The 139,092-nt window shown below is 57.7% G+C and overlaps 3 protein-coding genes and 2 long non-coding RNA genes across 8 annotated transcripts; 4 read left to right on the top strand and 1 right to left on the bottom strand.

Annotated features, from left to right (window-relative positions):
* The first annotated feature begins 7,583 nt into the window (after positions 1-7,583).
* On the top strand, positions 7,584-15,605 carry LOC125083489 (uncharacterized). Of its 2 annotated transcripts, none has more exons than XR_007122286.1 (3): positions 7,584-7,745; positions 14,567-14,741; positions 15,470-15,605. It is a non-coding gene; the product is annotated as an uncharacterized LOC125083489 (long non-coding RNA). The 2 variants fall into 2 exon arrangements; XR_007122285.1 differs by having other exon boundaries at positions 14,564-14,741.
* Positions 15,606-18,433: 2,828 nt separating this feature from the next.
* On the top strand, positions 18,434-23,262 carry CKS2 (CDC28 protein kinase regulatory subunit 2). The gene is made up of 3 exons (XM_047700155.1): positions 18,434-18,624; positions 21,202-21,329; positions 22,928-23,262. Exons 1-3 carry the CDS (start codon positions 18,566-18,568, stop codon positions 23,002-23,004), a joined length of 264 nt encoding a protein of 87 aa, XP_047556111.1. The 5' UTR covers positions 18,434-18,565; the 3' UTR covers positions 23,005-23,262.
* Positions 23,263-24,448: 1,186 nt separating this feature from the next.
* Positions 24,449-71,859, top strand: SECISBP2 (SECIS binding protein 2). The gene is given in 20 exon segments (XM_047700154.1): positions 24,449-24,579; positions 25,447-25,455; positions 25,457-25,593; positions 30,189-30,225; positions 30,228-30,445; positions 30,676-30,792; positions 32,150-32,273; positions 32,275-32,367; positions 34,993-35,074; positions 36,735-36,937; positions 39,384-39,509; positions 40,677-40,766; positions 41,992-42,121; positions 62,573-62,736; positions 63,279-63,417; positions 63,883-64,033; positions 64,496-64,716; positions 70,259-70,413; positions 70,609-70,780; positions 71,131-71,859. Coding segments are annotated over 20 exon segments (2,496 nt in total). The 5' UTR covers positions 24,449-24,543; the 3' UTR covers positions 71,223-71,859.
* A 605-nt stretch (positions 71,860-72,464) lies between these two features.
* Positions 72,465-112,871, bottom strand: SEMA4D (semaphorin 4D). Of its 3 annotated transcripts, XM_047700152.1 has the most exons (19): positions 112,579-112,871; positions 105,956-106,022; positions 100,984-101,326; positions 99,494-99,639; positions 97,977-98,039; positions 96,336-96,434; positions 93,823-93,916; positions 93,167-93,280; positions 92,410-92,561; positions 91,451-91,626; positions 91,215-91,371; positions 90,303-90,525; positions 89,471-89,586; positions 85,011-85,183; positions 84,864-84,907; positions 81,430-81,636; positions 75,817-76,026; positions 74,025-74,122; positions 72,465-73,544 (listed from the first exon to the last, which is right to left on the bottom strand). In XM_047700152.1, the coding sequence occupies exons 1-19, from the start codon at positions 112,863-112,865 to the stop codon at positions 73,518-73,520; spliced, it is 2,796 nt and encodes a 931-aa protein (XP_047556108.1). In that variant the 5' UTR covers positions 112,866-112,871; the 3' UTR covers positions 72,465-73,517. The 3 variants fall into 3 exon arrangements, with proteins under 3 accessions (XP_047556108.1, XP_047556109.1, XP_047556107.1); XM_047700153.1 differs by lacking the exon at positions 81,430-81,636; XM_047700151.1 differs by lacking the exons at positions 72,465-73,544; positions 74,025-74,122; positions 75,817-76,026; positions 81,430-81,636 and adding an exon at positions 81,835-84,076.
* On the top strand, positions 85,198-113,344 carry LOC125083490 (uncharacterized). Its single transcript, XR_007122287.1, has 4 exons — positions 85,198-89,133; positions 100,181-100,184; positions 108,142-108,152; positions 113,334-113,344. It is a non-coding gene; the product is annotated as an uncharacterized LOC125083490 (long non-coding RNA).
* Positions 113,345-139,092: the final 25,748 nt, after the last annotated feature.

Raw genomic sequence — 139,092 nt, 5'->3', positions numbered from 1 at the left:
CATTATGAGAAGCTAAAACAGCGTTGTATTTCCATAGAGTCTGCATTCAGCGCCGTGATCCGAGTTTTCAGTGTCCTTCATTCCTAGGAAGGACGCATCCTTTCCTGGGCAGGAGATGTAAACCTGGATTCAAGAAAGGCGTTCTCCTATTTTCTGCTTTCCTGCTGCCTGTTATTTATTTACTTATTTATTTCTATTTATTTGCTAGTTTAAGAGATGCTCATGAGAAAAGCCCACACTTCAGGACAACCCTTTCCCAGCTACGAGCCCTGCACCATGGAGGCTTTGTCCCGGGAGTGGCCAGTCTCCTCCCGGAGCCCCAACCTCCCTGTGCCCAGCACTGCCCCCGCTCCCTCTGCCCTCCTGACTTAGCCCTAGGAGAAATGGGGACAAGAACCAGTAACAAGCCACCTTGTGGCTGCCGCCGGAATTGCAGAGGAGACCATGGTCACGGGACAGGGAAGGCTTTAGAAGCACTGGCTGTGGGGACCGCTCGGGTCAAGGTCTCCCGCTTCTCCCGGGAGCGCCTCTTGAACACACAACAGTGGGAAATGGCTTCTTAGAAGAGTAGGCTCACCCTCTATGTGTACAGAAGGACAACCTGATTTCTTGATTTCTCTAAGAACGTGCGTTTTCTGTGGGTGAGTGAGGGCACGTGGGCAAGGTAGTGTGCCCCGGCGTTCCCTTGTGCACCTTCGCAGTCCAGGGGCCCAGCGAGAAGTGCAGACCAGGCATCACCGCCCCATCAGGTCACCCCGCTCCCTGTCACCCCCACCCAATGGTCTCCCACTGTATCTACAATAAAACCCAGCTCCTCTCTGAGCCCCACGCCCTTGGGGACCTAGATCCTACGGTTCCCATGCTCTGCTCTGCCCTCCTCTCCCCCACAGTCCCCTTTCTGCTGTCAGTGCTCAGAGCTATGGCCGCTGCCCAGTGGGGCCTCTCTTGGGGACCTGCTCTAAGCCAACGCCCACCCAGCCACCCACCCATCCATCAGGCACGTCACCAGCCTGGGGTTCCTGCCAACCACTTACCTCTGTCCGGAATCAGCCCCACTGTCTCCATGTTTGCCATCTGACAGCTCCGTGGGAACAAGGTCCACGTCCTCGTTCCTCTTGTTCTCAACGTTTCCCCCAGGGCAGGCCCCTGGCACGACTCATCGGGAAGGCTACAGACATCCACAGACGAGAGAGCTGGGCCCCTGTGAGCCTCCCACGGGGGTGTAGGGTGACCTCGCCGTCTGCCTCCCTGGGGCTGTCCCTGTCTGAAGCATCGAATGTCGCCATCCTGGAACACTGGTCCACTTGCTGATACAGTTATTTGGAGTGACTTAAAATAAGTGACGTCCCGATAATGTTTATGTACGTAACATCTCCTCTGAATAACAGACTTAAACTTGCAGATCACCCTGCTTGAAGAGAACAGGCGCTTGAATTAGCGGAATTAGCCACCTCAGCTTCTCCCTTTGTTTCTGTCTTCCCACTGAAAATACATCCGCAACATATTGTTAAAAACAGGATCACATTGCGTTTCACAGGTAGTGTTTTTAGTCTGAAATGTCACTGCCGAAATAAAGTGTTGCAAACACTGCGTGCGTGACTCACGCCAGCAAGGCCTGAGACTTCCCACTTGAAGTCATTTCGGTTCCTAAAATAAGTTCATTCGTGCGCTCCGCTTTCATTACATCTTCCTGGGAGAAGAACTCCAAATATTGAGGTTTTCGTGTTTTATTTTCAAAAGACACCTTCTCCGGCATTTCGATTCCTCCTTGACGTTGGAGGGGAGACTACTGTCTGGGGAAGTCACGGTGATGACAGTGCTGGGCCGGCTGCCGGCGTCACCGAAGCCGAGGAGGGATTGGGTGGCCTGTTTACATCGCTCAGCATGACTCCCTGAAGGCGCCACGCGCTTCCGAAGATCAATCTCACATCTCTATTTGGTGAATTTGGAGGCAGCCGCATGCACTCTGAAACCACCCACCGTGTGCCAAAGAGCCTGTGACTCCTCTCCCGTGGCTGAACACGTGTTAGAAGCCGGCAAAGGTGTCTGACCATTGTTCGACCGGTCCTGTGGGTGCCATGGCGGTGGGACAGGTGGGAGTGCCCCGGAACGGACGTGCCCCGGGCGTGAGCCTCAGATCATGGCGAATTTCCCCAGAAGATATCGGTCCCTGGCAAACAGCCATCCTTGCGGTCCCTGTGAGGAGGGCCCTCCCGACCTTCCTCTGGATGGAAAACTATCATGGGTCCTAAGGATGTGGGATTAAACACACGCAGAGTGCTTCCCCGGCCTCATCTCCTAAAAGGCAGAGAGTAGCCCATCTGCCTGGAAACGTCACGTCTCCGCAGGACCGGGGCTCCCAGCACACCCGCAGAGACCAGACCTCACAGTGGCCAGTCCTCGAGCCCGTTTTGCTCTGGCAGACAGAGGACGGGCTGCCTGGCAGGTGTGCGCTCTTTTTTGCACAAGGTGCCCCCCGGGCCGACCACAGGCACAAAGCACATGACTCTGAGGCCGTTGCCCACGCTTTCCACTTTGGCAACGTCCTGGATGTGTTTTTAGAAGCAGGGATTCACCGGACACTTGGCAAGAGGAAGCCAAGAAAGTGTAAGTGAGTCAGCGATAACTAATTTATACCCGTAACGGCAGTAAGGAATAAGGCCACATACAATGGAATGATCTAGAGTGGTAGATGTTAAAACTGCCCGCGTGCAAATAAATTTTACAATAGATGTCATTTAAAATACTTTATAATGATGACGGGTGGGAGTTAAGGGTTGAATTTTGTGGATGGTTTCTGCTTTGTCTTTTGTACCCCATTCTTCTGGAAGTTTCTGGAACTGCAAAATCCCAACGAACCAGCAGGCTGGTAGACACTCAGAGTAAGAGGCACCTGCGGGGCCCAGTCGGTGAAGCGCCTGCCTTTGGCTCAGGTCATGATCCCGGGGTCCTGGGACCGAGCCCCGCGCTGGGTTCCTTGCTCGGTGGGGAGTCTGCTTCTCTCTCTGCCCCTCACCCTGCTGTCACAATCTCTCTCTCTCTCTCAAAAAGCAAAACAAGATAGACACTCAGAATAAAGGTATCTGGACGGCGACAATAGATAGCACAGAATTCTTGCAGTCAACCCGGAAGCCTCTCAAACCGTCCACAGACCACGCCGACTCTGCCGCGTGGGTTTCCGTGCTCCCCCTGGTCGCAAGCATAGACGGTGCAGAGGTGACCTCTTCTGTTACAGAAAAATGACTCTGCCCACGGTCAGACAAAGCAAAACCAGGAGCGGCTCGGTGCCCGCCACGCACCAGGGCATGTATCGGCCCTGGGGACACGAACATGAGTGAGACCTTGATCTTGCTTTGCGACTTACATATACTGTACATAAGCGATTAACTTGAATGTTGTGAAAACAAAGTGTCAGGCACAGCAGTTGGGAACAGGTGTCAAAGTCCACCTAAGTCCAACAAAAATGGCACTTGCTGGAATGGGATTGGGTGACTCACAAAATTATTGGTCAACCTGGGCAACCAGGCCTCAAAAGGGACAAAAATTACAGCAACCCAAAGGTCTCTGTGACATGATTCCCACGCCACCACCAACGGTCATGGTCACTCCAACTGCCTTCCGTCCCTGGGGGTCTCTGTTCCAGATTCACATTCCTGCAAGAGGAGATGTTTTTGTTCTAACGTGGGGTATCAAGCCCTGTGGCTGGGGGACAAAGCCCCATGGGCTGTGGCCCAGGAACTGCGTGGACGGAGGGCTGAGGCATGAACGCCCTGCCTTCCAGCGCCCATCCGGAACTGTCTTTCCACACACACGTCCAAGGGGCCTCTGACTAGCATCTTGCAAATACCACAAACGCCCTCGCCTGCTCCCCATGGGACCCCACCCGAAGCGACGTCTGGCCACTGTGTCCACAGCAAGACACGGTGCCCCGTTGGGGCTGCACATGGGTGTGTGGCTGGCAAACCGGACACATGGCTGTGGCGGGATGAGCTGCATGGATAGACTCTGTGTTTGGGGACCCCAGAGAGCAGAGACAGATGTTCAGGGCCGGTCCTCCAGCCCGTGGAACTGGTGTGTCTCTGCTACAGCGGGAGACTCAAGGTGAGCCTTCTACTGAGCGCAAGTAGTCCGGGGGCCGGGTCTCTTCCAGCAAGGGACTCAGTCTCATGCGCCTGCAGAACTCTGGTCTGGGTCCCTCCAAGTCCCTGGCCGCTGGCAGGCCCCGTGCGAAGGAGGCAAACGAGCAGGACGGAGGCGTCCCACTGCTCCCCTGGCTTCTGCCTTGGCCCCTTCCGGTGCCTGTGACGGCCTCCTGCCCTTCACCCCGCGGCCACGGCTAATCGACGTGCTAATGGTCTCCATGATTGTCCCAGGAATATGGCATGAACAGAGCCACGGCAGCCCCCCTCCAGCTCTGGTTACCATAGAAACAGCTGCACGGGGTACAGGGTGCCTCGCAGCTGGGTGGGAAGCTAACCTCCACCTACCGTTGTGCTTTCTTCCTACCAGGAGCGCACACGGCTCTGGAGCTCGGGCCACGTGGTCTGCAGGCTAAGAGGATGTTAGGCCTTCTACTCAAACCTCTCCTCCTCCAAGTGTCCCTGTCTGCTGTCCCCCAGAGCCCCTAAAACAGAAGCAGCACCCAGCGGTCGCTCTTCCAGGGACAGCCACAGCCTTACACCAGGCTCCCTGCTGTCTTTCTGTCCGTCCCTGTCAGCCCATCCCAAGGCTGTCCTCACGTGGCTCTGCACAAGGACAGGCAGAGGGAAGGGGCCACGTGGCTGCCCCAGCATCCCGGGACTCACAGGTGCTTCCTGTTGTTCTTGGGGGTTGGCAGGCCCAGTTCCCCACTGACCACTGCCACGTGATGTGGCCGTGCCCCAGGCACAACACCACACCCTACCCAATACCATGTGCGTCGCACACTCATACCCATACCGCGCGCACACTGCACACACTGCACACACACATACACACACACACTTGAGGCAGGTTACGTGCTCTAAGTGATGTGGGAACAAAGGCAGAAGAGAAATTATTAAATGTCCTTACCACCTACAGCCCAAGACAGTCCTTGAAACAGGCGGAATGACCTTCCTCTAGGGACTCAACTGCCTCGATACTGACACGTTGCTGAAGGCAAAAGTCCATTTTAGCCTGACCTATAGGATCCTGTAAGTCTACTTTAACACAGAAAAATTCTTTTAGAAACTTCCTTTATCTCTAGTCCCCCCTCCAAGATATGTGTTGGCAATCACCCCTAAGCATATGGCCCAACGGTATACATCTGAAGGGTCTCATGACTAAGGTAATAAATGACCTTCTCCCAACAACAGCCAACCCCTCAAAGTCCTGGAAATCTCGCTTTCAAATTCTTTAGATACTTATGCTCTCCCTAACCCCCGTCCACCTTGAAAGTATATAATGGGCCACTCTTCGCGACCCCAGTGCAGCCCTTTCAGACCACCGGTCCCGTCCCCATGCTTTAATAAAACCACCTTTTTGCATCAAAGGCATCTCAAGAATTCTTTCTTGACCATCAGCTTCAAACCCTGACATCTTTCCTCTATCACTTAGCCAAGTATCAACATCCAGGCAGCTGGGCTCCCAGAGGAAGGTCAGTCTGTCTGTCTCAAGGACTTGTCAATGGGCTGTGAATTGTAAGGAAAGCTAATAGTTTTCCTTCTGCCCTTTGTTTCCCACATCATGGGTGATGTGCATTTTGATCACTTGGTTAAGGTGTGGTCCAGTTTTCCTTTTATCATTATGATTTTTCTCTTTTGTAATTAATTATTTGTGTGGGAAATTGTCACACATCCTACCAAACTATCATAACAGGGTGAAAACACTTCCCGCGTGTGCTTCGGTGCACGGACATTACCTCCCTAAATACTTAACAGGATCCGAGGTGGCAACGTCACGGCAATCTGCAGGTGAGTGACCGAGGTCTGCCGCTCACGGAGGCCCCAGAATGGTTAAGTGTTAGTTTGTGATCCAGACTTTCCTTCCTGTTTGGCAGATTCCCTCCCTTCCCTTGAGAAGCTCCAGGTACCCAAGCACTCCCTCCAAGGGCTTGTCTCTGGACAGGCCTCCCTCTCCTCCAGTGAAATTAATTTACTCCCTTCTCCCACGTAAAAATCTAAACCCACAGAGCAGTGCATTTTAGCTGTGAGCTCGTAGTAATGTGGTTTGCAGTAGGGTCTGTGAGCCAACCACCCAGAATTCTTTCTTGAGATGTTTTTCGGTGCAAAAACGGTGGTTTTATTAAAGCACGGGGGACAGGATCTGTTGGCAGAAAGAGCTGCCCTGGGGTCACGAGCAGTGACTGATTACTTAAGATTTTCTGGAGAAAATCCCATGGAGGGACCCATGGAGGCTGGGGGGTGATGTTAGGTCTCCAGGAAATTGAGTCTACAGATTTCTGGAGATTGCTTTTTTCTCGTAAATCCTTAAGACAGTTGCAAACTTATGGACCTGTGATCTTTATCAGTTGGCATTTTGTTTTTCCCCTTTCCTTTGTTTTAGGGCCACCTGGAGCGCCTGAGGAATGTCGCACTTATCCCACCTTGGGGGGATGGGGCGGTTTCTAGGGTGTCAGCTTCTGCTTTGTCCTCAGCTCACCTTCTGCTCCCTCATAAGGAGCAGAATGATTAAATGGAGTCCGTTCCTCAACCCTCCAGCATTTGCATTCTTCTAAAACTTGACTCTTCACCACGGACATCTCTGATCATTAGGACTCTGGGTGGAATGTTTCCCCTTTGGGGGAAGGTTTGTGTGGTGTGCAGCGGAGGCAGCCCGAGCCCCTGCTGGCAGACAGCCTGGCATCCACCCCCCTCCCAGAGGCACTGCCCGTGGACGGAAACCTGCCTGGCGGCTAGCGGGGGGGCTGCCCCCCATGGTCTAGTGAGCTTCAGGCCGAGAAGAGTAAGATGGCTTGTAAATCTCGCAGATCCCCTGTGTTCACTGGACATCCATAATAGTGGGAAAAAAATCCCCACATTTTCATTATAATGTTACTTAAATGGAGACAAAACCAGATTAAGGTTTATATCTCTTAAACAATTAAAAACAGAAGCATTGATTAGATTCAAAATACAGGAACTTCAGTTTAAACACAAACTAAGCTGACCTACATTTCATGTGATGGGTGATGTTGTTCTGCTGAAACCGATCTGACTGTCAACACAGAGCTCGTGAACGGGCCCAAGGATGGGCTTTCGGAGGCTGGCGTGACTCACTGGCACCACGGGGCTCTTTGATGCTTCAAATTGTGACATTGTGATTTACAATTTAAAAACATACGTATTTGGTCTTTTAACCTAGTCCTGGCACCGAGCTCCTAAAATTCTAGGGATTTCCAAAGTGAGGAGAGTGCCAAAGGTGTCTTTTGTTTTGTTAATGGGACTCTTGGAATGCCCAAAGGTCGCCCAAATGCGGGGGTGGGGGGGGGTCGTTGCCAGGAGGACCAACAGGTGTCACAGGGTGGGGACTTTGAGCCCCAGCCCCGGACTTCTAGGGAGGGGAGAGGGATTGGAGGTCAGTACTTAATCAGTGGAACCTGAGTAACGAAGCCTCCAGGAAACCCCTCAAGAACAGGGTTTGGAGAGCTTCCGGGTTGGTGAACTCGGCCGTGGAGGTCCCGGGAGAGGGAGGGAAGCCCCGCTCCCTTCCGCGTCGCTGGCCCCGTGCGTCTCTTCAGCGGGCTGCTCCTGAGTTGTGTCCTTCTTGGATAAACTGGTGACCTAGTAAGTGCCACGTTCCCCTGAGTTCGGTGAGCCGCGCCAGCAAGTGAAGGGACCCAAGGAGGGATGGTGGGAGCCTGGGATCCGTAGCCCCCCGGCCGGGAGCGCAGGGGACAAGGGCGTTGTGATCCCTCCGGAGCTGGAGGAGGCTGCTGTGACCCGCCTGTGAAACGTGGGGCACGCGGTGGTCTGGGGGATCCGACGCTGCGCCATCTCCTGGCGGGTGGCGTTGGAACCGAGCCGACTTGTCCCATGGCCGGCGGTCGTCCTCCGGCAACTGCACGCTGGAAAGACCCGAAACAAAGACACACCTCTTCCAGCTTTCCCTGACAGCCGCCAGCCTGCCCCTGGCACACCTGTTGTTTCGCTGGACACATTCTACCTCGGTGGGGTCCTGAGTGGCCACAACAGTTCACGCAGCCGCGCAGTCCTAGGGACGGTGCAGAGTCATTCTGTGGCTCCGCCGCAAATGTGCGCAGTCTGGGGGGGACCCGAGGACCCCTCAGAAGGGGAACCTGATTTGAGAAACACTTCTCTTGCACGGCTTCTTCTGTTCACACACGTAAGGAACTTTTATAAGAAGGATTCCACAGTCCTGTGGAATTACTTTATTATGTAATTAATAAAAATCCTTAGCAGAATTCTATTTCTCATCTACAAAAAGTTAACAGAGAATTAACAGAGAATGTTACAGTAAGAATAGTAATAACTTGGTCATGTAGCCAGACCTTCAGTTTACAGAGGCGGGGAATGTGTCTGGACCACACGGGAAGAGAACTGAATTAATCGCGGGTAGAAAACGGAATTAATCACGCTTCTCAGGTGATGGGGTAGTATCTCACTGGCCGTGTAATTCCTGGATTGTATCCCCCTCCATTCGCCCTCGTGTTCGCACGTCACTCTTTCGTATAGGTACCCACGATCGTGTGTTACAAATAGGACCCGGGGATATGAATACAAATCACATTTGTAAAATACATAATGTTTTCCATAATTTTCTGTATGGAAAAAAAAATTCTGGTTGCATTTACATAAACGATATTGAGTTTTGATTCTATCCTGTTCCTTTTTTTTTTTTAAACTACTTTTGCTTAATGTTGTCTAGATCTAATTGTGTTGGCCCGGAGAAGGACAGGTAGTAGATAGAGAGCTATAGAAACCTGAACCTTATGAATCTGGGAAAGCTGTGTTCTGGGGTGTAGAATGCATGGTGAGGTGCTGTGTCAGAGGGAACACACATCTGTAATTTCACTAAATACGGCCGGCCTGTTTCCAGGAGGGATGTATGAGCTTAATACTCCACTAGTAGACCGTGTTCCCATGCCCTCATGTCCTTATGACCACTTCCCTAATATTGGACTTGTTGACTTCTGCCAATATGATGGATATAATAAGGAAACAGCTATGGTGGTTTTAATTTGTATTTCTCTGATTACAAATGAGTTTGGTCATATCTTCATACACCATTAGCCTTCCAGATGTTTCCCTTTTGTGAAATGCCTATTTATACTTTGGCCAAATTTCTGTTGGATTTGTTTTTTTTTTTTTTTTTTTTTTCTTATGCTCCTATAGATGTTCTTAGTAAAATCTTGATATTCATTCCACATTGGAATTATTTTGCAAATATCTTGTGTCAAGCACCTGATAGAGTTGATTTTAAACATATCTTGTCTCCCATCAGATATTGTGGTCCAATCTAGGTGTCTCTGTTGAACGGAATTCATCACTCTTCGCGTAGTCAAATCCATCAATGGCTTGCCTATGGTTACATCATGTAGCATAAATATTCTGCCTCTTGTGGACCCAAGGTCATAAAGACCTCTTCCCACATTTTTTATCTTTAGTCTTGTAGTTTGATTATTTTTCCCCACATTTTCTCCCATACATTGGGATTGTTCTCTCAGCTGTGCACTTTCCCCATGGATATATGGTGCCATGATTATCAAAATATCCACTCCCACTGTACAGAGATTTTCTTTTCTGCCCCATTGTTTTATTTGTCCCAGGTCCCCTTATCATTTCCAAAACCAATTTAGCTATTTGTGCATCTTTATTCCTCTATATGAGTTTTAGAAAAAGTTTTTCAACTTCCTTAAAAAACCCTGCCACTTTTATCGGGATTGTGTTGAGTGTACACATTTACTTGGGGAGCCCTGACATTTCCCCATGTTACGTGGACAGCCCCTCAGTCATGGTACTTTCCATTGCTGTAGATCTTGCATTTGTATACACCTTCTCTTGCCCCCATAAAGGCCCCGTGCATTCGTTGTTAGGCTAAGGCTTAGCTACTTGGGTCAGGCTCGCAACTCTTCCCCATCACGGTACCCCTAGGAAATGACCCGCAGGTGGTGATGGTAGGTGTCTTTGTGCTCTTTCCACTCTTAAAGGGGACATATCTAAAGTTTCTCCATTAAATATGTGTTTCCTGTTTTGGTATGTAGCTTCTATCAGGTAAGAAAGTTGTCCTCTGTGCGGATAATGACTATTCTAAATCAGAGCTTGACTTTATCGGATTTTTTTTCTCATCTATTAACATGGCATTTCCTTTCCCTTTTGTCCATTGTGTGTGAATTACGTTGTTGGATTGGCTCACTGCCATTACACTCGTTGCTGTTTTGTTTTCGAGACAAATTCTCCTTGATGCCGTTTTTTAAAAACACGGGAGGTTCACTCAGCTAAATTCATGTCCGCATTTAAAATGGAATGACTTTTGCTTTCATTGTTCTCTTATCACCCTTCCCTGATTCTGGCATAAAGATTGCAAAATGAGACCGATTTCCTTCTCTTCTGGACCAACTTGCTTAAAGATCCATCTTGCTAGGTTGTCAGGTTAGTGTGTAGTTCGGGATTGAGTCGCGCTCATACTGAGCCCAACGTCCTCCCGGTGCGGCGGATGCTGGAGAACAACAGGCGCGTCCCGGAGCTCAGGGCGGCTGTGATGCTGTATGCAGCCTCCTCTTCCCTGGTCAGACTTCCTGATGTGACATGTAAATCTGAAACAAGACGGGAGCCTGTCAGTTGACTGTCTTTGCAAAGTAAACTACCCCCGCCCCCAGATTAGTGACCGGGGACAGTGATTTATTTTTTCTCACGATTCTGAGGGCTCATTGGCAGTTCCCTTCCTCGTTTTTGTTGGTCTCACTCAGATGCTGCATTCGGCACCTCAGGTACATGTTTGGTGGCTGGTGCCAATGGCTGGCTGGTTGGCTGGACAGATGGGTGGGTGGCTGGCTGGCTGGCTGGCTGGAAGGATGGATTGCTGGGTGGATGGCTGGATAGATAGACGGATGCCCGGATTGGATGGCCGGCTGGCTGGCTGGATTGGTGGCTGGATGTCTGGATAGCTGGATGGATGGATTGATGGCTGGATAGCTGGCTGGCTGGCTGGCTGGGCCCACCTAGTTCTCTCCCTGGCCTGTGGACCCAAAGATCCAGGGCAGCATTCTAAGAGGGAAAAAGCAAAAACTGCAATGACTCTTAAGAACTAGCCTGAGAAGACTCATAATGTCCCTTTCACCACATTTTGCTTGTGAAAGCAAGTCACCAGGCCAGACCAAGGGTGGAGAAGAGGACTCCATCTGTTGACGTGAGTGTAGAGCCACACTGTGAATCAAGGGCATGTGTCCTGTGATGGGAGGTATTTCTGTTTGTAACTTAAGCTTTATGGTGTGGTGTGCAAGCATCTAATTTTGCTACTGCAGATGGTAGCAAGAGCAAAGCGATCGTAGCAGACTGTTCTGGTGATGGGTTCTTAATCTTCTTCAACAGCCTAAATTTACCAACAGCTGCAAGGATTCAGTACCTTGGTGTGTACTCACTTCCCTCTGGTCCTTCTATTCCAGTCGTGCTGGCCGTTGAACGGTTATGTCTTGTACCTCCTCCATCGATGTACTAAGTTACTTGCTTTGCTTTACAAACTACATTGTGAATTTCCTCCTGCATCGATTTCTTGTCCTCCCATCAACACTTCGTGCAGCAACGCGTGTGCTCCCTGAACCCGGCGGCTCTTCTGGGACAGCCGCTGTCCACCTCCTGTTGCTCTGGAAGTGCCATCTGATTTCTCCCTGGAAGCTCCCAGAACTTTGCTCTGTCTTGGTGTTCGTGAATCGCGCTGGAATCTCTCTGTGGTTGTATTTCCTGATATATATATCAGACGGTGCTGGTGGGGAGGGATTCACAGCCATTTTTTGTGCTTGTCTTTCTTCCTCTCCTCTGTGTATTTTTTCTCTCCCTTTGGGACCTCTCGTCAACGACAGTTGTCACTTGCCTTCCTAGCCTGTGTGTCTCTTTACTCATGTCTTCTTATCTCTCTGTCCCTTGCTGGCGTTTCCCGAACTACTGCTCGGGCCTAGCTCTGAGCTCGCCAGTCAGTCGTCGTGCGCCCACAATGCTTCCAGTTTATCACATTTTTTATTTGGCGCGTCCTGGCGACTGCAGCTCCTGATAGCTTTTCATCTCTTATGACATTTACGACTTATGTTCATAACTCAAACAAAATCAAACATAGGTGCAATTAAAATCTTTGACGAAGTACAGTGTCTATTTATGATGAACGTTTAGTGAGCTGGGAGGGAAAGGGCACGTTCTTGCACGGAGAAGGGCACCTGGGACAGCCACAGAGCCACGGCGAGCGCTACGCTGGCCGGGCTGCCACCTCCCAGGGGCAGCTTGCCCGTTTCCTGCCGCCTTATCTCAGCTTCTACAAGCCCCTGCCACAGTCTTCATTTGGACCGTTTCTTCACGAATCATGATCTCTGAGCAGATGACAGAAAAACTCTCGAAGGGCCTGAGAGACAAGGGAAAGCCGTTTAGGTTTTCCAAGTCAGCATGACTGTACATAAACTTTGTTTAAACCCAAAGCCCGATTTATGGCCCGTCAAGCATGCATCGTCCATCTGCTTTAGGAACGAGGAGCCTGAAGGAAAACATCTTGTCCTTAAGAAACCGATCCATGCTCCTGCTTTCCATGACGTTAAAACGCATGATTCCTGCCTACGTGTTCATCTACGGTCTTTTGAACTTTTACAAGAATGGACTTCTGACATATTGATTTATGGCTCCTGATGTAAAAAGGCGTAACTCCGTAAAAACCGTTCGTGCTCCAGAGCACTTTGGTCCCTGTGAGGATCGCATTTCCCAGACAGCTGTCCTAACCGGGGCTGAGAGAAAACAGTTTGCTTCTTGGAGTGCTTTCTGGCCGGTTCGCGATGACACAGTCCAGGGAAGTGTCTGTGCTGTTCCAGGCCCTTTTCTCATCAAAGGAACTTATTCCTCAAATGTGGTGTTTTATTGCAATTGGACTGACATTATGATCAGTTCGGAGACAATTTGTATCTTAACCGTGTCACGGCTTCCCGAGCACGAACACAGTATGTCTCTCCATTCGTGCAAGTCTATGCCTCTTTAAGGTTGACAGTTTTGCTTTTCAGGACTTCGTGTATTTTTTCTTGGGCTTATCCCCAGTATGTGACATGTGGTGCTGATGTAAGCATATTTCTTTTTGCATTCGTTTTCTAGTTATTTGTTCCCAGTATGTCATAATGCAATTGATTGGTACATTGATCTTATGTCCAGATGTGAAGATTGCAAAGGAGCTTTACTTCTTCCTTTCCAATTATTATGTCTTCAATTTCTTCTTTATTGTGTTGGCTCTGACTTCCAGCAGATTGTTCAATATAATTGGAGATAATAGGAAATTTTAAAGAGAATACTTCTGATGTTTCTGCATAAGAATTGTTAATTTTTTTTAGCTGTCTTGATGAGGTTAACAAAGCTTCCTCCTACTCCTATCACGAAGTGTGCTATCACCAGTGAGTGGCCGGTTCGCAGTGTTTTGTATTCTAAAAGAATGGTGAATTTATCAACGTTTTTTTCTGCTCTTCATCTTTTTTTCTCCTTTATGCTGTTCATGTGGTGTTACTTTAACAGATTTTCTCATATTACACCATCTTTGCATTTGTAGGATGGCATGCCATATTTAAAAAAAACACAATGGACGGGGCGCCTGGGTGGCTCAGTGGGTTAAGCCTCTGCCTTCGTCTCAGGTCATGGTCTCGGGGTCCTGGGATCGAGTCCTGCATCGGGCTCTCTGCTCAGCAGGGAGCCTGCTTCCCCTTCTCTCTGTCTGCCTGCCTCTCTGCCTACTTGTGATCTCTCTGTCAAATAAACAAAATCTTAAAGAAGAAAAACCACAATGAGATGCAGCTGGCCAGCATTTTACTTGGGTGCTTGTGTGCTATCTGTATGCATGAAAGGGTCATTCCTTTTCTTTCTCCTATTGTCCATGTTCGGTTTTTGAATCAACATTATTCTTGCCTAATAAACTCTTCTGCTTTTGGTAGAAGTCTTCCACAAGGCCTTTAGGTCTAGTGTTTTCTTTAGAAGACTTTTAATTACTGCTTCGATTTAATGGATATAGGAATCTTCAGTTTTCTACTGGCTTCTGGAGCCCCATACAAGAAGACAGTAAAGGGGAAGTAGAAGTTAAAACAGAGACTGAGCAGAAACATAGAAAAATGCCAGACTTAAAGCCAAACATCAATAATTATAGTCAGTGTAAAAGGCCTTAAATAACAATGAAAAGATGAAGATGGAAAATAGATAAAACTATTTTACCTAACTCTGTGGTGCCTGTAAGAAATTCACTTCAAATATAAAGATCAAGGTGGGTTAGAGGTAGGATGGAAAAAGCCGTGGGATACAAACTCTAATGAAAAGAAAGCCTCCGTGGCTACATTTCTATCAGACAGCGCAGACTTCGGAGCAAAGAGAATTCCCAAGACAAGGACAGACATTCCGTAACAAAATGTTCTGCTCCCAAGAAGACGGCCTTCTTACGTGTGCGAGGGTAACAGCAGTAGAACCGCAAGGAGAAGCTGTCTGAGGGCTGAGCCCGGCGGAGCTCCCACATGGAGAAGAACCAACAGGGACCGGGAGGGGTCAGTACAGATGGAAGGAGACCATCTCAGACATCCTTGCAACAGAACACTGATGGCCTCGGTACGATCCCCGGAAAGAGCATTCATGTTATTGGGGTCCCAGGAAGAGAGTAAAAGAAGCAAGCTGTAGATTATTTTATGACGTTAGGAGGCACATACGAATCCCTAGTCCTGACAGGGATGCGTCTGTATTGAACACACAAAGTCCAAGTGGATAATGCACCATAGCGGTTAATTCTGGTTTGGGATTGTTGAGAAACGGAACGGGCGAGCATCTTATTTCTTTTAACAAGGACTTTTTATTTCTGTAATTTCCAGACATAAATTGAACAAAATGTACTACGAAGGGTGCTAGGAGTTTGTGGGAATTAAATTTTTAAAAGAAGAATTATATACAGAAGTACAGGAAACTGGCCAGCACGGGCGCGCTCACTGAACATGGCATACACAATCTGATTCTTCCTCAGGCACAGTTAGTAGCACAACGTCAAGAGGAGAGTAACCCTGTGGAACTCTAACTCGAGCTCTGTTCTGTGTGCTCTTGGTTCCAAATGAGTTCATGACCTCGTGCTCCTATTAGTGGAGCAGAAACTTGTATTTTAAGGTACATGCTTATTCATACTTCTTACACATGGAATGGACTGTCAGAAATCTCTTCCACGGACACAGTGAACACATGATTTTTGTACAATAGGCACATTCAGAATTGTAACTTGTCTGGAGTAGGAACTGTTGGTCAAGGAGGGCTTTGTAGCTGAACTGCTTTCATCTACCCTGCCTTCTTCACAGGATTGACGTGGGAGCCCAGAAGCGACAATGAAGAAACGTTTATGCCAAACTTAAAGTGCCTCCTAGACAGGCAAGCTTATCACTGGAGTGGGACAATCAGTGCTGCCCCCAGGGGTAAGGCTCTCCTGGCACCCTGCCGGTCTCCGTGACTGAATATGGACCAAGAGGGGCTACTCTTACCAGTGGCCTCTTTGTCGTGGGCCACTTGGCAGGGCAGAGCGGTTCCCCTCATTCTATCAAGGGCCACGTCTTCCTAAAAGGGAGCCCCCCGGGGGGCACCTGGGTGGCTCAGTGGGTTAAGGCCTCTGCCTTCGGCTCAGGTCATGGTCCCAGTGTCCTGGGATCGAGCCCCACATCGGGCTCTCTGCTCTCCAGGGAGCCTGCTTCCACCTCTCTCTCTGTCTGCCTCTCTGCCTACTTGTGATCTCTGTCAAATAAAAAAAAAAAAAAAAAAAAAAAGGGAGCCCCCTCCCGGGAAGGTGATGCTTCCCAGTCACCCCTGTCAGCTCTCATCTGACCTTGCTGAGGACATCTGCAGTCTCCCATTCATCAGAATGCCAGAACTGATCAGAAAGGAGTCAGAATCCCTTCCCAGTCCAGCCTAATTCACCCTTAGTTTCCTACTGCTGTTTTTACAAATTACAACAAACTTAGTGCCTTAAGACAACACAGATTTATTATCTGACCGTTCCAGCGCTCAGAAGTCTGAAATACTAAGCTTTACTGGGGTAAAGTCACTGTGCAGTAGAGCTAGCTGTGTTTCTTCTGGGGGCTTTGGGGGAAAACCCACCCATTCCCTTCCCAGGATCAAGGGACCACCTGTGTTCACGGCACTCGGACCTCTGCTTCTGTTACAGCTGCTTCTCTGACCCTCTTGCCTCCCTCTCATAAGGACCCTCGTGATAACGCTGGACCCACCCTATAATCTAGGATCATCTCCCCACCTCAGATCCTTGGCTTTGTCACATCTGCAGAGTCCATTTTGCCAAGTAAGGTAACATATCCCCAGGTCCCAGGGATCAGGACCTGGACAACTCTGGGGGCTATTTCTCCGTCCATGACACCGATCCTCCCGGATTCCCTTCCCACAACTTCCTTTCCAACCCACTCTAAATCCCAGCATATGCCAGGTCCCTTGTGCCTTCACAAACCTACGACAGGTTCCTCTGTCGTAGGGTCTTCAACAGGACACAGCTGTGGGGAAGACACCTAACTCTGAAGCCACACTGCGCAGGCTCAAGTCCGAGTCCACCACTTACCTAACTGGATTGGACAGATTACAAGGAAAACAGTAAATTACACAAGGAAGCATTACCCAAATGTAGACTGCAGGGTGTTCCACCAGCAGCAAGCCTGGTTTCTCGGAGAAATCCCTATTTAAAGGGTAGTGTGTCAGGGGGAGGGGATTGTTTTAAAAGAATAAAAGAGACAATAACCAAATGCGAGGTGTAGGCCCAGGTTTGGATGTGGATTTGCCAACCATCAAAAGGCTTCTGTGAGACAGGGAAGTCTGAATGCAAACCGGCTCAGGATCATGAGGGATTATAAGTGTAATAATAGCATAGTGCTAAATATTTTTAAAGTTTCCTGGAGACCTACACCATAAATGCAGCGATATATGCAAAGGTACCCTTTCATAGCAAAATGACACTATATTTGGGATCTCCTTAAAGATGTGCTGGGGAAAAAGGAAGGGGGGGAGTAGAGGAAACAAGAAGGCCAAAACGTTAACTGCTGAAGCTCCGTGACTGGCACCTAGGAGGCGACATTACTCTACTTTTCCACTTGAAATTTTCCTCAATACGTCTTCGTAAAAATAAATCTCCTAGGAAGCTTTTCTCTCCCAGGCTCAGCTAGAAAGTCAGTGGTCCCCCTTTACACCCCCCACCCTCGCAACGGTTATCCCCTCTTTAGCCATCGCGGCATGTCATGCCGCCCAGTTACTCGGGCCACCAAGAAGGTGCGGGGCTGGGCAGGCGGCGGCGGCAGGTACGTTGGTGGGGGGGGGGGGTCAGGTGCGGGGCCCTGCAGGTGTAGGACCGGGTGGGTGGGCGGGGCGGCCAGCAAGCGGCGATGGCAGGTAGATGGGGGTCAGGCGCGGGGCCGGGCAGGTGGCGGCTGCGGGTAGGTGCGGGGTCTCTTCGGGGCCCGGCAGGTGCGGGGCCGTGCAGGCGGCGGCGGCTGGGACCAGACACTGCGGTGAGGGGGCTCCCGGCCCGCGCCCGCCGATGCACCTTGTCCAGCGGCGAACCCGGTTCCCGCACTTGGCACTCGCGGCCGCGGAGCGCGGGGACACACCGGCCCAGGCGCTTCTGACCGTCCACCGGAAGGCAGCCGGCTCCCGGGTCGGTGTGCTTCTTCCCTCCGGCCCCTCAGTCTGCTAGACGTGGGCTTCGACCGCGCCCCCCGGGGCCTTTCCACGCCCTCGTCACCCGCCGCGAGCGCCGTCGCCTCCCGAGACCTCGGGAACCCGGCCCGCGGCGGGTGGGAAGCCGGGCCCTCTCCCTCCCCCGACCCACGATGCCTCACGTCGGGTACTCGACTCCCGTTCCCCGCCGCCGAGATTGCGCCTGCCGCGGGGGCGGTCGCACAACATGCAGCCCCGCCCGCGCCCCGCCAAACCTCGCGATACTTCACCCCCCCCCCCCCCCCCCCCGCAGGTCCACCCCCCCAACTGCCGGGGTCGACCTGGAAAGTTCTAAGCCCCTGCGCACGCTCTCTGGGGCGCTTAACGTCCGGGCTCCGCCCTCTTCTGACCACGCCCCTTTCCATCCGGGAGCTTCCCTTCTCCTCGTCTTGCCAATCATCCACTTCTTCCCTCGGGCAACCCCGCAACAGCTCTCTGATTGGCTAATCTTGAGAGCCGGCGCCGAGGAGGGTCGGTGACGATAGGCTGTATGACGGTCCCGCCTACCGGCAGTTTGCGCGGGAGGCAATTGGCTGACGTCTCCGTCCAATCGGCGGTGGGCTGTCGGATTCAAACCGGGTTCGTTGGGCCTGTGGTCGGTTGGTCGCAGTCGAGTCGTTGCCTTGGCGTGAGGCGGACGTGTGGCCCGCTGCGCCCGCTCTTCGAGCCCCGACGCTCCCGCCCGCAGGATGGCCCACAAGCAGATCTACTACTCGGACAAGTACTTCGACGAGCACTACGAGTACCGGTGAGAGCGGCCGGCGGGGCGGGCTCCGCTGCGGAACGGGAACCGGGGTCGGGGTCGCCGCGCGTCGGCCGGGGTTCGGGTCAGGGCCCGAGGTCGGAGGTCGAGTCAGGGTGGCTGCCCGGGGCGGGAGCGCCGGGGCCTGCGGCCTTCCGTTCCCCGCCCTTTGTTCGCCGCGGCCGAGCGGGGCGGGGGCTGCGGGGTCGGCTCTACTTCCTCGTCCTCCGTGGTCCGGCGGGGACTCCGCCGGCCTCGGGGCGCGGCCGGGCGGCTCTAGGCCTCGGCGTCGCGGGCAGCTGCGTCGGGGGCCGGGCGGGGGGGGGCGACGCGAGGCGCGGCCGCCGGGGACCTGGCTTTTGTGTGGCTGCGCTGCGCGCCCGGGGCGAGGCGGGGGAGTAGCCGGCGTTGGTGCGCTGACCGCGCGCTCGGCCGTCGCAGCCCGGAGTCCCCGGACCCCCCAGGTGCCGAGGCTGCTCGTGGGGTGCGGTGGCGCCGCGGGCTCTGCCTCCCGTGTGCGCTTGCACGTTGGGCCTCGGGTCCTGCGTTAGGCGGGGGTCCTGTCGTCGGTGAGGTCTGAAGGCCGCGGGTCGAGTCGTTAGAGGACGGCGTGGACTGCGGTCCCCAGAAGCTGTAGGTGAGCTTTCTCCGGGCCCGCTCCTCCAGGCACCGTGCGCCCCGGGGCGGTGTCCTGCAGTCCCCGAGTAGCGCCAGTTTAATCGGCCTCCCCGGTCGCCCTCCCCAGCGGCTGGCTTCGAGTGGGCTCGTTCGTTTCGAGGAGCGCGCGCTGGGTGGGAGGTGGTTTCCTTCCCGCGCGGGAAGCGCAGTGCGCGGAGGTGCGGTCGTGTGAGCTCGAGGCTGCTAAAGCGTCCCCTTTGGAGTCCGACTGCGTGAAGGTGGGCTTGTTGGCACGGTTGGTGGCCGAGGAGGGGTTGTGACCCCGGAGGAACACGGGGCACGTTGATGTGGCTGTGGGTGATCCGAACGCAGGCGCCGGCCCGCGCTCGATTCTGAGGCCAGGGAGGAGTCGTGTGGACGCCGGAGCCGCGGTCCCGGGTGACGCACGGAGTACGTGCTAAGTGGCTGCCGACGCGGTCCGCAGTCCGTCACTGAGTTTGGGGGAGGCGCACGTTGCGTGGTGGGCGCCCCTGTCGCAGTGTTGTGGGAGGTCAGCTGCAGCTCCCTGCAGTTAGTGGCAACAGCGTGAGGTCCCGGGGTGGCCTCCGGGCAGACCTAGCACCGGGGCACAGTCGTTCTGGGGCGGACACAGGCTGACGCCTTTTGTGTGAATACCACCAGGTGGGTGAGTACCTCAGCAGCCGCAGGCCAGTTCACCTTGATGACTGTTCAGGGCTCATGATGGGTTATGGGTTCAGTTTGGGATTAGCAGTATTCGCGCCTCGGATGAAGCTCATGGGCTGCGATCCTGCCACTGTGCAAAGCTTGGGTTCAGTTTTCTTTTGCGCCAGAATGTGTACCTGACCAGAGTGCGCATTTCTCATCCCCGCAGCCAGCTGTCTGATAGATAGAGGATTTCTATCAGTCCGGAAATATGGTTCGCGCTTGTTGACGGCTGTATAATTTACTGCTACTGGAAATGGTAAAATGCCTCTGGGAATTGTGACTTGTAAAGAACTTCTTAGTGCAGTTAAGAGGGGTGCAGACTTGTCTTTTAGAATTTTACAAAGCTACAATTGTATATATTCTTGATGTTTTTGACATTGAAGACTATTACATATGTTCCTAAAAAGAAACTTAATAAAGTTTTGGATATAGGTCATTCGGCTAGAAGTCAGTAACTTATTGGAAAACTCAAAGTCTTTGTGCAAGGTTGCCAGGTACACATACATACGTGAGACTTGGGTTTGTTTTTTTGCTTTTTAATTTGAACAAAGCAACTTGTATAGTATACAAGGACTCATCTACTACAGATCTAGAATGTTGAGTAATGGGAAACCCAAATTAACAAATTGTTTTTCCTCTTATACAGAAGTCTCCGTGGGTCTGGGATGTCCGTTTTACAGTCAGGGTTCAGCCTCAGTTTAGGCTTCTGTGGTCTTAGATGGCTTCTCTGGCTCCCTGATCACATTAGCGGCTTCATAACCCATGAGGATAGACTTAGAAAAAGAGTTGGGCATGTTCTTTCCTTTTGAAGACAGTTTTATAAGTCGTGTATTTTTTGCTTATATCCTGTTTGCCAGGATTTAAGTCACCAGAGGTTAGCTGTAGGGGAGGCCGGGATGTTTTGGATAGCTGTGAGCCCCACTTGGATTTGGGGATTCTATTCCTGAAGAACATTGAAACAGCAAGCAGTCTCTTAGAGAAGAAAAGGCAAATCCTAAACAAAATACTTTCTGCTTTTGGACTGTATATTCTTCCTGTTTTGAACATTAGGCCATAAAAAATCAGAATTAGAGGTAGTAGACAGTCCTCAAGATTGATGCCAACAGTAATGTAACAAGGGTTGCTTTAAAGATTTTTATTTTGAACTCAAATGTCACGCGTCCTAAAAATGCATCTCTAAAGTGACCATATTTGTAGGAAAGGTGTATTTGCTAACACTTGGCAATATCTTTTTAACAGGCATGTCATGTTACCCAGAGAACTTTCCAAACAAGTCCCGAAAACCCATCTGATGTCGGAAGAGGAGTGGAGGAGACTTGGCGTCCAACAGAGTCTAGGCTGGGTTCACTACATGATTCATGAGCCAGGTAGGGGTTGCCATTTCAGAAAGCATCCGCCGAAACCAAAGAAGTAGTGGTTGTGGTTGTTGAAAATTAAGTAATACTGACGTTCAGTGGTATTCCCAAAGCAACCCTGGTAAGTTTGACACTTCTTGAATAGCTGATTCCTTTCCTCCCTAGGAAGAATTTACATTTTCTAGTAAATAATACCACACGAGTGAAAGGAATGCATTATTCTACCTGCAGAGAGATTAGGAGTTTTTTAAAAAAAAAAGTCAATTCTTTTACTTTGAAATGTGCCATTAATAAAGTATTTTACCGTAAGTATAAGTAATTCTGGTGACCCATCTCTTTAAAACTAAGGACTTACTTTAAGACACTTTTAAGTGTGGGGCGCCTGGGTGGCTCAGTGGGGTAAGCCTCTGCCTTCGGCTCAGGTCATGATCTCAGGGTTCTGGGATCGAGCCCCGCGTCGGGCTCTCTGCTCAGCGGGGAGCCTGCTTCCCTCTCTCTCTGCCTGACTCTCTGTCTACTTGTGATCTCTCTGTCAATAAATAAATGAAATCTTTAAAAAAAAAAAAAGACACTTTTAAGTGTCCCTAAGTTCTTTGCGTAGAAGTTAACGCAATTTGGAGTGATTTGTTTTTTCCTTTAGTATCCTATTAAAGGATGATTGGGATCTGCCACACCAAGGCGAGATAAGGTAACCTAGTGAGTGAACCTTGCTATGCGTTTGCAAGTGTTTTATTGTGTGGATTTTACCAGAGTTTCCCGGATATGAAATGTTAAACTAAAGCTCACAGGGTTCAATTCTGCTTTTGTGGTATCCTTAAATAAATCTAACTTAATTATAATGCTTTGAGCAAATTTTGAGGGCATGATATAGAAACCGAATTAGGTGGAACAGAGCTTGTTTTCTGCTCTTAAAGAAAAGCAGCAATAGCATCAGAAAGTGACTTAAAACTTTTTTGGGATTGGGGGCATCTATTTTTACCGGAGTTCAAAACTCTAGAACCCAGGGTTCCCACCCAATGAAACAGATCCCAGGAATGGGCCCTTGGGATCTGCACTTTTTACAGTTTGGTGGTTTTTGAATTTGGTGTTAGGTGTCTTTCCTTTTCACCGGAATTGAGATCCTAAAGGTAGAAACTGTTCTCCTCAAAGTGGCTTCTCCACTTGACATCTCTTTTTCCAGGGTAGGTAAAACACTGTGGGGAATGTTCTTCTCCATCAGGTGGTTTTCTAATGTTTATAGTTGACAGTGATTTTTTTTTTTTTTTTTAAGATTCTGTTTATTTATTTGACAGACAGAGATCACAAGTAGGCAGAGAGGCAGGCAGGGGGAGGGCGGAAACAGGCTCTCTGCTGACCAAAGACCCCCCCCCCCCCCCCCACAAATGCGGTGCTCGATCCCAGAACTCTGGGATCATGACCTGAGCTGAAGGCAGAGGCTTTAACCCACTGAGCCACTCAGGGGCCCCGACAGGGACTTTTGAAGCAAAGTTTATTTCAGATATTTCGATAAGTGACAGTTGTTCATAGATTTAGTTTGGTTTGAGAATTTCAAATTTTGGTTGAATGAATGAAAATTAACCATATTTTAAAATTATATTTTGTTTCCACAGAACCACATATTCTTCTCTTTAGACGACCTCTTCCAAAGAGCAACAAAAATGAAGTCTACCTGGGGATTGTCAATTAAGTCTTTTTCAAATTTAATGTATATGTGTATATAAGGGTAGTATTCAGTGAATACTTGAAAAATGTACAAATTGTTGATCCATACCTGTGCATGAGCTGTATTCTTCACAGCAACAGAGCTCAGTTAAATGCAACGGCAAGTAGGTTACTATAAGGTGTTTAAGATAAAATTTCTAGTTGGTTTTTCTCTTTAAGTGCCTGTTTGACTTTACCTGTTACTTTTGTTAAATAAAGTTTGTATGTTGCATTTATCATTGAAGTTATTGGGGTTTATTTTCTAAGGTTGACTTGTGTCTATCAAGGATAGATGATTTCAGCTCTACAGTTTTGGTCTGGAGGAAATAAATTTAAAGAAATGGGATTAAATGGGTTTAAGATAGCTGTGGTTTGGGGAAGGTGTGACTTAATTCGCTTACGAAGAACAGCTTATAGAGACAGAGTTCATAGCTCTGTTGCTAGGTTAGTGTCCGGAGAATTGTGCAGTTCTAAGGACTGCCGCATCTGGTGGCCTTGAGGGAAACCACTTATCCCTGCTTCTGTTTCACTGCATGTGCCAAGTAGTGGTAGTGTTTCCTATAAAATAGCAGAGCATTTTAAAATGTAAAACACCATTGCATACGGAGTTGGGGTCTGTTTGTAAATTGCCTTTTTAGCTGCTACAGAAATATTCCTCATCTAATCCGCCGTGCTGGGGAACACTTTGAAATGTAAGCCCCCCGAGCTCGGTGGTCCTCCGGATGCTCCTCTCCCGAGAAAGGGGCGTCTTGATACAGGAACAGGACCGGAAACGCTACAGGTGGTGCCGCGCAGCCGCCCAGACCTACTTGTGCCCCCAGGGACCCATCCTGTAGCCAGCCCGGGACTCAGGGATTGCCTAGTGAAGGGAGCATGACCCCGCGGCAGCCCCCCACAAGCGTGACTGCAGCACACCAGGCCTGTGCGGGCGCGTTCAGGCGTGTTTCCCGCGCCTGCGGGTTGCCCGGGAGACCACCTGGGCGGGGCGGGGCAACTGGGCGGTGCCGCGTTAGCCGCTTTGAGTAGTACCTGGTAGTGAATGAGCCCGGGCTTCCCTGCAGGGCGGCTCCAGGTCGCCAGCCCCTGTACCCTCACCTAGCTTCCGGCCCCACCCGCCCCCGCCGGGCTGTTCGCAGTACTTGAAAGGACTGAGCAGTCTGGGAATTCTCGTCCTTGCTCACTGCCCAGTGCTCCAGCCCTCGGCGCTTCACGGCGCCAAGTCCTCCTGGCCTCCTGGGCCTGCAGTCCACGTCCTCCGCTTCGGGTGCCCCCGGCCAGGCAGCGTCCCGGGGATGACCAATGTCTTTTCCTGAGGGCGGCCGCCGCCATGCGGGACCAGGGCCGTGCGCGCGCCCACTTCCGGTCGGAGGCAGGGGCCGGGGGGCGGGCCTGGGTGCGTTTCTGTGACGCACTTCCTGGCGTCCGCTCGGAAGGCGGAAAAGCGGGGAGTCCGAGCGCCGCGCGTCCGTCGGCAGACGGGGCGTCTGCTGGCCTCCGGGGCCGGGCCTCCTCCGAGCCGCGCGCCATGGCGTCGGAGGGGGCCTCGGAGCCCGTGGGCGAGGTGAGGACGGCGCCCCGGAGTGGGGGGCGGGCGCGGGCGGGGGACAGCGCGGGGCGTCGGGGCGGCCGCGGTTAGTCGGGGAGGACCGGGCGCCCGGGAGTGCGCGCCCGCGCAGGGTCGCCGCGCTCGCGCCGGGGAGCTCCCGCAAACGGTGGCTGGAAGCGCGGGCGTCCGCTCGGCCTGCTCGCCGCACCGCTATATGGAGCCCTGGCGGTCCGCCGCGACCGGCGCTCGGACGGATTGGAAGGCAACCGAAGTCAGTCTCGCGGGGGCGGCCGCGGACGCGGGAAGAGCCGCTGCTGCGGTCACATCCCAGGGCTTGGTGACAGCACAGTGTCCTTCTGGCAGGCTGGCTTTGGCTCTTCAACAGAACAACTCCTGGTGGTTCGCTGAGGCACAGGAAAGGGTTTATATAACTTTTCTTCGAGAAATTCGATGGAAATAAAGCTCCGCACTGCGTTTGAGTGATGGAGGCAGCCACGCAGCGGCCGGGCTTGCCCTCGGCGGTTCTCGGTTCTCCGTGACCGCGGCGGAGACGGTGACACACCCGCACGCGAGGTCGAGGTTTGTCCCAACTCCGTCAGCTGTCTTGGGTTTTATTTCCGCTTCCACTGCTGGCTCTCCCCCGCCCCCACCCCGTCTTTAGTATTTAGTGGACCGCTTCTTTTACTAGAAAAGCACTGGGGGAGAGGTTGTTAGCCGCCAGATTCTTGCTTTATGAGGCCCAGTATTTGAACATAGACACTCCTGGGACAGGCATTCTGGGGCTGCTAGAACCCAGCGACTTTCCGTGGGTTTTTGTTCACATTTGCTTTACATCCAAATGTATGGAGTCAATCCCCCCCCCGCCCCGTTTTTTTTCCTCAGGGCATCAAGTTTGTCAGCAGATGTGAAACCGTTTGTCCCCAAATTTGCTGGGCTCAGAGTGGCATGGTCAGAGTCTTCCGAAGCTCGTGTGTTCCCTGGCTGTGCGGCCGCCTACTACCCGTGTGTTCAGGAGCTCCCGGTGCCTGAGTACGTATCCTTCTCCATGTCTTGCCCTCCCCGGGGACTGAGAGGAGATTCCACTTTGAAGTCGCTGCACCTGACATGGCCAGTGTTCTCAGTACGAGGCTGCTCCTCAGCCAGGAAGGGCCTGAGGCAGTGGCACAACTTAACTGCGTCCTACCCCAAAAACAGAAACCTCAGCTCTCCATACTCACGGTTATTTTGGGCACAGGAAGTGTGGAGGTTGCCTTGCATTCCCTAGTGGGAAATGCAGTTTCAGGGTTCATTTGTGCATGGGGTCTGAACTATCACGTGTCCAAGGGGAGATGAGATGGCTGGGGGTTCAGAGAGGACGGGGCAAAGGCAAGCCCAGAGAATCAGCGTGCGCTGCGGTGTAGGTTGTAACACTGTGAAAGCGTGCGCTGCTGCGGGTGAGGTTGTAACACTGTGAAATTTTGCTTGGGGCTGGAGCACGGCTCGCAACCGGGGCTGCTCTTTTTGTGGGGGTGTTCTTTGGAATTGCTGACTTTTGCTTTCTATCACTTTTCTTTATAAATGTCCTGGGCAATGTCTAGAAGCTTGGGTTATAAAATTCTTCTACATCTGTATTGCAAGAAGGCTTATTGGTTTGGGCAATTTTCCCTTTATCTTCTCAAGTTGCAGTCTTTAGGTATTTATACAGTGGTTTCCATTAATAGCTGAATTTAGAAACCTGTGCCTTAAACCCTGCATGTAATTGTGTAGAGTACCTGACTTTTTAACGGTCTGCATCACCTTTGTGCTTATGGAAAGAGTCCTTGTCTGCATGTCCCTTTGCTGTGGGTCGTACTTGTTCTTTTTCCATGCCTGCATAGTGTCGGTGGACACTTCATACAACATTCTAGGCTTGTGTTCACAAGGACAAAAGCTTGGAATGAATAATAAACCATCGAGTTGTTTGGTATTTATAGGTTGTATTTTTTGACCAAGTTGAAATTCTGCCTCTCTGCTTTGCTAGGAACACTCAGGTTTTCCACTGTGATCTCATCCTTTGTTAGAGGAAGGTTGGCATGGGTCTCATTCGAGCTGTTCCCTACCTTGGGTGGTTCACAAAGTAAAGTATAAAATATATTTCATTCAGTGACAAGGATTCGAAGCCATTTGTTCCGGGTGGGATTCCAGTTAGCCTAAGTAAAGGTGGGAAACATTCCTACAGCTCAGGTAATGTTCTGGAAGTAGCATGAATTGAGAAGAATCAGAAGCTTAAGGTGTGCACTGTTGAATTTGAAAATTAGGTTTTGTTTTTAAAGATTTTATTTATTTTTTGACAGAGAGACAGAGCATGAGAGCGGAGAATGTGCAGAGAGAGAAGCAGACTCCCGGTCTGAGCAGGGAGCCCGATGCGGGACTCCGGGGTCATGACCCGAGCCGAAGGCAGTCACTTAACCAACTGGCCCACCAGGGCGCCCTAAAGAAGTAGGTTTTTAACTCCTTCTTTTTTTAGGGTTTAATTTTTTTCCTCTTAATTACATATAACCAAGGAAAAGATTGGCTGACAGTATTCCTGCCGGATGAGAAAACAATTAAGGACAAGAGAGGTGTGAAGCAGAGGGGCAGGGTTAGGAGGGAGAGGAGTCCTTTGAAGGGGACAGAATGGGGATACGTTACGCATTTGAGAACCTATGACCTCGTGCGTTCTGGTGGAGGCTGAGATGGTCTGCCCGAGCCGGGTTTCCTGTGAATGGGGCTCTCCCCTGCGGGGAAGAGCCGAGTGCGTTTTTTCCGTAGGGAGCAGAGTGCCCGTGCCCGTCCTCGAGGTGGGCGGCGGTGTCGTGTTCTTTTACACCTGAGAAGCTGGGGCCAGAGCCTGTGTTCAGTCTTCAGGTAGGCAGGGCCCGAAGCAGAATGATCATCTGTGCCTCTGGCCTGCACTCATCGAGCTCCCCAGATCTGCCGCTGCCGCGGGGACGAGTGTTTGCTGAGCACGTGAGCCTGTTGCGATCCGCGGCCGGCTCTGGGCACTGCTGTAGGGAGTCTCGGCTGTGAGAACTAGTCGTCCTGGACCGAGTGTGGCTGGAGGAGCTGCTGGCGCCTGAGCACTGCGCGACGGCGGGGGCGACGGAGGGGCGTGGAGCAGGGCGCTGTGGCTGCTCCAGCCCCGGTATGGCTGCGGGGAGCAGGCCGTGCTGGGCGGAGGTGGGGCATGGCTGGTCGTGTCGTCCGCGCTTCTGGGACGCTCACGTCCTGGATTCTTCCCGCTTGAAGCCTCGGGGCTGGGTTCCAGGCACTGAAGCTAGGGAAGAATACACGGAGCCCCGCGGCCTGGGGAAGGCCTCCGGGGGGGGGGGCCCGGGTGGTGTTTGGCGGGAGAGAGGCTGTGGCAGTTGCTGGCTGAGTACACGCAGGGTCGGGGGTGGGAAGAGGGGCCATTCGGGGGTCCAGCAGCACAGCCCTGGACTCCGGTGCCCGTTAGGGGACAGGGAACTGTTGGGTGGGAGCCACTTGGGGGCTGAGTGAGGCCTGGAGCTGGCCGAGGTGTGCCACTGCGAGTCCGTGATGTGAAGTCGGAGCAGACCGAGGAGGGGTCTGGGCTCCGTGTGACCTGGAGAGGAAGGGGATTGTGAGGAGGGCCCTCCAGCCGAGCCTGTGGAAGGGGGGACGGGCTTGCGAGTCCAGGGCTGGTGGGGATTTTCAGGGGTGTGACAGAAGGGCCGCCCCGCAGACGCCTTGGTGAGGAGGCGGCGGGGTCTTGCAGGGAGGATGTCCTAGAGACCGGGAGCAGTTGGGAGGGGTGGGGCGGGGGGGGGGTAGGTCAGCAGGTGTTGTGGGTGCGGGGAAGGCAGGACGGAGTGGCTGCAGGAGAAGCTGCTGTTGTAAAGGGAGGCGTGGGCGGGCAGGTGGGCGGGTGTGCGTTGGTGCTGGGGGGGCCGGCTGCGCAGTTTGTGGCAACTGGAATTTTAACACACAGGCTGCTGCGAGCCCCGTGGGTGCGGGGAGTTGGTGTGTGAGATTTTACTGGGTGTCGTGCTCTGCATATAACTGTTTTTGGGCCTCGTTTGGAAAGCAAAAAACCACACTTCCCAGAGGGAAGAGACGCCAGTGAGCACTTGTCCAAAGTCGAAGACTAGATTTTGAATCGAGCCAGGACACACGCCCAGGGCTCTGGGGACGCGGGACGTAGGGTCGCTGGAGGACGCAGCCTTCACAGACGCTGGACCCTGCCTCCCTTTCCTCCTTCAGCTAAACTTCATCGGTCTGTTCGTGTATCTGGTGTCTGGAGGTTGGGATAGCATCTTTTCTGCCGTGTTTTGCTCTCAGCCCTCTTTGCCACCCACCCTCATGAAGAAGAGATCCCCCCACCCCCAACCCCCCTCACACCCTCCCACCCACCCACCCCCCCTCACCCCCGCCTTAGATCTTCTGAGCTTCAGATAGTCAAATAGGGACTCGCATCTGGGGCAGGACGATGCTTTAAATCGTTTTCTTTCTGCAAGAGCAGCGCTAGGGCGGTGGTGTGCGGGGAAAGGTACGTGTATGGGGTTTTTCTTGGGTTTTCATTAGAAAGAGTTCATGGAGTGAACTCATGAACACTCATGGAGTTCATGAAACGGTCTTCCTGGGTGTGAACTTCCTGTAAGCGTCGCGGGTTCGAGGCGTGACAGCAGGCCCGTCCAGTTGGGAACTGCATGCACGTGGATGCAGGGAACCTTCTGGCAAGTGTGTCTCAGGGTAGGGTGGTGACTCCTTCCCTGCAGTGCAGTCCGGGCCCTTCCTCGCCCCAGAGCAGGACGGTGACTGTGCACTGGAGGGGGCTGCCCGTGCGTTGTGCCTGCCGGCGGCCCGGCTGGTGGAGAGGGTCGCCCTGGTGCCTCGTCAGCAGCTCTGGTTTCCCCTGCCTTTCTGTGGGCCAGCGCGCTTTGGGATTCTGTGATTTCTACAGGAAGATTTTCAGCTCTGGGAAGTCCAGAAACATTGGCTGGTGCTCATCTGTGGGACGGGGAACAGTGTGCTTTGTGTCTCCGCTCATCTGCTCCGTGTTTGGCCATTGTATGTGTCTCGTTGCTGGAGGATTGAAGCCTCTGGCTGGATACCAGATTTGCTCACAAAATCATGTTAAATTACGTTTTGGCCTCGCCTAGCAGTTTGAGCAAACGGGGGCACAGTGGTGTGCACAGACGGCACCCATCTGGCCGGCGCGCCGCAGCTCCAGGGCTAACGGGCGCAGTGTCCCCTTCGCAGCTCTGACCCTGCGAGGCCGGAAAGCCAGGATGGGTTGGTCGGGCTGGAGGTCGGATGGGGGCGGCGGGGGCTCTGTGAAAGCCCCTGTGCAGGGAGAGTGGTCTGGGTGGCCCTCTGGGCCCCCCGGTGGCTGCCGTGTGACAGTTGTGGCAGTGCGGAGCTGCGGAGGCGTCCCTGGGCTTCGCTGCTGCCTGTCGTGCCACTGTCGAGCCGAGGCTCGTCAGCACCAGCAGTGGAGCACGCGGCGCCGGTGAGGAGGCCAGAGCCTCTGTTCCACTCTTCGAGGCATCTCCGTGCCAGAGCGAGTGACCTCAGAAGCACTCGAGGGTTTAACTGTGCTTCTTACGGAAGAGCTCCTTGATTTGTGATTGAAATCCTCACCTCCAACCTACCTCCTTGTTTAGGCAGAAGCTCTATCCTGAAGATGTGGCCTTTGGGAGCTTCCACTTTTTCCTCCTCAGTATCTGTCTTCGGAGCTCGCTCTTCATCCGGGCAGCTACTCTCCCTACCCCACCGAGTGTTACAGAGCGTCTGCCCGGTGCCCGGCTTGCCCTATGCTTACGGCCACCCTGGCCGCCTACCGAGCTTTCCAGACCGATGAAGCCGCGAGCCGAGCAGAATGTGCCCTCCTCCCAACAAGACCCGGAGAGCCCCGTTCAAGGTCAGCTCACCGCCTGGTGGGGGTACCGTAGAGTTCAAGGTGGAAAGAGCTGGTTGGTTCTCACGTGGTATTTAAGTATTGGTTTTATCTTTTTGGTATATTAAGAACTGATCTTGTTTATCCAGTTTTGAAATGGTTGTTGTGGATACTTCGTAGGGATTTCCTGCTTTAAGCCTTTTCCTCGTGGTGCTGGGTGCTTACTTCATGGGGCTTTTTAATTCTCCCCACAGAAAAAAACGTATGACGAGCAAAAGTTTGACAGCAAGAAGGCGGACGGCTCTCTGTCATCTGATACAAAATCAGTTAGAGGTTCACATCCTGTGTCCATTCACGCGACCTGAAACCAGGTGAAAACGACATACTGTCTGATGTTCTGTTGTCCTTGCCCCAACCCGCTCCCAGAACTGTCACTGTTCTTTGTACACCTGTTTTCTGCAGAGGCCGTTGGACTCTGGTCGATCCTGGAGGCCTCTCCGCCCAGGGAAGGGCCTCTCGCGGGGGCGGGGGGGGCTCTGTGGTGTGCCCTAGTGTGGCAGGACCTGGCCCAAAGCCACATGGCAAGTAAGTGGCACCCACGGGCCTCAAGACATGTCCTTTAGTAAATTGCAGGCGCATCCCTTGGACTATATTTGACTATATTTGTTCCTGAAATAGCTTCTCTGGTATTCTGTTGGGATGCTTTTTTTTTTTTTTAAGATTTTATTTATTTATTTGACAGACAGGGATCACAAGCAGGCAGAGAGGCAGGCAGAGAGAGAGGGGGAAGCACGCTCCGCACGGAGCAGAGAGCCCAGTGCGGGGCTTGATCCCAGGACCCTGGGATCATGACCTGAGCCGAAGGCAGAGGCTTTAACCCACTGAGCCGCCCAGGCATCCCCATGGGGACCCTTTTTAACAGGTGAGAGAGTTTGTATTTTGAATCCCATCCTGAGCAGCAGCCAGCCTGGGGCAGTGTAGTTACTCAGGGACATGTCTGCTCCAGCCTTGGAAACTGCTGTTCCAGGCTGTGGCTGAAAGCTAGCGGCTGCAGGGTGGCAGGTATGGACTAGTGCCGTTTGCTGGCTTATTTGTGAGTAAATAAATCTTATTTATGCAGAGAGCTACAACTTCTGTAATAGTGTAGTTACTAGGAATGGCCATTTTATTTACGTGTATAACTTACATTACTTGGTATATAAGTTTTTCTCTTTGTGTTGACTTCACTCAGAAACCATTTGGCGCAGCGCAGTTTAAAAGGAAAGTTGTACAGTTAACCGTAGTGACTGGCTTCATGGCCTTACAGCCCACATCAGGATTCCAAGTTTACTTCTGCCAGCTTACTTCCAAAGTTCCTCTCACGTGCGGGAGAGGCATCACTGCGAAGAAATTTGTTTGGCGTCCGCTGTAAATCTGCGGAACTCTGCAGCGTGTGTGGAGGATAGTTAGATCAGGCTGCAGTAACTAGTTCGCGAGCTGTAGAATTACGCCTCAGAGCTGCAGTGCGCTTTGCTTTCTCCTGCCTGCGGCCCGACCCCGGCCGCCGGCGCTTCGGCCCTCGCTGCTTCCCGTCGCTCCGCAGGTGGCATCGCTGGCAGACGGCGGAGGGCCTCGGACTGGCCCGTGTCGGTGCGTCGGCAGCGAGAGGCATCCTGCCCTGTGGTGAGGTGTGCGTACGGGTCTTCACACCACACCTACATTGTCACCCTTTTGTTTCTGTTCATACAGACAGTTACCAGAAACGAACAGACAGGAATCCAGAATCGTTGAGAAAAGTGTGTCTGCCTCCAAACCCGGGTTTGAGTTTACCAGGTTGGACTTTCCTGAACTGCAGGGTGCAGAGACCAGTGAGATCGCAGAGGACACAGAAGCAGCCCAAGTGGGGCCCTCTGCGCCCCGCCTCAGCCGACCTTTCTCTTCTCCGAGAGGTGGTGAGGCCTGCCGAGGTGAGTGCGGGGCCCCCGCTCTGTTTCCCTCCTCCCCTTCTCTCCTTTTCCTTCCTCTCCCCACGCACCTTTGCAGGTGCCTCTCGTTACGCTCCATCTTGCCGTGGGGGCCTGGCCGCGCACACAGAGGACCGTCTGCCTGGACTCTTTCCAGCCCTGGTGTGGGCACCTAGTACAGCTGATTCTAAAAGAACGCCGAACGCAGCCTCCTGGTGCTTGCTCGCTGCGGGGGACGGGGGTCGGGCTCCGGCCCGTCCCGCTGCGTAGACCGCCCCCGGCGTCCCCTCACTCCCAGCAGTGCATTCCGACAGCACGTTTGCCGTAGAGACAGACGGATTCTTTCAGTCCGGCGGTGTATGTGAGACTGCGCAGGGTAGCCTCCGATTTTTCCGGGCTTTCTATCCGTACCACTCTCATTGACGCCATCACAACTCAGCAGAAGCATAGTCACTGTGTGTTTTGTTTGCCATTTAATGATTTTAAAATACGCCGTGCTCTGCATTTGTTCTTGGAGTTTCAGTCCATCCAGCTTCTAGGAAAAAAAGCGTCTTGAGGTTAGTAGTCCCTAGGGTGGCTTTCTCACCAGTTTCTGCCAAGAGAGGGTGGGAGGGCGAGGAGGAGGACACGCGGAAGGAGCCCCCCGGCCACCTACCTGTGGAATGGTGGGGACTCTGCTCCCTCAAAGGCGCTTGGGTGCCGGGCCACTGACACCCAGTGGTGGGCAGGGTGGCTTGCCATGTGCAGAAGGTACCGCGTCCCGCACGCATTGACCTTGACGCTGTGCGCCGCGGCGCGCGTCCCTGTGGCTTAGCCGTGACGAGGGAGGCAGGCCGGCCGGGCTAAAGGACTCTGGTTTGGCAGCTGTGTGACCCCTTTGGTCCCGCTGCGTGTGTGGAGTAGCTGAGGCTTGAGGGGCTGCCCGTCTGCATCCCTGGTGGTCAGTGCGTAACCTGAGCCTGTGAGCCTGTGGGGAAGTAGGACAGGCCGCCAGGGAGCTGTTTGTGTCGTGGTCACCGCCACACACGTGCCGGACACGAAGTGAGGCCATGGCACCGGGAGGAGGGGTCCGTCTGGACTCCTTGCCTGAGGATGCGTTCACACTCTTGAGTTACACAGGGACTTCTAACTTCTTGTAGAACAGACTTTCTCCCTATTTAGGGGTATCTTTGACCATGAGAAATTTTTAAAACAGTTGACCCTGAACAGCAGGGGTTCGAGCTGCATTAGACATGGGTGTTTTTGATAAACACAGGATAGTACTGTAAACGTTTTCTCTTCCTCGTGATTCTCTTAGTGATGTTCTCTTTCGCTTACTGCACTGTTAGCATACAGGATGTGTGCGCTGTGCGTGCTAACTCCTTATGTGGTCGGTCGGGGTTCTGGTCAGTAGTAGGCTGTTAGTCGTTTTGGGGGGTCAGAAGTTCCATGTGGAGTTTCGACTCTCCAGGGGTCAGCACCCCAACCCCCATGTTGCTCAAGGGTCACCTCTAACTCTCTGAAGTTGTTCAAGAGAAAACCATGTTAATCACCTAAATCTTTTTTTAATGGTGCAATGTGGGGCCTGAGGGGATCCCCTCAGTTTGAAGATAGGCACATGTAGGACTTTGTGTTTGAGTTTTTAAGACTTTTGGCATTTTTCCATGTCATTAAGTAGTTTTTGAAAACCTGTTGCACTGATCCTTGATGGGTGTGTGTAATTTCTGTAACGCTCTCGGACGGGTGAGCCATGGTGAGCAGGTAAGTTGTATTCAGAGAACGGACTGTTTCAGTAATTTTACTTCTTGTTACTGGGCTCCGATTTAATGAATCGGACAAGTGGGAAAAGTTTGGAAGGCTCTGAGCTTTAGAATTGAAGTCCGTTCAGATCTGAATGGATCACTTTCCTTTTGCCCTGAGTGCTGTGCTCACCCGAGCTCACCCTGACGTCTGTCTTCGTGTGCTCACCCGCCCGTGTGTCATTTGCTACCTCATGTTCTTGTACATTTGTTGTCTCTGTGGACCTTCTCAGGGATTTTTTGGGACTTCGGTGCATGGGCATGGTGCACGGTGGCCCCCCCCCCGCCAACCCCAGGCAGGGGCCCTGTGGCCTCACATGGCGGGGGCACACTTGTGCTGATGCAGAACTTGTCTCTTATGTAGTTTAGGAAGTTGTGTGGTGCGCGTGCTCTGATCCCCTCCGTGGGGCCTGTTCTCCCCCTGGCAGAGAAGTAGAGGGACACTGCGGGCTCAGCTGAACACTGTGGGTGGTTTCTCCTACAAGGAGTGAAATTTGATGTTACGTATGTTTTTACTTATTTGGGATCTTTTTTTTCTTTTTTTTTTTTAGAGCTTGAGAGCTGGGATGGGGCGTATGGGACAGGCAGAAGGAGAGGGAGAGAGAGAATCCTATGTAGGCCCCACACCCAATGCTGTGCCCGACGTGGGGCTCAGTCTGACAGCCCTGAGATCATGACTTGAGCTGAAATCAGGAGTTGGAGGCTCAACAGACTGTGTCACCCAGGCAACCTGGAATTTTTAATTAGCATTTATTTTGGAGATTTTACAAATGGCAGGGGAAGCTGTATTTAAAAATTAAGTGATTACTTTCAGTTTGAAATAGTAAGAAGATGCTGGTTTGCCTTTTAGGGTGAAGGGGCGGTGAGAAGCACGGGCGCAGCTGAGTCCGTGACCAGCCGCGCTGTGGCCGGGCCCTCTTCCTGCACCAGAGGTAAGATAAGCAGCACCCTGCTGTGCAGGCCCAGTGCCTTAGAAGGGGTTCTGTCCTGAAGCCTTCCTTAAGACAGCTGATGGGTGCGGACAAAGTGGTCTCACCGTGAGAGGCTGTGAGTGATACACGAGATCCCACATCGTTGGGCGAGGCGTGTAGAGTGGGAACGAAGAATTCCAAGTGAAACGTCTGGTTTCTTCAGTTAAGGGAGAAATTTTATGAACTCAGAAATGATTTTCCCGAAGTGTAGCCTGCACCAGTGGTTCCCATAGTTCTAGGTAGCAGGACCCCTCAGCACCCTTTAAAAAGCCCCCCAGAGCTTCTGTTTATTTGCACGATAGTGATTCGTAGTCACAGTATTCAAAGTTAAAACCGAGAAATTCTTTAAATTGCTTTATTATTCTCTTACAAGTAACAATGATAAACCATTACCTGTTAATGTAGCATTTTTTTTTTAAGATTTATTTATTTATTGGAGAGAGAGGGGGAGAGCGGCAGGGAGAGAGAATCTCAGGCAGACTCCCTGCCAAGCACAGAGCCCAGCACGGGGCTCGATCGAGGACCCCAAGACTGTGACCTGAGCGGAAGTCAAGAGTCAGATGCTCAACTGACTGAGCCGCCCCGGTGTCCCAACATAGCATATTGTTATGAAAAATAGCTTTTCCAAAGTTAGACTGTAGCGAAGAGAGCAGCGTTTGTCATGTGTGCAACTCTGCAGCCGGCCCAGGGCGGCCTTGGTGCGTGGTGGTTTCACTGTCCCGCGTCGCGCGGCGTCCTGGAAACCCCACTGGACACTCAGGAGCAGGAGCGCGGGGCGGCGCAGGGCCCATTCCTCCCGTCAGGGAAATGGTTTTGACCTCGGACCCCTGGAAGGCTCTTGAGGGCCTCAGAGTGTACTTAGAGATCTGGCGGGCTGCCCCAGAGTGACGTATCAGAGCGTGTTCAGTTATTCTGCCATTAACCTTTCTGAGCAGCTTGTCCTAACGAGACATTTTTACAGAATTATTCGTGATGTGTCCACAAGTGTGTGTTCTTTTTGGTTCTCAAGTGTGGTACATGTATGCTTTGGTAGAAACCTTCATAGAAAAGGGGACTTGAATGGTGTGTAGCTCTGGCACAAAAGCGTTCCGTCTCGTCCACAGCGGGGACACCACTGGCTGCCCAGGGTCGGCCCGGGTCCTATTCTGTCCGGGCCGCCTGGGGAGAAGCGTGGCTGTACTTGGGCCTGAGGTTAAAAAAGAAATTACCACTTGTTCTGGTAGCTGAGGACCATGATCTTTGACTTTCGGTGTTATTGGTACACAGCAAGATTAGTAGGGCCAAAACTTGATCTTTGCCCTATTAATTTTTGTGTGTTTGTCATGTGGACCCAATTGTGGATTGTTACTTTTTAACCAGAACTATGGTTTGTCTACCCATCAGCACCCCCAAATTAAAGAGCTGGTTGCTAGGAAAATCACACAGCCTACAAGTTAACTCAGCATGCGTGCTCCCAGAAGAAAGCTTAGCAAATGCTCTAGTTTCCAAGAGAATGTTTTGAGCACCAGTCTGAATTTAATCATGCTCTGAGTAATGACTTCACGTAATGTGTGTTTAGAATTTCTAAGCAGTTTTATTTTACCGTTGGGATGGCTCACGCACTTTGGTTATCTTCGAGCAGAGCTCTCTTGGACACCAATGGGTTATGTCGTTCGGCAGACGCTATCTACAGAACGGTCTGCAGCCCCTAAAAACGTTACTTCCATGATAAACCTAGAGACGGTCGCTTCGTCAGCAGACCCTCAGAGCGTCAGTCTGTCACGTCCTGAAGTTTTATCTTCGGATCCTTCCTGCAGAGAGAAACACGTCCACTCTGCTAAGAAGGTATGTGTCGTGTTGGCTTATGTTGGTCTTCTGTGCCCCCGGGTACAGATTTTTTTCTCAGATCCTAACAAGGTGTTGCATTCTGTGCTGTAGTCGCTAATGTGAGTCGGTTGTACTTGTGGCTTGAAAAAAGCCGCCCCTTAGTCAGGGACACAAGTGGTAGCTCTCCGAGTAAGGGGCGGCGTTGGTTTTCCACCCATGCTCTTAAAGCACCTGTGACCCCGTTCTGGAGTCTTCAAAGGAGGGACGCTGCAGAACTTCACACTGGCGTACGGAGTCCTGCTCTTCCGCCCCTAGTCTTGCATCTGTTGTATTTAAATTGCTTTTACCTACTAGGGTGGGGCCAGCAGGACAGCTGAACTCCACCTTTTGTGGTCGCGCGGTATAGGCTACTGATTTCTGGTTGATGGAGCTATAGCAAGACGGCATCGCAGAATCCTTTTTCCATTTCAGTTCAGATGTTAAGCTGCCATTTTCATCGGTCCCTGGATTTACTTCTCCACGGGCCTTTCTTTCTGGTCTAGATTTTGTTCTTGATTTTCATTGTGTGTTGGTACGTTACTTTAGGTGGGAATGTGGCCATGCTTGTTGATGTGCAGTGACGCCCTTTCTAAGAGAACAGTTTCTGTGCCCCAGAGTGTCACAGATCACCCCGTACAAACGGGAGCTGTGCTGATGGAGGGGAAGTGGCTGCTGACAGAACAAAGTCAGACCTGGGAGCCTGTCCGCACAGCTTATGAGCAACGTGAAGGACATAGGAGCCGCAGGCGAGACCCTCTCTGAGCACACGTGGAGCCACCAGCTGTGGGCATAGGTGGCACAGCAGGGCTCAGGCTGGGGCTGCCGCTTGGCTGCCGTCTCGCTGTCTGAACCAGGCTTCCTCATGCACGGTTCAGATTCTCAGAGTTAATATTAATGATTTTGTTTTATTTTCCCATAACCTTTTTTTTTTTTTTTAAAGATTACATTTAAGAGAGAGCGAGAGCACGAGCAGGGAGAACCAGGCTCCCTGCTGAGCAAGGAGTCTGACGCGGAGCTTGATCCCAGGGCCCTGGGATCATGACCTGAGCTGAAGACAGACTTTTAACCAACTGAGCCACGAAGGCGCCCCTAAAATTGGTTTTCTAATTATAAGTGTGAGGAATGTTTATTATAGGAAAGTTCTAAGATAAAAATTTAGATCGCCTGTAGTCTTATTACCCAGGGGCGTGGTCTCCTGCGTAATGGGGGTGGTAGGGTCAGGATGGTGTTTGCCTCTGAAACTCTGTGTTGTGAGCTCTTATTACTGGAATAGCAAACGTAAGCCACAAAGAGTGACTTAGGACCAAGGCCGTCTTCCCTTTGTTGCCCGTTCCTCGGAAGCCTGCGTTAACGACAGGATATATATTCTACCTCAGGCTTCTCAGAACATCAGCACAGAGAGCTTTGTTTTTTAAGTTTTTTTTTTTTTTTTTCTTTTAAACCAAAATGAGACCATATGAGACCATTCTACACTCTCATCTTTCAGAGTTTACCTTTTCACTTTACAAGATGTCAGGGGCAGGTCCTCTAGGTCAGGAGGTGAACGTTCTTAGGGACAGTCCCCCCCGGGAATAAAGCAGGGCCCCCGACGAGGAAAGGCCCTGCTCTCTGGTAGACCGGCGTGGCGCAGACTGGTCGCAATGAGTGCTCCGGAAGGCATGGCGGGGGACATGGAGACGGGCCGGCTCTTGAGCTGGAATGACAGCGCAGTCCTGGCTGGATCCCGGGGTGAGGCCGAGGTGTGTTTGAGCTGACTGAGAGAGAGGGTGGGAGCTGTGGGGTCACATTCAGCAGGTGGGGGAGGGGCGCAGACATTTGTCTGACTTGAAGGCTCCACGGGGGATGCAGATGTGTGATCGGGTTTAAGGACCACCAGGCTGTTAGGAATGGCCCCGCCCGGGCTTATTTTATTTACTTTATTTTTAAAGGCTTTGTTTATTAAAGAGCACTCACAAATGTGCATAAGCAGGGGGAGTGCAGAGGCAGAGGGAGAAGCAGACTCCCCGCTGAGCAGGGAGCCCAGTGTGAGACTTGATCCCAGGATGCTGGGATCATGACATGAGTCGAAGGCAGCCACGGAACCCGCTGAGCCACCCAGGCGCTCCCAACACACCTGGATTTATGCAAAGACTTTGGGTTGGTATTAGAGATGGTAAAATGATCTCTTCCGGCCCAGAAGTAGGTATATCAAGTCTGCCGGTTTCAAAGTAATTGGATAGGACAGCTTTTTCAGCAGATTTCCTTTCCTTGAGAAGTACTGTCCTGAGTGCTGGTCTTCGGAAAACAGAAGTGAGGAGCCCAGCTCTGGACAGAGCCTCCTTCTGGCTGAACAACATGGTATCTCCAGTTTGCTCCAGTTCGTGGAAGGAAACATTCTAGCGAGTGTCTTATAAACTCATGACTTTGCTGTGTTTTTTCTCTCTAGTCCAGAGCATCCCATGGCGGTGATCCTGACCAGAATGAAGCCTCAAGAAAGCACAAGAAAAAGAAAGAGAAGTCTAAATCAGAGTATGAAGTCCTGACGACGGTTCAGGAGCCGCCAAAGATTGAAGTACGTTTCTCTTTACTACGCTTTCACGGTCTAAGGAGCGGGCCCGCCCCAGCAGACGTACAGACCGCACGGGCTTCCGAAGGGGGACTCTCCAGCACTTCCTTCCGTACTCTTCGCCCCGTGCTAAAGGGAATAGGCGCCCCCCGTGTTCTCCCTTTGGGCGGCCCCGTGCAGTGGCAGGGTGCGTGCGGAGTCGAGAGCCGCGTGCCTGCGGGGAGAGCTGGTGCTGCGGGTGCCGTGGTGCTCACGCTGGCTCCTCGGTGTCTTGGTCACCTGTTTCTCCTTGCTTTGGCATGCTGGCGTTTGCAGGGTCTCCTTTTCTATCCAGAAATGTGACTGTAATGTGCTTCACTCAGGAGGAAAATTAGAATCCCATAACTCCATCATGGGCCCTGGCCGAGAGAATTCCACAGACCTGCAAAACCCCTCTGGGCACTGTTCTCCTGCGGTACCACAGGACAGCCCCTGTGCTGCGGGGAGTCGCCCTGGGTGCACACTCCGTGCCAGGCTCAGCCTGACTCCCGGTGCTCGGCGCTGCTGCCTGCCCTCCGGCTTAGGGCCAAACATGAGACTTTCCCACAAACCTGGGGGCTCCCAGAGCTCTTGGCACACTCCTTTGAGGACACTAGGGTCGTGTGTGTGAAGACCTGTGATCCTGGCAGAGTGTTAATGATTTGGGCCAACAAATAATTCATGGAGTTCTGCTCCCCTATCCCACGTCACTTCTCTGAGTCATGTAAATGCTAACAAAAGCATCTAAGGTGTTTTTAAATGACTTCACCATTGTCATTAGAGGCCTGTTGCCCTGTTTTCTATTTCATTTCTATTTTCTAGCCTGGGAGCAGCGCACGGGACTAGGGCAGCGCTCCCGAGACTAGACTGACGGGTACTCTAATGGAAACGCAGTTGAAGGCTGGGTGCTTGAACACTGTGCCCGGGGGCCCACGGCCCCCACAGCCTTGGGGCCCCCGCCCACTTGCTCTCTAGGGCAGTGGGATTGGAACTGTGGTCTTTAAATCAGTTTCTAAGAGTAAAACGGTTTGGGGAGGTTTGAGGTCCCCTCGTGAGCTCTGTGGGAGCTGGTGACAGCCCGGGTAGGGAACAGCTTGCACGTGGGCACACTCGGGTCTCGTGATCCGCAGAGAGCTCAAGGGCGTGTTTACTTAGGATGCCGAGGAGTTCCCCAATCTGGCTGTTGCGTGTGAGAGAAGAGAGAGAGGAGCGTCTCCGAGACGTCAGGCCGGACAGCGGGCACAGGTAAGTTTTAGATTGATGCGGTCATTGCTTTAGGCTTAACTCTTCCTGCTTAACTAAACTCTTCAGAAAAAAGTATCTTCCAGACTTCTTTATGTACGAGAAAGGTGGTTTTGTTTTGATTTCTTTCTTCATTGGAGAATCACACGCAGGGTGTCGATGCTCTAAGCGCACACGTTTTGTCACCGTCGTGAGAAGACTGCAGTACTGCCACTGCTGCATCAGGAGGCGGCACGGACTGCCTGGGGGTCTTTGACAGAGAGTGGGAAAAGTTGGCTGTTTATTTGGGAAACAGGAATTCCATTGTGAGGTGGCAGAGTCTGACAAAACAAAAAGGAGGACCCCCCCCTTGCAAATTCAACCCTGAGCGCTCAGTGCAAGGTGAAGAGAGGGCTCTCCTTGAGCCCCTGCCCTGCGGGGGATTCGCGGATGAACTTGTGATTCGACTTCCGGGTGGAGAACTCGCACACTTGGCCCCATTTCTTCACGAGTCTCCAGCACTTTCACTGTCATTTGGCCTTCTGGAGTGGGTGCGGGATTTTCACATTTGTGAGCAGTTAAGAATGAACATTGTGCAGATTCCCTGGGGTTCCCGCGGTCCAGTTCGGTCCTCTCCTGTCCCTGCTCGTGGAGTCTCTGTAGCCACCTGTGTGGCACGTTGCGCTCGCCTGGTGACGTGAGTCCACGGCTGGGCAGGAGAGGACGTGCCGAGGGCCGGTGTGCTGCGGCTGCCTGTGTCCTCAGACCCCAGATCACAGCCCTTTCAGAGTAGCATGTGTCTCAAGTAGAGCACGCTTCGTGCCTAAATTCCACGCCTGCCGCATGCATTTTGGACTTGTGTAAATTCTTGGTCCCAGCCCTCTGATGTCGTGGCATCCGGTTGGCTCCCCGAGGCGCCCGTGAGACAGTTACAGCAATCAGTTGGCCTCACACACAGACTCCCGTTGCCACAGACTCCGCACACATCCTGGTGTCCTACCTGGAGGCGTGCGCCCTTCACCGTGTGGGGGCAGACAGAGACCCGGGGCTGGGAGGGGAGGGGAAGAAACCACTGCAGTCACCTTGAAAGATGATGTGGGATTACCTGGATTTTTCTTTAATTTTTAGATTTCTAATGGTTGCTATAAATAGGTTTCATTTTATCTTTTATGACTTTCTGTCGTGAGGTGAAAAGCACGGTTTGTAAGGCGCGCCATCTAAGAGAACTTGCGGCCGTTTGGTTGTTTAGGGCGGCTGCAAAGGCCGTGGAAAGAAGAGCCGGCTGCCGGTGCGCTTGGACTTGGGGGGCGCGCTGGCGGCCCTGGAGCAGCAGCACTCTCAGAGCACGAAGCCGTCCCCCAGACCCGTGGTGTTCTCAGGTAGGTGCAGCTTTTGGTCTCCGAGGGATGGCCGGGCGTCTGCCAGGCAGGCCGCTCCGCGCCGGTCTCTGCAGTCGAAGCGTGTGGGTGGGCCTGAGCGGCACGGCACTGGGGTGGGGAGATACTAGCGGGACAGCGTGGGAGTCCAGAAATAAACCGACATAACCGTGGCCAGTGAGCTTTTGACCAAAATATGTTCGTTAAAAGAAGAAGGAACAGTTTTGAAAAATGGTGCTGGGACAGCTGGATTTCCACCTGCTGGAGAAAGCCGGGCTCCCGCCTCACCCCGCATGCGGCGGTTCCCTCAGAGCGATGACCCGAATCGAGCACGCGGCCCGCAGAGGCCTTAGAAGAACACGGAGGTGGGGCGCCCGGGCGGCTCAGTCGGTGAAGCGTCCGAGTCTTGGTTTTGGCTCAGGTTGTGATCTCAGCGCGGGCTCCATGCTGGGTGGGGAGTCTGCTCGGGAGTCTCTCTCTCAAAACAAAAAAAAGTAAATTTCACGGCCTGTGCTTAGGCAGTGGATTTTTAGCTAGGACACCAAAAGCACAGGCCACAAAAGCAAAAATAGATAAACAGGATTACGTCAAAAACAAGAATTTTTGCGTAGTAAGGGACATTATAAAAAAAACGAGAAGAATTTACTTACAGAAAGTGAGAAAATGTTTGCAAATCATATACCTGATAAGGATTTGCTGTCCAGAGACCTACGGAATCCTCCTACAGCTCGACATTAAACACCCACTAAAAACAGGCAGAGGACTTGACGGTGCTCCACAGGAAGACACTCGCGTGGCCGGTAACACATGAGAAGCTGCTGGACGCCCTCAGTCTAGACGAGTCGAGCCAGCGCTGCAGGGAGCTGGTTCTTCGTGCCTGCCGTGGTAGCTGTTGTCGGAAATTTGGAGAAACGGGGGAGGGCTAGACCGCTTTGGGAGGCCGTCCGGCAGCTCCTCAGGACGCTGGACCCGGCCCCTCGCGGGCCCCTGCTCACAGCAGCAGCATCCCGAAGAGCTGAAAAGGAAACAGCCCCTGGTGTTTTCGGCACAAACGGGTGACCAGGGTGTGGCCCGGCCTTCGTGCCGCCTGCCGCGACCTGCAGGACTGCGCTCTCGTTCTCCGAGATGAGCCCGCAGCGACAGGCCCGCGCTCCGGGAGAGATCCGGAGTAGACAGTCCGCGAGAGGCCTGGAGGGTTCCTGGGCTGGAGGCTGTGGGGAGCTACTGCTCCGTGGGGACAGACTTGCAGTGTGGGGCCCGGGAGCCGTTGGGGAATAGGAGGGCGTGGTGGTCGCTCGGCACTGAATGGAGTTGGCGCCCCTGGACCGCGTGCTCAGGGCCGGTTACAGTCCGGATTCTTTTTTTTTTTTTTTTTTTAAAGATTTTATTTATCTGACAGAGAGAGATCACAAGTGGGCAGACAGGCAAGCAGAGAGAGAGAGAGGAGGAAGCAGGCTCCCTGCAGAGCAGAGAGCCCGATGTGGGACTCGATCCCAGGCCCCTGAGATCATGACCTGAGCTGAAGGCAGAGGCTTAACCACTGAGCCACCCAGGCGCCCCTACAGTCCGGATTCTTGCCGGCTCCTTCCTGTGCCGGTTTGAGACAGGGCAAGGGGAGTGTTGTGCACTCACGTGCTCACGAGCCTAGAGTACGTACCACGTGGCCCCTCAGGGAAGAGCTGGCTGACCCTGACCTGTCCAGCCGCGAGTGTTTGATTTTTCCGCTGCATTTCAGAGTTGCAGACCTGGGTGGATACCACCGCTCGGTGCTCCGCGTGCGTCTCACCGACCCGAGCGCGCCGTTGACTAGCCTTCGTGGCTCTTCTCGTCTTTGGAGGGGGGCCGTGTATTGTGGGACGCACAGGTCACAGGCCTGTCCTCGCAGGGGAACCCAGGCTCTGTCCCCACCCTTGGATGCTTCCTTAGCCCCTCCCGGCAGGTCCCTGCTGTGCCCCCAGGCAGTCCCTGCGCATTCTCTGTCTCCAGTTCCTCTTTCCTGTTCTGGAGCTGCATAGAAACGGGCTCCTACTGCGCAGGCTTCCTGTGAGGCTTCCTTCACTGGTCGGGGTGTTTTCACACGTACTCCTGCTGTCTGTATGTGTCTGTAGTTTCTTTTGTTTTTTTGGTTTTGTTTATTTAATTTTAAAAATTTTTTATCTGTTAGAGTGAGCGCATGCTCAGGGGCAGGGGCAGAGGGGGAAGCAGGGTCCCCGCTGAGCTGGGAGCCCGCTCTGGGACTCGGTCCCAGGACCCCGGGATCGTGACCTGAGCTGCAGGCAGAGGCTTTGCTGACTGAGTCATCCAGGCACCCCTGTTTTTTGTTTTTCATTCAGGTGAAATTCAGGTCCCATCAGAGGACCTGTTCTGAGGCGGGCCAGTCAGCGGCCTCAGTCCGTCCGCAGTGTCGTGTGGGCTCGTTTTCCTGGTTCCGCGCTTTTTCGTCCTGCAAGGGGAGCCCGCCTGCTAAGCTCCCCGTTTCCCCAGCTCCTTGCGACCCCCGGTGTACATTTTCTCTGCTGATTTACCTCTTCTGACAGGTCGTGTAAACGGGACGGTGCAACTCGTGACCTTTTGTGTCTGTCTGTTTCCACTTGGCTGAGCGCCTCGGACATTCACCCGTGTTCGCGTGTCCGCGCTGGGCTCGTGCTCGTGGCTGACTCGCACTCCTTGGGCCGCGGTGCGTTTACCCAGTCGTCCTCCGCTGATGGACACGGAGGTTGTCTTCACCTCTGGCTGCTGTGACTGGTGCCTTTGTACCTTTCAGGTGACAGTATTTGAGTCCCCGTGTTTGATTCTCTGGGAGCGCAGCGCTGGGGCGTGCGGTCGGGATCTGTTTACAGACTCGTGGGGCCTGTCTCCGAGCCTGGTGCTGCGCTCACCAGTACCGCAGAGCCAGCCGGTCCCGCAGCCTCGCCACCATTTGGTCATGTTGATGTCAGTTGTAGCCTTTCTGGGGGATCGGGGTGGCGGTGGCGTATTTTTGAAGCTGAAACGTCGCAGTGCCATGGGTCATACCGTGCGGGCTGCCGGCTGGTACGCAGCGAGCATTTCTACGCGTTGAGTGGCTGCGGCAGAAGGAAGCTCGCGTGGCAGCCCCATGGTGGCGCGGACTGCTGGCCCTGTGCCCGGCCTTCCAGCTCCGCACACGGGGAACTGAGCCGAAGCACTGCGGGTGGGGCAGCCGTACGAGCGTGGCCCTTGCGCCGCGTCCCCGGGGACCCGTGGTGGGTCACGGGCAAGTGCGCGGAGCGTGCAGGCTCCGGGCCCATCTCAGACCTGGGTTCCTGGGGATGGGGTCAGCGTTGGGGAAGACGTGTTTTTAGCAAACACACCAGAGGGTGTTTTGTTTTGTCCTCGTTTCCATGACGGAAACTAACCGAAGGTGGAGGGAGTGCAGGGCAGCCCACCGCGTGGCCGCTCCGGAGGTCCGGCTGTTGTCAGCTCTGTGTCACTCCCGTCATGTCTGTGACCTGTTTATTTCTCAGGAGTGCTTTTCAGCGACTGGTAGATTCAATGTCTTTTCCTGCGCAGGCGCCTCGGTTGGCCCGTCTGACCAACAGTGGCTGCGTGTTGCCCGGACCCCGCGGCCATCCTCTGTCGCTCTTAGGGCGCATTTCTCACCGGCCGCCGCTGTCCGGTCTGTATCTGAGTTTCCCTGGTTGACTCCGTGACGTGGTCGCTTCATTCCTGGCAGGACCCGCCGCTGGGTACCCCGCGGGCCTGAGTGCCCACACGCGCCGGAGCTCGGGACCGTGGCCCTTCCGTGGCCTTCCCTGCACGTTGCTTTTCTCCGCTGCTCTGGGGAAGGCCCGTAGGGTGCCGATCGCGCACGGGGTCGCTTTCAGTCCAGTCCTGCTGCCCTGGCGGGCGTGGTGACTCCAGGGTTCCCTGTCGGCAGAGGCAGCTTTCCTCGGCAGATAGCGGGGCTTGCTCTGTGCGCTCTGATGAGGGCGGGGCAGGTGTGGCCACAAGGGACAGGAGTCGCGCAGGCCGGGTGCTCCAGGCGGGCACAGCCGGCGGGTAAGCGCCAGCGCAGCCGGCAGCCGAGCTCAGGGGTGGGGTGGGGGGACCGTGTAGGGCTGGTCCGCATGGTACTCGCACGAGCTCTGGGCTGGAGGCATCCGGCGCTGCCTGGCCCTCAGGCACAGGGGGTCTGGCTTGGGGGGTGAGGGCCTGGCTTGCGAGACTGGACCCTCAGGTGACTCTAAGAACTGGCCGGCCCAGGAGGGCCACTGTTCCCTTTGCTGAAAGCAGTGAAGAGGTCAAAGCAGCATGGTAAACGGAGAACGCACGAACCGCGTGCGGGGCCTCGCTCGTGGGTCGGAGCAGGAGTCCCTCAGCCTCCTGTTTCTCAGGGCAGGTCCCTGAGTAGCCTGCAGTGGCGTGGAGAAGTCTGGAAGAGGGTGTGCAGCCTCCGGGGTGCAGCGGGGTGCAGCCTCCGGGGAGCCCGCGGGGGGCTGTCGGAGCTGCGGACCGAGCCTTCCAGACCTTCAGCAGAAGGAGAAAGTCAGAAGGCAGAGTAAGGGTCCTATGAGGGGCCCGGGGTGGCTCTTTTGGGACTAGGTTCAAGCTGGACCTTTTAGGTGGGGTCGTGTGTGAAATAGCAGCTGAGCAGAGGTGGGAGCCGTCCGTCAGATCAGAGCTGTTTTAAAGAAGCATCTTCTGGTTTGGTTTACAGACCCCACTGAGGTAGAGGAGAAATAGAAACTTTATAAAATTGGCCAGTCAGGGGCGCCTGGGGGTGCTCAGTGGGTTAAAGCCTCTGCCTTCGGCTCAGGTCATGATCTCAGGGTCCTGGGATCAAGCCCCGCATCGGGCTCCCTGCTCAGCGGGGAGTCTGTTTCCTCCTCTCTCTCGCTCTCTCTCTCTCTCGGCCTGCCTCTCAGCCTGCCTGTGATCTCTGTCAAATAAATAAATAAAATATTAATAAAAAAACTAAAAAATTGTCCAGTCAGAAACTAAGAAGATAATTCTGTAATTACATGTGACTAAAAATACATAATACAGACGGTCATATCATTCTAAAATATTTTTAAGACGCAAATTTTATGTTTTCCAGTTCAGGTCACCTTTTTTTTTTTTAATTGTGTTACATTAGTCACCGTACAGTACATCATTAGTTTCTGATGTGTTCCGTGTTTCCTTGTTTGCATAGAACACCCAGTGCTCCATGAATCCTTGCCCTCCTTAATACCCACTCCCGGGCCAACCCATCCCCCCACCCCTGCCCCTCCAAAACCCTTAGGTTGTTTACTGGAGGCCATAGTCTCTCGTGGTTCTTCTTCCTCCCTCTCCAGTTTCCTCCCCTTCACTTTTCCCTTCTTTCTCCTAATGTCCTCTATGGTTTTCCCTGTGCTCCCCAAGTAAGTGAAGCCATATGATAACTGACTCTCTCTGCTTGACTTACTTCACTCAGCACAATCTCCTCAGTCCCGTCCATGTTGAGGCAGAAGTTGGGTGTTCATCCTTTCTGACGGCTGCATAATACTCCGTTGTATATATATGGACCACATTATCTTTATCCATTTGTCTGTTGAAGGGCATCTTGGCTCTTCCCACAGTTTGGCGACTGTGGCCATTGCTGCTATGAACATTGGGGTGCATGTGGCCCTTCTTTTCACTACATCTGTATCTTTGGGGTAAATACTCAGTAGTGCAATTGCAGGGTCATAGGGAAGCTCTATTTTTAATTTTTTTTTTTTTAAGATTTTATTTATTTATTTGACAGGCAGAGATCACAAGTAGGCAGAGAGGCAGGCAGAGAGAGTGGGGGAAACAGGCTCCCCGCTGAGCAGGGAGCCCGACGTGGGGCTCGATCCCAGGACCCTGGGACCACGACCTGAGCCGAAGGCAGAGGCTTTAACCCACTGAGCCACCCAGGCGCCCCCCTATTTTTAATTTCTTAAGGAATCTCCCCACTGTTTTCCAAAGTGGCTGCACCATCTTGCATTCCCACCAACAGTGTAAGAGGGTTCCCCTTTCTCCACATCCTCTCCAACACACGTTGTTTACTGTCTTGTTGATTTTGTTCAATCTAACTGGTGTAAGGTGGTATCTTAGTGTGGTTTTGATTTGAATCTGCCTGATGGCCAGTGATGATGAACATTTTTTCATGTGTCTGTTAGCTGTTTGTATGTTTTCTTTGAAGAAGTGTCTGTTCATGTCTTCTGCCCATTTTTTGACGTGATTATCTGTTTTGTGTGTGTTGAGATTGAGGAGTTCTTTATAGATCTTGGATATCAGCCCTTTGTACTGTCATTTGCAAATACCTTCTTCCATCTCAGGTCACATTTTTAAGTAGTTTCAGGTTGTTGCATTGTGAGGCTGGGATTTTGATAATATTGAAATGATGTTTTGGCCAGAGTCCCAGGAATGCCCAGATCCTGATGTGCCTGTCACCTTCCCTTTTGACATTACTAATGGAATCATCTTTCCCATGAAAAGTAAAAACCAGTTAAGAGGAATTCAGGGTTTCTCTTCAGTCTTAGCTGAGCCAGTGCTGAATAGCTCCCTACAGAGCTTGCTGGCTAGAACACAGCTCAGAGGGCTTTGGGCTTGAGTCTGTTCTCGACCCCAAATCAGGTCTGCCCACCTGGTTGCCATGGTGATGAGGAGAGTGGTGCTTTTACCAGCAGCACAGGGAGGACTAGCCCTGGTTACTTAGCAGATGGTGCCTTGAAATCTACAGTGTGTTTCTTTTAGACAGCAGATGGCCACATTGTTCTTCCTTACGCAGTCGGACAGTCTCTGCTCTTGAGTGGAATGGCTCCTTCATTCACATTTAATGTAATTGTTACTGTGGTTGTGGTTGGATTTACATCTGCTGTTTTGCTGGTTTTTTTATTCTTGGTTCCTCTTTAAACTATCTTCTTTTATGTTAAGTGAATAATTTTATTTTTACTTATTTATATTATTTATATATTTGTTTATTTTTAGCAGGGAGAGGCAGACAGGGAGAGGGACAGAATCCTAAGCAGGCTTCATGCCTGGGGCTGGATCCCACGATCCTGAGATCATGACCTGAGCTGAAATCAATAGTGTGACTCTTAACCGACTGGGCCACCCGGGTGCCCCAAGTAAATACTTTTAGAGTACCATTTTGAATCCTTCATTTATTTTTTCTTTACTTAAAAAAAATAATTTTCTTAAAAATAGGTAAGCAAGCGGTTGCTCATGAATAAGGAAAGTGATTGCTCTAGGAATTACAGTATATGTCTGAGTTTCTGCATTGGAGAAGCTTTATGCCAGTGTAACTCTTGTCTCCCTCTCTCTGGGCTGTTGTTGGTGTCTGTGTCATGCCTGCGTATGTCATCAACAAGATGGTATGGTGTTGTAAACATTGCCCGATGCTTTCATGTCTTTTGAAGAAACTAAGACAAGTACTGAGAGAAGAATTTTATGTTTTCCAGCTTTATTCACGATTGTTAGTGTTCAGGATCTGTCCCTCTGGGGTCAGATACCGCCCATTGGCACTTCTTCAGCATTTCCCCAGAAGGCCTTCCTCTTGTATCGTACAGGAGTTCTGCTGAGCATCAAGTTCTCTCATGCTTTGTCTCTATTTTGCATTTAGTTTTGGAAGGACAGTTTTGCTGGATATAGAACTGCTTCTTGGTAGTTTTTTCTCCCTCACTACAGGCATTCCTTGGGAGATACCACGGGTGTGCAATAAAGTGAATATTGCAGTAAAGCAAGTTAAATGAATTTTTCGTCTCCTAGGGCATATAAAAGTCATGTTGACACTGAACTGTAGTCCACTAAGTGCAACAGTGTTGTGTCTAAAAAACAATGTACATATCTTATTTTTAAAAAATTTCTAAAAAATGCTTACCATCATCTGAGCGTTCAGGAGCCATAATCTTTTTGCTGGTGGAGGGTCTTGTCTGCTGTTTATGGCTGCCGACCCATCGGGGTGGTGGCAGCGGTGGCCGTTTCCGAAAGTAAGACAACCCTGGAGTTTGCCTCATGGACCGACTCTTCTTCCAGGAGCAGTTTCTCTGTAGCCTGTGATGCTTTATGGTAGTGTTTTACCCACAGCAGAACTTCTTTCGCAACTGGAGTACAGGATGCCTGGGGGGCTCAGTTGGTGAAGCGTTGACTTTGGCTCGGGTCATGATCTCAGGGTTCTGGGATCGAGCCCTGAGTTGGGCTCCCTGCTTGCGTCTCTCCCTCTGTTCCCCACCCCACCAAGCTTGTACTCTCTCTCTCTCTCTCTCAAATAAATAAAACCTTAAAAAAACCCGAAAAACTGGGGTCCATCCTCTCCAACCCTGCTGCTGCGTTACAGCTACGTTCGTGTGATATTCCAAATCCTTTGTTGTCACTTCAGCAGTCTTCACGGCATCTTCACCGGGTGTAGATTCCATCTCAAGAAGCCACTTTCTTTGCTCCTCCGTAAGAAGCAAGTCCTCATCTGTTCAAGGTTGATCACGGGATTCTAGCAGTTCAGGCCACACTTCTGATCCTGCTTCTCCTGCTGTTTCCCCCACATCTGCAGTAACTTCCTCCACCGCAGTCTTGAACCCCTCAAAGCCACCCATGAGGGCTGGAATCAACTTCTTCCAAATTCCTGTTGATGTGGATAGTTTGAGCTCTTCCAGATAGTGAATCATTTCCAGGATGTTTTCAGTTCGCTGTTCCCTGACCCATTGGAGCAGTCACTGTCTGTGGTAGCCACAGCCTTATGAAATGTATTTCTTTAAAAATAAGACTCGAAAGTCACGATAACTCCTTGATCCATGGGCCGCAGAATAGATGTGTTACCAGCGTGAGAACAGTGTTAATCTTGTTAATCTTCCCAGAGCTCTTGAGTGGCGAGTTGCACAGTTAATGAGCGGTTCTCTTTTGAGCGGAATCTTTTTTCTGAGCCATAGGTCTCAACAGTGAGCATAAAGCCGTGAGCCATGTTGTAAACAGACGCACTGGCCCCAGGCTCTCTCCTTCCATGTAAAGATGACAGGCAAAGTAGATGTAGCATGATTTATTCCCCCTCAATTCCAGTGTGCTTCACGTAGAGCGGCCCGACACTTGTTTCATGTGTGCGGTGCAGAGATTCAGCAGTCCGGTGCGTTATCAGTGCGTCGCGATCGATGCGTGCGCTCGTAAACCCCATCGCCCATTTCACCCGTTCCCCTACCCAGCTCTCCTCTGGTAACCATCCGTTGGTTTCGTATAATTAAGAGTTTGTGTCTTGTCTTTTCCTTTGGCTCTTAAATTTCACATGAGATGAGTGAAATCATATGATTTGTCATTGTCCGCCTTATTTCGCTATTGTTACACTGTCTGGATCCATCCTCTTGTTGCAAATGGCAAGGTTTCCTTTATTTTCTTTTTATGGTTAAGTAATATTCCAGTGTATGTATGATATACCACGTCCTTGTTCATCTATCAGTGGACACTTGGGTTGTTTCTGTATTGGCTATTGTAAATAATGCTGCAGTAAACATTGTGGTGCATATATCTTTTTGAATTAAGTGTTTTTGTCTTCTTTGAGGAGCTACCCAATAGTAGAATTATTGGATCACAGGGTAGCTCTATTTTCAACCTTCTGAGAAGCCTCCATCCTGGTTCCCTGGGCACCAGCTCGCACTCCCACCACCAGTGCACGAGGGCTCCCTTTCTCCACAGCGTATTCAACACTCATTTCTGGTATTTTCGGTTCACGCCATTCTTACAGGTGTGAGGGGCTCTTTGTGGATTCGATCTGTACCCCCCGGTGAGGAGTGATGCTGAGCATCTCTTCCTGTGTCTGTTGGCCATCTGGGTGTCTTTTTTTAGAGAAATGTCTGTTCATGTCTTCTGCCCATTTTAAAATGGATTATTTGTCTTTTTAGGTGTAAGTGGTGTAAGTTCTTTTTATAGATTTTGGATGCCAACCCCTTATTTGATAATGTCATTTGCAAATATCTTCAGCCTGTTCAATAGATCTTCAGTTTTGTTGGTGGTTTACTTAATTGTGCAGAAGTTCTGTATTTTACTGTAGTCCCGGTAGCATGATTTTGCTTTTGTTTCCCTTGTCTCAGGAGACATCAAAAAAAGTGTTGCTGTGACTGATGGCAGAGAAATTACTGCCTGTGCTCTCTTCTAGGATTTTTATGGTTTCGGGGCTCAAATTTAGGTCTTTAAATCCATTTCGAATTTATTTTTGTGTGTGATGTAAGAAATTAGTTGTTTCATTCTTATGCGTGTAGCTGTCCAGTTTCCCCCCATTTGCTGAAGAGACCAGCTTTTCCCCATTTAATATTCTTGCCTCCTTTGTTGAAGATTAATTAGCCAGATAATTTTGGGTTTATTTTTGGGCTTTCTATTCTGTTCCATTGATCTGTTTATCTGGTTTTGTGTGTGTGTGTGTGTGTGTGTGCTAGTACTGTACTGGTTTTTAAATTTTTTTTAAAGCTTTATTTATTTATTTTAGAGAGAGGGAGAGGGAAAGAGAATCGGAAGCAGGCTGTGCACTCTTGTGACCCTCAGATCATGACCTGAGCTGGAACCATGGGTGGGACACCTGACTGGGCCACCCAGGCACCCCAGGACCATACTCTTGGTGACTGTGGCTTTGCAGTATAACTTGAAGTCTGGGGTGTGACACCTTCAGTTTGTTCTTTTTTAAGCCTGCTTTCACTATTTGGGGTCTTCTGTGATTCTATAAAAATTTAGAAGTGTTTGTTCTTTGTTCTTGTTCTGTGAGAAATGCTATTGGTATTTTGAGAGGGATTGCATTAAATCTGTAGATTGTTTTGGGTCGCATGGACATTTTAATGGTATTTGTCTCCCCCATCCATGAGCATGGAATATCTTTTTTTTTTTTTTTTTTTTAGGATTTCATTTACTCGACAGAGAGAAAGAGCGCACACACAAGCAGGCGGGGAGCGGCAGGCAGAGGGAGAGGGAGAAGCAGGTTCCCTGCTCATGGGGCTCCATCCCAGGACACTGGGGTCATGATGGGATCATGACCCAGGCCAGAAACAGAGGCTCAGCTGACGGAGCTCCCCAGGCGCCCCGACACGGAGTAGCTTTCCATTTGTGTTGTCCTCAGTTTCTTTCATCAGTATTGTATAGTTTTCACAGTACACACATCTTTTACCTTCTTGGTTCAGTTTATTCCTAGGTATTTTATTGGTTTTGGTGCACTTGTAAATGGGTCTGTTGTCTTAATTTTTCTGTATGGTATTTCATTATTGGTACTTAGAAATGCCGCGGATTTATAAATATTGATTTTGTATCCTGCGACTTTAGTTTTTGGTGGAGTCTAGGGTTTTCTCTGTGTAGTACTGTATCATCTGCTGGTAGTGAAGTTTGACTTCTTTACCAGCTTGGAAGTCTTCTGTTTCTTTTTGTTTTCTGACTGCTGTGGCTCGGACTTTGGCTACTGTGTTGAATAAAAGCGGTAACCTACTTGTCTTGTTCTTGATTTTAGGGGAAAACCCATAGTTTTTCACCGTTGAGTGTGAGGTTAGCTGCAGGTTTGTCATATATGGCTTTTATTACGTTGAGATACAGTCCCTCTCAGCTACTTTGTTGAGGGTTCTTATCAGGAATGGGTATTGTACTTTGTCAGGGGCTTTTCCTGCCTTTGTCGAAATGAGTGTATGATTTTTTTTTAAAAAAATTTTTTTTTTTTTTTTTTTTTTTATTCAACAGAGAGAGAGAGAGAGAGAGAGAGAGAGAGAGATCACAAGTAGGCAGAGAGGCAGGGAGAGGAGGAAGCAGGCTCACTGCTGAGCAGAGAGCCCGATGCGGGGCTCGATCCCAGGACCCTGAGATCATGACCTGAGCCGAAGGCAGAGGCTTAACCCACTGAGCCACCCAGGTGCCCCGAGTGTATGATTTTTATCCTTTCTCTTATTGGTGTGTGTGTCGTGTTGATTTGTGCATATTGAACCACCCCGTATCCCAGGAGAAATCCTACTTGATCGTGGTGAATGATTTTTTTTTAATGTGTTGCTCGATTCAGTTTGTCTTTTTTTGAGGAGTTTTGCATCTTTGTTCATCAGAGATACTGGCCTGTAGTTCTCTTTCATTGTCGTGTCTTTATCTGGTTTTGGTATCAGGGTAATGCTGGTCTCATGGAATGAATTTGGAAGCTTTCCTTCCTCTTTTATTTTTTGGAATAGCTTGAGAAGAGTAAGTATTAACTCTTCTTTAAATGTTTGGTAGAATTCACTTGTGAAGCCGTCTGGTCCTGGACTTTTGTTTGTTTGGAGTTTTTTGATGAGTGATTCAGTTTTGTTGTGGGTGATTGGTCTATTCAAATTTTCCATTTCTTTCTGATTCAGTTTAGGGAGCTTATATGTTTGTAGGAATTTACCCAGTTCTGCTCTATGTCAGTTTGTTAACATACAGTTTTTCGTAATGTTTTCTTACAGTCCTTGGTGCTTCTGTGGTTTTGATTCTCTTTCATTTCTCATTTTGTTGATTTCAGTCATCTTTTTCCCATGAGTCTGGCTAAGAATTTATCGGTTTTATTGATCTTTTCAAAGAACCAGCTCCTGGTTTCATTGATCTGTTCTGTTGTGGTTTTTTGTTTTTGTTAGTCTCCATATTATTTATTTCTGCTGTATATATGATTTCCTTCCTTCTACTGACATGGGGTTTTAGTTCCTTTAGATATAAAATTAGGTTATTTGAGATTTTTCTTGCTTCCTGAGGTAGGCTTCTGTTGCTACAAACATCCCTCTTAGAACCATTTTTGCTGCATCCCCCCAATTTTGGACCATTGTGTTTTCATTTGCATTTGTTTCTTTGTACTTTTTGATTTCTTAGTTGACCCATTCATTGTTAATAACATGTCATCAATCTCCATGTGTTTGTGTTCTTTCCAGATTTTCCCTTCTGGTTGATTGCTAGTTTCATAGCGTTGTGGTCAGAAAAGATGCACGGTATGGCTTTAAGCTTCTTGAATTTGCTGAGACTTGTGGGCTAGTATGTGATCTGTTCTGGAGAATGTTCCATGTGCACTTGAAAAGAATGTCCATTCTGCTGTTCTAGGAGCGTTCGGAATGTGTCGTTAGATGTATCCGGTCCTGTGTGTCATTCAAAGCCACTGGTTCCTTGTTGATTTTCTGTGTGGCTGACCTACCCGTTGATTTCCGTAGGGTTAAAGTTCCCTCCTGCGGGGTGTGTTACTGTTGATTACTTTGTTTGTTATTAAATGCGTTATGTATTGGAGTGCTCCTGCTTTGGGGGCACAAATATTTATAATTGTTATGTCTTATTGTTGGATTGTCCTCTTTAAAAATTTTTTTTCTTTAAAGATTTTATTTATATGTCACAGAGGTAGAGAGAGAGAGAGCACAAGTGTGGGGAGAGGCAGAGGGAGAAGCCGGCTTTCTGCTGAGCAGGGAGCCTGATGCGGGGCTCGATCCCAGGACCCTGGGATCATGACCTGAGCTGAAGGCAGAGGCTTAACCTGAGGTACCAGGAGCCTGGACTGCTGTCTTGGTGATGGTGTAGGGTCCTTCTGTGTTTCCTGTCTCTGTCTTGAAGTCTGGTGTGTCTCCTGCAGCATGGCTGCCCCAGCTTTCTTTTCACTTCCTTTTGCACAGAAATACTCTTCTGTCCCTGCACTCTCAGTCTGCGTGAGCCTTTAGGTCTGAAGTGAGTCTCCGGGAGGCCAGTGTGTGGACAGGTGTTGACTTCCGTATCCGCTCTGTCACCTGCGTCTTCTCTTGGGAGCCCTTAGTCCATTATGTTGTGGAGGGAGGACGTGCTTACTGGCATTTTGTTACTTGTTTTATGGTTGTTTCTGTAGTTCTTCTCTGTTCTTTCTCTTCTCCCGGTTTGCTGGCTGTCTTGAATGACCTACGTGGAATCCTTTCTCTTTATTTTGGAATATCTGTTAGGAGTTTGTGATTTGTGCGACGCTTGGTTGGCGTCTCACGTCTCACGCACCGAGCCGGCTGTGTGGGATGTTGACGGTCGCCTGCATTTCACCCGTTCTAAAAGCACCGCATTTTGCTGTTCCCCGCCGTATTCTAGGGACATGGTGTCCTACTTCACATCCTTCTGTTTTGTGAATCTCCGGACTGATTTTTAGAGATAGACTTAATTTTTCTGCTTTTGTGCCTCTAACCTTTCTCACTCCTGCTTATGGTCTTTTCCACTCACAGATACCCCTTCAGTGTTTCTGATAGGGCTGGTTTAGTGCTCATGAGTTCCTATAACTTTTGTTTGGGAAGCTGTTTCTCTGTCCTCCTACTCTGAATGACAGCCTGGCTGGATGGAGTTTTCTCTGGCACAGTTTTTTTCCTTTCAACACCTTGACCCCATCACGCTGCTGTGAAGCGTCTGCTGGAAGACCTGCTCGCAGCCTTAGGGGGATTCCCCTGGATGGCTGTCTCTCTTGGGGGGGCTTTTTTTGGGGAGAAAGAGGGCGGGGAGGGGGCAGAGGGAGGGAGAGGGGATCCTCGTAAGCAGGCTCCACGCCCTGCACAGGCCTGGTGTGGGGCTCCATCCCGCGACCCTGAGATCGCGGCCTGAGCCCTAGTCAAGAGTTGGATGCTTACCTGACTGAGCCACCCAGGCGCTCTTCTCTTACTGGTTTTACAATTCTCCCTTTATCAGTACTTTCTGCCACGTTAATTCTAAGTATTTTGGGGTGGGCCTCCTTCGGTTTATTTTGCGGGGGACGCTGTACCTCCGGCATCTGGATTTCTGTTTCCTTCCTCAGATTTGGGAAGCTTTCTTTCTCCAAACACATTTTCTGCCCCATTTTCTCTCTCTGCGCCTTCTGAGACCCTGTAATGCAGATGGTACTGCTCTCGGTGCTGACGCTGCGTTTCCGAGATGCGTTCTCGGCTTCTCTTACTCCTCTCTCTGCTGCTCAGCGAGCTTGTCTTCCGTCCCTGTCGTCCGGGCCGCTGGGCCGCGCTCGCGTCTCGTCTAGTTGACCGTCCAGCGCGCGTAGCGTATTTCTAGTTCCCGTCACTGAGTTCGTCGCCTCCGGTGGTTTTTGTGTTTTCTGTCTCTCGTCAGGGGTCTCGTCAGGGGTCTCGCTGACGCGACTGAGGCGTCCTCTGCTCCCCGTCGGGCGGGTTTCTTATGCCGATTCTGTTCAGCCACTTGTCTTGCTGGGGTTGTTCCCCGGGCTCCTACGTGGACGCGCTCTTCCGTACTCTCCTTTTGTCGAACTCTGTGCCTCTGCCTCCCTGTTTTGGGAGAGTCATCCGTGTCTCCCGCTCTTGAGAGCCGTGGCCCCGGGAAGAGGGGCTCCGGTCGTGGCCAGCGGTGCAGTGTCCCCTGCTCCCCAGGGCCTGGCGCTTCAGGGACCGTCTCCTGTGTGGTGCGTGTGCCCTGCTGCTGTGGCCCGGCCCCCTTCCTCCTCAGTCCTCTGCCCTGCAGAGGTGCGCTCTGCCTGGAGAGGGCAGGGTTTGGCCCGGGGGTTGGTAGCCCACCAGGCTGGGGCCGCCTTAGCCTAAGTTGAGTCGGACCAGCTGTTTGCCGGAGCTGCACTGTCACCGGACCCCACCGGAGAAGCTTTTGTGGTTGGGCGGGCCCTGCAGTCTGACCAGATATCTGACGCCAGCCCGCTGCTGGGGCCGCAGTCGGACTGGTGTGTGTGGTTATCTTCCCCTCTCCTGGGGGCAGGAGTCACCGTGGAGGGGTGCAGGCCTCTCTCTCGGGGCTGCTGGCACCGCTTGGGATGGGCTTGGGCCTAAGGCGTATTGGAGGGGTTAGATTCGCAGGAGAATGCAGGGACGGGGCTCCAGGAGCCAGCAAGGTGCGTGCCGGTCCACTGCCGTCAGGGACCCGCAGTGCACAGGGACAGCTCCTGGGGGATCCGGCCACGCCAGAGGGGACAGGGCGCAGGAGGGGTGCGGGAGGGAGGTGCCCACTGCGGGCTGGGCCCCCGTGGGAAGGGCGCTGTAACTGCCCCGGAAAACCCTGCAGAGGCTGGGATGGGGCTGGCGGGCACGTGCTCTTAGCACGGTGCTGCTCCTGCAGGTTTCTGCGTGTCTGGGCTGGGGGGGTGCGGGAGGGCAATGGCACCTGCCAGCTCTTTCGTTCTCGGAGGGGTCCCCCGAGGATCCCCGCCCTCCCGGCACAGGCTCGGGTTCGCAGACAGCCTGTATGCGCTGGGCCTCCTCCAGCCTGCGGCCACTTCGCCGTGGCTCAGTGAGCCTGCCGGGCCGTTTCCTGTCACCCTCCGGCTCCCCGGGGCGGAGCTGCTGGTTTGGAATTTTAGGTGCTCAGCCCCACTGGTTTTAAGAACCCGTAAAGTTCGGCCAGTCTGGTTTTCAAAGCCCAGGGTCACGGGGGCTCGTCTTCCCAGTGTGGACCCCGGTTGCCTGGTGTGGGGTCTGCTCTTGTCCCCTCTCTGCACCCGGTGCATTTCTCCCTCCTGCAGACGGCCTTTGGGTTCGTCAGGCTCCAGACCATGCCCGCCCTTTCTGTCCCACTTGGATGTGCCTGTTCTCTACCTTTAGCTGTGGAAAGTCTGTTCTGCCCGTCTTTGGGTCCTTTTCTGGGTTATTTACACTCATGTCAGTGTTCTGTTAGTGTAACCATGGGATGAGGTGAGCCTAGGAGCCTCCCACTTCGCTGTTGTCCCCAGAAGTAAGATTTAGCATCATTCTTTTTTTTTTTTTAAAGATTTTATTTATTTATTTGACAGACAGAGATAACAATTAGGCAGAGAGGCAGGCAGAGAGAGAGGGGGAAGCAGGGTCCCCGCGGAGCAGAGAGCCCGATGCGGGGCCCGATCCCAGGACCCTGGGACCACAATCCACGCCGAAGGCAGAGGCTTTAACCCACTGAGCCCCCCAGGCGCCCCAAGATATAGCATCATTCTTAAAGGCCGTAAGATTTTCAGAATGGTCCGGGAGCATTTAGCTGAAAGTCACCCGTCGCACTGGCATCGCACTGGCCCCGACCAGACGATCAGCCTGTCTGTGGAAGCTGCGAAGGCAGCACGGACTCCTCCTGTCTAGCCGGGGAAGTCCTCGGTGGCACCTTCTTCCCGTGGGAGGCTCTCGCATCCGCCCTGAAAATCTGCTGGTCAGTGCAGCCGCCTTCGGGAACGATCTCGATCTCCCGGATCTCCCGGTCACTTGCGGCAGCTCCCCCGGCCGCGCGTGCTGCTTCGCCTTGCGCTGTCGTGCCACGGACGCGGCCTCCTTCCTGGAACCTCAAGCCCGGATCTCTGCTCGCGTCGGGCCTCGCTGCTGCAGCTTCCTCCGCTCTCTCTGCTGCACAGAAGCCGGGGGGTCAGGGCCTTCCGCTTTGGCTGAGGAGAATGGCGTGGCAGGTTTGAGCTTCCGGCCGGATGACGGACGCCTTCTCCCTCTGCAGTGAGGCTCGCACCCCCTTCCTGCCCGCGCTGTCACGGCGCCCGCGTGGTTTCCTTCAGAAACCACCTGCGTAGCGGAACGTGGCCGAGTGTTTGACACAGGAAGCTTCGCTTTCGGCCGGTCCCGCTGTCCGCGCGCCTGCCTCGTGCTCGAGCACGGAGAGGCCGCTGGAGGGTCGTTACTTGGCCTGTCCGAGGGGAGCGGGAGACAGGACTACGGCGGCCGTCTCTGTAGGCACGGCTTGTGGTGCCCCAGACGATTACGGTAGTGGAACCGGGTCGCCGCAGGCAGTAAGAGTAACGAGGAAGGGGCTTAAGAGGTGATGGGAATTGTGACACAGAGACAGGAAGTGCGGCCTGGGTGGGAAGACGGCGCCAGTGGGTGGGCCGACACGGGATGGCCGCCAGCCTTCAGCGCGCGACACACCGTGTCTGTGGGGCGGGCTGAGGCGACGCGTGCCTGTGCTCCGGCCTCCGCTGGCTCCCGGGACACGGCGGAGCCGCTGGTCCCACGTGCGCTCTGCGTGGCCTTCAGTGCTTGCACCGGGCCCTGGATCTCTGTCTTGCGCCGTCTCTGGATCTCCACGCACCCCACCTTGGCTGTGCGCAGGCCCCAGAGTCGTGCTTTCGTCAGATTTGGGGAGTTTGGGCCTTTCTTTCTCTCCCTCCTTCCTTCCTTCCTCCCTTTCTTTTCCTTGCTTTGCTTTTCTTTCCTTTCTTTTCTTCTAAGATCTTATTTATCTGACAGAGCACAAGCAGGGGGAGTGGCAGGCGGAGACAGAGGGAGAAGCAGACTCCCCGCTGAACAGGGAGCCTGATGCGGGGTTCGATCCTGGGACCCTGGGATCGTGACCTGAGCCAAAGGCAGACGCCCAATGGCTGAGCCCCACAGGTGCCCCAGGGCCCTTTTTTTTTTTTTTTTTAAAGATTTTATTTACTATTTGACAGAGAAATCACAAGTAAGCAGAGTGGCAAACAGGGAGAGAGAAGCAGGCCCCCTGCTGAGCAGAGAGCCCGATGCGGGGCTCGATCCCGGGACCCTGGGATCGTGACCTGAGCTGAAGGCAGAGGCTTTAACCCACTGAGCCACCCAGGCGCACCCCGTACCCCCTTTTTAGATATGCCCCCGGGGCCTTTATTTCCTCTGAAGCCTTTTTGGTTCCCTGTGTCCGGGCGGCCCCCTTACCCGTGTGGTCTGCTTGCTGATGCCCCGCTGGTCTCCTGGGCTCAGTTCACTTTTCTTCGTCTCTTTTAAGTGTTTTCTTGGAACCGAGTAGTTTGTATTTATTTTCGGCTTCATCGGTTTCTGTCCCCAGCCGCACCTGCCCAGCCCCCCGGCTTGGGCTGTGTCCTCAGGCTGCCCCGGAGTTGAGGCGGCCGCTCCCCCAGCCCGCACCGCTGACGCAGTTTCTCTGAACTTCTGTTCCCTGAGTGTGGGTCACATTTCCTCGTTTCTTTGAAAGGCCCAGAATTTGTCGTTGAATACGCCATATTTCAGTTAATACGCCGTAGCAGCTCTGGTTTCGAGGTGTTGTCTTCTCCCCGAGAGTAGCGACGGTGATGGTTTCCCTTGGTGATGGCCTTGGCCTGGCTCGCAGGCCGTCCCACACCTGCTGGCGGCTTCGCGCCCGGGCTGCTTGCTCTGGCTCTCAGGGGCTCCCGAGCGCGGCCGGTGCAGCCTCTGCTGTCTGCGCACAGGTGTGTGCGGGCTCGGGGAGCCCCGGCCTGCGGGCCGTGCCGGGGCCTGCCCTGCTCTGCGTCCTGGGCCTCGTGGACGCCTGCACTTGCACCCGGACCCTGTTGCTGCAGGGATGTGGGGTGGAGGTCCCCTGGCCCTGGGCCCACAGAGGGCCCCGGCTAGGGCTGGCGGGACCGCCCGTTGCCGGATCCCCTCCCTGAAGGGCACGTGCGCCATCCCGCAGCCCTTCTGGCGGAAGGCGGGAGCTGCAGGTTGTGGCGGCGTCTCCACCGTGCTCCAAGCAGCAGCCGTGAGCAGGCAGAGGGCGGGCGCAGCTTGGAGAGGGCGGCCCGCTCAGATGGGCGCACTGGCTGCGCTCCGCAGTTCGTCGCAAGCCCGCGGTCACTTCCTGGAGCTGCTGTGATGGTCGAGTGTTTCGTCCCACAATGTAGCTGCTTTTCGGGACGGAGCGGGCCGGTCTCCCTGTGCGTGTGGAGAGTCGCCTGGCATGGGGCAGCTGGGAGGGGCCCAGGCAGCAGGAGTCCCAGGTGCCCAGCTGAGGTCTGGCCCTGGGACGTGGCATCGGGGACGGAGCGAGCAGCTGGGAGCAGGGTCTGCGTGGGCTGCTTTCTCAAGACGAGCTCATCCCACGTCCGTTCATACGTATCCCGTGGGTGCACAGGTCCCGCCATGCGGGCCACCGTGTGGGGCTGTGGCTGGAAGCGGCCCAGAGCGAGGCCGCGGGCCTGTCGCACCCTCAGGCAGGGACCCGTATGCCCAGCTGCGGAAACGCCCATAGCTCAGCGTCTACCAGAGCCCGTGAGCGCGGGTCAGCTAGTGCGAAAACACCGATGTCGTGGAAGCCGGATGGTGGGGACGTGGGGTTTGTCGTCGGACGTTCTCTTTTCTTGGGCGTGTGTTGGGAAATTGTCCTAACAAAAGGGCAGGGAGAGGAAGCAGGCTAGACAGACTGTCTCTCTGGGCGAGAAGCAGGCGGGAAGCAGCGCCAGATGGAAATGCTGGGCCGCGACTGTGCTCCCGTGATGGCGGGGGCTCGTCCCGGCGGCGTGGGACTGGATCTAGGCCAGTATCTTTCCGCCTGGAAGACGCAGAGAATCTTACAGGCTAGTGAGAGAGACCACGCGAGTTTGGAAACCAGTAGCCTCCTCCTGAGAGACGGTGTCGAAAATGGTGGGGAGGGACCGGACCCCGTCACTAGGGCTGTCGTAGGTGTGCGCTGCCTGGAAATACCTCACTTTCAGAGGGTGGGGGTCCCCCACCTCACGCTTTGCTGAGCCACATGGAGATTGGATCACAGGGAGGGGACACTGGTTGTCCCAGCTAAGTGATGGTGTCTTTGGATCTCTGCCGGAAGATCTGAACTTCAAGGGGTTGTCAGTGAGCCCACTGTGTAATGGTCAGTCCGACGGGGGTGAGGGAAGTCATGGGCTGGGCGGCGGGCGTCTGACGCCCGTGTCCCCTCGTGTCGCAGTCGGGGCAGTGCCGATCCTCTCCAGAGACACTGCGTCGGGGAAGAAGGGCCGCCTGAGCCAGGTGAAGACGCCACACAACCCCCTGGACTCCAGTGGCCCGCTGATGAAGAAGGGGAAGCGGAGGGAGGGCCCCAAGGCCAAGAAGCCAACCTCGTTGAAGAAGGTACGCGGGGGAGGCTGGTGCTCGAGACCCGACCCCGCCGGGTCTGTGTCACGTCTAACAGCTTGTAGCATTTTCAGATCTGATGTTCACTCTGCTGGCACGTGCGCTCTCGGCATGTGTGTGTGGCTCTCTGGCAACGACCCCCTCCCTGAGTGGGGCGGCAGAGGGCACGGAGCAGGGCACCTCCGCTCCTGGAGACGGGCTCCTTTTCTTGTAATGCTGGGCAGGTGTTGCGGACAGAGAACCAGGAACGGGGGCTACTGCCCGCACCCTCCCTGGAGTGATCTGGCTGGTGTGCAGATTCTGGGATATGGCTTCTGTTGGGGCTGTCGCGGCGGTGCTGTCTGGCCTGGTCCTGCGTGCCCGCCTCTGCACATCTGGGGGATGTGTGCCCAGCCCCTGGGAACAGAAGGCATGTCGCTGCCACGAGGGCGCAGGAAGGTACCATGCCCACCTGCCGAGGTGGGGCGGCTCGTTCAGCAGAAGGGCTCGTTCGTGAGGACACGTACTTAGGTGTTTTAATTGTTTGTTTCATCTTAAAGATTATTTTGAAAGAACGGCAGGAGAGAAAGCAGCAGCGCCTCCGGGAAAACACTGGCAGCCCCGCTCCCGCCGATGACGCCGCGCTGGATGGCGAGAGCGGTGGTGACGACGGGGCCGCGGAGCAGGCTGTCCCCTCAGGTACCCATGTCCCGGTGGGTCGTGCACTGCGCCCGCTCAGGGCGGCAGCTGTCGGGGTGCCGGCCGGCCAGACGGTGTTCCCTGGGCCGGCAGCGCTCCTGGCCCCTGCGCCTCTTGGGGGGCGGGCCGAGGGACGGGGCGAGGCCCCCAAGGGTGCGCTGTGCGGCATCGGATGCTCCCCGTGAGAATGAATAGCACGAACGGCGTAGCCACCTGCCCGGCAGCGTGAGGGTCATGGGGTCGCAGGGGGCACGTGTCAGTAAGCCGCTGACTGAGCTGTGCCTTCAGAACAGCCCGCAGAGCATCGGTGCGTGGCCAGAGCACTTGTCACCTTTGTCCTTCTGCGGGGAGGGGCCGTCCTGGAGATGCCGCCCTGTGAGGTGCGCTCGGGCCTTTCCCGCCCTTGGCCCGTGTGCCCAGCGTGGCCCGGGCTGTGTGCTGACTCGCTTCTCTGTGACGTTGCAGAGGGGTCCGACGTGTCATTGTCCTCTGCGCCCGCGCTGGAGGGCGCGTCGGAAGGGTTGCCAAGAGCTGAGCTCCAGAAGGAGGTGGGGGGCTGCCACCCGGTCCCCAGCGGCACAGGCGGCCCCAAGATCCACAGCAGGAGGTTCCGGGAGTGAGTGACCGCGGGCCCCAGGGTGGGCTGGGCTCACTCTGATGTGGAGTGTGGGGCTGTCGCACCCCGACGTCCTCAGGGCACCAGGCCAGACCCTGGCTCTCCTCCTTGTCAGAACCCACGGCAGGGCTGCCCGTTCTGCTTCTGTGAGGTCCTTGTCCTCACGTGCTGTCACAGCGGGCCAGGTGGAGAGGTGACGCCTCCCTTTTGCGGTCTGGTGTCTCCGGGGACGTCGGAGGGAGCGCCGCCTGCTCCCGTGCCGCTGCTCTCTGGGGCGCGCTCCGGCTGTGGCTCTCTGTGGCCGGTGCCGCCCCAGGGCCCGGGCCGGGCAGAAGGAGGCTTTGCCCCTCACGGTTGGGAGCCGGGAGGACGTGCGGTCCATCAGCCAGGGGCCCGGTTCGGTGCGGGCCGCTCCCCGCGGGGACCCCCGACAGGGCCGCCGCCAGCGGGCGCCTCCCTCAGTTACTGCAGCCAGATGCTGAGCAAGGAGGTGGACGCCTGCGTCTCGGAGCTGCTGAAGGAGCTGGTGCGCTTCCAGGACCGCACGTACCAGAGGGACCCGGTGAAGGCAAAGACCAAACGGCGGCTGGTGCTGGGGCTGCGGGAGGTGCTCAAGCACCTGAGGCTCAGGAAGCTCAAGTGCGTCATCATCTCCCCCAACTGCGAGAAGACCCAGTCGAAAGGTAACGCGCCGCGCGGGCTCCCGCTCCCATCACCGAGGCCCGTGTCTGCCGCTCCCCTGGCCGCCCGGCGGCCGCGCTCTGATGCAGCCGGGCCCGGGCCGTTCCGGCTGGCGGTCTGGCCGGTCCGTCAGACCTCCGGGGAGGTGGGGGGCCCCCGGGGCTCCTGCCGTGGGGCTCCTGCCATGGGGCTTCTGTGAACGGCTGCGCCCCAGTCCAGCCGGCGTGTCCTTGCTCGGTCCGGGAGCACGGGCGGCTCGTCCCGGGGCTCGGCTGTGTCACTAGCCCCGGGAAGGTTGGCTGTGTTTTGTGGGATGCAGCGGGCTGGGCCAGATGACAGACAGGAACGGGCTGTGTGTTGGGGGGACGGGTCGTGGGGAACCTGTGACCTGTGTCTTTGCCGGGGGCCGAGGGAGCCTTCAGAGCATGTGTGCCTGTCGCCCGTGTGGGTCGGGTCACCTCGCAGGGAACCAGTCTGGCTCCTACGCGGAGCTTCCCTGGCTGCCGTCGCCGTTCCGCAGCCGGAGACGGGAGGTTTCCTGCCTTGTGTGAGGTCCCTGGGGCCCGAGAGCAGCGGCTCGGGGCAGGCCCTGACCCCGGAATGGGACAGCAGGGGACTTTGGGCCCCTGTCCTCTGGCTATGTGGTCGCTGCGCCCCATCCTTGGATCCCTTCACAGCATTGGGTTTGAACACGAGTCTGCCCCTCCCTCCCGGCCCGCGGCCTGAGCCTCCCCCCAGATTGCTGGTGCCCGGGACGTTCGGCAGCTTTGCCTGGGCTCCTCGAGGCTCTCTGCACCCCCCGTGACTGTCCTAGGGGACGGCCTCCGGCTCCTGCTGGGCAGCGGGCTGGGCGGAAGCCGGCAGGAGTGCGAGCCCGGGCCGGTGTGAGCGTGCGTCTGGCAGATGAGGCTCGGAGCCCGGTGTCCCTGCGACACCCGCTCTCCGTCCTCCGTCCTCTTCTCTGGAAGTGGGCGGGCTCTGTGAGCAGCAGGGTGGGTGGCGCGTGGGCCCTGCTGTGGGACGTTCCGCGCGCCGGGCCTCTTGTGCGGCCGTCCTCTTGGCCGTCCCCTGGCTCTGTGTGCTGGTGGCATCCGCTGAACGGCCACAGGGTTTCCCGTTCCTCCTCTTCTGGGTTCCGGGAGTGGTTTCTGCTGTCCTGAGGTCTCTGTGTTTGTTGCCACCCTGCTGCTGCGGGGCCGATCAGTAAGTACCTGAGCAGTGCGCAGAGAGGATGTGGGGGGGTACACGCCCCCCGCCCCCACCCCGAGTGCCTCTCTTGCCGCTGCTGGGCTGTTTGGGTCTCAGGCCGCAGGCTGGCGTGGATGGCCGCCGGCCGTCATCGTCTGCTCATCCTTAGCCGGTGTGGCTGGTGCATTGAGGCCGGGAACCGCGTCGCAGGGCCGTGCTTACCCACCTAGCGCGTGCCAGCATCACCCCGACTCCCTGCCGGAGCGAGGCCACTGGACCCAGAGCTGCGGTTCTAGCACGTTCTTCAGTAACGCTGCTGCTGCGGGGCCGTGCTAGGCTGGCTGCTGGGCCGCTGCTGTGCTGGGGAGTCCCCAAGGGGACGTCTTGATGCCCCCGGGCAGACGCTCAGCCTCGTGCGGGGCCGCAGCCTCCACCCTGCCTCTGTCCTCAGATCCCTCCTAGAAGTCGGGGCCTGGCGTTGCCCGGGTGAGCGGGTGTGCCCGCCAGCCGCCCTCACACCCTCTGAACCTCCGCTCCGCGCGGAAGGTGCACGTGGCCACCGGGCCCCGGGGAACTGGAACGAGGCCGTAGAGGGCGGGCTGTGGGCTCCCCCGACTCGCCCTGCTGTCAGGTCGGCGGGCTCTGCCTCTGCTGGCGCTCCAGCTTCCTGCCCTTGACTTGTGCTTGTGACTTGTGTCTGTAACGAGCACAGCGAGAAACGGGTGTGTGTGTGCAGTGGGCGCTGCTAGGTGCTTTTCCCCCGACCCGGGGAGGGGTGAGCCTGGCCGGCAGGCGGCTCCATCGCTGGCACGTCCAGCTCCGCTGTTTGCCGTCCGTGCCCGCGCGCTTCTGCTTTGAGGCTGAGGGAACTCTTCGCTACGTCCCGTTCGCGTCTTTGCCGGGAGAAGCTAGCCGACGGTTTGCAGTATTTTACAGGGAGGACTCAGCGTCCCGGCCTTGAGCCGTGTGGGAGGACTGTGTCTGCGTAGGTGGCGTTTCCTCTGGGAATTCTGAACCTGAAGTTTACATGGTGTTTGTTTTGACCGTTTTGCTTGTTCTAGGTTGTGTTGTCCAAACCCTGAACTGGGCCCATGGAGGTGCTTGCGGCTCTCACTGAGACTGCGGGCTGGGCGCTGGGCTGGGCGCGGGCAGGGCAGAACCATCTAGACTTGCCGCGACGTCAGACAGACAGGTGCAGCCACCCAGTCTCTCCCGGGGGAGTCCCACGGAGGCGCACGTGGGGTGTCGTCTGCAGGGACCTGAACGGCAGAGGAGGCGCTCGGCGTGAACCTCCTCATTCCCGCCCTGTTGTCCCTCTTACCAGTTAGCGTGGAGCGCGCCCTCTGGAAACCCCAGCCCTGACACCAGCCAGAGGCCGCCTGGAAAGGAGGCCTTCGACGGGCCTGCAGCTGCTCAGACAGCATTTGTGATGGGCCCCGGGGATGGGGGACACAAGGCAGAGCGCAACTGCGTGGTTGGCACCCAGGGCCATGGGAGTGTCCGGCGGGCGGTGGGGACGGACCATAGCTCTAGCTGAGGATGGCGCACCTCTCCTCGGCCCGCTCCCCTCGTGCTCTCCCTGCTGGCAGGGGACACAGGCCTTTGGCCAGGAGCGGAAGCCTTTGTTGAGTGTCTCTGTCCGCAGAGCTTGCTTCCTCCTCTCTGTCCTCGGTTTTTAGGTGGGTCTGGGCCAGGGCCTGGACAGAGCAGAGGGACATGGGGCCTGAGTGTTAGTCTCTGAGCAAACTGGCTACCGTGACGCCCCAGTTCCCAGAGCAGCGAGATGTGCTTTCGTTTTCTCGTGAACGAAAATTGGATGTTCCTGTAAGTGGTGCCAGGTGACAGGGACCACGGCAGAAGTTTTTGTCTCTGGCAGAGGTCGTGGACCCCGTCTTTGAGTCCGTCCATCTGCCGATTTGCTGGGGCGGTGCCATGACACGAGCCAGGTGCTGAGTTCCCTTAAAGGAGTCAGCCCCCCAGATGCCTGCAGCTCCCCAGAGGCAAGTGGCATTGCCCCATTTGATGGGTCCTTGGTAATCGGTGTGACTGAGAGAGACGGAGACCTGGCGTCCCAGTGCTGTGGGCCCCGTGCATGTAGCCGTCGGTCTGGGGGCCCAGCTGGGAGCACCCACGGTGTGGACAGCCCCTGGGTCTTTCCAGGCATCCACAGCTGAGAACAAGGACTCACCGTGCTTGCTGTCCTTCCTACTTTGGGAGCGTCTCTGTGGGCCCCGCTGCGCTTGCGAGGCCTGGTGCGGCCGCGGGTCCTGTGGGTCACGCCGCTGCTGCTTGCCCGAGGCCGCCACTGTGCCCCCAGCGGCTCAGCTCCGTGGGGCGTGGGCGTTGGGCCCCCATTTGTCTCGGTGGGGGCGGTGAGTAGCTGCTTTCTTGTTGAAGAGCTTGGGGGTTTCAGTGAACTGATGGTTTATGTTCTTTTCCCATTTGTGTTTTGGGTTTGCCGATCTTTTCCAATAGTGACACGTGCCTTTTTATATAGTAAGTCAGCCCTCTGGGCGAGAGTGCTGAATGTTGTTTTGGTTTGTCTTTTGCCTGTTTTTTAAACGTTTTTTGGCCGGGCAGAGATTTTGGGTGTTATACTGAGGCTTTTTGTTTTGGTGTTTCCATTCATTTAGACTTTATGCCATCGTCCACCTTAATGCTCTAAGCCTATTATTAGGTTTTTAAATACTGGTTTTTCTGGTACTTCCACGTTTCTGTTTTTGTTTGTGTCAGTAGACTGTATTCTCAGCGGGATCTTTCCAGAGGCCGACCCAGTGGCCCCCTCCCCGCCGCCTCCCGTGCTCCGCTCCGCCGGGTCACTGCCGGGGCGCCCGCTCTGCACCCGCACTTGTGCTCTCGGACCCGGATGTGCGGGCCTCGTCATATTTCTTATTCTTCAAAGAAAATCCCCGTTGTAGGAAGAGTATTTCAGGGTTTTAGGTTGACCCAGAATTGGTCTGCTGTCCTTGGGATGAGTGTGGCCCAGGGCACAGGTGCCTCCTGTCGCTGTTCTGTTGTGTCTCCGAGCGCCTTGAAGCCGCTCTGTGCGTCTTTGGTGTTGGGCGAGTGGTCTGGTCCGTCTGCAGTGATCTCCACGCCTGTCCCTACACGTCCTCGCTGCTCCGCTTGCCTGTGTGACTTGTACACACACGCACACACACACACACCCATGTACCTCTCTTGTAGTAAGATTCGGGACTGCTGGGCCCCCCCATGTGGCGGGCACGTCACCCACACACACAGCCGCCCTTTGTCCTTCTCAGCGTGCCTCTCCTGCACCTCCCCTGCCCCCCATGCCCAGACCCTGCAGGGCGGGTAGTGGAGGGCGGGGAGTCTGCCGCTGGGCCCTGGCGTGTACTGTACTCGGTGACCTTTCCGTGCCCCAGGGTCCCATCCGTGTGGGCACAGCCTCGCCCTTGGTGGGTCCTGTGCACACCCAGGAGCTCCTGCTCCCAGGCAGTTAGCCAGGGGCCTGGTGCACAGTGCGGTTTGGATTACCCCCCGGGAGCCATCCTGTCCTTTGCAGCAAACGCCCGTGTAGCTGTTCGATGACCCAAGTACAGCTCTTCCTTTTCGGTTTTTGTGCTTGGCTTGTGGCTCACACCTTGGAATAGTGCTGATAACTCCCCAGAGGTGTTACATAAACGAAGGTGACCTTCGGAGCCGCCCAAAGGCAGGGGCTGGCTGCCAGGAGGGTCAGCCAAGTAACTGGGGGCCCGGCCAGAGCTTGGTCCCCTCCCCGGCCTGAGCCTCCAGGGAGGGGAGGGGCCGGAGGTGGAGTCCGCCAGCGGCCTGTGCTGCGGCTTGCCTGTTGTGGGGCGCCTGCTGGTGGGTGCGCGGGGGGGCCTTCCCCACCCCGCCCCGTGCCCCTCTGCTCTGGCTGGGGATGGCAGTTCCGGGTCATGGCCTTAAAGGACTAGGCAGACACGGGGCTGTGCTTCCCTGCGGTGCATCCTGGGAGCCTCTAGCAAATGGAAGAGCGTGTGGGAGGTGGCAGCGCACAGCCCTCTGGTTGGAGCTCAGGTGTCACTGAGACCTGGGGGCGTCTGACATGGAGATGGGGAGGCCTGGCCCCTGCCGGTGTCTGAGGTTTGCTGGGTGTTCTGTGTGCTTGTCCCCATGTTGGGATCGGGAGTGGGGACCCTGCTAGAAGGTGAAGACCTCCCTTCCCGTGTCCCACGTAAGGCCCGGTGTTTTCTTTGGCGGAGGACGTGTCTATGCGTCTCTTCCGAGAGCGCTGCGCCTGTGGGGGCGGCCCACGCGGGTGTCGCCCTGTGGAGGTGGAATCCCTTTGTGGCCAAGACCGTGCCAGGCTGCGTGTGACGCGTCCCCCGTCGCTGCCCTGTCCCTCACCAGGCGGGCTGGACGACACGCTGCACACCATCATCGACCACGCCTGCGAGCAGAGCGTCCCGTTCGTGTTCGCGCTCAACCGCAAAGCGCTGGGGCGCAGTCTGAACAAGGCCGTGCCCGTCAGCGCCGTGGGCATCTTCAGCTACGACGGGGCGCAGGTGAGCTCGGGGCCGGGCCGGGAGCCGTGGGCGCGTGCAGTGTCCCCCGCAGGGCCACTCGGGGGCAGCTCTGTGCTTGCCGCTGGCAGGCAGTACCCTTGCTGGGGTCCCCCTGCTTCACCCCTGCTCCCTGGCGGGCGGAGACCCGCGTCCTCTGGGGTCAGGGGTGTCATCCGTGCGCCCCTTCTGCTGCAGGACCAGTTCCACAGGATGGTGGAGCTGACGACGGCCGCCCGGCAGGCGTACAAGACCATGCTGGAGAGCGCGCGCCACGAGCTGGCTGGGGAGCCTGGCCCCCCGGTCCCCGGCGGCTCGGCGCAGGACAGCCCCGCGGCTCCCGTGGCCGGGAGAGAAGAGCCACACTACAGTGAGTGCTGGGCGGGGCGGGGGGCTGCGCGTCCTCCGGCTCCACGTCCCCCTGGACTGACAGGCGGCGGCAGAAGGCCGGTCGGTCCCAGCTGGGCTCACACCTCAGGTCACATGGCGCCTGCAGAGCGTGGCCTTGAGCCCCGTGGGGTCCCTGGCGGGAGGCTCTCAGACATGAACAGCAGGGGTGATGGGGGTGACGGGTGACGGGGGTGACGGGGTGGGGCAGAGGTCCTCCCCAGGCTTCTGTAGGGACCTGAGCTCCCCTGGGCAGCCGCTCCCCCCCGGGCAGCAGAGACGGCCCCAGCTGTCCCTGCGTGTCCCTCAGCTGTGCCCCTTTGTGGTTTGTAGTGGAAATCTGGAGGAGACACCTGGAGGCGTACAGTCGCTGCGCGCTGGAGCTGGAGGCTTCAACCTCGCAGATGCTGAACCTGAGTTTATAGCGCGTTGTTGTGTGTGTCGCGTGCGGTAAGGAAGGGGGGCCTGAGAGACTCGGGGGCCCGTCTCTTCTCAGGTCTCCGCAGGCCTGCTGTGCTGTGTGGCTTTTGCGTCGGGAGGTGAATCCAGGAGGCGTGTCCCGGCCCCTGGGCCCCCGGCGTGCTGGGGGAGCCTTGCCCGAGAGCCCCGAGAGGCAGCTTTGGGTCTGAGCTATGGAGTCTGGGAACGGCTGGAAGGCGTGGCGCCCCGAGTTCTCTGCTGTGAAGACGCCCCCCCCCCCCCACCCGCAGAAGAGCTGAGCCGTGTCCGTGGCGGGGCGCCGCTCTCGGGACCTGGCTTTTTGACTGGAAATGGGATATGTAGAGGGTCTGCTAAAATGAGCCTCGAGGAAAATCACTTCTCTAACCTGTGACCTTTTGACATGAATTGTTCCTTTTTGCTTTTGTTTTTCAAAGAACCGATGTATGTTGAAGTGTCGGGATTTGTTTCGCTGATCTACAGATGTTTTCTTTTTTTTCTAAACGAATGTATTCTGAATGTGGTTTCTGTCTTGGAGGCCAGTGGGATAGAAGTTTGCTTTCATATTTTGCTGTAGGTAAGAGGGTTTATTTATTTTGAATAAAGAGCGATGATTTGATCAGCCGCGGTCTTAGGCTTGTGGGTCCTGAGTCCGGGTGCGGCCCCTCAGGCACGGCGTTTAAGGGGACGAGGTTTGCTGCGGGGGCTGCTGCCTCAGCCCCATGCGACCCGGTGTCATGACGGGGTAGGGGCAGGACAGAGCAGAGCTTTGCCGCCCGGGGCGCATGGGGCGAGCTGCGGGGCTCGTTGGCCTTGAGCGCACTGTTAGGGGACCTCGGTGGCGTCAGGCGTGGTTTGTCAGAGGTGAGTGGCCTGCGGGAGCCGTGTGACACCGCAGCTTCTCCCCCAAGGGGCAGGGCTCTCTCGCCTTCCTGCGCCAGCAGGTGCCCCGTCCCCTGCGGGAGGTTTGAGAGAGATGACAGGAAAGTCCTCAAGCTCATCTACAAGGAGAGCGGGACGTTTTGAACTGGCAGCAGGGCCCAGGGGTGCACATGGAGCCCAGCGAGGCAGTGTGAGTGCCGTGTCCATGCCGCATCGTGCTTCGCGGGGGACTTACTGCTGGGGTTGGCCTGGCCACAGCGTCCCTCTGGTGGCAGAGGCTGCGGCTGCTGGGAACGCAGCGGTCTGTGCCCTTGGGGCCGCGCCCTCCAAGCACACGCTCTGCTCACTGCGTTTATTCCTGTTTATTTTCTCAACGGTGCAGACAACCCAGACTCCTAAGTCGGGTCCCACCAGACCCCCACCCCCCACCGCGCTAGGCTGGGGGCACGCGTCTCGTTGCGGTGTTGGCGTGAGGCACTCCCCCACGTCCAGACCCGGGGCAAGTCTCCCGGCCGCGGAGAGCTGCCCTCGGAAGGGCCCAGGCCTCTGAGCCCGTCCCGTGGGAGCCCAGATGCGCTCACACCTCGCTGAGTGGACGGCGCTCTGTCTGCGGGCCGGGAGCCGGGGCGGGCGGGCAGGCGGACCCCCCTGCAAGCCGGTGGAGACAGGCGCGCTCTCAGAGGTCCTCGGCCTCCGAATCGGGGGCGGGGGGTCCGGGGACAGGCTGTAATTGTCCGTGTGCGGGGGTTGCAGGGAGGTTCTGGGAGGGGTGGACTGGCTGCGGGTTACCGTCATTTCATTAGCAGAAGGTGACCAGGGTCTGGGCTGCGCAGCGTCAGGCCTTCGGGTCCCGCACAGGGTGTAGCCCCGTCAGCAGAGGCTCCCCCATGGCTCCAGCATGGGGCACGCCAGCTCGGGGCACGCACAGAACACACTCGGAGGAGCCGTGTGCCGAAGCCCGCGGAGCCCTCAGTGCCCAGAGCTCTTGGGGGGAGGGGGGGAGCTCCTGTCACTCGAGGTATCAGGCCAGTTGCTTCCATTGGTCTCACTGGGCCTGGCCCTGGCGTGTGGGAGCTCAGTGAAGGTGGGAGCAGCGGCAGGCTGGGGACGGGGCTGTCGTGTGGGCAGGGAGGAGCAGCCGGGGAGCACAGCAGCGGCGTTTCTGGAAGAGGAGCCATCATGCACGCCGCTGTCTGGCATCGAATCTGTAGCTTAACGGTCCTGGTGTCCCGTGTCCGCCAGACAGCCTCTCCTGTCCCCTGCGAGCAACTGAGTCTTTAAAGTTTTGGCTGCTATCTCTGCGGTTGAGGCGAACCCCGTCTCAGCAGGCCAGGTGACAGCTCACGTCCTAGGGCCTCTCCGGGAGTGGCGTGGCAAGGGGCAGCGGGCTCAGCTGCGGTCTATGAGTTGTCCTTGTCACAGCTTTCCTGAAAGAACAATGCAGGCCCCTTTGAATTCCTGGCAGAACAGAGGCCCTCCCCCCAAGACACAGGAGGTGGCCTTTGGGGACAGTGTTCTGTGCGAGCTGAGCTCAAAGGCATCGGTCAGAGAACCTGAGCCCGTGTCGGCAACGAGGAGAGGCTGTAGGTGGCCACTGCGGCCAGGACGGAGGAAGCCTGCTGTGGAGCTCCGGGGCGCCTGCCCGGCCGACTCCCGGGCCTGGGGGCCACCGGTCCTGCCACCCCTGGGTGCCTGGACCGGACTCCCTGCGGGCTCAGCGAGAGCCTGTGGCCCTGCCGCCACACGCGCCCCCCAACTGGAGTCTCCAGGAGAGGCCCTCCTTGCCCCACGGTGCTGACACTCCCTGGGGATCTGCCTGGAGTTCAGAGCCCGAAGGTTCCTGAAGGCAGAACGGCTCTGTGGGCCCGCCTTGCTGGCCCCTGCCCGCTGTCAGCGCGGCCACGTACCCACGCCTTCCTCCAGCTCCGCATCACACGGTCATGCTCCCCGGCCACAGCCCTCCAGGCCGCGAGCTCTCTGGTCCACTGCTCCTGGTGGGTCGCCTCTGCAAGACAAGGGGTGGGCGGTGCCGGGTGTCAGCCTCGCCAGCCTCGGTGGCTCCTGGGTCCGTACTGTCCGCTGAGGCCGACCCACAGCCAGGTTTCGTGCGAGGCGTTCATGCCTCCAAGCCTGCCTTCCTGGCTGTGGGGGCTTCCTCAGGCCAGCGGCCCCAGGAGCAGCTGGTCCCCACGGTCACACCGGCCCTGTCCTTGTCTCGCAGCCAAGAGAGGGGCTTGTGCCCCCCGTCCTGGGGCTGGTGCCACCTCCCCTGGGAGGCCTGTCCCGAGTGAGGCCGGGGAGTCCGCGGCGCAGCGGGCCGGCGTGTGGCGTGCTCAGCTGCTACCTGCTCTGCGTGGCTGCCGCGGCAGCTTGAGCCGAGGGCTCGGAAGCCAGTTCCGCGTGGCGCTGTCGGGGCGGCACGAGCCCAGGTGCCACAGTTACCAGACCGCGTCCCTGATCAGGCCCGCGACTCCTGTTGCTAATGTCAGAAATGGGTGCCAGGGATCTGCGCCCCGAGATGCAGAGCTCCTTCCACAAGCAGAACTGGTCAGGGCTGGGGCGAGCGCTGCAGAGGCATCTTCGGGGGTCCTTCACCCCAAGGGCGTCTGGAGGGACTTCTGGCTCCCACCCTGCAAGGAGCCCCGCGTTCTCCAGGCCCCGCACCTTCAGGAGACACCGCGGGCTCGGCAGACAGGCAGAGACCGGGCTGTCCCGACCGGCGTCCCTGCCCCCCGTCGTGTGTGTGCAGCGGGTACACCTGCCCACGTTCGCGTTAGGTCCTGCTGCTCCCACACCGGTGCACTGGTGACTGCGGGGCAGGGGTCGGGGGAGCAGGACCACCTCGGGGGCCCTCACGACTGTGCCGCCAGTGCCGTTCTCGCGGTTTCTGCAGGACCCTCGTGGCTTGTGAGTCAGGCTTACGTGAGGAGTCCGAGTGTCCGGACGGTGGCGGGGCGGGGGTACTTAACAGAAATGGGAGGACCAGGTTGCGGGCGAGGCAGGAATTTGCAGTTTTCTCTCCCCAAACTCTCACCAGAAGGATGGGGCCTTTCCAGCATCTAAGCATCGATGCAAACTGTTGAGGACGGACTGGAAACGGGGGGAGCACAAAATCTGGAAGCTGGAAGCGGAGGTGCCGGCGGGGCCAGAGCAGACCCTGGAGCGCGGAGCCCTAGGCCAGCAGCAGGGGAACAGGCACACCCTCCCCGAGATGCTCGGCGCCGGGACAGGCCTCCAAGGCTGTCTGGAAGCAACGTGTGGCTCCGGGGCCCCTCCTTGCTCCACACCATGCCAGGTGGTCCCACGTTTGGCAGGAGAGTTCCAGAAAGAGCACGGGACATAAAGTAGAGCAGAGTATCTCTCGGAGGAAAAGAAAGGGCAGGCTTCCGGTGCCATGGGCCTGGCCAGGCCTGGAGACACTGTGGCATGAGTGTGGATCATGTGGATGGGGTTCCGGGAAGGCCACATGCAGAGCCCGCAGAGACATGGGGCAAACCTCCACGGGGCACGCGAAACCTTTCGGGCCAGCACTGTGCACCCCGCCCGGTCCTCTCCGTGTGAAGCCAGAGCTGGGCCTTTGGGCTCTCAGAACGCGGCCTTCCCAGCACCGCCCAACGGAAACCCGGAGTGCAACCGGGCAGGCGTGTGCGCAGGGTGGGTGTGTGACTGGGGGTGTGGACGCAGAGGGACACCACTCACCGTGTCTCATGACGGTGACCCGCACACTGGAGGTCCTGTTGCCCGCGGAGGAGAGGATGGAGCAGCGGTACTCGGCGCTCTCGTCGACGGCGTCCCGCAGCCAGCTGAGCACGTGGGTCCTGCCGTCGAGCAGCGCGTGGCTCTGCGTGGGGACACACGTTTCCAGCTCCAGGCCGTTCTTCTCCCAGATGAAGTGAATGTCTGCAGGACCTGGGGACACAGAGACATCTCACCGGGCCCTGCCGCCACCCCCTGTGACCAAAGGCTCTGCCTCTGTGGGGCCACCCCTGCTCTCCCCAGCACTGAAGTGGGGGGGTCCAGCCAACCGGGGGGCAGGATGGGTGCCGGGGTGCCGACTGAAGGCCCCCCTCTGCCTCCTCTCCCCACACTTGCGCCAGGTGTGGGCGGCACCAGCAGCCGGGCTGGGTGTCAGCCCAGATCCGGTCCTGCCTGAGAATCCATTTCGTGAAGCAGGATTCTCCCCAGCCGCTCCCCCAAGCTGGGGACGACATAGGCCGGTGTCGTGGAGGACGCCGGGCAGAGGACGGACGCCGTCTGTGGCTGTAGTTCCCCGAGCCCAGCAGGAACCTGCAGCCCAGCGGCCGCACCCAGGACGCACAGCTGCGGCGCGGGAGCAGGTTGCATGGCGTGGGGCGGTGCTGGCCACGGCCGGCTTGAGGAGGAAGAGCTCCAGGACTGCCTTCCCGCGATTCCCGCGTGACTGGCCTGGCCCCTCCCCGCTCTGGTCGCTCGTCAGTGAGGCACCGCGTTCAACATGTTCGAGGAGCCTTCCTCCCGCGGGAAAGTCAGACGCCGACCACAGTCCCGGGAACGAGCCCCGAGGCCGGGATGAGAGCGCTGCCGGGCCGGGCCAGCAGAGCTGTGTCCGTAAGAGGTCGGGGACGAACGACCAGGGGTCACAGACCTGATGTGGCGGACACCTGTGTTGTCATCTGTGAGTCACGTTTGAGACCGTAACCCAGGAAACGCCGTCGTGTCACAGGAGGTGGTTACGCATCAGTGTGTGCACGCGGGCACAGACGTGTAGACGCCCGGAGAAAAGGCCTCCACTGGCCGTCGCGCTGCTGGCAGCTGCCTGTAGGTGGCGCACGGCGAGGCGCTGCGATCCGCCCTTTACGCTTTCCTGGAGTCCCAGACCCACAACAGCAAATACTGGTTTTGCCGTGAGAACGAGGCACTTTGAGGAAAGAAACACGCCGAGGCCGTCAAGGAAATTCTGGAAGGCTTCGCTCAGAAGTGGTTCGCACAGCAGCTGCCTGGCCACGTCGGCCGCGGGGACACAGTGGCTTCTCTTGTTTTCTGTGTGGGCTTCCCGGGACTTCAGTCCGTCGCTGTACCTTGTTTTCCCGCAGCGTTCTGTCCTCCGTCGAGGACCACATACGTGTAGCACCCATGGCACGCCCGTGCCGGCGCCCCTGCTGTGGCTGCTGGGCCGCCGCACGCCAGCCCGCCCGGCCGCGGATGCAGGTCTGGACAGGGATTCTCATGAGGCACCGTGATCGGGAAGTGAGGCGGTCCGTGGCCGTTCCCAAGAGCCCGGGCTCCCGCTCGCCCCCGACTGCCCCGTGCTGCCGTGCGCGGAGATTCTCCCAGGGCCGGAGCCACCAGGATGCGTCGCAGGAGCTTCCAGAAGGTTCTCACGGCCAACTCGGACAAAGAACTGGGGTGGCCTGAGCTGGCGCCGATTCCTCACCCTGAGCCGGGACCCGAAGGAGTGAAGCGTTCGGCTGACCACATTGCGGGGGCCCGGGCTGAGCACAGACTACGTGCCGCTCGGTCCTGAAAAGCTTCGGCGTCAAATTTTCAAGCGCGTGCTTAGCCCCAGGAAAGCTTTAAAAACGTTAAAGGGGAGCTTTTGTTTTACTTACTCTGTTTAAAACTCTGCAGCTCCTTCCGAATGCAGGGAAGAACAAGGAGGCAAAGTGACCGTTAAACCCATCAGCAAGGTCCGCACCCCACTATCAGGCCCAGACAGCAGGCCGTAACCCCCTCCTCCGGGGGCCTCATGCAACCCCGCAGGGTCACGCCCTCGTGCCCTGGGAATGCGGCATCTCTTCTGGGCCCTAGGACGGTTCCCCTGGCCTCAGGTTCCAGTACCTACCCTGGGGTCAACGAGGTGCAGGGGCCATTGGCTCCAGCCTGTCCCCCAGCCCCTCAGCCTGTATGACAAAACCAGAGCTCCTCAGAGCAGTGGCTTCTCACCAAGGGAGGACACCCGATTCTGGAAGCAGGGCCTGAGAGCCCTGAGTTGGAGGGGAGTGTGATGGGGTCCACTCCACAAGTTCTCGGGCCACATTTGTGACAGGTGTCCCCACTTGGCATCCCCATGCCTGTGGTCTACCCTGATCCTGGGGCCAGCCTGGCGCTGTGGCCTCCCACCGGCTCCTGGCTGCACCCGGGGGCGGTGCTCACACTGGGCCTCCGGGGTCCGGACGGTGTCCGGCATGGCCAAGTTCACAACTGTGCAGAAGTCGGGACCCTGCCGGAGTGGGCGGTCCTCACCGCCCCAGTTCCGTCAGCCTTCCTCCTTAAAGCGGCCAGTGCCCTGTGGTCGGCTGAACAGTGGCCCCAGAACGCGCAGGTCCTAATCCCTGGAGGCGCGTGTGGCTGAACGCGCTTTCCAGACCCCATCGTGGGGAGGGGAGGGGAGGGGCGGGGGTCGCTGGCTCGGGTGCACAGCCTCACGGGGTGCCAGGTGCTTGGGACCAATGACCGCGCACGAGGACGAGCCCAGCAGAAGGGAGAGCAGCTTTGGCAAAATCGCCCTGCGGAACCCGCTGAGGATCGAGACCCCACAAGGTGACCGGTCAGCCTTGCCCACCCATGGAGGGGGCTCTGCCCTCCTGGGAAGCGACCCGCTCGCGAGTCGGCTACCCCCACAGCCCAGCCTTGGCCTTTCTCGAGCCCCCGCCCTGAGTCACGCCAGCACCAACGGCCACCACGGGCACTCACGGTATTTCTGCCGCGCACCTTCTGCGGCCCCCAAGGCGCCCAGGGGCTGCAGGGACTCTGGTGTCCAACGTCACGGTCAAAACATACAAGGCCCTCAAAACCACGAACAGCCAAGCGTCACCTATAGTGCAGTGGTTCCGTTCTTAGCTTTAGAGGGGACGCGGCCTAAATGAGCGGGAAGCACAGTCCCGCCGGATGCGGCGGCCCCTGGGGCACGCAGCTTGGCTTTCCTTGGAAAGGAGAGCCCGGAGCTCCGGCCTGCGGGTGCAGAGGTGTGGTCTGCACGTGCAGGAACGCAGACACGTACGGGTCCCTCGCTACCGTCCCCGTCCATACGCGCCCTAACACAGCTACGGATGACCGCTTGTCCCGACTCTTGCCACGAGGGGCACGGGGTCGTCATTCTTGAAAAGTCTGAAACACGGCCACACGCCGACTTCCATCCCTCCGGCTCAGGACCCCCCCTTTCCTCGACTTGCCAGTGTCTTCCCGACCGCGGACGCACACGCACGGCTCACCGCAGGGCAGGCGGCAGCTTGGACGACCCTGGAAGCTGGACTTGCCCCCTGCACGCTCGGGCCTGGGAACAGAGGTGCGGCCGCTGAGCACAACCCACAGCGCGCCTCATGCCGGGAAGAAGAAACACCGGGGCGTGGCTTGCACACCCGGACACGCACACACCCGCGGGGCAGATCAGGAGACGGAGGGAAGAGGGCAAGCAGAGAAGCCCTGAAAATCACTGGGCAACGAGCCACGCCTGTCACAAGCTGGCCACCAGGCCTGGGTTGGGTCACGGCCCCAGGCTCTGTGAAGTGGTTTAATAGGGACAGCCCTGTGGTGGCCCCGGGCCTGTGGCCAGAGCGGCAGCTTGAAAAGGCCCTAAGCTGTGGTACCATCTGTGACTCCCAAGTCGCTGTCCTTTAGAACACCACATACTTGGACCACCACTTACACGGTGGGCCAGCCCTTGCTCGTGGCCGGGGCTTAGGGGAAGAGAAACCCAGATATCCACGTGTAGTCAGTGAGCCTGGCAGGCTGGCCTCAGGGCGAGGACTGCGGGGGGCCTCCGCCTGCTGGGCTGCTCTGGCAACAGTGGTCTCCTAGTGTGGACACGAGCGCCTCCACGTTGGCTGGGTCCTCCCCCGCGGGCCACCTCCTGGCTTTGCCTGATGAGGGTTCTGGAGGGTGGGGTGAGGGCACCGGAATGTGGCCTCTCCCCTCCAGCGCTCTCCAGCACCCACTTCTCAGTCACCGCTGCGCGGTGGGGCGGCCCTCCCTCGGGGCCACGGCACTCATGCCTGCCTCCGGGAGCCCCACTGTGGCGCGTGTGCACCATGTGCGGGGTGTGTACTGAGCCCGCTCTGGGCAAACGCGGGGCCCTCTCCCTTGGGCGGAACGGCACATGCGGGCTCCTTGGGAAAGACTGGTCCTTCCTGGGCCACCTCCCAGCCTCAGATGGGGCTGCACTGGAACAATGGGAGGTTCTAGGTGGGCCAATGTTCCTGGGAATTGAGGGGCATGGGAGGAGGAGGGCAGGGGCCATGGGCCCTCCGCTCAGTCCATCCTGAGCGCTGCCCCTCCACGCTGCCCACTTCTGCCCCAGGCCACAAGGCCACCAGCCACGGTCCCCATCCTTGGCCCCCAGCAGAGGTGCATCCTGCTGGCGCCGTGAGCGGGATCCCACCCCTTCTGCCCGGCTGCCCGCAGCTCCGCGACTAACGGCCCGTGCTGGGTCCCCGTTGAAGCCCAGAGTTCCTGCTCTGGCTGACGGTGGTCTCTGTCCCCCAGTCGCAGGGACAGCACCGCTGCACGTGCACACCTGCGGACGGGTGCCTGAGAAGCCACACATAAGAGCATTTGACTCCTGGACACATAGCCCTCCTGCCCCTGTGGGTTGTATGACCACACGCTCTCCCTGTGACAGGGAGGCCCCAAGGGAAATCGCCAGGCCCCGGAGCCACACGAGGCCCAGCACAAACCAAGGCCAGGCATGGAGCAGGCGACCCAGGACCACACAGACCCGATCCCAAAGGTTTCTCCACAGCGTGCCACATACACGCCACTTCCCCTGCAGCCACGCAGGCAGTCCGTGACCCCCACGGGGCACGCCACAGCTCAGAGCCTGCTCCACAGCCCGAGTGGCTTCTCGCAGTTTAAAATCTCCAACAGAAACCGCCTGTGCCTGTCCTCCTCCTGTGCTCTAGTCATCCCCGCTGGGCATGGAGGAAGGGGCCCTGGCCAGCGGCTTGGCCAGACCACGGCCGTGCAGCGGCCCCTCCCAACATCTCCCGGGCCACCAGGCTCTCAAGCTGTCCTGTGTCAACATCACCACCCAAGTCACAGCGCCCCTTCTGCAGGCTCTGGAGCTAATTTCTCAGGCCACAGAGCCCGAGCCCCGAACGGTCAGCACACACACAGTCCTACGACCGGCTGAGCAGCTAACCGAGGTCTTGGGGCCCGGCCCAGCCCGCCCGTGAGTGGCCTGGAGGCTCGGAGGCAGAGCTGAGCACTCACGACCGAATCCACAGCCGTGAAGCCCCCGGCAGGGAACACTGGTCCTCAAAAAGCCGCTAGCCCCCCGTCGCGGGAGGGCCTCCGGGCCGACGCCGCCCACCCCACCCAGCCCGGTGCCCTGCTTACCTGTGGCCTGGCAGAAGAGGTGGAAGGTCCCCGGGGCGCGCACGTGCTGGGCCTGGTCACGGAGGAGGGGCGGCAGCAAGGTGACGGGCGGGCCGCTGTCAGACCCCGAGGCCGAGGCCGGCCGGGGGCTTCGGGGAGAGGAAGCTGAGCCAGGGCCCCGACAGGACAGGGAGGAGGACCCCGGAGGAGGGAAGGGCATAGACGAGGCTGCGAGACAGAGGACAGAAGAGAAAGAGGCCGCTGAGGCGGGCGTCGTCAGGATCCCACCGCACACCAGAGGAAGGAAGCAAAGCACCAGAGAAGAAAGGGACCCGGGCGGTCCTGAGACCTGCCCCGGTCAGCGCCCCACAGGGGGGAGGGACGGGCAGGGGCCTCCCAGCAGCCGCGGCAAATCACAGGCCCACATCAAGGATAGAAGGTTCTTGTTTATTCGGTTATTTTTCAAATGTATACAATCCAAAGTAGAAAAATAAAAACAAAGTAAATCTTATAAAACACAAATGTTTACACCAAAACGGTTGAAGCTCATGCTGAAGAGGACGCTGTCCACGCAGGCACAGAAATCCGTGTGCTGCTGCCCACCACGGCAAGCGCGCCACCGCCTCCAGCGCGCACGCAGTAGCAGGTGCACCGTTGACGGCACCACGGCCAAACTGTCCTTCCCGTGCGTGCCGTGACGACCGCGCCAGCCACGTGGGCCACCCTGCGGCTCCGAGGAGTGTGTTGAGACACAGGCCTGTCCGGCCGCTGCTGCCCAGCTCGCGCACAGGTGGGGCCAGCTCTGGTCAGTGGAGCGGGGTGCGTGGGGAGCGGCCGTGCGCAGGAGCCGACAGTTACAGAAGCCGCGCAGATGGCAGATGGCGCCCTGGCGGAGGTCCGTCTGTCCGTCCGCACAGGAGTTTTCGAGCAGCAGCTGTGAGCATCCGATGGCGAGACACGCGCCCCCTCGGCCCTGGGCCAGGCGGCTCCTCTGATGCTGGGGACCCCGCCGGGCTCATCGGACAGCCACCCACTGGCCTCTCTTCTTCAAAAGAATTTAAACAGAAAAAAAAAGTACAGAAAGAAAATCTGAGTTTGACGCTTCCCTCGAGGAATAAAGTTAAAAAACAAAAAATACTGGTGTGCTCGAGATGGTTTTGTCCATGTGTCTGGAAGCAGAAGGAATGCATTTAGCCAAAGCAGGTTTATCCCTGAGAATCATAAGCAACGTAAGCTGGAGCCTGTCCTCGCAACAGAAGCCGGAAGATGTACGTCTTCTAAACATTAAAACATCTGCTTTAGTGACTTAAAACACAAACGACCCAACACAAAAAACGTAAAACCCTACAAAATAATCCCGTGGAAGGAAAGGTTCGTGCCAATCTGGACAACAGGCGCTAAGTTACCAATCTGATAAACAAAAATGTCATTTCCAATCTGGAACGAAACAATCTTTCAGTGGCTGCTGCTCTGGGGCGGGGGGTCGGGGGGCACCGGAGGCGCGAGGGGCCGCGGAGAGCTGGGGCCGAGGGGAGCCGCCACCGCAGCCCACGGGCCCCTCCCCGCCCGTGGCCCACCACAGGAGGCCAGCACGATGCTCGCCGCTTTCCAAAAGGACAAAGAAACCAACTCACAAGCTCGACCCAAGGGAAGAGACACAGAAGCAGGTGCACAGACACGGGCTCCCCACGCCGCCCCGGGCCGGGCACGCGACGCCGACCGGGGGCCTCCGCGCAGCCGCCTCAGTCCACGTCCGCATCCGAGTCGGCGTACTTGAGCTCACACTTGACGTCGAAGGGCCTGTCCCGGCCCGGGAGGTCGTCGAGCCGCTGCGAGTCCTCCCTGTCGGTGGGCGCCCTGCTGGCCGTGGTGTCCTGCTCCGTCTCGTAGCCGGTGTCCAGGGCCGGCCGCGGCTGTGCCCCGTTCTGCTGGGAGAAGCTGCCCTGCTCCACCAGTGTCTCCTTCACGCTCTGCTCGAACTCAGAGAAGTCGGCCGCAGGCTGCTTCTTCGCCAGCAGCACGGCGGAGCGGAACTTGAGGCACTGGCTGGGCAGGTAGCCCTTGTAGCAGTTGTAGGAGAGGAGGCCGAGGCAGAGCACGAAGCAGAGCAGGAAGAGGACCATGAGTGGGCGGTTGTCGCCAGACTTGAGATACACAGTCTTCTCCGAGTGCACCTGCGGCACTGTGTTCACCACGCTCTTGGGTTTGCATGACGCGCTGCTGGGCGCGGGGCTGGGCGGCGGGGCCACGGCCCCCAGTGCGGGGCCCAGCACCACCGGCGTCTGGGCTGGGGGGCCCAGGGTGGGCTCCGTTGACACTCTGAGGGGGGTCCTGTCCCCTTCGGCGTGGGTGGTTGGCGTGGTGGAAGCCGCGGGGGTCCGCGGGAGCACCCTGACCTCCAGAGCGTGCCTGGCCGCCACCTGCAGCACCGTCCTGTTCCGGAGCCTCTCCTCCGACAGGCACCGGTACACCCCGCTGTCTCCCTCCGACAGGTTGAAGACCAGCAAGTCCTTCCTGCCCACCAGGCCATACTTGGGGCCCTCGGCCTTGAGCTCATTGTTCTGGAACGTCCACACCACCCGGGCCAGGTTGGACTTCGGGGAGCATTTCAGTTCTGCCGTGCCGCCATGCTTGAAAAAATGCTGCCGCAAACTTCCTTTAGTCTTATCTGGAACATCAAAATAAACGTGCACAGTGTCAACAACCCGCTCGCCGCCTCCCTCCTTTTACAAACAGGTTAACACGCACGAGAACACAAGCTTTTCACCCACTGGAGCATCACGGAATCTTCCAGGACGACTAAGGAGATAAAGACATGCGTGACAAAACGGCAACGACGAGCCCCGATGGCAGCCCAGTGGGACACGGCACCCGGAGGCCACCAGGCGGCCGGGATGACGTCTGGAGCCCTGGCTTCCTGGGAGGCCGAGTGGCCGCACCCGAAGTCGCACACCACGCGCGTCTGCTGGTGGCTGCAGGGCTCGCGGCCTCCTGGTGTGCCCGGTGCCCCTTCCTGAAGCCGCCCCAGCTAATGACAGCCATTGGGTCAGGGACAGGCGCGACTACCTTCCAGGGGACACAGGGATGAGCCTGACCCGGCGGTGGCCTTGCAGAGGGGCTGAGGACTCCAGTCTCGCCTCCCTCCCTTCCACTGCCGGGTTGTCTGGGCCGTTGAAGCAGCCCCAAGCTACGTGGAGGAGAGCAGCGTCTCGAGAGCTGATGTCCTGGGTGGGACAACACGTGCCCTTCCAGGAAAAGACCCGCTATGCGGCTTCAAACACCCTTTTCTGCAAGTCAAAGGGAAGGCGGGCCGGCCCCAGTATCCTCATGGATACTCGCCCTCCATTCTGGGGACAGAAGGGGAAACACAAGGTACAAGATGGCCCAGCAGCACAGCAATGCGGCCCGATGATGCCCGGTGCCTGGGAGCAGCGCAGCGACGGGGATCCACTTACTCGGGCAGCCAGATGTGTCTCCGCTCATGTGCTGGATCAGATCCCTGCAACACAAGCGGGCACGGTCACATGTAGGCACGCGTGCAGTCGGTCACGCGTGCGCCTACCCCACCGGCGGGTGAGCCGGCTTGCCGCATCCCCTGGTACCTGCTGCGGCTGTCCGGCGGGTGCAGGGCCACGCAGGCCTGGCCGGCCGGGCTCCAGGCGCAGTACGGGTCGCGGGCCAGCACGCAGTCCTCGCAGGTGGTGTGCTTCTCGCAGAAGGCCACAGGGGCCTGCACCACGCCCGAGCTGGAGCCCGCGTAGATGAACTTGCTGCCCTGCGGGGGTGAGATGGGGTAGGCAGGTGAGGGGGCGGCCATCGCGGAAGCGGCACCAGGGCTTTTCCAGCGCGTGTGTGTGTGCGTCTGCTCATCGAGGAGCTTCCAGAACCATGAGCAGGCGGGCATCGTGGGGTCTCCCAGCCGCGTCCACGCATGGACTCCGCCCTCCGGGCCCCCACTCCCTTTTCCTCTCATCCAGGGACCTGCGTGGATGCGGGTCTCCCTCTGTGTGCACAGAGCCCCTCCAGCCGCGCACTCCCAGCCCGACCACCCATCAGAGATCAAACGGCACAACTCGGAGCCCCAGGTCAGGCCTGCCCAGCCTGAGTAGCCGTATGCAGATGGCTTGAGCGGGTCCAAACCTGGCAGGGCCAGGAAAGGTGCCCAGTGGCAGGGGAGCATGCAGGATCCCAGCATGTGGGACCAAGGACGTGCCAGGCGCTGTCGTGTCCAGGTTTGCGAGGGAGGAGCACGCGGACGGGGAGGCCAGCAGACCGTGCGGCGGAGAGCCCGGCTCAGGGCAAGGCTGACCGCTCTCCATGCAGCGGGGATGGGGCTCCCGCATGGGGAGGCCGCCCGACAGGCAGCCACGGCCGCAGGACTGCAGTTCCGCACTTGTGTCTACACTCTCCTCCCCGTGACCCCCACCCACCGCCCCATCTTTTGGTTAACCCTGAGATTTGCGAGCTTAACAGAATTCAGTTTCGGACCCAGATGGGGTCCTCCCCTGGGGAGACCGAGTCTGGCTGGTGCCTCTGCTCCTGAGGCCAGCCTCAGTTTCCTAGCCTGTGACCCCTGCCCACCCCCCTGCTCTGCACAGGCACAGCTGAAAGGAGGTCCCCTCTGCAGCCAACTGTCCTGTGGTAACAAGCCGCAGGCCCAGGGCCAGCCCCTCCCTATTGGCAGGGACCGGGCAGATGAAGCCACACACCTGCCGGGAGGACCGAGGATGCCACACTAGATCACGGTCCAGGAGTCACGTGGCTCACAGAGCTGAGGGCTTCCGGGAGGGCCGAGCGGGCGACTTCGAGGGACCCTGGGGGCTGTGGGCTCCCATCTCCACATACATCCCCTCCCTAGGGCTGGGCTCCCATAGAGCACAGCGACCAAGTACCCGATACCGAGAGAAGGGGCAGGAAAACACCCGCTGGGGCTGCGATCGCCGGCAGGTGCACAAGTCTGGGGTCGGAGGAACAACACAGCAGCCTTGACGTCTCCCCACAAGCAAGCGTCAGGCACCACAGGCTGAACATACGCCCACGCGCCCCAGCCAGCAGGGTCCCAGAGCCTCAGCCCCGTCCAAGCACGAGGAGACCACAGTGTTCCGCAGAACGCGACCAGTTCTCTGTAGTTAACCGTGCCACCAAGACAAAGACCGATGGGGACTGGCCCCGGCCACAGGGGCTGAGGAGTGAGGCGTCCCAGGCCAAGCGAGGCTCCGGAAGTGGAGCAGATTGTTCGGGGCGGGGGGCGACGACCAGACGTCTGGGGTCCTGTGGGCGCTGTGCCCGCAGAGCCCCTCCACACGGAAGGAAGGCCCAGGGTCCCCACCCCTCATCCCAACACCTCTGTGGACCTCACACTACTACATAATGAAAGGTGTTTAAAAGGATAGAAAAACCACTGACCAGGCGTGAGGTCTGGTGCGTGCGCTCGTGCCCTGGCCCTCACGGGTCCCCATGGCCCTGGGAGTCCAGGGCTCAGGCCCTCCCAGCTAAGTCACTGTGTAGACAGCCTTGTCCGACCTGTGGTGGGGTCTGGAGCTGAAGGAGGTCTGCAAAGAACACCCCCACCAACACGCGGATGCAGCCCGCCACCTGGCTCGGAGGGGACCAGACAGCACGTCTGCCACCTATTTCCACATGACCCGAAAGCAGGACTCTGATGTCCGTGCACCCCGCTCAGGGCAGCCCAGGCTGGAAGCGGCCTACGCGCCCGCCCGCAGATGACGGGGACCCAGGATGTGCGTGTGCGAACTGCGGAGTGTTCCTCCTGGAAGAGGAAGGAAATCCTGTCACATGCTACACAGCTGACCCTCGAGGACATGTGCTCAGTGAGATAAGCCAGTCACAGGACAACAAATACTGATCCCACTTACATGTGGTCCCCGGGGTCCTCAAATCCCAGAGACAGAACGTGAATGGTGGGTGCCAGGGGCTGGGTTAGTGCTCAGTGGGGAAAGGGTTTCCGTTTGGGAAGCTCAGAAGGTTCTGGAAATGGTAATGCTGCTGAGCTGTGCACGGTGAATGGTCGAAACGGTAACTGATCCACACGTGTTCACATCAATAAACCACGAAAGGATGCGTGTGTCCTCGGGCAGCATGGCCCAGCCTCTCTCTGTTCCCACAGTGGTGGCCGCCCGCCAGCTTCCTACTGCCAAGACCCGCGTGACTGCCCACGAGCCTAAACTCGGCTGGCGGGGGGCGGGGGGGGGGGTCTTTTTCGCCCTGACCTCCTCTTCCTGCTGCCGTGGCTGCACACCCACCATTCCAAGCCCCCCGAGCCCTCCCACCCTGGGAGAAGGCGTGGGGGTCCGGGCACACACGCTGCCTTCCTGCTGGTCTAGGTGGCCCAGTGCAGGGGCCCCCGTGGGGACAGACACATGGCCCCCAACGGCTCCCTGTGTGGCCTGCCCCCGGGCATGGGCACATGACCAAGTCCTGGCCACAGGCAGGTAAGCACGTGCTGAGCCATAACCTCCTTCCCCACCCCTCATCCCTCCCACAGGACGACTGTCCTCGCGCCCAGAAGCCCGAGTGTCTGCACGCCACTGCAGAGGAGCCGTGGTCTCCCCGCACCTGCCCCGGGGGGCCCAGCCTTTGCTCTGACGCTTCGGACAACCCGGAGGCCTCAGGGTCCGGACCGCTGCCTGTGAGCAACACGCCTGAGGCGGGCGGTAGGGCTGCCCGCTTCCTGTTTCCACAGCAAAGCCGGGGGTGGGGTGGGGGCAGGGGAGGCACCTGCCGCTGGAAGCTCGCCTAGGCTGTAGGGTCGTCTACCCCTCAGACGCCGAGACAGAAGGCACACACAGCAGTGGCTGGGAGGGGACAGGACCCTGTGATGGGAGTCTGGACACCAGATCCAAGGACGTTAAGCTCACCATGAGGGGGACCCGTGGGTGCCCGAGAAGTTGGCTGCTTCCCTCGTCTCCTGCCTGGGGCCAGGCCCCTTGCTTCCTGCTGTCCCCACCGGAGCGCAGGCTACGGGGACACGCGGAGGGGCTGTTGGACCCCCTCCTAAAGTGGGACGCTCTGTCCGCACCCAGCGAGGAGGCTCAGGAGCATTCTGGGTCAAACTGGGAGGCCTCAGCAGGTGAGCAACGCCGTCTAAAGCAGGCCCCGCGGAGCCAGGCTGCACATATGGGGCCAAGCTGAGCCCAGCTCTGCAGCTAACGGAACAGGCACGCGGCCGGCCCCTCGGGCTCAGGCTCACAGCACGGGGACGCCTGCATGGAGAAGTGAGGCCTTTGGCCGCAGGGCTGGGCCACTCACAGGATCTGCTGTCCCCCAGGTACACGAAGAGACTAAGGCAGGACTGGCCTGCTGGGCTCATGTGCTCACGGTCCTGGACCAGGCCTGCTCTGCCCCTCCTGCGCCCCCCCACCCCCGTGGGAAAGAGGGAGGCCTGTGTCCCAGGCCTGGGGACAGATGGCAGCGGGCAGCCTGCGGAGCCAATCCAGCCCCATGGCTATTTCTGTGCTGCCCCCCAGCTCATACCAGATTTCACACTCTTAACGGTAGAGAAAAAAAGTCAAAAGCATGCTATTCTGTGACCCTCGGAAGTTAGGTGAGCTCTGGAGCTTGGGGCCTGTAACAAAGGCACTGCCAGAGTGCGGCCAGCGCACGGACACTGTGGCCCCCGAAGCCTCAGACACCCACTCCTAGCTTCTGCGGGAGGGCCGAACCAGATCCAGACCCCGACCCCGACCTGACGCAGGAGAAGGGGCCGTGTGGGCATCACCACCACGGCTCAGAGCCGGCTCTCCTGCACCGACAGCTCACCTGCCGACAGGCGCTGACCCTGTCCAGCTCGGGGCGCAGGAGTGTTTCCCTGAGTCAGCACGCCCCCACGCCCCCACTGGGGACCCCAGGGACACGATGAGGCTCCGCCAACCCGAGGCGACCATCCCATCACTCAGTTTGCCTTCCATCCATCCCAAAGCCCAGGGTTCCCAGGACCTTCTGTAAGAGCCTGGAGGTCAGGCCCTCTGGACCAGACAGGTGAGTGCCGGCCCAGCCTGGCTGGTGACACGGACGTGTGGGGCTGCCCACCCAGCCACTTTACCTTCTGAGAATTCAGCAGCAGCGTCTGCACCGGCTCGAGGTCCTGGAAGAGCCGTGTCTCCTCGATGATGTGGGCCTCGTTCTCCAGGCTGACTCCTTTGTGCAGGGTGCCCTGGTCTGCAAGGGCAAAGCTAGAGGTCAGAGACGTGCCTGGGAGGGCAGGACAGAGCCAGCCCTGCCATCGGCCATGGAGCAAATGGTCCCCGTTCTAACTCTCAACTCTCTGCCTCGATGGGACATGTAGAAACCGGTGCTCTTTGCACTCTGGAAGCGGGAAAGGAAAAACCAGCAGCGAATGCACCTCGGCCTCGTGAGCCTGCGTCAGCCTCAGGGTTTTCTGAGAAACCATCGCTGACTCCAGTGGACGTCAGTGCAGTGAGATGGTGCTGGCAGGTAGGAGCAGAGGCAGCTCCCAGGCTCCACTGGCCCTCTTGGGTGCCATCCCTTGCGGGGCCCCAGGCAGGCGAGGGCAGGACCCCCCGAACCTGGCTCAGAGCATGCTGGAAAGCCCCCAGGGCTGTTTGTGGGGCCCGCCAGCTGCCACTGGGCCTGGCCACTAGTCCTCTCCCTGAATGGGCTCTCACGGCAGGTTGGGACAGGCTCATCTGACCCCACGGGCAGCATTTGGACTCCCTTTGTGCGAGCCTCAACCTACCACACCTGAACCCCCTGACAGGGACCAGGACTTGCGTGGTCACAGACCTCAGACGCCAGTGCCGGAGACTCTTCGGTAAAGCGCCGTGAACACCGAGGGCACTGTGGGGAGGTGCGGGGCCCCCGCAGCAAGGATGAGCCGGATCTGCTGGGGTCCTGACCCTGGGGACGGGACCCACCTGTGCCCACAAACATGACATCGTAGGGGGTCCCATCCAGAGCCCAGGTCCGGTCCACCACGAGCTGTGTGTAGTTCACGTCGCTTCGGATGAGCCTGGGCCTGTTGTCTATCGGGGTCACGGAGCTGTCCATTAGGGGGTGGTCCTTGACGAACTGCAGGGTCTTGTCCGGCAGGCTGAGGGAGCTGGAGAAGTTGGCCGCCCGCGCCTCGCGGTTGATGCACTGCCGGGAGGAGAGCGGCTGGTCCGTGCGCGCACTGCCCCGCGGGGCTTAAACACGCGCCCGCGGGCTCCTTGCCCCAGCGGACGGACAGGCGGCCTTCCCCTAGCAGTCGGAAGGCACATGTACCGCTGGTGGGAAAGGCCGCCGGCCGCGATTCTGCTGGCGACACACAACTGTGAGTCACCTGTCCCTGTTCGCAAATCAGAAACGCATCACGCTCCTTCCTGACACCCAAAAAAGTACTGAACCCAGCCCAGTTCCAAGCGCACGACGGTCAGCGCGGGCGGGACTCCTCTGTCCCTGGCTCTCCACGGGTCTTGCAGCCCGTGCGACGGTCTGACCGAGGTCGGCTGACAGCCCGGAGGGAGGAAGAGGAGGAGGCGGGAACCGGCGGGGCGGGGCGGGGCGGTCCAACCGGCCCAGCAGCCGCACCGGCTTCTACACAGATTCACCAATTTTAGGAAAAAAACAAAACCAAAAACATGACTCCTGTTCACGGGTAGGGAGCACAGGTCCTTGACAAACACTGCGTTTCTGTGCGGGAAGCACGAGATCAAACAGACCGACTTCCGGGGCTCAGAAGGGGCGCCTGCTCGCCGGCCCCCCTGCGGCCCCGCCCCACCCCGCTCGGGCCCGCCCACTCCCGCCCCGGCCCCGCCCACTCACCGCCCCGGCCCCGCCCCACTCACCGCCCCGGGCCTGGGCGTGGGCACCGCGCCGTTGTAGCGCACCCACTTGGTGTGGGACTGCTCCACCGTGGTGCTCTGCATGTACTTCCCGCGCGAGAAGACCTCCTCGGCGGTGGACAGGTTGTAGGCGCACACGGCCGACAGCCCCACGTTGTTCCTGGGGAGCAGGGGACGGCGTGACCATGCGGGCGGTGGGCCCGCCGACGGCGCCCCCCGGCCCGGGCCGGCGCACTCACAGCTGCGGGGTGAAGACCCCGTAGATGACCGGCTCCTTCAGGCCCTCCGCCCGGAGCACGAAGACGTCCTGCAGCACGTTGAAGACGAGGTTGCTGTCCGGCCGCGAGCAGATCAGCCGGGCCTTCAGGAAGGACGTCCACTTCTTCTGCAAGGTCCGCAGGCCGCCCTGGTCCCCCTGAAACCAGAAGGACGTGCGCGGTGGGGAAGGGCAGCTCCGCCCGGAGGGACCGAGGCCACGCTGACCCCGGGCCGCACACGCCGGCGGCCACCGCGTCGTCCTCTCCCATCCGAGCACGAAACCCAGAGAGGCCTGTTGGCAGTGGCCTTGCCTCAGCCGGACCCACAGGTGGTCCCCACGCACGCGCCTCGCAGCGGCAGATGCCCCGCCGGCCTCGCACTGCGAACCAGGGGCTCCCATGGGCCTCCGTCCTCCTTGCACAGGACCAGGTCATCTCAAAGGGCTTTGCGGGATCCTCCATAAACATGTTTTAGTGAGCTGGCCCCAGGGGACGACGCGGACACGCTTGACGTGACCTGCTTGGGAGACAGCCCTGAAACAGCAATCTGGACGCTGGAGACTGCGGAGCGGAGAGTACTTACTTCGGACGTGAGAAACTGCCCCCGACTGCATGTTGGAACGCTGAAATCCCAGTTCCCACGGGCTCAAGCTCACACAGTGAACGAAAACCAACTTCCTATAACCTGGGACGTCTGGGGACGGTGTGTCAGACACAGGCCTGCTGACACACCTGGGGTCTGCAGGGGGACCCCCCCCGGCTTCCCCAGGGCAGGCTGAGCATGTGGCAGCCCGTCCACACCCATCTGCAGCACGAAGGCAAGGTGGTGGGCAGACCGACATTCCAAAGGAAGCTTCGAGCCTGGCCAGGCGGTGAGGCCTCCAGACACAGGAGCGCCCTGGGGTGGGGGAGCTGGTGGGGGGAACAGGGCCTGGGCTCACCTTGCACACCCGCGCCACCCGCGGGATCATCAGCTTGAACACAAACTCGTACTCCACGGACACCTCGGTGAAGAAGAAGTAGACGCGGTCATCCCCGCTGTCCATGCCATCTGGACGCTCTCGCATCACGTCAGCGTAGACGAAGCTCGGTTCTGCAAGCGACAGACATGGGGTCGCCCCTCTGCTCAGCTGGGCTGGGCACCACCCCCAAGCGACGCAGGAGGGGGCGTGTGCCGTGTCCCTCCCGCGGGGCCTGTGAGAACGGACAGCATCCCAGCCCCGGAGACCCATGGAGGACGGCGCTCAGACAGACCCCCAGCCGGCAGATCCAGGTGGTGCCTAGAGCCCCCTGCCCACAACAGCGGAGCAGCCCGTGGTCCCGGCTCCCCCAGACTCCCTGCGTCCAGGAGCCCAGGGGACTTAAAGCCCACAGCCCGCTGACCAGTGCCCACAGGAGCTGCGGGAACCCGATGGGCACACGTCGTCCCAAGGGCAGTGGCCCGGTCAGCCCGGGTCACCAGGGACCATCAGGCCTTCACATCCTGAAGGATGGTGACTGCATCCGTCTTCAGGGAGGGGAAGGTGGCCTCAAAGCAGCATGGGCTCCACGGGGAAGGACTGAGCTGGGAGTCCCAGCGGCTCCAGAAGCTCCCTGTGTGGGAGCCACCACGAGCCTGGGGGGAGGCAGGGAACCGAGCGCCCTCGGGGAGGCTCACAGCCACCCAGAAACCCCGCGGCAGGGGCACCTGCATCTCACCATTTAGCCACGGTATCGCATACTCCGTCCTCAGAGGGCTGTGGGATGAGTTTCGGGAGATGATGGGCTCACTTCCCAGAAAGTTGTAGGAGGTCCCAGAATACAGCTCCCCGTCTTGAGTGGCCCCGGACGAAAGAGGAAAGGGGGTCAGCGGCAGTGCTCCTGTCACAGCTGGGCTCAGGCACCCCGCCCCCCAGGGAGGGGACAGACCACAGCCCTGCTCCTGGGCGCATGGGGCTGCTGCTTCTGGAGCCTTCCCTTGCATTTCCAAGACCAGGACAATCGTGCGCTCCATGTGAAAGGTCCTTTTCGGGGGTTGGGGTGCTAACACCAGGTGACCCTGCCCCCGGGGAAGTGACAGACATAATGGTGGGCGCACGGGGCTCCTGGCCTGAGGCTGTGGCACCTCAGGGACCTCCCTCAACAGGGGCGGGCACGCCGTGAACTAGAGATGCGTGATTTGCATCTCATGAGCCACCTAAAATAACCCCTCCTGCAAACTTGACTTGTAGCCCCGGAGGTGGCCGGTCACCCTTTTGCACGATGAGTTCAAACACTCACGTGGGGGTCTGCGGAGAGGCCCGGGTGCCTTCTGTGAGGACAGGGAACACAGAAGCAGACGGAGGGAGCCGCGCTAACCTGGGGGAAGGACTCACCAACCATGACGGACGTGTAGCTCTGTGCGGGGTCAAAGGGGCACCTGCCCTTGCCATCCTCGCTTCTCCCCAGAAATTTAAAGGACGTTAAATCCTGCAATCAGACAAGAAAGAGTGTCAGGAAACGTCGGCATTTCCGCGCTCGCAGCAGCTGCCTGCTGTGCCATCGCCGAGACGTGCTGTCGGGGGCGTGGGGGGAGGGAGGAGTAGATGCGCGGCCCTCTAGGTCCCAGGGCTAAACGCCGGTGCCTCGAGAGCCACGTGGGGTTGAGGAGCCGCAGTCCACTCGGCTGTGAGGTGCAGACGGCTCCGGGGTCACGGGGCAGACCCGGGGCAGGAGGCCAATGGTGACTGACCGAAAGCCACGTGTGGGATTTCAGCATCAAAATAATGGCCATTCTGCACTCACACCAGGCAGGGGTGATCTCAGGCTTGGGTATCCCTTCTGGCCCAACCAGGGAGCCCAAAACCCCGAAGCGTAAAGAAGAGGAAAGCTTTGTACAGGGACACTGAAACCGAGTTTGATGACAGGTGACATGATGGGGAATGGCCCGCCCAAGGATGGCCTAGGTGCGTCCGTGCCTGCGCGCACCCCAGGAGGAACGTCAGAGATGAGACGTGTCCGTGGGGACGCACGGCAGGGGAACGACTTGTGAGCGGCTGGAACGGCGGCGGGCGTCACCTCCCACCCTCCAGCACGCCCGAGCTGAACACCACACTGTGCCGCAGAGGGTGGCTGTGCGGCCGGCTGCCCATCGGGGGCTGGGGGAGAACAGATGCGGGGTGCAGAGGGCTCATGGGCCTGGGGAGGCTGTGGGCCCACCTTCAGTGGACAGACTCCCCGTCAAACCAGGGAGCATGAGCTGGGGTGCAAATGGTCCGCAGGTCTAGGGGTGGTCGGGGGGGCCGTGTGAACAAGGAATCGGCCCGGAGAAGAGCCGTCAATGGAAATGACTGCATCTTCCCAGGGGACGACAGGCTTGGCATTGGCCATGTATGGAAGTGTGGCTGTTCCTAGGCCTCTGGGGGCGGTGGGTTGCAGAGCGGCACCCCCCGCCCCGCTCCCACCTGTGTGATCAACCTGTCGGCGTCAATGTTTTTATTAAAAATGCTGGGAAAAACTATAGGTCTGGATTTCAGGGAAGCCGGACTCCCTTACCTAACAATGGACAGGCCCATGGGGTCGGAGCCTACATCCCGGAGCCAGAAGCTCCAGACTGACCAGCGCGCAGCCAGCAGACCCCCAGGTGTGCAGACGTGTCTTAACACGACCTGGCACACTGTCCCCTCGCACAGGAAGAGGCCCAGCCTCTCTGAGGACGGAGGTCCAGCCCTTAGCAGTCCGCTTCCACCATCACCAGTGTCTGTGGGCCCAGACCGCCAGGTGACCAGGCCTCATGCCCCCGCCCCAGGGGTCTGTGCGCGCAGTCTCCACACAAGTCCTTCACTGGCCCCTACTTTGTGCCATTGTTCATCTCTGACTCAGGTTGGAGACTCTTGTTTAAATTCTCATTGCTTTGGGGCTCCAGCAAAGGACGCTCTCCATGGCAGTACCCTTCCCTCCCGGCCGGTGCGAAGTCAGGGACGGTCACTGGAGGACAGACCTGGCCATCCACACGTGCATTTAAAATACTTCTCTCCTCTCTCTGTGGTCGTTCTCCATAGCTCAGCTGTGCCTGAGTGAAAGGGGCTGCTGCCCTCCGCCCCGTGCTCAGTCCTTCCAGCTCCGGGTCAGCGAGGGGCTGGGGAGCCAGGGTGGGGGCCCTCGGCAAAGCCCCTCAGGCAGCACGAGGCAGGCCAGGGCCAGGAGGACTGCAGTGGGCTGGAGCGGGAGCCGCTCACACACCCAGGCTGTTGCCCCTGGAGGGCATGTGGTCCAGCACCCTCGTCAGCGGGCCCTGTGTCCACAGCAGACACCACGGGGCGAGGCCCCAGAGCAGAAGAGCCGCCGCACCCTCTCGCTCCAGCTCTGGAGGTCGGAGTGCCAGCTGGTTGGTGTGCGGTAAGGATCTGCTCCCCCCACAGCGTCCCATGGAGTGCAGAGAGGGCTCCAGAGGCTCACAGGCCCCCCTCCGAACACCCTCACATCGGGGGATTAGGGCTTCCCAGGGGCTTTGGGGGACACTCATTCAGCCTGTAGCACAGGTGAGCCCACAACATGCCCGCCAGGAGCAGAGTCCTGACCCACCCATAAGACCAGCACGCAGGTCACAGCAGGCCTCCCATAGGCACAGAACGTGGCAAGAAGGGTGCAGGCCGGACCACGGCGTGCTGGTGCTGTGCGGGTCAACAACTCACTTTCCAGGGGGCCCCCCCACTGCCAGCTCCGTGCCACCAGCCGCCAGTCCCGTGAGTCCTGCCCTGCCACGCCCTCGGGGCCAGTGGGCTCCTGGGAGCCTGGCGAGTGGGCCGCAGCTACCCGAGGCGCCCCTGCTGCTGGCCATCAGAAAAGCCTACTGCTCTGTGGAGCGGGGAGCCCCACCGCTGCGCCAGGAGGGGCTGCCCAGCCTTACCAGGTGGTCGCAGGCCGGCTGGAACGCGTTGGTCCCACACACGTACAGGGCGCTGGGGCCGAGCGGCTGCAGCACTCGGATGTAGTTGAGGCATTCCGTCTGCGAGGGGACATACACACACATCAGCCGCCCGCCGGCCCCACATGACCAGCACCCCGCCGCCCCCCCCCCCCCCCCGGCACCTCGGCTGGCCCCCATCTCACATGCTCGCTCGGCCCTGCCTGGGTGGTGGGGACGGTCCCAGACCCGGCCCCCTGGACAAACCCGTCTGCGGCATCCCCAAGCCGGCCATCAGGGGCCAGGACCCATCACTCCATCACTGATTCACCTCTGCCAAGATGCCCACCACCGGAGAGACCCATTTACTCTCACTCGACACTCGGCACGTGCCTGGTGCGGCCCGAATGGTGGGTGTGTGGCATCCCGCCTGCCGTCCCCATCCCTGGGGATCCCAGCCCGCTGCCCCAGTGCGCGGGGCCAGAAACAGCGGGTCTCTGGGGACAGGCTGGGTGAGGGAGGGGCCCGAGGCTGTGCCCACATGAGAAAACCTGATGCCATAGAACACGCTATTTTAGGCTGAAATGAACGTACTGGGATCATATGTGCTATTGTCTGAAATTATCTCTGATCAGGGAAGATTTTCTGGGTTTTTGTGTGTTTGCCCCCAGGATCATTTCTAACTGGTTGGCAGTAAGTCACCCTCCCCACGGAAGCCGGGAGAGACCGCTGTCCCTGAGCAGCCTCCACATCGGGCTGGGCGGGCACTCGGCCTAATTTAGCTCTCGGACAACTCCCTGTGACACCAGTGATTACCACGCAAAGCCTGCATTTTCCCCATTTCCTAAAGCAACTTTGGATCTAGTGATTTCAGCAAAAATAATAGTGCAGGGCGCCTGGGTGGCTCAGTGGGTTAAGCCGCTGCCTTCGGCTCAGGTCATGATCTCAGGGTCCTGGGATCGAGTCCCACATCGGGCTCTCTGCTCAGCAAGAAGCCTGCTTCCCTCTCTCTCTCTCTCTGCCTGCCTCTCCGTCTACTTGTGATCTCTGTCAAATAAATAAATAAAATCTTAAAAAAAAAAAAAATAATAGTGCAGCAATCTTCCCATCTGTAAAGATTTTGAAGTCAGCCGACCACTGAGATCTACCTTAACTCAGCTGCCCTGCCCAGCTACCGAGGAAGACAGAGGTCCTATGCTCAGAGACTCAGGCAAGGGCCCGGCCCCAGATGCGGGCAGGAGGCCCAGACGGTGGTGGGGTAACCCGGAGCCTTGGGGGAGGCAGACCCTCGGGCCAGTGCGCCGAGGTGCCCAGTATCTCTTGGGGAAGTGGCAGATTCTCAAGGGATGGTCCCTGCCCCAAATCCAGAAATCCTACGGCAACCCTTCCAGGCTGCTGGGGTGCTGGGGAGGTCCGAACCCTGCATTTCACACCTTTAGTCAACAGGCACGGGAAACGATTTTCTCTGTCAAGTTTGAGACCATCTGAATCAACGCAACTAAGTTAACCTTTACCGAAGGGTTTCCCAAGTGCCCGCCCTGTGGGCTCCTGTGTTGAGAGACCCCGCCTCAGCATTTGGGCACAGAGGGGAACCCCAGGATGGGTCGCGGCCACGCGACCCAAGGGTCCTGAGACCAAAATTACCTGTCTTGACTTCCCCTTCTCGGCACATTTTGCTTTTTTATCTTCTGAGACCTTCCAGTAGGCCTGTTAGGAGAAAGGAGAGTCCATTCCAGCACACAGGCCCCGTTCCAGAGGGGTGCGGCATTAACATGCCGGTTTGCAGAGCCCCCCGGGCGGTGCTCAGCGCTTAGGAAGAGCCCAGAGCTGCAGCAGCGAGTGAGTCCCCGTGCCCGTGGTCCCACGCTAAGTGTCCCGCACGAACGCGCCTCCCAGAAGGCCTGGCCAGCACACGCGTCAGAGCAGTGCGTTTCCAGGGAGACAGAGGTTGTCATCAGAACACGTGAAAGCAGAACCAAGTCCCGCGGCCGATGGCGGCGTCCCTCAGAAGGTAAACTGCCAATGATTTTGTCGATATAAAATGCTTAAGGACACGGGAGCATGAATGTGGATGGGCCCCGGCCGTGCTCGCCGGACCCCAAAGGGACACAGGACGCAGTGAGAGAGAGCAAGAAACCAACCCCAAGTGCTGGGCTCGTGTGTGAGGACCCAGCGGTCAAGGACAAGCTGCCACTGGCTGCGAAGGAACAGTCTGAGCTCTGGGCAGGGCTCGGGTGGCAAGGGAAGGAGCCACATCCCACACGCTCAGAAGCGTCTCTCCAAAGCCGTTCTGCAGATCCAAATGGCACAAACGCCGCTACCTCCCTTCAGAGAGAAGGAGCTCATCAAAAACAGGCTAGCGGAGGCCACCACTTCAGGTGCTGATCCAACTATTTCCACAGGAACTGGCCCCAGGGAAGGTGACCCCGTTGTGGACGCCTTCCTGCTCCCACGTGGAGGAGAGGCCAAGCCAGGAAGTCCTGGGACGCAGCTCTGAGATGCACCGAGGGCCACAGCAGGGGCCTGCCCGTCACCAAGGACGTGGGAGCGGTTGCTCTCCCAGAGACAGGCCAGGGCAACAGTGGGACGTGGACACTTGCTGGGCAGAGTGGCCAGCCCCACAGACGGTCCAATTTCAACTGCATTCAAATGTCATTTATGACTATGGAATCTGAACACCAGTGATTTGATGACATTTTTTGGATGTGATTGTGGTATTTTGCTAATTCTGACAAAAAGGAGTCCTTTCCTTCAGGGAGGGGACACCTCAGGAACCCCTCGTGGATGAAAAGTGTGTCTGGGAATTTGCTTCGAGTAGAGGGAGCAGAGCACCGGGACGTGGGTGGAGGAGGGTGACCCCGGAGCCAAGCGGGACAGGCCTCCTCGATCCCACTTCCTCTACTCCTGTGTGTGCCAGAGATTTTCCACAATGAAAAGGTAAAAAGTCCAAGAGGGCAGGACAGAGGCCCCCGGGTGAGTGGCTGGCCCAGGGAGGACAGAGGCTGTTGGGAGGCAGGGTGAGGAGGTGGCTTCAGGGGGACAGGCCCCTTGCTGGCTGGAGGGCAGGAGGCTGCGTGGCCAGGAAAGGGCCTGACGCCCCAGGAGAGGCCCAGGGTAGAGTCAGGGAGAAAACGGTGGGCAGGTCTGCGGTCACGCCCTACCTCATGCTGCTTCTCGGAGACATTGTGAGCACTCAGGGCAAACACGGCTTCCCGGGCCCCCACGTACAGGGTGGTCTTATCCTCGCTCAGCAGCAACACCGAGTAGTTGAAGATGCCTGGCTCGTGAAACTTCTCCAGGTGCACCTCTGGGGAGGGAAGAGAACATCAGACCTGCCCGAGCCTGGACACGGCGAGCATCCCGTCCCACTTTAACGCACCACCACGTTGCTGTGGCTGCACGTGGATCCACCCCCTAGAGGCGGCTCCTGCCCGAGGCCGGCACTCAGACCCACTAAGACAGTCACCAACACCATGCAACCCTGCAAGGCCCCGAGCCACTGTGCTCGACCAGTGCTGTGGCCCAGCGTCCCTTCCTGCTCCCTCCAGTGGGGTTCCAAACCCTGCACTCAGATGGCCTCCCAGGAGCGTGACCTCTGAGGACTCTGTCCTCTGAGGGGCATGACCTTCAAGCATGCGATCTCAGGCTGCTGACCGCTATGCTGTCCACACTCTCGTGTATATATGTTTAATCTTAACACAAAGTATATGAGAATGTAAACTATTTAAGCTTTTCTTATTTAGGAAAAAATGTGATTTAACTCAAAATCTTAAAAAAATCCAATCCAGTAAATGTATCCCTTGACTCAAGCAGATCTCGGAGTTAAGCACCACGAAGTTAGAAACAAGTGACGTGGGGCGCCTGGGTGGCTCAGTGGGTTAAGCCGCTGCCTTCGGCTCAGGTCATGATCCCAGGTCCTGTGTTCAAGCCCCACATCGGGCTTTCTGCTCAGCGGGGAGCCTGCTTCCTCCTCTCTCTCTGCCTGCCTCTCTGCCTACTTGTGATTTCTCTCTGTCAAATAAATAAATGAAATCTTTAAAAAAAAAAAAAAAAAGAAACAAGTGACGTTTCCTCTCTCAAGAGGGAATTGCACGGTCAAGCAGGACGAGAAGCGGGCGGACTGGCAGGGACAGAAGCATGTCGGGCGTTTTCCCAAGGGGCACTTGCTTCGGTCTGACTGTCCTGGCGTCCACATGAGTGCCGTGAGCCCGGGTTTTGTGGACCGCTGGTTCCACGTAAGGACCAGGTGTCCACGCGCTCTGCTGTTTGGATTCTCCCGGGCTGGAGACAGCCACGCAGAGAAAGGCTGACCCGGCGCACAGGGCCTGGGACAGCCCATGAGATGGCTCAGCCCCGCCAGCAGCCCTCGCTCCTCTCGCCGGGGAGGCCGGGGCTCTCAGGATGCAGATCCCAGGAGAGGAAATAGGCAGAGACCGTGGACAGCAAAGGAAAGCAGCTGGCCCCGGAAGCTTGGCCCCATTAGTCCCCAGACAAGCATCTGGAGTGGCTGTGCCCGGGGAGCGCACAGCACCTCTTCAGGCTGTCAGGGCCCCAGATTCAGAAACCTAAGCGGCAGTCCCCGAACGTGCCGGACAACCGTCCCACGTGCCCCAGGTTCCTGCCCACCCGCAGGAGCAGGGCTGGCCCGTACCTCTGTGCTCCCAGGTGATCCGGGGCTTGGGTGCAAAGGCCACCGCCATCCCGAACACCATGGCCAGGGCGGCAAGCAGCCCCCCGACAGGGACACACATCCTCACACACTGCAGAGCGGGCTCGGGCAGCAAACGCTTGTGGGCCGGAGGGCTGCCGTGGGTGTCCCGGTGGACACCGCTCAGGGCCTGGCGGCTGTGAGCTGTGGCACAGCCCGGAGCTGGTGGGCACTGTAAACCTCGAGGACCAGCATTTCCCAGGCGCCAGGCAAGGTCACCACCGCCAACGTTGAAGGTTGCCCGGATTTTAAGCGGTGCACTGCTTTTAGGCCTCACGAAGAAATTCTGGAAGTGAGAACAAAGGTCAGAGGTCAGGATGCCCGTCGTAACACAGCTTCTGTTCCCCGCCGTGCCCAGGGCTCTGTCCACGCCAGGGCAGGGGTGGTCGGGGCACAGGCTCACGCTGACACTGTGACCCATTCACCAGGAGCGGAGCTCCAGGGCAGATGCCAGAACCCAGACCGGGACGAGCACCCACCCAGCTCCCCGGCCTCCCCTGTGCGCAGATGTGGCACATGCCCCGCTGGTGACGTCATGCAAAGGTGCGAACCAGGCAACAGGTGCCCCCTCGGACCCTGGCTTCCCAGCTCCCGTAGCACCCGCCAGGGAGGTCAGCTAGGCGAAAGACCCGGAGCACCGCGTGGAGGCGGAGCCGTGTGCACGCAGGCCCACTTCGCACGCACAGGAGCACACACGCACACGTGACCTCGCCGTGCGGGACAGCCGGCCTCCTACCACACACAGGCCCTGCCCCTCCAGCCACACCCGAGAAGTCCCCGTGCCACAGAAAGCACGGCTAGGGGCTCTCGGGGTCCCTGGGAAGCCATTCGTTGGAGGGCAGAGGCTGTGGGCTGGGGGTGTGCTGGTGCCCCGGCCCCCACACCCTGCCCCATGTGCCGTCCCCAAGGTGCCCTGCGGTGGGGGGCAGGGCAGCCTTGCTGTGTGGACCACTGAGGCAGGGCAAACGCTGGAGCCTCTTGCCAGGACGCCAGTGGGACCGTGACCTGGATTCCTTCTGGCTTCTCAGGACAGGGCTGCAACCAGAAGCTACCGGAACAGAGGCAGGACGCCGTCCCGCCCAGACGTGCTGCCCCAAGAGGCCCCACAGGAGAGCCACTGGTACGCCCCACACAGTTTCCTCTACAGTGAGACAGCAGAGCAGCCTGCCTCCCTCCCCCAGAGTGGGCCCTGCTCACTCTTCTCTTCCTTCTGTTCCACCAAGCCAGCCCCCCTGCAAGGCTCAGGCCAATGAGCCCGAGCTCCTCTCTGGAGCCTTCCCTTCACCCCCACCATCACCACCACTCAGGGACGGCCAAGAGGCAGCCAGCCACACCGCCCTCAACAATTCCCCCTGCTCAGCCTCCCCAGGGCCCCCGCAAGCTACACGTACCAACTCGGGCTGCTTCCTGACACCGCAGCCAAACCGAACCTCCCAAGAGGGTGTGAGGGGAAGTTCTCACTTCTGTGCACCTAGCCAAGCCACTATCTCCAGGAAGCCCTCCTGGGCTGCCTCCTCATCCTTCCCAGAGGTCACCTCTCATGCCGCTGGAATCCTATCATGTTACGGTGGACTTCGCGGGGTCTTCCCTACATCTTTGGTCTGTTTCTCAAGCCTGTGCCCTGGGCGCCACTGCCCCACTCCACTTAGTAAAGGAAGGACTCGTGGGGGGCCTTGGGGGAGGACTGACAGTGGGCACAGCCAGGCCTCAGCTGCCTGCCCCCTTTCTTGTTGGGGCGCTTCTCTGCCTTTCCCCTTCCTGCCAAAGGTGTGCCGGCCAGGCCTGTCCTCACCCCGATGCCACTACGAGGCCATGAAGCCAGGGCAGGGCACGTGCTGTCTGCGGGGACGGGCTCGCCCTGCGTGGGGGCCAGCACACTGTCCCACCGATGGCCGGAGGACCATCCTTCTTAGGTTTGGGCTGTGTGGTCTCTGTCTCAGGTACTCCAGTCCCCGGAGTGGCACAGAAGCAGCCCCAGACATGTGTCATGGGACACACGCGGCCAGGCACCGGTCTGCAAGCTGAAACCCAGTCTGGGGTTCACGGGAAGGGCCAGCCCCCACACCCCACAGCGAGGGTGGGACTGGACGCTAAATCCAGAAGCAGATGGGCCACTCAGTGATGGAGGAACAGAGGGATGGAGAAAGGGAGGGATGGAGAGAACAGAGTGAGGGACAGAGAATAGGGATAGAGGGAGGGACAGGGGAGGGAGGAGGGAAGGATGGGGGGAGGGAGGGACGGAGGGGCACTGAGAGAGGGGGCATGGGGAGAGAAGGGGGAAGGAGGGACGGGGGGAGCGGGGGGAGCGAGGGACAGGCGGACTGGTGGATGGAGCGGGGACGGGGGGACTGGGGGACGGAGGTGGGAGGGGGACGGGGGATGGAGGGGGACGGGGGACAAGGGATGGGGGATGGGGGGATGGGGGGATGGAGGGGGAGGGGGAGGAGGGGGGAGGGATAGGTGAGGACGGAGTGGGGAGAGACGGGGGAGGGACGGATGGAGAGACAGGGGGATGGTGGTGGGAGGGACAGGTGAGGGTCACGCACCTGCCACAGCTGCCCCTCCTTCTTGCCTGCCCCCCAGGCTGACCCCTGGTCCATCTTCGTTCTCTCGGCTACCCCCAGGGTGACTGCCCCCCACGCCCATCCCTGTTCCCCGGTGGGCCCACAGCCCCCTGGCTGCCCTTGTCACCAGACTGACCTCCTACTCCACAGCCCCACCTCCCTCGCCTGCCCCCAGGCTGGCTTCTGCCCCTGGGCTCCTTCCCCTGATGCTGGCTGTGGGGTCGATATCACCTTGCCAAACAGCCCCTTCCCGCTCAGGACGGGCTTCAGGAGCTCCCAGTGCCACATGTCACGTGCCTGATAAACAGTTCACTATGTGGACTTCAATTCCCCCAGAACTCAGAACAGTCCCCTGGAGTGATGCCCAGCTCCACCGTGATTCGTGTGCTCAGCTCTGGAGATGGACAGCGGCACGGGGGACAGTGGCCAGGTGACCTGCTTACCCTCTACCACCTCGCAGAGACAACCAAGCCATCAGGGGGTGGGGGGATCCCAACAAGCCTCAACCTCATTCCCACACCTGAACGTAGGCACGTGTGTGCCATGCGTGCGCTGACGGGACCCAGGATGCGGATAGCAGCGGGGTGATGCCGTCAGACAACCAGCCTGATGACTGGCGGGTACATGGGGCAGCAGCGAGGGGCCAGCCGTGCTGCCCCAGCAGGGAGGCCCACAGAGGGAGGAGTCAGAGTGCCTGTGCGGCATCACCAGACGTGCATGTGGCCATAGACAACGCTGTCTCCTTCTGGGGAGGAGGGCTGTGTGTACCTGCACATGCCCCTGACCCCCTGCTTAGCGCCAGCCTGGCATTTCCAGGGCAACCACTACACTGTCCAGGCTGGATGCTGGCTCCTGGGGGACAGTGGGGCTGCCCTGAAATGTAGCTGGCCTGGCCTGTCATCATGGGGAGCTCAGCCTCCGACGCAGGAGACCCAGGCAACCCCAGGAGATGGGCTCGTGAGCATAGCGCACCCCGACCACACGCCAGCGGCCACATGACAGCAGGTGGGACGACCCACACTGTGTCCAGGGAGGGTGCCGCCCCCCGGCCCCCACGGACACACATGTAAACATATGCGGACACGCATCCAGCTGTGAACAGTGGTTACCGCTGGGGAGGGAGGCGAACGGCCAGGGAGCGCGCTACTGGTGTCTGTCTTGTACACAGTGAGTCACACATTTACACCGCTGTGTGCAAGACTGACAGTCCCCGCCCCACTGAACCAAGTCCCTGCGCACACGCTCCATCCAGTCCGCCCAGGTGCGGAGCGGCGCATCCCAAAGTCCTCCGTGCGCCGGCCCCTCCCCCAGGGCCACCTGGCGTCCATGACCTGTCTGTCCCATCTGCATGTACATGAAGAAGGGGACGGGGCCTCCTCTGCTCTCTAGGATGCATGCCTGTTAGCAGGAGCAGGTAGGAGGAGGGCCCGTCCCCCGGGCATTACCTCAGGGGCCTCCAAGCTGCTCACCCAGCCTCAGTGCACGGACCTGGTCGTCCCTCCCAACTCCCCCAAGATCCCCAATGATTTCTTTTGTTTTACATAAGATCAACAAACAAAACCAAAGACCAATGACCTGAGGGGAAAATACTGGTAACCCAAGTGTCAGGGCTTGGAATTCCTAATCTGTGCATCACCCCTACCAGCCAGCAGCCCGGCCCAATGGGGCAGGGAACTGAAAGCACACGCGTGTGAGCCCACACGTAAACACGGACAGTGCTAAGGGCCCTAGAGGTAGAGCTGCATTTGCTAACACGGCCCCAGCAAGCCAGCCAGGCAGGTCCCGGGGCCGGCACCAATGCCAGCACAGCACGGCGGATGGGGAGGCCAGTGGGGCTGCTGGAGGCCAGCCAGAGCCACATCCGTGCAGGACAGGAATGACTACAAAGAGAAGTGGGGCGCGGGGCTTTCCTTCTGCTTTTACATGAAGCTGACATTTCTCTTTCTTTTTAAACTGGAACTACATGGTCGACATGAAGATTCATCACAAAATGGCCCCAATCCAGAGCCAGGGTGACACAGAGAGCCCTCCCTGCACGTCGGACCCCACTGACAAGCCCCCGGCACTCCAGGAGAAGCTGGAGCTTTGCAGGGCCCCAGGGGCTGGAGGCCCAGAGACCCGGAACAGAAACACAGGGCGGGTAGGGCAGGGGTGGGATGGGGAGAGGCAGGCTGTGCGCGGGACTCCAGGGGCCCAACATGGACAGATGCCTGCATGGCAGCAGCTGCGTCCCGACCCCGGCCCCGGTGAGCACATAGGGAGCTGGGACCAACCGTGTGCTGGACCCCACTGAGGCTTCTACAAGGTGTCGGCGTTGCTAGGCTGGGCGCACGGAGAAACCACATTTTTACCTGTATCTTGTGTCTCCAGAAACGTCCCTCAGTCGTTTCCAGGACGGAGTCTTCAGAAATCTGGGCTCTGAAAGTAACAGGAAAGAGACTATTTCAGCATGTAAGTCCTCCGTCCGTGTACCCACAGCACCACGAGGAGAGACACACTGAAAAGAAACTCTTGCATTTTTTTTTAACCTCCAGACCCCAGGATGGGTGTGGCATTCATGCACTTGTACAAACGGGAGGGAGGAGAGAGTGTGCAATCGCACCCATAAAGGAAGTGTAACCTGGTGGGTCCCCAACTGACCACAGTCACTTCCCTGCAAAGTAAGCCCGCCAATACACCCCACGGTCTTGGTCCGCTATTTGCCAAAAGAGAATGAGGCCATTAGTTTCAGATCTGTATCCTTGAGAACTTATCCTCCCCGAAATCCAACAGTCGGGGGAGCCCCCAAAAGGGAAGCCTGAGTCCAGAGGGACGACAGACGATCAAAGAGAACGGGAGTGACCGTCCCAGCAGGCACCGCGCAGGTGCGCAAAGGTGTCGAGGGCATGGGTGCCGGTCCCCTCGCGGTTGTGAGTGACCCGCCAGTTTCTAAACCTCAGAATCAAACACTAGCAGTTTTTGGTGGTTGGGATATAGTTTTGTTTTCTTTTGCTTTAAGAGCTGGTACACCTCGTGCCATTTTCTGGAAGACTGCTGAGAAGTAGGAGGTGCTCGCTGGAAGCAGGGCCAACACTCCGTCTCTCCCACACGGCACCCCCGGAGTGGGACCCGTCACGCCCGCAGCAGAGAGACGGCTGGCACCCCACCCCATACCTAGGACTCCCAGAGTCATGACTCCCAGGGTCTCCCAGGGCCCCTTGCGGCCCAAGACATGTCCCAGGAACCGGAGCAAACTTGACCCCTGAGCACCGGTGGAAATGGTTTTGGATTCCTCCATCTCAGGGTCTGATTCTGGGTCAGCTACTGCTGACCGCGCACTTGTAATACCTTCACACGCCAGCACGCCAGGGAGCACTGCCCCGACGAGCCCGCGCCCTCCCAGCACCCAGGACCCACATCTTCTGTTTGAACGCTGGGGGAGGCAGTGCCACGACCGATGGACAGCGACAGGCAAGTGTGACCAACCGTGGGGCTTACCTGTTCGCACGGGCAGGCCACCTGAGCGCCCCTCAAACACGGGGGAAGAAAGTGACGCGTGCGTCGCAAGAGAAGTGTACAAACAACCCGAATGCCAAGAAATCTGACACCGAAAACCTACTCTCTTCTGGAAATTCAGTTAGGCCTTTGTCACGTCCCTAAATACAAGCCCAGAGCTGCTTGCTCTGTGGTCAGACAAGGCATGTCTCGCGTTCCCCCGAATTTCACGGCGCTGAGCACCGAGGGCAGGCTGTGTGTCTGTGAGCCCCTCTCACCCCGCCTCACCTCTGCCCTCCGCCAAACAGCTCCAAGCCCCACAGTTCCGGACTAAAAAAAAAAAAAAAAAAAAAGACACTTCCGGCCCCGCTGACAGCCACGTCCCGGGCCCCAGCTCTCTACACCTGTCTACACTTGTTTCTCGACTGTAGTTCGGTATGGCCACGGCGGAGGGCAGGGGACGTCCTCACACAATTGCTCAGCACCCTGCAGAGCTCTGCGGCTCCCTTCACTGTGCCTTTCTTCTCAGATCGCGCAGGAAAGAATCCAACAGCCCTTTGGTGAAACTAATCAGGAGAGAGAAGCGTTTCCCTCTCCCTCTGACGGCTTGGCCTTGCCACCCCTCCACTTCCCACGGTGCAGGTGAGCGTGGAAGCTGCAGCCCACGCCGAAGGCAGCGGTCCCGTGGCCGCTCTGACCACAGCAGAGAGCGAAGGCGAGGCTCGTCCTGCACGCGTCCGGTCTCTGTTCTGCAGATGTGACCTCACCTCCCAAAAGCCCCTGACCCTGACCGCGGGTTTGCACATCAAAGCAAGAGGCTCCTCCCCACCTCTGAGAAGGGCAGCCATGAGGCCAGCTGCTATAAGGCGCAGTGACGAGGGGCCACAGGGCAGCACGGGCCCAGAATCCTGACCCCGTTCCCCACCAGGAATTCAGGTGCAGGCACCCCACCCATGTGAGGTGCCCTAGCAGGGGACCATTCGGACTCTGGAAACGGTGGACGACTGTGCCGCTGGGGAAGAAGCACGAGGCGAACGGCTCCCTCATGCTCTCCTGGTGGGAGGGTGGCCGCGTGTGGCCGCGTGGAACACAGGATGCAGCTTCCTCAGAAAAATCAACAGAACGACTCCACCATCCAGCAATTCGACGGCTGGGTATCTACCCAATGAAAACAAAACATGAATTTGAAAAGACATCTGTATCCGTATGCTCGTGGGCATTACTGACAATGGCGAAGACATGGAAGCAGCCCCAATGTCCTTTGATAGATGAATGGATAAAGAAGGTGTGGTGTGTGTACACGTGTGCACGCGCACACACACGCACACACACACACACAGAATGGAATATTATGCAGACCTCAAAAAGAATGACATTTTGCAATTTGCAAGAACATGGAGGGACCTAGAAACTATCACGCTAAGTCAGAGAGAGAGAAACACCGTTTACTTACATGGGTATCTAAAAAACAAAACAAATGAACAAACAAAAAACCCAGACTCTTAAATAGAGAGCAAACTGGGGTCACTGGGGGCAGGTGGTGGGAGAAGGGGGGAGATGGAGATTAAGAGGTACAAAATCCCAGTAATAATGGAATGAAGTCTCAGGGATAGGAAGTAGGGCACAGGGAGCATCACCAGTAACCCTCACAATGCCACGTGGTGACAGATGGGGACACTTAACGGTGACGAGCACCGAGTAATACAGACTTGCCGAATCGCTACATTATACGCTACTCACATATGGCTCCCAGTTTGAAGCTTACTAAATGATTCCATCAAAATACAAGTCTCCACGAACAGCAGACAGGCTTCCCATCATTTCTGACTGATTGTGCATTTGCTGGACCTCCATCTAAGGGACTCTGACACGGCACAGAGGTCCAGGGGCCGTGAGTGCAGAGAAATCCCAGCTCAGTGCCCCAGGACAGGAGGGGCAGGCTTGCAGCCACAGAGACCAGGAAGTCCAGGAAGAAGCGGGGGTGTCCCTTGTGGGCTGGCCAGAGGGGAGGGCAGGACCTCTGAGTGAACTGTGGGTCTCCTTCATAGCGCTCACCCGTGGGCGCCACCCAGCGCTCCCAAGCCTCCTCCAACGCTCCAATCCTATAATTCACAACTCTATAATTAAATAGGATAATACTGGACATTCATATCTTTGCCAATTTCTCACTTAAAATTCATTTTTAAAAAAGCAGGCTCCACACTCATCATAGAGCTGGAACGCACGACTTCGAGATCAAGAGTCCCACACTCTACTGACTGAGCCAACCAGGCACCCCTTAAAATTTATTATTAAAGACTGATTTTAACTACCAGCAAACTCAACCCAGGAGCTCTTCTAACCAGAGCCTATCTGCAGAACGTATTTCCTTCTGGTCCCCGCTGAAGTCTTCTGTTACTCGAGGCACACATTTTTGCAATGAAAGAGCTGATGTCCACTACCCTTCTTATACTTGTTTCCAGAACAGTCCATCACCCTGGGGCTGGAGCAGGCCACAGCTCAGCAGGCAGGGATGGGAACCACTCTCTGTGGAAGCGTCTGGCTCCACGGTGAATGGATGCTTCTCGAGGAGCTCAGGGCAGAGATAAGGGGCACCCCAGCCCCACAGCAGGCATCTCCTCCTCTCTGCCGTCAGCCAGGGCATGAAGGTGTCACAGAATTGTCTGGAACCGTGCCTACCCCAGGGCTGGCTCAGGACCATGCTCCAGGCCACCTGGGGCAGTATCCTGCCTGCCAAGTGCCCTCAGGGGCAGTATGCACAGTCTCACCAGGGGACCCGACTCCTGCCCCTTGCACAGCCCCGCCGGCTGTAGAGCGACCGGCCACTCTCTCCACTCAGCCACAGTGGGAGGACGGGCCTTGGAGCCCTGACAAGCCCAGGTCTAGGCGGACAGTTCTTTTTTAAGTCTAAAAACCACAAAATGCCACTCTCTTTGCCTTCATCTTTAGTGACTCCTTGAAAATACACAGCAGGGTCCCAGAGCCAGGCCAGCTCGACCGCAGGCCGCCATCCAGCTCAAGTCTGCAAAGGCTGAGCCAGAACAAGGCCCTCTCCTTGCACCTGGCCTCCCTCCGGGACGTGGTCTCTGCTCTCCCCTTGGCAAAAACTCATGAGAGAAGCACGTGCGGTGGGCGAAAGCACTGTGAGGGCCCCGGGGTTGGCCCCCAGCGGGACATAGGGTCCATCACCACGTCCAGGTGGCCGCCATGCCAGCCTCTCTGCACAGCCACCTGCACACAGGCGTCTGCGCTGATTCTCCAGCTTCTATACCCCTTCAAGGGGACCCCCGGAAATGCCCCCTCAGGCCCCACAGCCGCTGTCAGAGTGCCTGGCAGCCAAGCTTCTCACGTTGAGCCTGGGCCCCTATGATCCGTGTTCTAACCGCGCCAGCCCACACTCCATCAACCATGGGCCTTGCGGCTGCTGTGGGCAGGTAGGAGCTGGACAGCACCAGGGTCTCCATGGCTGCCAAGATGACCCCCGCCCAGTCCCCCGCACACGGCTTCTGCCCCGAATCTCAATCATCTCTACTTCCCAAACAACACGCAGAGGCACACCCCGGTGTCAGCACTGCCACAGCCTGACCTTTGAGGGGAGCGCAAGGAGCCCCACACTGGACCTGACTCACCCATCCCACTGACCCTCCCTTGTGGTCCTTCTCGTCTTCCAGATGCTTCCAGGAGCCAATGCTGCATGCGGGACGAGGGCCACATAAAACAGTGCAGGTTTGGCCTCGAGCAAACCCCACGCTCAGGGTGGTTGAAACAACTGGACCGGACCCAGCAACCACTCTCGTCCCTCCCAACGGCAAGTGGGTGTCTGGAGCGACCTCTGCTGAAGTCCCAGGTCAAGGGAAGCCCAGCCCCCGGATTCCAGGGGTCCACTCTGCAGCCTCCACACAGGAGAGGGGTCTATGCTCCGACCGCAGGCCAGGTTCGTTGGACGCTGGCCCTGTGACCTGCCCTGCAGCCCAGAGCGTCCAGCCTTCCCACAGTGTGGACGCTGCAGCAGACAGGCGTCCCCTGAGGCCCGTGTCACCTCCCGGGTGCCTCAGGAGGCACGAAACACGGAAACATGGCCGTGGTTCTGTCCCTGCCCCATGTCATCTTCTGGGTGGGAGGATGTGGGCTGGAGGCTGGCTGCCCCTCACGGTCCCCAGCGGGCCTGAGGAGCCATCGTCCCTCCTGGGGCCTGTGCTGGGGAGTGCGGAAGAAGCCAGGCGGCATGGACACAGTGGGGTCTCCTCATCGCTCACGAACCAAAATTCAACGGGAAGATCTGCAAGAGCCTCTGGAACCTTCCTGCACCAGTATAAGCTAGGCCGACCCTCTGTCCCTACTAGGGCCTTGCCACTGCATCCCTGGAGAGGACAGAGGCTTGGCCCCAGCCAGCTCCCGCTCGTGGCAGCCATGGCAGGGCCATGGTTGTGCCAAGCAAGCCTGAGAGAGGCCTCTAGGTGCTGCCCCCAGGTGTCCCCATGAAAGCTGGGCCCCTCATCCAGTGACAGGGACCTGGGGACAGACCAGGGGGGCCCCCAAACGTGGTGCAGAGCAGCACCAGGCAGAATACAGGATTCCTGCCTCCCTTTCTGCCGGCAAGGGCTAAGGAAACGGCCCCGCATTCTGCCACAGACTCAGGAAGCAGGGGGTGTGCGCATGTCCACGGCCCTGTCTACTGCGGGTGCCGGGACCCGAGGTCTCATTTCCTGCAGAACTGGTCCCGGAGCCTGGCCAGCTGGCTGTGCCACCCGACAGGCAGAGCTTGGGGCCACCCCACATGCCACCCTCCCGGGTGTTGGGCTGCGTCCAGGGAGCACGGTAGGTATGTCCCAGCACAGAAACAGGCTGAGCAAGGCCCCCGCCTCGGGGACGCGTGGTGGCCCTGAGCAGTGGCTTCACATCTCGGCCGGTCCCTGACGGCCATCGCCTAGGACTGAGCTCTCCAGAGCACTGCCTCTGTCCTGCCGTCCTCACCCTGAGGACATACAGGGCCGGGCTAGCCGGCACAGGGCCCTGTGGGGCAGGCTGCAGCTGGGGGGGCTGGTCTCCGTTCAGGAATGGCACCCCTCTCTTCACAAAGCACATGTGCAGCTGGCCCGCCTGCCTCCGGCACTTTGCCTCCTGTGACCACACACTGACATGGTCCAGACCCAAAAGCGGCACCACCGCCACGCCCCTACTGGGGACATAGGAGAAACTGTGTGCCAGACACAGGGACCTGGGCCTGGCCTGCAACTGTCCCCCAAAGGCCACATGCGGGCAGGGCCATCCAGGAGGCCATGGGGCAGCAGTGAGGGGGTAGCCCTGGGCCAGGCCCCGGGCACAGCTCCCCACAATGCACACATGTGAGCTGGTGCCTGCGAGAACCCGGAGTCTGGCCCCTTCAGTGCAGATGGGAGAAGCAGAGACAGCCCCGCGCCCGTCCTGTACCAGCACAGCCTGGTCCCTGCACTGGACTGCCCTCCGGGCTGGGACCCCAACAGCACCCGGCCAGCCCTACCTCCAGACGCGGGGCGGGGGACACCCCTGGATAGGAAGTGCCACCTGGAGAGCAGAAAACCAGATCCTACCGGGCTGGCTGCAGGTAGGCTGCTGGCTTACAGAAAAGCAGAAGGCTCCTCCAGGCTTTGACCTTGCAGCTTCCCTAAGGGCTGGCGCTGCCCCGCCCCACCCACCTCCGAGCAGCCTCGCAGACCCTCCAGGCACCGGAAGCTCTGGGACCGGAAGCTGATGTGTGGGCTGGGGGAGGGGCGGGGCTGCCCTCCACACCCACCACATCCGCCCCATCCACCCCCCTGGGCACAGACCACCTGCCACTGGTCTGGAGACAGATCCCATCCTCACCTTCCCCAGCAGCCCCCCACCCCCAGGGATGCCCCCACCCCCAGCCACCCTCCCAGAGACGCAGCGGGGGGCCCTGTGTCCCCATCATCCCAGCACAGCCTTTCGGGGGGGGGGGGGAGGGGAAGAACAGCTGGTCAGGTCACCTCGTGCCACCAGGGACATGTGGGCTTCCTATAGAGGCTCTTCCAGCAACCGGACCGGCCAAAGACCATCCTCCTCCTCGTTGTCATCCCTCCTTCACACACAAGACAACAAAGGCCCAGACACTTCCAGAAGTCACACCAGGGGCTAGCCGTGCATGGAGAGCCCGAAACCCGGTGTCTGCCCCCCTGGCCCAGTCCCCAGCACCGCCTTCTGAGTCCTTAGCACTGGAGAGCCAACGTTCCCCCTACGTGGGTGACCCTGACCCAGGGGCCTCATGGAGCCACTACACACAGCTGGCCCCATCTGGGTCAATCCGGTTCCTCACCAACATCTCACACGTGTTCCAAGTGAGGCACGCAGCTGGCGGCCCTAAGTCTGGCAGGCCTGGGCCCCCCAGACAAACCTGCTTGGCTGACTCCTCCCTGACCGACCGGGGCTGGGCTGGGCCCCGCAGGAGGGGGCCCACCTGGCTGTCCCGGACGCGCTCCCAGCCACAGAAGGCAAGCCTGCCCAAAATGTCCCTGTGGGGGCCGAGAAAATTAAGGCCATCCCACCTCAGGTTTAGCTGATGTGGGACACAGAGGCAGAAGAAAATCATTAAAATTCCTCACCTACTGACAAACCCTTGAAACAGAGTGGCTGTCCCCTGGGGACTCAACTGCCCTCACCTTGAGGTTTTGCTAAGGACAATCCTAGCCTGACCGACGCCTACCCCGACAGGTCCGACCAGGATCCTGTAAGTCTACTCTAACAATTCCTTTAGGAAACTTTATCTCTAAACCTCAAGATAGTGTCGAGACTCATTCCCAAGCACAGGGCCCACCGATACACATCTAAAGGGTCTCACGAGAAGATTTTTATTACTGGTAATAAATAACCTTTCTCCCAACATAGCTAGCCCCTCAAGGTCCTGGAGACCTCGCTTCGCTTCCAAAATTCCTTAGTGACCATCCCTAATCCCCTTTGTCCTCACCCACCGCCGAGGCCACCCCTACTCTGCCTTTAAAAACTCTTGGACTGTAATCTGGTTCCGGGTCCAAGTCCCTACTCTGCTGCGTCGGGTATACTTGGGCCCAAGCTTGAGCTTGTCGAATAAACCCTCGTGTGACTGCATCGGTGTTGGCTCCTTGGTGGTCTCTCGGACGCGAAAACTAGGGTACAACAGTCCCAGGTGACAGAAGGCTCTAGAAACGCTTCAGCCACAGGGAGAACACTCCTCACAAAATCTCAGAACCAGATGGTTTTTTTTCTGAAATATAGATGCGAAACTACACCTGCCGAGCTTGCCCGAGACGCCCCCCCGGGTCCCAGGGGGCCACCTCTCTTCTATCCCAGCTACACTGGGCAGCCCCTCACACACACCCCTGCAGAGACCCACCGTCAGCAGGCTGGGGACCCTCCATCTTCAGTGGGAAGCGATTTTCTGCCTCCAGGGGGTGCTTGCCGCCAGCTGCAAACCCCCACCCCACCTCGAGCGGCACCTGGGCGCCAGCACCGGCCGGGGGAGTGGGGGGAAGCCAGCCCGGCTTTCCAGAGGAGTCCGGCAAACATGCCGCCTGCTCGCTCCCCCGGCCTCAGCAATCCCGCCCGTTCAAACGGATGTGCGCGTCCACGCCGCTTCAACCGCAAGGACTTGGAGCGCACGCGCCCCGGTCCGGACCCGGCTAAATAAACACCGTCCCGGCCCGCCGGACAGGCGACGCGGACTGCCGGGCCAGTGCTCACCGACATGCTCAGACTGACGCGTATGTTATCAGACGCAGCGAGGAGGGGCTGAAACAGCCCTGCAGGGAGACTCACTCGTGCCAAGGGCCGCCAGGGACGCTGCGTCCAGCAGGGCCCGGGGTGACGTCCGCTCCACCGCCACGGCCGGCACTAGCGGCTTTCAGCTGAGCTCGCCAGGGCCAGGTGCACCCGATCTCCGAGGCCCGAGCGCTGCGCCGTGACCTCCGTGACCCCAGCCCAGGTGGACGAGGGGCCCCGCCGCGTGCGATGCTGGGTTCCGGGCCAGGGGCGGGAGGGCCGTGCGGCACCTTCTGACAGTGTTCCCATCAGAAAGCGTACTTTTTTGTGTTTTTCTTATAAAAACATCACGATGTTTCCGACTATCAGTAGCTTCCCCAGATTCTCTGGCTCTCAGGCCTCCCAACGGGAAGGGGAAGGCAGCCTGGTCCCCAGGAGCGCATTCCCGCTGTCCTTGGGGGGCACTTACGCCCTCCTGGCCCTCCGCCAGACGGGGCCACCTGTGGCTTCATCGTCCTGGTGTCTACGCCTTGTTCCCCTCCCCGCGTGTGTGCCTGCCCTGCCGGGCCTGGCCGTCCATACCCCCGAGAGGGACACACATGAGGCAGGGTGTCGGAGCTGGATGCCGGGGTTCCAGCGGTGTGACCACGGTGGCTACGTCCCCCCCTCCCCTCAGGGGCTGAGCTGGGAGACAGAGCTGGCCTCAAAGCGCATGTGGGCTTTTCCCACCACTGACAATGGCTGTTCGTGACAATGGGATTAAAACAGGGAAGGGCTGGGGCGTCTGCGGAGCATTTCCAGAGATGGGTCCACGGCGGCGAGCCCTAAAAAGACCAGGTTTCCTGTGGTGATCCTTCTACACCTTCCCCCCTGGGGAGACACTGGACAGTGGAGAGGAAGGGCTGGCCTGCGGCTCGGAGGAAAGCCACCTCCCCTACGCCCCTCGGGGCTCTCCCATTCTGCCTCCGCCCCTCAGGTCCTGTCCTAAAGGATGTCCCCGGGCGGAGTGGCACCTGCTCCCCGAGAACAGGTGAACACGGGCCCACGCAGGGGCCCAACATTCATGCTCTAACGCAGCAGGAGGGGGAAGACCCACGGAGGGCCGGAGGGAGGTCGGGTTGCAGAGAGCCAAGGCCAGGAGAGGCGTCCTTTGCCGGCACACCCCACGCTTCTGAGTGCCCGGCCGCCCTGGGTCCTCACCCCACTCCTCGCCTCCAGCGCCCGGAAAGGGAGGCCTGTGCAGCGATGGCGGGAGCAGGGCCCAGGCCGCCTTGGCCACTGCGTTCCCCGGCACTGAAGCGACGGAACCGTCTCCTCCACCAGCGGGCGCGACTCAGCCAGGCTCGAGCTGCCTCTCGGAGAATATAAAGCAAACGGCCCTCCCCGCTCCCGGGAGTGGCTGCCCTGCATCCTGAGGTCTTTACGTGGATGGAGTGTGAGCCTCTGGGGAGATGAAGTGCCATCAGCGCCCACACAGCGAGAGGGCTGGCGCACAGCCGTCCCCCGACAGCCAGGCGCAGGGCCGCTGAGCCTGGCCATGCACAGCTTCTAACCCCATCTCAGTTTCTCCGTCCCTCTACCCATGTCACTGAGGCCCACGCGGGTCGCCCCCTGCGAGGCAGACCCGACCCCGCCCCACAGCACATGCAGTCGGGGGAGGAAGCCCTGAGTGACTGCCACAGTCCTGTGTGCCTGTGACCCTGTGCCAAGAGCACACAGGGCTTAGCAAGGACAGCAGAGGCAGGGGTCAGGCGGGCGGAGTGGGCTCAGCGCCCACCAGGCGGCCCCGATCTAGGGGGAGGCTGTTCCCATGGGGCACAGTCACCGCGTCCTAGTGAGAGCCAGAAAAGCTGAGACCCACACAGCAGGTGCCCTCCAGCACTCTCTCCTAACGACAGCCATGGGAGCCACCACACAGAAAAGCCAAGCGGGCTGACAGCGCCCTGTGACAGGTGAGCCGGAAGTGCAGAGCCAAACACACGCCCCAGACTACAGCAGGCGCGGCCTCGAGACGGCAGCTGGCAGGGCTTCCTCTTCGCAGCCTCTGCCCCCATCAGGGTTCGGATCCCTGCGTCCAGACAGGCTGAGAGCCCGGCCAAACGACGTGGAAGCAGGGCCTGTGACAGGGATGTGCACACCGCGTTCACGGCAGCAGGGCTCACAGCAGCCGAAAGCTGAGAGCATCCCAGGGTCGCAGAACACACTGCCCCAAAACGTGCACCCCATCCAGTGTGGAGTCGTGGCACGTGAGAACAGCCAGCACCGCTCCGCTGGGAGCAGGAAATACGTCCCCGGGGAAGCATGCCCCCCTGGCACCGGGAGTGGAAGGCAGCCTTGGGGCCAGAGGTGCAGAACAAGGGCCCAGAGCGTTGCACGGATGAGACCTCCCTACTCCACTGACGCAGCACCCCAGGACCAACCCCTTTGTCCTGTCCGCTCCTCACAAACAGACTGTTTTTATCATCGGGCACGTAGGAAAACTGCCCTCTGGTCGCTTCTTACGGTTTTTTATCTTTGGAACTCCCGTAGGTACAAAGTTAGATTCACTTTTCTCCCATTAATATCTTATGTTAATTTAATCAATAGACCAGCCACAGGACCCAGAAGGGAAGATGGGAGATGCTTCCCCTGATCCCAAGTGTCCTTTCAGGCCTGAATGGATAAAGAAAGTGCAGCATATCCACACGACGGAGCACCACGTCCCTCCCTGCAGGGAAGGGCCATCCTTCTGAGCCCTCCGAGGTGACCAGGCCCCCCTCTCCGTGACCAGGACACAGCGGGGCACGGGAAGCCAACAAGGCGGTCACACCAACTCTTGGAGGGTATTCAGCCTTGGCCTCTCCACGGCTTGTGTGCATGTGATGCAGGAGCGGCCACAAAGTTGCACAGCTCCCCGCACGTGGAGTAAGGGGCAGGGGCCAGTGGCATGAGACTGTCCCAAGGCCTGCTCCCTTCCAGAGCCTTCTGTCCCTGATGACCCTGCCCTCCCGCCAGGGCCAGCCCCACAAAGGCACCTCTCCAGGTGCACAAAGTAACCTGCGTTCTGTAGGCACACAGCTGATAAACCCATCTTCCAGCCTTTTGAGATTCAAGATGGGCAGAGCTTAGCTGAAGACACAGCAGTACAAGGGAGAAGTCCGCTCTGGCTGCCCGTCCAGCAGTTGTGGTCAGCCACGTCCACCTGGTCCCCACTCCGTGCTGCCCACACCCCACCAGCCACCAGAGACTCCGAGTGGAGGGCGGGTCAGGGGTCTCAGTCCCGGGGGGGGGCCAGGCTCCAGGAAGCTTCAGGAAGCGAGGACGTCAGAAGGGTGCTGGCCACCTCTGGATAAGACCCACCCTTCCCATCAAGATTCTTAGCCACACACTCCGGGCTGCTGTCTAGGAGAGCCCTGAGGTAGGCCTCAACACACGTGCATGGTGCGTGTGATGTGTGCACGTGGTGTATGTGGCGCGTGGGCGATGTATATGTGGTCAGTGCATGCGATGTGTGTGGCGTGTGTGCAGTCTGTGTACGCGGCGTGCGTGGCGTGTGTATGTGGTCCCTGAGCAAAGCTGTGTGACAGGCAAGGCCACAGGAGCCTATGACAAGTCACGATCCAACGAGCGGCGACGCAGGAGCACCGTGGGACTCAGGGCTGGCACGGGATCTTGCACCTGGAACCCGCAGCTGCCCTCACGGGCACCAAGGAGTGGCAGCCGCCTCTGCCTGGATCCGCCACTAAGCCCGGCCTGCTCCATGGGCTGGGGCCCCAGGGAAGGCGCTCTCCCACGCCCTGGTCACACTGCCCTCTGCGTGTGCACATCAGGGCCTGCAGCTGCCAGCCCAGCTGTGGAATCATGGACACCCCTTGCCCAGTGGGTGCCAGGTCCCCGGGACAGGAGGGGATGCTGGACAGGGCAGAGGCTGAGCCACGGCGGACCCTCCTGCCCCAAGCAGGGACTCCTTCTCAGTGAAGCTGAGCCCAGGGCAGAGCCCTCCACATGTCTTGCTCTGACCCTGTGTGTCCCAAGACACACAGCATCCTCCGCCTCGTGTTTCATGCTGCGTGTGCTTTGCCAGCCCCTCCAGACCAGCTCCCTGCTCTACCGCCGACCACGCCCGTGGTCTATAGGGAGTGACGCAAAGCCCCGTCCCAGACCAGCGGCCGTAGAGAAAGGTGTCCCAGGCGCGCACACGGTCACCACCCCCCCAGCCGAGTCTACAAAAGCCCATCCAGTGACCCTCACACTCAGTCTGAGGCCATTTCAGCTGGATGCTACGTCCCCTGCTGCACAGACACATTCGTTAGCCTTGTCCCCCTGTAAGTGGTCACGAAGACCCTCTGGGCACATGCCCACGTCTTCAGGGACCTGTGCTGGCTTCCTAGGGCCGCTGTAGAAACTCACCACAAACTCAGCAGCTTCGAACAACGTAATGTGTTATCTCACGGCTCTGGAGTTCGCAAGCCTGGTGTGGGACTCCCTGGGCTCACACCCAGGAACAAGCTGGTTCCTTTGGGAGGCTCCTGTGCAGAACCCACTTCTCTGCCTTTCCAGCTTCCAGAGGCCTCCTGCATTCTCGGGCTCATGTCCCTCCCTCTGGCTTCTAAGCCAGCGGAGAGAATAAGAACACGCCGTCCCTATACAAGCCACCCTGACAGGACTATTTTGAATTAAAGACAACTGAGAAATAGTGGATATGAGAAGAATTGTCTGCCCTCCCCACGTGCCTAAAAGCAGGACTCAGACATCCCTCTGTACAAGTGTCCCTGAGAAGGCACCAAGATGAGTCTGCATAACGAACCTTGCTAAACATCCCTTACTCACCACAGCTTCCTACTCACCTTCCCACAGTTTACTGCCCCTACAAGCCCAAACCAACTTTCCTTTCTCTTACTGCCTCCCAATTTATTGCTCTTGGTTAAAATGATACATAAGCCCTAAGTCTAACTGCTTTTCTGGGTTTTTCTTTTTCTGCAAGGCTCCTGTGCATGTGACAATATTAAAATTTGTGTGACTTTTTTCCTGTTTATCTCTAATTTGTCTATTTAATTCACAGGCCCCATGGACAGAACCTAAGAGATTAGAGGAAAAGTTTTCCTTCCCTAAATCCGGCAGCATAGCATGTTCTCTCCTCTCTGCCCTCCTGATGCTCTCATTAGGCACCTGTGATTACACTCAGGCCCCACCTAGAGAATCCACAATGATCTCCCTATCTCAAGATCCTTAATCAAACCTGCAAAATCCCTACAATAACATACAGCTGACCCTTTGACCACACTGGTCTGAACGGCATTATATTATATTATTATATTATATTATTTACAGATTTTTTTGGTTAGCACAGGAAACACTGTAAATGGACTTTTTCTTCCCCAGGATTTAATGACATTCTCTCCTCTCTGGCTGACTTTAAGAATACAGCATATAACATGTACAACATACAAGACACGTGTTAACTGACGACGGATGTTTTAGGTAAGGCTTCTGGCCAACAGCAGGTTGTGAGCAGTTAAGCTTTTGGGGGCAACAAACGTTGTACATGGATTTTTGATGGTGCCGGGTCAGCGCCCCACCCCCACACCGCTCAAGGGTTGACTGTATCTGCAGGTTCCAGGGATCAGGACATGGATGTCCACAGGAGCCCTCCATTATTCTGCTTCCTGCAGACCCCATGGCTATCTGTTATGTGGCCCAGCAGAGGCACAACTCCTGTATTCTTCTTCCAGAAAAAAAAATGAGTTTTTAGATTTAATTCTCCAATTTCTTGAAGCTGAGAAGTAATTCATAGGTAATTGTTAATTCTGGGAAGTCCAAACCAAACCTGTCTGCCTTCTGAGAGCTCTGAGCCCACCTGGATGCCCTGCAGGATTGGGGAGCCCAGGGGGAGGGGCACTGCCTCACCCCTTCCACAGGGGCGGGGGGGGGCGAAGGGGCCCCTGTGAGGAAGGTGCGCATGCAGAAGTGCATGCTGGGAAATCAGGAGCAAGGCAACGGCCAGGTAATATTGGTTTTAAGAATGGGGGGTGGTAAATAAAAATGTAAATGACAGCTAACAAGGAGTGCAAAATGACAGGAAAACCAACACATTCCTTGGCGGCTTTGGCCTGATTGGTCATTCAGATGCAAATTCTACCCTGATTTTTGGAAGGCTTACAAGCACCCCGTTGAGAGCCAGGCCTGTATGAATTCCAGGTCTGAACAAGCCCTCACAGTTCCCAGCCTCAGGGCTCTCCCCCCATGGGGTCTTTTTATGTAGTGCTGAAACACCAGCGGCCTCTTCACGCAGGCGCTACAGGGTCCCTGGTGTTTCGCATCCAACCCCCCAGGGGCAGCACTGGCCACTTTCCTGGGCCAGACTGGCCAGAGTGCCTGGTATGCCCCTCACGGTGCCAACTACAATTCAGCCGCTCCCTTGCGCGAGCCCTCAGGGCCTGGGGCCTTAGACCCCACACACCCCTGGCCCTCCCCACTGCCATCCCTGTAGAGCCAGGCCTGGGTGACCCTGGTCCCAGCCACTCCCTCGGTGCCCCTGGCCCTCTATGACTTCCTTACAGAACCCACAAGACCTGGAGACACATATGCTGTGACACGTCCCTGGGACCTGAACCAGCCGCCCAGGAAAATGCCCTGGGAGCTTGCCCAGGCCTGCGAGTGCTCCCCCAGAATCATGCCTGCTGGCCAGCTGGACAGACCGACTCCTCCAGTCCTTGAGAAGGGGAGAAGGCCATTCGTGCCTCAGTCACTCAGGGAGAGAAGGACGCCCGCCTGCTTCCTCAGCTCATTCCCACTCAACTGAGCCGTGAGAACCAGGAGCACTAGGGGCCGCGCCCCGGAATGGTGAGAAATGCAAGGACATACCACAGGGCCCTCCCTGGTCAGCCAGGTGGGGGTGACCCACGTGACCCCCGCTCATCAGGGGACTAAACACGATCACACACGGCGCGCACTGAGCACAAGATCAAACTCAGATGCGTACATGCTCTTGATTCTTCTAGGAGAAAACCACAGCGCACCGTCCGTACAGAAGGAATGAGGGAGAAACGCTGGACCTCTGGTAACAAGCCAAACCCTCACCACCCAGCCAGCCAGCCTCACCTCTCCTGCAGCTGCGCTCACCTGCCGGTGCCTGACCCACGCTGCTCATGGGACCAAGGCGCTCAGGACCCCGTCTGGCCTGGCCACCCCATTCTCGTGGGGACCTGTGCTGGAGGGGGGGGCGTCTGTCCTGACACGGCGGGGTCTGCAAGGCACAGCCTGGGCGGGGCCACGGGGACCAGCCACAGGCACCACAAGGCACCCTTCAGCAGCAGGACAAGGCCCCGCGGTGAGCCTCCCTCGGGCTGTGGAGCACGCTTGCCCCATTCTCGCCCCTATCAATGGCAGGCTGTGCGCGATGTGGGCCTGACTGTTCTCCTGTGTGGGCTCATTCAGGGCGTGGGGTGGGAGGCCGAGGAAGGAGGAAGGAGCTGTGCTCCCCCAGGAGAAAGGGGCCGTGGAACCATGTGAGGACAGACAAGGGGTCCCACCGAGGGCCAGGGGCTCCAAGATGAGGATGGGGGAGTTGCCCCCTCGCAGGCTCTACCAAAGGGCCGTGGACGAGCTCCTCCGAATGCTGGGGCCCAGCCTTGGAAACAGAGAGAGCCGGTGCCCAAGCTCCCAGTGAGGCCAGGTGAGGCAGGGACGTGGGCAAAGCACTTCCACGCTGCTGGCCACGACACAGCTCGGCAGAGCAAAACTCAGCCGGGAGACCAAGGCACGTGCTGGGCTGCCTCCTGACCCCCAGCCATTAGCGTGGGTCCCCGTGGGTGCACGTGGGCCGGGGACTGGTGCTCACGGTCTGTGCGGGGCGGGTGACCCTGCAGGCCTGGAAAGGCGCACAGGGAGGGGACGGCAGCACCCACACCTGCTCATGGACAAGCTCGAGCGGAAGGGCAGCGAGCAGGGCGGCCCCACTGCTGCCACGGGCTAGGGCACCCTCCACGCTGGCAGATGCGGGCCTGGGACACGGCAGCGCTTGGTGACAGCGGGCACCGAGCTCTCTGTGCTGCCCACGATGCCGCCGGCTCCTGGTCATGGTAGCCACGAGGGCGGAAGGCTGGCTGACCTGTGCAGCACTGAGGGAAGCGGAAACATGACCCAGGTGGGCGCAGGTGACCGCCGCAGCGCACCAAGTGTGCAAGCCTCGGGTACAAGCAAGACACGGACTGGCCGGCCCGCATGCCAGCCGGACGTGGGGCTACAGGCGCCGTGGCCACCCTAGTAGGACAGACGCTTGCTCGTCCCAGACCACAGGCCTACACCTCCTACCCCCAGCACACAAGGCTCATGTCCCCCCCCCACACACACGCGAGGTCAGCAGTGCCAGGCAGCGGCTAGAAGCACGGTCCCCGTCCCTTCGAGTGGGATGCGGCCTAGGAATCCACAAGGCAGCAGGAGCGAGATGGTAGGAGGGAGCAGACCTGCCCAGAACGGCCCCCCAGATCCCCCAATTTCAGGCACCTGCTCCGGGGACCTCCCAGAGCCTTTGGTGACAACACTGAGCTCCAGGCATGGAAGGCAGCAGGCAGATAGGACAGTCACAGCAGCTCATGTGGGCGCCCTGGCGGCGCTGCGCCCCGTCCACCTTGGGCCATCTTTCGGGGCCTCCCTGGCCTCCTGGTGGTCCTCATCAGAAGTGGGAGAAGGCGCGCTCAGGGTGGGGGGCAGGGAGCCGGGGGACCAGCAGGTCAGGACCCTCGACCGTGGGCGGATGGTCCTCACCGTGAAAAACACTGTCTCCTGTCGTTCCCAACAAGCATGGACTGCTTCCGGCTTCAAAGCCGCCTCGAGGCAGTGAACTCAGTATTCCTTACACGCTGAGCCTGCATTCGTATGTCGCATACGTGTCTGGAGACTTTTCTCGAGCTGGCGACGCGCTCTGCATTTTTAGGGTGTTTTCACAGACCTGCAGGAACGAGCTGTCTGTCTGAAGAACGGCTCTTCAGAACTTCGGAACTGGGTCCCACTTCTGATGCGAAGCTGCTCTTTGTTCAGTGCTCGTTCCACAGACACTGCTCGGGGTCACCACAGCCCGGCCGGGCCCCAGGCCCCACAGTCCACCCAGGGGTCCGTGAAAAGCAAACGTGTCCACTTCTAAAAGCCTATTGACGGGCACTGTAAGGTAGCAAAGGGCACAAATTCCTGCAAATGAAAACCAACAGACTCACGCTCAAGTTCACCACATCTTGGTATCAATTTTAAGCATTAATTCAACCTGCTCAGCCCAAGGACACGCCCTGCGTAATTCTGCCACAGGGACCTGGCCTTGGTCACGGCTCCAAAGCTCTCACACCTTCAAGGGTGCCAAGAAGCACCGAGGGACACAGAGCAGCCTGCCTCTGTCCCACCGAGAACAGTCCAGACATCACCCTCTCTGAACCTGACCCACGTCGTGTGGCCCACGCAGGACACAGGCTTGTCTCCCGGAGACCCCTCCCTGCACAAAGCCCGTGCAGCCTGACTGCCATCCTCAGCCATGCTGAGCCCCTTGGCCCTGCCCTTGTCCCTGCCTGGGCGCCTTCCACACATCAGCCACGCAAGCCACGCTCCACACCCTTCAAACACAGCCCAGGCCCTTCCGGGTCAAGTGCCCCTGATCTCCCAGGAAAAAGGAGATGGATAGGCCATTGTGGGGGCATTCCCCAGGGGGTCTGTATGGGGGATGGGCCATTGTGGGGCTGCTCTCCAAGGGGTCTGCGTGGGGGAGGCTGTTGTGGGAATGCTTCCTGAGGGTCTGTGTGGTGGGCCGGCCATCATCCAGTGCGAGGAACATGGGCTCCACAGGCCGAGAACCAGCAGGCCCAAAGGTAAGAGCCTAGCACACGAGAGGCACAGCTCCAAGGCGGACATGGCCAGGGTGCTGATGTCAAGGGGCACCCTGGCCTGGGCACAGCGTGAGGCCAAGCTGCATCAAGGTCCTGGGCTGAGAAGGGGGCAAGGGAGCCCAGAGGCAGGAAAGCACCAACCCCCTCAGGCCTGGGGGTTCCTCCTCTCAGGGCTGGTGAGTCCCCAGCACCTGGCTCCCGAGGTCCCCCAGCATTCCGGGCTGCGTCCTGTCCTCACTGATGGCTGGACCCTTTCTCATCTCAGACTTCACACCAGTCTAGGGCTTTCTGCTCCCAGCCCTCCCTCCTAGGCCTATACCAAAACCTCCTTAGTTTGGGCTCCACCTGCCCGGCAGGGGCTGGGGGCCACCACCCTGGAGCACGGCGAGAAGGAGACATGGGGGGAATGCTTCCTGGGCCCCCCGTCTGTGCTTGAGTGTGTCTCTTTCCCACAGCCTCGCCGCTCTGCTTATCTGCACGTGCTCACGTCCCTCAGTTTACGGTGCAGACTGCCGCAGGCCAGGCTGGGGCCCCGGGAGCACGGTGAGGGATCCTTCCTTCCCTCTAGCCACAGCCTCCTCCCCAGGGGACCTGGCCTGGCCCTTGTCCACCCCTCCTGCCCACAAGGCCAGCTCCCCATCTTTCTCCCACGAGGAAGCTCCCGGATCACCTCCCGCTGACCTTGGAGCAGACATACCACAGTCTGTTCCTCTGGCGACGCCGGTCACACGGGCATTTGGGAAAGAGAGAGGCCAACCTTGCGATGTGTCCCCTGGACCCGGCCACCCACACCTACCGGCTGCGAAGCAGGCTAGGCCCCGGCAGGTGCCAAGGGAGGGCCTGTGCGGGGCGGACAGCCGCGGGCCTCGGGGCCTACACCCACCCCACCCCGCCCCTGCCAGGGCGACTTCCTCCTGAGTCTGCTGGCTCTCAGGCCTGTGTGGGGAGCAGGGCAAGAAGCCCAAGGCACACCTCCACCTGCTGTGTGGGCGGGGCCGGGGTCATGAGAGGGTAAGCGAAGGTCCTGCCATGCCCAGCCCCCCGCACGGGTGGGGCCCTCCAGCTTGGGCGGCACAGCAGGGCCCGGGCAGAGACCCGCTGTAGAGCGCACAGGGGCATGTGGAGGCCACAAAGGATGTCAGGGGGACACAGAAGGCACTTGGGGACACAGAGCACTGTTTCTCGGAGGGCCTGAGTCAGAGACTGGGTGTTTCTGGCAGCCTGAGTCAGACCCACGGTACCTGACGATAACATCTGCACACACCACGTGCACACGTACCCCTGCCAGGCACACACATGCCCCCACTGTGCACATGCGCCCACGGACCATACATGCATACCCGCACTGCGCACACATGCGCCACTGTGCACACACACCCCACCGTGCACACGCACCCCCACTGTGCACATACACTCACCTACCATACACACACCCCCATGTACACGCAGCTCCCCACTGTGCACACACACACTGTGCACATGCATCCACCTACCAAACACACCCTCGCTGGGCACAAATGCACACCCCGGTGCACACACACCCCACCGTGCACACGCACCCCCACTGTGCACACACACTCACCTACCATACACACACACCCCCATGTACATGAAGCCCCCACTGTACACACACACCCACTGTGCACACGCACGCACCTACAGTACACACACACCCCTGTGCACACCCCCCATGTACACACACTAACACTGTGCACACCCACCACCATGGACACGCACCCCCACCCCTACCGTGCAGACATACCTCCTCACCATGCACACACACACCCCCCCACTGTCCACATGCACACCCACCATGCACATGCAGTTCCCCCACCGTGCTCACACACGCCCCACCGTGCATAAAGAGCACCCGTGCCCAGAGGAAACCCATGGCAGGGCATGCCCCCCGCACAGTGGTGGAGCCAGCAGCATATGCTGTCTCGTCACTCCCCTGTGACGACGCTGTTCAGTGCGTGATTCCTCAGATACCACCACCTCACTTATTTTATAAGCTCCTTAAAACTTGCAGCAAGAGGTAACTTTATACAACGTGACAGTGTCGAGTCCCTTCCTGCCAAGCTCCCCCTCCCACCTACACCGTAACGTCCTCCCTGCTGCCCCTAGCAGTGCAGCTCTCCTGCGTCCACCCACATCGTCCTCTGCCCAGCGGCCACAAGAACACGCCAACATGCACATGCAGTCCTACGTGCACGCACGGATCACTGCCAGAATGTCTCCCCGAGTCACAGAGCCGGGGGCGGGAGGGGTCCTGCACCTGCCGTGGAAACACACCGCACAGCTGCTACCAATGAGACAGGCCAGTGGGATAGGAGTGACAACCCCCAACGGGCACCAGTGCACGTGAGCCCAGGACACCTTGCAGAATGGAAGCTCAATTCCCTGGTCAGAGGGTGGATTGCTGAGTTACTGGGGCCAGCGCACAGAAGGGCAGAAAATCAGGCTCCCCCCCTCTCAACGATCTTAGTCCACGTTACGCACATGCATTCTAGATGTGCTCAAGAGCGGGGTCCAAGAACACCAAACGAGACAAGCCTGCCAGGTAACCAAGAGACAGCCCAGGTCACCTTCCTGACGGACACTGGTAACAGAGTCATAATAAACAAAGACACATTCAGCTGCAAAATGACCTAATCCTGACGGCGAATGACACCAGAACAAGCAGCAGAAAACAGAACAGGGTGGGGGTGGGGTGGTCAGCATCTTCAAGGCAGGAGACGATCATCCACGTCCGTAACACACAGCCGCTACAGATGGGCGATGAGCAACAGCCCGAGAGAACACAACGGCCCAGTCACAGCTCGAGGCGCCTCTGTCCCTGTGCGCAAAGAGCCTGACTTACCAGCACGCGAGGGCACGGCATCCCACAGCTCTGCCCTTGCAGATAGACGTGCTCCGGAAGCCCCCGTGGCCGCTGCTGAGAAAGCACCACGCAACCAGAAGCACGGCCTCGCAGAGGAGACATCCACCACTGGATCGTCTCCCAAACAGATCTGACGTGGTCTACGAAACAGAGACCCACGCCCCGACCCAGCACGACCACTCCCTGAAATCCACACACTCAGTCACAGCCCCGTGCATGTGGCCACAGTATTTCGGGCAGCCCTGTTTACACTGGCTGTGTCTTCTTGCTCTGTGGCCGCTCTAACATTTCAATGACCACAGACTGGGTTGGCTTAGAGCAACGGCGATCTGTTCTCTCTCCCTTATGAAGGCCCCATGTCTAACATCGGTTTCGCCGGGCTGAAATGACGGTGTCACCAGGGCCACGTCCCCTCTGGAGGCTCTGGGGCAGGACCCTTCCCTGCCTCGTTCAGCTTCTGGTGGCTGCCGGCATCCCTTAATTTGTGGCCACTGCATTAGTTAGGGTCCCCAGGGGCAGAATCAATAGAATGTAAACATATAAAGAGATTTAGTATAATAAATCAGATCCCACAGTCCTGCAGGCTGGAAGCCCTGATATGCGCATGGGCGAGCTGGAGACCCTGGAGAGAGGATGGTGCAGGTCCCAGCTCCAGCCTGGATCGGAAAGTGGGAGAAGACCACCATCTAGCTCGGCGCAGCCTGGCAGAGTGGGAATTCTCCCTCGCTCCACCTTTCTGCACGTTCAGGCCTTCCACTCATTGGGCGAGGCCCACCGTCACCCAGGAGGACAGTCTGCTTTACTGTCCTCTGATGTGAGTGTGAATCTCGTCTAGAAACACCCTCACAGACACGCCCAGAATCCTGGTGGACCAGGTATCTGGGCGCTGGAGGCACACCAAGCCACCACCTAAAACCAGCCACTGTGCACATCCAACTCTAACCTCTGTCTTCACGACCATCACCTTCTGCTCGTCTTCCACCTCCCCGACCCCTGCCTTCTTCTTGGAAGGTTGCCGGGATGGCCTTTGGGTAACCAGGGAACGCGGGACCCCTTCCCACGTCAATATCCTTAACTGACTCACACAGGCACAGACGGCTCCAGCCAAGGCGGCACTCAGTTCCAGGGACCGAGCCTGACCTGTTCGGGGCCACTTCTCGGCTTCCTACAAGGGACCACAGGACCAATCCCACTGCCTGGGCGGCAGCTCCAAGTAGGACCTGCAAGTAGGACCTAGTCCAAGCTGCAAGGGAAACCTGTTCAGTTGGGAATCACCTCCCCGACCCCCAAATTCAGCCGGGAAGACAAGAGGCACCGTCTCTTCTCTGTAACGAATGCTCCCCGGCCTCTCTCGGCTTACAGTGAGGCAGTGGGCAAACATGGGCCACTTCGTGCCAGCAAACATGAGTGCCCACTGGGCTGAGAGGTGGGGCTGCTCCCGACCCGGGTGGTTAGCCTTGCCTTTCCCGGGAAACACTCCCAGGCATGAGGACTGTCTGTGCAGGTCTGCACGGGAGAAGGGAGGTGCCTCCCTGCTAAAACCATCCCTGCTCCCACACCACGTGGGCTGCAGAGTCCTCAGGCCGGCCAGGGCTCCCCGTGGTGAGCTTGGCCTCGTCCACACTCCCAGTCCTCCCTCCAGATTCATCAGTGCCCAGAGCTCGGCCAGGGATCACCCCTCCTCCCTGCACAAGCAATGCTGACCCCCCACTCCTGTGGCACAACCCTTGTCCTTCCAGTGGTGACCGAGGCTTCCTGAGGAGTCCCACCCAGCCAGCTCCACTGACACAGACATGGACAAGGCTCTTCCCGGGCAAGCAGCCACCCCCGGGAGACCCCTCACCTGGTCTACAGACATCTCCCCAGCTCTGGGCTTAGGGCCCCAGCCCATCCACTCCTTGAAACTTCACCTGTCCCCAGGCCTGCCTCCCTGCCTCCTGGAGAGCTGGGCTCATCTAGGACCCTCCATTTCTCCAGTTGCTCAGCCAAAACTTGCAGTATCCTCAACTACCATTCACTGCAGACTCGACCTGTCAGCAAGTCCTCTCAACTCTGCTCCAAACAAAGGCCTAGTCGGGCTATCCCCCCCACCTTGGCTGCTGTGTCCCAGGCCTGTGTCACCACCCCTCTCCAGATCACACCACAACCTCCTACGGGCCACCTGCGCCCTGCTATGCTCCGTTGTCCCGCAGAGGGCTGTGGGCCTATCCAAACCCCTGGCTCCAGGGCTCCCATCCCAGCATCCCCAGCGCCAAGAAGCTGCCAGGCGCCCCAGGTACCACGAATACAGGAGGCACAGTCCTGTCTCGGAGCCTTTGCAGCTGCTGTCCCCTCTGCCTGGGGAATATCTCCCCAGACCCAGGTACCGCCCTAACTTCCCTTCCCCAGCCGCCCTTCTCAGCGAGGCCTCCCGGTGCCCCCTCTCCCGGATTTCCCTCCTGTGCACCCAGGACCATCTCACTGCTTCTGACCAACTTACTGATTCCGCGTATGCTCCGTCCTCCCCAACATCAGAGCACCTCCCCCGCGTGAAGACCCTGGTGCCCAACACGGGAGTTCAGCGCAGAGATGGGGTCTGCAGGGGCCCGTCCTCCCCTGGGGTTGGTGGGGGAGTTGGGGCTTGCCACCCTGGGCCAGCCATGCCATCCCGACACCGCACCCCGTGCATGGGCTCGCTCGCCAGCAGCAGCGGAGATGTGACCCCCAAGGCCGGGGCTCGTGCCGGAGAACGTGTCAGACACCCCAGCGAGTCGCGAAGTGAAAGGCTCAGTTCACTGGCTTCACCGTGTGCATGACAGCCCTGCCATATGCCTGCCCCGTCAGAGAAAAACGGGCCTTTGTGCGCTATAAATAGCCTGGCCAGATGTGGATACGCCTGTGGGTTTGTTCCCGGGACTCTGGCTCGGCCCAACACGGCCCCCACGACAGCCCCTGGCAGCAGGACCCTGGGAGGCCGAAGGCACGGTGCACCCAGGGGCAGGACGGGGTTACCCAGTGGTCCCCCCTCCCGCCAGAACGCAGCCCACGGTTCCCAACACCATCACGAGCAGGTGACTGGCTGACCAGCGTGTGCGGGAGACGGCTGCCGGCGGAAGACCAGGCTGCTGGCGCATGGCATGCTCCTTTATGCACAGAAAACAGGGACACGGGGGCTGGGATCGGGGAGCCAGGGGGCCCTGCAGGGACGAGTGTGCCCACAAAGCCGAGTGCTGGGTCTCCGTGCAAGAGAGATGCCCTCTGAGTGCGGGGCCCGCGTCTCTGATGAGGGCCAGCCACCTACGAGTCAATGCCGCGGAAACTCAGAGGCAGGCCGCTTAAGGCGGGTCTCACGTGCTCCTGAAGCCCCAAGGACCCGCCACTAATCGGGCCCACCTGACGGGCACAGGCACTCACAGCTGCAGTCCAGATGCCTGCTTCCAACAGAAATGCCCGGCGAGCCACACATTCAGGCCACATGTGTCAGTCAGTTCAGACATCCCCAGGAGTCACGTTTAAGAACAAACAAATGATGTGAGGCCTTAAGGTATGTTTCGTTGTGTCTGATACAAATCCAAAGCACAATCACAAGTGTCCCCCAGAGTCACACAGGGTCCTCTCCAGCCCCTCCTGAACCCGGGTCTTTTCGGCCTGTGGTGCGCACTGCTCTGACCGGCCACCGTGGACAGCTGTGTGCCCCTGTGGTGTGAAGCACGATGACGTGGTGTCATCCACATGTGGCTCTGTTGCAGGAGTCTGTGCAGGACCAACTGTGGCTGTGGTGTCTGGCCTCCGGTCACCACGAACGGGCCAGACGGGGTCAGGGCTGGGTGGCTGTTTGGGTCGGAGGTCCCACACGGCCACCCTCTGCCCACCACGGTCCTGGCCCCATGCACCCGGTCCTCAGCCGGGCGCGCACACAGCTGTGCACACACCTCCTCACCAGCGGCCCATCCGACAATGTGCACCGCAGGCCTGGGGCTGTCCTTTGGGGCCAATGACTGTGCACGGAGCAGCGTTAGGACTCAAGTCAGTTGTGCACACCGACGTTAGCGAGGAGTGACAGTCCCTCATGTGGTCTTTGGAGACTACAAGTCCAGACCACTCACCACCAGATCAGTGCCACAGGACCCGGGCTGTCTCGGGGGTGGTCCTGGGCTGCTGTGCTGTGACGGCCCCCAGGGATGCAGCCAGCCTGAAGACCACACAGGCCCTCGCAGGACGGCTGACCCTGGAGAGTACAACGAACCATGTTCTCAGCGCTGTAGAAGCATGTCTATGGAAGTCCCACGCTCTGCTCCGCAGGCCATGATACATCCCACAGGTGGCACTCCTCTGCATGGCCCCAGGACCCCCGGGGTATCCGGGCAGCACGCGCCACACCTCAGCAAGGGCAGGGGCACCAAGACAACAAAGGTAGTCGGGGGTCATTTGCTTTCCGTACAGAAGGCATCCTGCCAGCGCGTCCTGGTTGCGCGAGTTTGGGTCTCACAGAAAAATTGCCGCTGGGATCCCGGGACCGAGCATACCCTCCCCAGCAGGCGGTGCAGGCAGAGGACGGGTTTCCTGGGGAGGATGCGCTGGATGACTTAAACATCCCGCGGACGGCATGCTTCTGGAAATCCGTCTCAGGATTTCTGCATACACGTGTGCAGCAGCCTCTCACCCAGGGCTCCCCACTGTCAACGGGAAGCCTTCTCTCGAAGCAACAGGGCCGAGGACCACACAGCACCTTGCAGAGGCCTGTGCTAGCTCCGGGGAAGGCCAGGAAACGGGGTGTTCACAGCCCAAGGTCCCATCCCAGCAGACCCTCAAGAGCATAACGCTAACAGTGTCCCCAGAGAAAGCACTAAGTCAGGAGGGACATTAAGGAAGAGGCTGCAGCAAACTGTGGGAACATCCTTCTGGACTGGGCAGCTGTGTCTCGTCCATGAAGCACGGGGGGCCGCAGTGACACACACCACCCCGCCCAAGACGTGTCCACACACGAGGAAAGCTGTCAAGACTGCACGGACCTCAGGCTTCCTCCGCCCCCGGAAAGTGGTGCGTACTTGGAAATCAAAGTGTCGGCTGCGTCCCTAACCTCGGAGTCCCGAGCAGCCTGGGCTGAGGCAGCGGATTAGCGGCCGGATTTAGGAGAGGGTGGGGTGGTTTTCAGCCACCCGCCTCTCCTGGCTGCAGAGGGAACTTGGTTTGGTTGGGATGGAAGCTGTCAGTCGTGGCCGAGACCTGAAACGCTCAGAGGCTGAGGGTGCGTCCCCTCCACCTGACTGTCTCTGCAGCTCCTGGGACGAGCGCGGCCACGCAGCGGGTCCCGGGGACTCGGCGTCTCGCCACCACAGACGCCGGGAGGCCCCACTACCAGTGCTCCAGAGCTCGGGTATGGTGCAGATACAAGCGTCCCAGGCCATAAGGGATCGATGACAGGGACGTGGTCCCTATGGCGCCAAGAGCAGTCAAGATACCACATGGAGACAGATTTCCTCGTGGCTCACCTATGTGGTATGAGTCTTGCTCTACGTACAACACGGAATTTTCTAGAAGATAATGGGACACAGCACCCTGCAGGAACAATCATGCTCCAGAGACCAGGCTGCAGAGCAAATACGATAAGCCCACAGCACCCTGCACCGAAGGCTGCCCACACCGTCCACAGGAGCACCTGCATTCTGCGCCTGCACCTGCCGAAGCTCGCACAGCCCCCCACCCTCCGAGCAGACAGGCCTCGCTCCCCCCAGAAAGTTAAACCCATCCAGGGGGCTTCTCTTTCTGCTCCACATCACAACTGCCCGTTTGGTGCTGCTGGTTTTGGGGAGCTGGGGCAGGTCCGTCCCCACGCAGCTGCAGGAGCAGGAAAAGCCAGCATCCCGATGACATACTTCAAACCTGCTGGTCCTGCTGGGCCGTGGGCCCACGAGCCAGACGAACTGTGCCTCGGGCCACTTGCGCGTCCAACCCCCACAAAGTGGAGGCTGCAGACAAAACCACACTTCAATTTTCCGTCTGCTGGGAGCTCCTGGGGACAGGCCCGGCCAGGTTCCGGCCACCACCACAGGGGCTGAGCGCGTTCCGTGGGAGGGGTCCTACTCCGCTCAGTGGGCACTCACGATGATGGTGCATGCCTGTGGACTCCTAACCATATGGGATTTCTGGCTTTTCCAAATATATTTCTGTTCTTGGCATGGAGCCCCATCCACGGTTACCCACGTCTCATGTGCTCCACACGGCACAGGGGACATGGAAATGAACCATCACACCCTGACTGGGGGAGTTGGGGGGGAGCGGCCAGGATGCCTCATTTCCACCCAAAAGCAAGACTGAGAAAGCCCACGTGGGCAGCTCGCATGTGCCCCACGGCCTGATTCCCGGCCTCGGCATCCCATGGACAGCAGGCCACAGACAGCATCAGACCCATTGGAAACCACGGGTCAGTCAAGCACGGGACAGTTGCTGAAAGGTCATTTAAGAAAAAAGACCACATGTGAAAACCCTTTCACTCGCTCCTCATGAGAGGCTGACAAGGTGTTACAGCCTCTTCAAAGCAGACACCAAAGGGCTGGGCAGCGATGACTACCTCATGGGGACAGGGCTTCCCCTGGGAACGGGCTGGTCTGGGACCAGACGCAGGTGGCAGTTGCACCGCAGTGGGGACGTCCTCAATGCCACCGTACTGTTCACCGTCACGTGGTCTATTCCACGTTATGTGACTTCAGCGCCATGAAACACCACGTGGAGGAAAGGAATACAGGAACGAATGTCCAGCAGACCCAACATGGCTCCCCCCACGGGAGGGCATCAACCGTGCAGACAGAATGCATCGCGTCCCTGCCCAGGATAGCCGTCCGCATGGCTGTCGGTGTCATGCTGCGTATGAAACAGGACCGACCCCAGGGGCTCCAGCGCTTCTCTCTAAGGCTGTGCCTTCCCAGTCCCACATCCTCAGACCTCCGTGTCGGCAGGTGACATGAGTTCCCACGTGGGTACCCCTCGAGGCAGCACGCGGGCATTCGGTGCCCATGCGCCAGCCCCTAGACGAGGGCTGTGAGCGCTAGAGGAACGCACACCCTCTCGGTCGGCGGGCTGGCCCAAATTCCCTCTCTGGACTTCCTACAGGAAGCACATGCTACTCTCAGAACAAGGCTGGAAAGCACACCCAGAAAGGCTCCGTGTCTTCCCCATACCCCGCGCTGCCCCCAAGGCCTGCGCTACCCCAAACCTGAGGGATCTCACACAGTTCCCCACCAGCCACACTGTGCACACAGCCTGCGCCGAGCTGCCCGGGTCAGCGAGACCAAGAGTGGCCCCACTGAGCAGTGAGGGTGGTCCCCGTGCTAGGCCTGGTCACCCCAGTGCCCCGAGATCACGCAGGACAGTGCGCACGCAGACGCCTACCAGGGCCCGCGCGCGCAGCCCGTCGCCATAGCTAGGACAGGTCTGTCTGTGCCTGCAAAACCCCACGGCCCCCCAGTGCCCGTCGCCCTCCCTCTTCTAGGGCCCCGAGCGACACACATCTCTTAATCAGACGGAGCACAGTTTCCTTGCCGTAAGAATTCTTGAGCCGCTCTGGCCTCTCCCTCACAAGGGAAGATGCTGCAAGACCAGTGTCTGACGTCTGTGTCCCCTCAAACTCCAGGCGGGATGCTCCTGCCATGGGACGGCCTTAGAAGTGTCTTCTCTTGGGAGATGACTGGATCAGGAGGGTGGGCCCCCGTGAATGGACCAGGCCCCTTCTAGGGAGACCCCGGGCGCCCTGGCCCCCTCCACCATGTGAAGACACAGAGAGAGGTCTGTGATGTAAGAGTGGGCCCGGGCCCGGCGTGGCCGGCACCCTGGTCTCGGGCGTCCCACGTGAGGAACAGCATGTGTTTTCAGAAGCTGCTGGTCTGTGGTGCTGGGTTCCAGCAGCGAGAACAGACTAGAACAGGAACCAACATCCACAGCTTTGGTCTTCCTAGAAACGTCTATGTTAGGACTCACGACGTAGCATATGTGTGAGGACGTGCTGACAAGTGTCTTGCGTTTCCAGTCCTCCCATGTAAATGCCAAACAAGTGATCTCTGCTTCGGCCTCTAAAAATACTGGCAGCTCCATGTGGACTTACTTTGGGCTCACCGGAACAGCCCCTGTGAGCATCAGGAAACAGGCAGAATCCCCCCACCCTTGCCCCCACCGGGAGATGCTCCCCGTGGGAAACTGCTCCCTGATGGCAGCCTTGCACTTCGGCAAAAACACGGAGATGTGTGGGTCACTGGGGCGCACGGAGTAGCTTTCCGCCCAGCAAACGCTGCCCCCAGGGATACACTGAGAACCCAGGGAATCCCACTTAGGGAGACGGGCCAATGCCTTCGGACACCGTGATACCCTGTCCCGGGGCGGCATTTTAAACCACACCCCAGTGAAGGGCATCTATGGAGAAACCCACAGCCAACAAGGTACCACAGGCTGGAAGACGGAGCACCCTCCCCTAAGTCGGGGACAAGGTGGGTGTCCCCTCTCTCTGCTCCTGACTCTGCACTGGAGGCCTGGCTCAGGAAGGAGCAAGAGAAGCAAGAGAAATAAAAAAAATGCGTTCAGATTGGCGAGGAAGAGATAAGACGGCTTTTCAGACAGCAGGATCACTAATGGTAAAAACCCAAGGACCTTCTAAAAAAAAAAGGTCCTCTTGGAACTAGTAAGAGTTCAGCGGAATCACAGGACACAAGGTCAGTAACACAAAATGAGCCGTTTCCAAGTATTCTAATAACCGCACACTGAGAAATGGAACTTGGTCACAATGGGAACATACGCTCCGTGGAAGGTCCTGTTCCGAGAACGAACAGACAACCTACAGACAGAGAACACTTGCGAGTCGTGTATCCGACAAGGAACGTGGGTCAGGAACGTTGTGGAAAACTCTCAGAACTTGACAGGAAGAAAACAACCCAATTAAAATATGAGCACAAGACCCGAGCAGACATGTGGCCAAAGTGGACATTCAGACAGCAAGTGAGCACGTGGGAAGGTGGTCAATGCCACCAGCCACCTGAGGTGCAAGTGACGGCCACAGTAAGACATGCTACCCGCACGTTGGGATGGATGAAAGAGCAGTAACGAAGGACACCAAGTGTGGGTGAGGATGGCGAGCCACTGGGACAGTTGCTGGGTACTGAACAACTGTACTGAACAACTATGACCTTGTGATGTGAAATGTTGCAACCACTCCAGGAGACATTCTGGGACTCTCTAATAAAATAAATAAGCCCTTGCCCTATGCCCTGGTCACCCCACTCACGAGTATTCACGCCAAGGAGAAGGTGTCGTGTGCTCACGGGAGAGCTCATGAAGATGGCTATGGAGACTGTTCAAGTCTAGGATGGGGAGCTACTTCACAAGCAGATCGGCCAGCCACCATGCAGCCATGCAGGTACGATCCTGAGTGTGAGGAGCCAGTGCAGAAGGCTACCCACAGCACAGTGCTACTTGATAGCCACTCCTGGAAGGTGAACTCAGGGACTGAGAAGATGAGCAGCTATGGCTGGTGATATAGGAATAAAAAGGGTGAGTACGGGGCGGGCTGGGGGGATGGGCTGTTCTGGATCCCTGCCGCGGCGGTGCTGTCACACATCTATGCAAGTTCTAGGATTTATAACAGACTGGTACACCAAAGGGCATTTTCACTGTTAACTTACGATATAAAGACAAAGGAACAAAAGGACTTGGGCGAACCGCGGAAGACTGCCCTCTGGGTTTCAGACCACAATAAAGCGAGCGTCTCAACCGAGCGAGTCAGGGGAGTCTTGTAGCTGCCCCAACACACGTACAAGTTACGCGTCTACATAACTCTGTCATCTACTGAGTGTCCGATAGCACCGTGTCTGGAACACGACACACACCTTAAGTACCAATGCCTCACCGCTAAAACCTGCTGACCGCCCTCTGAGCGCAGGCGTCAGCACCGATCCCAGATCACGTAACAAACAGCACAATAATGAGGATGGCTGAGATACTGGGAGAATGACCAAAATGTGACCCAGAGACCCGAGGTCAGCAGGAGCTATTGGAACAATGACGCTGACTGGCTCGCTCGACACACGCACTCCACAAACCCTCCGTTTGTAAAAAGCGCAGTGAAGGGAAAGCACAATAAGATGAGGTGTGCCTGCGTACAAACCAGGAGAAAAATGGTTTTTTCAGGATGACGGAGCGCTGCGGAGGAGCGGAGGGAGAGAGAGAATATCAAGTAGGCTCCTACTGAGCGCAGAGCCCTGTGCAGGGCTGGATCTGGGACCCTGAGGTCACGATCTGAGCTGAACTAAGAGTCAGATGCTCAACAACTTAGCCCCCCCAGGCACCCCTTGACTGCAGTGTTTTAAAAACACTTGGGGTGCCTGGTGGCTCAGTCAGTTGGGTGTCTGCCTTCAGCTTAGGTCCTGATCCCAGGGTCTTGGGGTTGAGTCCCGCGTCAAGCTCCCTGCTCAGTAGGGAGCCTGCTTCTCCCTCTCCCACTGACCCTCCCCTTGCTTTCTCTCCCTGACAAATAAATAAAATCTTAAAAAAAAAAAAAAAGAAAGAAAACCAAAAAAAGCACTTATCTTTAACTAGACAGAGAGCACAAGTACTTTATAACTCCATCTGTTTGGGGTCCCCCATGGAGTCACCCTCACAGGGAGTAGAGAGGTGGTGGGCGCAGGGGCTGGGAGGGCCTGGTGGTTAGCGCGGGGACAGAGCTTTCCCTCTGGGAAGCTGAGAAAGTCTCATGCACAGACTTGCTAAAGTCCTGTGCACAGACGGCAGTGCTGGTTGAGTGACAACATGAATGACTTAGTATCACTGAGCTGTCCTCCTAACAGGGCTTGGAACAGTCAAGTTTAGGTCGTATGTATTTTATTGCAATGAAAACCCTTTACCCCATCAGAAAAGCGGGCTTACAAAACCCTGTTTGCGTAACACAGAGCCAGCAAGCAAACTGTAAAAGTGAGCAGGGAAGCTGGACTGCAGCTCGCCAGGAAGACGCGTCCCCGTTGGGTTTGGCCCTCATCGCTCAGACCTTCGCCCGCGCATGCCGGGCACGCGGGCTCCCGTACGCACGGGCACAATCTGCTCCCGGTGTCCTCAGGAACAGAACTGAGACCGAGAGTCGCTCTGTCCACCCCTGGATCTTCAGAGTCACCACGCTTTGCATCCCACACGAGGCCCCCGAAAGCCCGAGCAGAACCCACCTGCGGTCTGCACAGCCAGCTTGCGTTTTAGCTGGACCTGCACTGGGCAGAGCCTGAGCCAGAACCTCACTGCACAGACAGCCAGAGACTCTGGGCGAGTCAGCTGGGCGCAGACGGGGACCCTCCTCCTCCCCGTCTTCTCAAGGGGCCCGCGGCCGTTCTGGGTCTTCAGCAGCCGGCGGAGCAGGCCAGGCTCCGGATTTAGAACATCTCCAGCCACTTCGTGGATGCACGGGCACCAGCTCCTGGGCACGAGTCCTCCTGCCGCCCTGCTGACTGCCAAGAAGCGTGGCCCCAACGATGTCCAAATGCAAATCACAGCTTGTAGACACCTGGCACCAGCAAAGGGCCCAGATAAACACAATATGACTCATTCAGAC

The sequence above is a fragment of the Lutra lutra genome, chromosome 13, assembly GCF_902655055.1.
Source record: "Lutra lutra chromosome 13, mLutLut1.2, whole genome shotgun sequence".
Taxonomy (NCBI): Eukaryota; Metazoa; Chordata; class Mammalia; order Carnivora; family Mustelidae; genus Lutra; species Lutra lutra.
The sequence above is the reverse complement of the archived record's forward strand: the minus strand, read 5'-3'. Positions and strand labels throughout refer to the sequence as shown.

What these genes read in the sequence shown, in the direction of transcription:
- CKS2 (XM_047700155.1), top strand. Translation starts at nt 18,566, where the DNA reads ATGGCCCACAAGCAGATCTACTACTCGGACAAGTACTTCGACGAGCAC. An exon ending in GACGAGCACTACGAGTACCG is followed by an intron (nt 18,625 to 21,201) that starts GTGAGAGCGGCC and finishes TCTTTTTAACAG; the next exon opens with GCATGTCATGTTACCCAGAG. An exon ending in CTACATGATTCATGAGCCAG is followed by an intron (nt 21,330 to 22,927) that starts GTAGGGGTTGCC and finishes TTGTTTCCACAG; the next exon opens with AACCACATATTCTTCTCTTT.
- SEMA4D (XM_047700151.1), bottom strand. Translation starts at nt 112,865, where the DNA reads ATGGGGCGGATGTGGTGGGTGTGGAGGGCAGCCCCGCCCCTCCCCCAG. An exon ending in TCTCCGAGAAGCAGCATGAG is followed by an intron (nt 98,040 to 99,493) that starts GTAGGGCGTGAC and finishes TTCTCCTAACAG; the next exon opens with GCCTACTGGAAGGTCTCAGA. An exon ending in TGTCATGTTTGTGGGCACAG is followed by an intron (nt 89,587 to 90,302) that starts GTGGGTCCCGTC and finishes TTGCCCTTGCAG; the next exon opens with ACCAGGGCACCCTGCACAAA.